Consider the following 102641-nt stretch of genomic DNA (forward strand, 5'->3'; position numbering starts at 1 on the left):
TGGCTCTCCCTATAAAGCATTATAGAAACAAGGCTATAACTCAGTCCAGTGTATTTCTAAAGAAAATACTTGAAGCAGAATGCAATTCCATATTATGTGGTCGTGGTTCCAGCTTAAATAAACTAGCCACCACCAGTTTTTGGGGTGTCTTTTGAATGCAATAGATGTACTGTTCTTGATATTAGTCAGAGGATGCCCAATACAAGTAATACCCTAATGGCGTAACTCCAAAACTGCATTACTGTCACACTCACTGGTTTGCCAGGTGGTCCCTTAAGGCCAATATCTCCAGGCAGTCCCTGTTAAAAGAAAATTGGCATTGTTGATATGAAACAGGCCTGGAACCCAGATATGTTGAAACAGATCAGTATTTAATCAGTGTGTCTTACAGGAGGTCCAACGATGCCTGGTTCTCCCTTTCTTCCTCTTGGTCCCATGAGGCCCTGTATGGGTAGGTTACAGGTCAACTCATACTCCCCTCATTTAAAAACAGAGAGACTAATAAAGAATGATTTTGTTTTGTCACGTACAGGCTCTCCCGGTGATCCTCTGAAACCAGCTCCTCCTGGCTCACCCTGGAAGACAGAATAAATTTTTGTTAGAGCTGTAAGAGACCATTTTTTGTGTCTGGGTTATATCTTCTGGGAATATATATATATGAGATCAAAAGGTTACGACATGTACAGGAGATCCTGGTGCTCCTATGTACCCCATTGGTCCTCTGGGCCCAGGTGCACCCTGGGTAAGAAACAAACCCATCAGATAATCCATGCATTCAGGGGATTTCACACAGATGTCAGATTTTTTTTGTAATGAAATAGAACACATTTCAGCTTGAAAGACAGTTTTACAGCTTGAAAGACAGTTTTATGTACATGGGCAATAAGTATACAATTACTCACACACATGGGCTATAAGTATATAATTACTCACAATATACCCTGTTATTCCAGTCAGACCTCTTTCACCTTTATTCCCCTACAGTAAGACAAAGAAGGGATGTTAGAATCACAATAAGCAACAAAGACCCTCATAATGGATTTTTAACCATCTTGTGTTTGCCTTACAATGACGGAAAAGGCCCTGCTCTGTATGCATATCTATTAACTCACTCATTTATTATCTAAGCCGCTTATCCTAATTAGGGTCACAGGGGTTGCTAGAGCCTATCTCAGCATCCATTGGGCAAAAGATGGGGAAACATCCTGGACAGGTTGCCAGTCCGTCACAGGGCAGACACACATACAAACACACCTAGGGGCAATTTAGTATCTCCAATTCGCCTGACCGACATGTCTTTGGACTGTGGGAGGAATCTCACTCACACACACAGGGAGAACATGCAAACTCCACACAGAAAGGACCCTGGCCACCCAGGCAGGAATCAAACATGGGACCCTCTGGCAACAGCACTACCCACTGTGACACCATATCCATTTACTGTAGGTCTTGAATGGATACTGGAGCATCTCACCTTCTCTCCTTTCCTTCCTTTGCTTCCCTGTGGGCCTTGTTCTCCTAGATAGCCCTGGAGAAATCAAAATCAGTTTTATGCAAATAAATATCAGATCTTCTATGCCATGACTTTTTGGAATTGTCAATCCTTCATTAAAGCTAGAATTTTAATTATTATTTTATTAGTTTGGCAGATACTATTACCGAAAGATTTATATATTGCAATGACATGTCATTGGAAAGGGCATACTGCTTTGACTAGCGCTCATAGTATTTGTGCTAATAGATGACCTTCCCTCATGTCTGGTTGGATTAAACAAATAGTAACATAATCCACAGAGAAACTCTGGCCATTCTTACCCACTCACCCAGCTCCCCTTTAGTGCCCTTATCTCCTCTATAGCCTTGAGGGCCCTAAAAACGAGAACACACACACACACATACACAGTGATCTCTGAGGTCATTAAAAGACATTTATTCTTCAAAGATCATCCAAGTACCCATGTTAACCAATATCTATGTTTTATTAGCGTTAAAAACAAACAAACAAAAAAATCCAATAGTCTGTTAGGCTTTCTAAGGTCTTACCTTCTCTCCCGGTGGTCCTGGTGAACCAGGGTCCCCATCTTCCCCTGGGGTGCCCTCTTGTCCAGGTCTTCCTGGGGGACCAGGCATTCCAGTAGGTCCCATTCGCCCCTGAAACACACAAGCATGGCCCCACAGGAGAGAGGGCATTAAGACTCTACACAGAACTTTTCATAAACTATAACACTGGCTCAAGCTGACTTGTCCCATACCACATTAATAGCTACCTTTTCCTTTGGCAAAACAATATTAAAACACACCACTTTCCCTGTACAATAGTAGAATGTTTCAAAGTTACGGAAAAACTTTTTTTTTAAACTGTTATGACAGTGTGTCCTAATAACCAGCATATGAAAGAAGGCCCAGTGGACCAATCTGCTCTTTTATGAGGTGCCGTCAGCTCAGTCTGGAAAATGTACCATAGTAGGTCTCCACAGCTGCCCTCAGTGCAGCAATGTGAGAATGAATTTGGAATAAAAATGAGGTTGTTTCACTAATTCATTGTGTGAATACCAGAGCAGAAAAGATTCAGTTGGGCTGAACTTTTCCTTGAGGCGATTAGAGCACATTTCTCGAAGTTTCTATCATCCTGTTGCTTCGTTAGTTCATTATGTCAGACACATACACGGCTGCTTGGAATACTTATTTGGAAGAAAAAGTGTGAACAGAAAAGATGTAGTTTAGCTGGACCTTTCCCTAAGGGAGCTACAGTGCATTTTTTTTAAAACACCAGCGTTCTCATGACTGTTGATTATTACCATGCTTAACATGGTATGGAAATTAATAAGTCTTATTCTTTTTGGAAGTTCCCATTTTCTGGTTCTGCTTTTAAATGTGTCGCTTGGGGAACAATATATAGCTTGTTGGTGAAAAATCTGCATGTAATTTTGGTTGTCAGATGTGTCGTCTGCGGAAAGTCATGTGTCTCTCCATGCGCCGGTGGCGACACATGAGATGTGAATAAATTAGCACAGACATGCTACGCTTCTAGGCAATGCTGCACTGCAGCTTTCATTTTCTGTTGGTGCAGAGAGGACAGATAAAACAGAGATACCTACGATTTTGCCTCGTTCTCCTTTCCCGCCTTGTTTCCCGGGAATTCCCGGCAGTCCCTGGAGCAAAAGGGACAACCATTATCTTGAGTTCATGATAGCTAAGCGCTGTTGTTTCCGTTGTTGTGCGGTCTATTTTTAGATTTATGTGGAAAAGACAGCATAGGACTCTTTGTACAGGTGAATACCATTGGATCTAGTGGTGAAATTGTAATCATTGTTTTTTTTTTTTGTTTGTTTGTTTGTTTTTTACTCACAGGTGGTCCAGGGTCTCCTGGGGGTCCAAAAGGTCCTGGTGGACCCTTCAGTCTCTGGGTAAGAAACAACACTGTCAATATTCACCACAAACAGTGTTACCAAGTTTAAAACTGACAGTCATGATGAGAATGACAATGAATGCAGCAAATAGCATTCAAGACTAACAAATATTCAAGATTAAAAAAGAATTCCCCAAAATAACGACCGCAACAAACCAAACTGCCAAAAAGAGCAATTTCACAGCAATACGTACTGTAACATGTATATACTTTGTTCCGAGTACAAATGCCAGTGTGTTTAACATTCGTGATAACTATTCTAAATTTGATGTGACATTTACCATAGACTTACCCTGTACATATACTCTGGCATTTATTTATAAATTAAAGATTTGCAGAAAGTGGGTCAAAACATCTCTGTACGTACAGTTTGTCTGTGCTGATAGAACAGAAGACCTTTTAACCTTGACCAAATTCATTTCAAGAACGAACTGAACCTTAATGCTCACCCTATCTGGTACACCTATAACAGGAACCTATAATGGAGGTACATATGCAGGATTTTTTTTTCCAAGCAGAAGGCCTGAGATTAACCTTTTCAAAACACATATCACTTACCGGCCATGACGTCACAAGCTTTTTGTAAAACTTTGTTTTCTGACCGCAAAAAAGGAAAAAAACAAAAACAAAACACAATTGTAATGGAATTGTATACTGGCAAGTACTATAATCATTTAAAATGAACCTCTTTTCTGCCCGATTTTGGACTGAAAAGTGCTTGTCATTCTCTTTTAAGTATGTGTTGTCCAACAAATGAGCTAGTTCCACTTCTATGGAGTGTTATTTTGGTCTTTCAGACAGAGCAATTAACTCTGTCTGACAGGGTTACTGAAATATGACTCAGACTCTAACAGGGTTTTTTTTCTGACATAAATATTAGAACTCTCTCTCTCACTCTCTCGCTCTCTCAGGTATCAGCACACCTTGAAAGCCTGCCATTCTTCCTCAGACGTTTTCCACACTACAATGGCTGGCATTCCCGGCGGTCCAATTGGGCCTCTGTAGCCCGTTCGTCCGGTTCGACCCATCCCTCCCGGATACCCCTTTAGAACAATAGAGGAAGGCCCGAGCACACATGAATCACACTGAATAAAATTCGTTTTAAGAGCTGATACGGACAAATTGGCATGTTTTATGTAAGCATCTGGCTTTGATAGAGACAATGTTTTCAAACGTAGCAGCTGCATATGGCCTTGTGAAAGATAGTGCTTTTTTTTTTTTCCGTACTTGTCTTAACAGAAAAACATTATAGCGTTTCAAAAAAGGCATCAGGGCACATAATAACTCTTGGTTACTTTGTCTCCTTTTGGTCCTGGTGGCCCTGGGAAACCAGGTGGGCCTTTATGTCCCTGAAAGAAAAAAAGACGAGAATTGAAAACTAGGTGTCTAGTGCCATGGTTACCAGAAAGTACATGCAAGATCAACAAGCAAGAACATAAAAACAAAAAATGGGGCTTAATATTCGAAACAAGATTTTTCAGAGGAGTCACAGTGCTTGCTATGTAAACTAGGATCTTGCGAAAGAGATCGTGAAATGCTTAATTGATGTTTACATTTTTTATATAAATTGGTAGACCATATTTTGCCTGAATATGTAAATGACAAAAACTATAGCCCAATCTTCAAAAGATCACAGAGAAACACTGCAGTATATGATACATCCACAAGAGGGAGCTCTATTCATACTTCATACGGACAGAAACTGGCACTATGTATGCTGATCCATTCCCTGAGACAAACCAGCTCCATTAAAAAATTTCAGCCATCCCTTCCTCCTTTCCAATACCCATTTTCTCTCTCAATGTCACACCAGGAGCTGAATCCCATATGTAAAGCCTTTGTAGTGGATGTAAATGACCCCTCTCCACCCTCTTCCCCAGGCTTAATTAAATAAGGACTGGCAAACTCAATTTCCCATGAGGACCTCGTGATGCAACAGGCCCACAGTGCTTAGGATGCTTGTGTGACACAAACAGTGAACAGGAAGAGTGAATTCTTTTTAAATATCACCATTCACTCATTCTGTTCTGCTACACACACACAAAAAATGAAAGAACTACCAGCGTTTATACCTTGAGAAAGCATAAAGTAGAGCACGTGTAATATGAATACAGATTTTGAAGGTAAATGTGAATGTACTATTGTAAATATATTATTAAAGCGTTATGTCAATCTTCTAGAAGTCATCTTATAAGATTTTCTGTGTTAGTGTGTGTGTGTGTGAGTGTGTGTGTGTGCACGTGTGTGTGTGTGCGTGTATGTTTTTGTCACCTGTGGTCCTCTTGGGCCTGCTCTGAAGACTGTCCCTCCCTCTCTTGGGATGTATTTAGGCGGTGTATAAACTGGAAAGAATAGATCAGATCATTATCACTGGATCACAGACTACCTAGCAAATCACGCACACAACATACTGCAAATTCATCAGTGTTAAACTGAGTCAAAGACTTAACATTTTGCCACAGTTTAAACTCAGAATACATCCTCTGAGGAGTAAGTTCCCACCGATCAAAAACGCTGTGCATTTCCTGTTACACCAGAGGCGATTTCACTGGATTCGAAAGCTGAGGCAAAGCCATTTCTGTTCCTCTACCCTCTTTAATAAGAGCTGGACAGGAAAAACAGGTAACACTCAACCCACAAAGGACCCTGTGGCTGCCTGCTGGCAGGTAAAGGCCACACGTGCGGTACCTTACCTGGCACAGTGGAGGGGATTTGTGGGCAGCCTGCTGGGTTTACTGGCGGCATGGTGCCACCGGCGGCCGGTGTACACGTGTCCGGCTCTGATCCGCTCTGCTCGGGTGACATTTGTTCAGGCACTGGACTGTGCGGTGCTGGGTTTCTCTCCCACCCAGGTCCATGTGAGCCCTGCTTAGTTTGGACCTTTGAAATATGGCTGACCTCAACTTCTGTGTCCACTACTTTTCTCTCTATTCCAATCTCTGAGTCAATCTCCGTCATCACATGCTGTTTTGGTGCCTTAACTGTCTGGTTTAGTGGGACTTTCAGAATGTTGACTTGTGCTATTAATGAATCTTGCGTCTGTGTTCTTGACCCGATGGTCGGTTGAACTTTTACAGTCTCATCAACGTCCGCGTCAGCTGCTCCGGGTGTCTTTGGTTTTGTTATCTTTTTACCCGTCTCTGTTCGGTTTTCTGCTTTCCCAGCAGATAAAGACGGGATTAATGCCTGTTTCGCTCCAGTTTCACCTCTATCGATCACCTCTGTTTTTCTGTCGTGAATTGCTTTGAGTGATTTTTTGGGTTCCGGAAACGTCTGTTCTCCTCCCGACGTTGATGTTGTGTTTTTGACCTTGGTGACTGGCCCAGGGCCTGCCTTCGGTCCAAGCCTGCTGGTCTCAACCCTTATGATGGCTGACTGAGTAGGCTTTAACAGCTGCACCGCTGGACTTGGAATGGCAGTCTCTACTTGTGTCTCCTTACCTCCTTTCTCAGCGCCTCCTCTGGACACATTAGCTTCAGGCTGTTCCACTGTCACTGGTTTGATTAACGGAGATGGGAGTTGTGGTTTGTTTGGAGAAACCCTCTCAGTCTCTCTGCTGGGTGAAAGTGGCCTTTGATTTGAGGAGGTGATAGAACTGTTGTCCTTTTCTTTAAGCACCAAACTGTTTCTAGCGCCTTTTACTGGTTTGTCACGATCTAAAATTGGCGGCAAAGTGTTTCTCTTTGGTCCAGTGATGTCTTTCCGTCCTATTTCACTTGGGCTTTTGGCTTTGTTTAAAATGACAGGGACCATAACAGTGGTTTTAGGCATCTGTGCCTTGATTTTGGTTATATTTTTTGGTGAACTTGAATCAACATCAACCGTTTTTTGATGTGGGCGAGTGAGTGATGTGATCGCAGAGTGTCCATTGCTGTTCTTTGTCTGATGTAATTTCTCAGTTCTAACAGGCCCTGTGCCCGTCTCATCAGGGTCAGCGAGTTCGGACGACGTCTTGTCCTCAAGACCACGTTTGACCCCTGAAGTTTGTCCCGCGAGCTCCTCCTTTAGGAAACGAGACAACACAAACAGACAGACGTACAAACACCGAGCTATTCCGCGATCCATTTACTTTAACATCCTAAAAGTGACATATGGGTAAGATTTGTCTGCTATATTCTGTCTGAAGTTTTTTAGAGCAAACCGCACTCACATAGGCAGGGCAGAGCCCCCAATGAGATCAGACACAAACAAGAAAGATCTGTCTCCAGAGTGCTATTTTCTGTCCAAAGCAAACCTGATTTTATCCTCTCATAAACTTTGCACTCTGCTGCAGACTGCTTCATGATCCCACAATTCATTTCACAGTCAGATGAAGGAAAAAAAAAAAAAAAAAAGTGTCCCCACGTTTCCGAGCAACGACCACATCACTCATTGACACAATGTAAACCGAACAAACAGCCGCAGCCAGCTCTGAATATGAATTGTGAACTCTTCAATGATGATATGTGAACATAATAAAAATACGTTTTAAGTGAAAAACGACAGATGTGAGACAGATGTATTTGTGGTATAGAAAATTACAAATATAAATATAATTTGTAGCAATGCTCTTGCTCACTATCGCTTAAACATTTTCCAAAATGATGAAATTATTAATATGCAGCTCTTATTTCTTCCATGCGTATTCAAAATATTTCTATACCACAGCAAACAGTGTACTATGAATAACAGCAGACATAATCATCCTCACGAATGAGTCTTAAATTCAACTTATCAGTCTCCACATCCATACCTGTTGTGGTAGATGCTGGTGGCAGTTCTTGTCATTAGCATGACACTGCTGTCTGGCAGCTGCAGGATCACCCGTAACAAAGGTCATGTGCTGTATAATGCCCTATTAGAGGAGAATAAAAGATGATACACAAATACAGAGATCTCAGGAGATGCCGAAGGAAAACCAGCTTCAACATTTTCTGCCTTTGCATTTTATTGGTTTAGTCGTATTCTGGACAGAAAATGAAAACGGAGGGAAATTAGTGATGGTATTGGGACAGAAGAGCTAAAATTCTGCCTTGAATCTTTTATGTAACATATCGCATATCTATACATCTATTATAAACATTACGTGGGCAAGCGCCATGTAAATATTCTGCATTTAATATTTGATGATTTTGTTTCTTCAAGGTAAAGAGCGTAGCCTCAGGAACTTTGAGGAAATGATGCGTTCAAACATAAAATAAATAAATAAATAAATGATTCAAATCTTCAAACCATATGTAGGAAACGTCTGGCACCCTTAAATATACAAAATATAGTATATGGTGGAATCAAATGTTTTAATAAGTGAGAGATGCAACTGCCATAACCACATTGGGGCGCTAAACTGCATGGCTTTTATGTACCTCAATCACTATTCATCTGTGGGCTGAGAAAAGACAAACACTTTCATAATGCTGGGACTGGTGTTGTATATGGCACCTTTGTGGACAAACTAGCAAATTTATTGGGCCAATAATGCCATAAAAAAAAAAGATCATACAGACCACAGCTACATATTTTCCTGACGTTTATAATTCACCTGTGACCCCCTTGTAACCATATTCCATGACCGCGCTGCTTACTGGACGCGAAGAGAGCTTGCTCTCTGGCCGCACTTAGCTAGCGAATAGGCAAATCAGACATCACTGCTCTCATTACCAAGAGGAGATGGTTGGCCATAAAATCAGTCAGTCTGAAAATGATCAAGGCAGACCATGCTCTACTAAAATATATGATCTGTAATGCTATTACAAAGTATATGATGTTATTTAGAAAATATCATTAAAATGAATTCACGCTCGATAAAAAAAGCAACTGGTGTGGGTCATGGAATGAGTAAAATGGAGATTAATATAGCCACAAAACGACAATGGTGAAGGCCTTAACATAGAGATCATTTCAGAGGAAAAACTAGGGAGTGAATTTGGCTCCTAAAGGAAAAAAAATAATGGAAAATGGATTTTGTTACAATGTGTTTGGAGATTTTTGATTAAACTTTTCCCTATGAATAAACTGCTATATTTAAGTTCATTTTTAAGAGCTGAGATCCAGGTTTCAATTCTCTTTTAAATGCTGCCTGTGTGTGGTTGTGGTTTGATTCCCGAAAAAAGAATACTTAAACTGCTAAAATTTCTGTTTTGTAAAAATAAAACTGATGGATGATTAATGATGTATAACCCTGTAAAACAAGAAGCCTAAAGATGTCTCTGCTTGCGTCGTTCAACTCTGATGAATGCTACAAAACATTCTCAGGCATCTTTCAATCCCTTTGTCAAGTCGGTGCCTTCACACATTTTTGTATGGGAGAACACAATCTGCATATGCCTTGTGTTTGATGATGTCACTGATTCCACAGCAATGTCAAAGCCAGTCACCATCGACCCCACGGGTCAGGAGTTTTGACCTTGGACCTGAACTTGACGGTTTCAGTCAAAACTTAAGCCACGGGGCTGCATCCCTTGGTTAGCTTTCACTAGGCCACTGTTTACCTTTCTCACATAGACTCCAACTCACTCTGACCATCCTCCTATTTCAAAGGCCTTGTGCTGTTGTTGATGTTGCAACAAGGCCGGCTTTTTAACAGGGCAAAGTCAATTAGCTGCTTGGTGACACACTGAACTGACGCTGAACTTGAGTTTTAAATAAGACGCTGAACAGATGATTCCGATGATAGGGTCTTGATTTTATACTGTTGTTAGAGATTTTATATTTTAAAAAGTATAATAATGGGCCTGTCATTCATCTAAATCTTGTCCAAACAAAATCAACATCAATAAAAGTCAGATAAATTCAACAATAAATTCACTCTATAGAATATAGCATAAAAGATAGAATGACACCTGGTTTTGAATATATGCAAACTGCAGTTGTTGGTCATTAGCAAATAAATATGAATTTTACTGCTCTGAACTCCACTGTACTTTTTCTCAAAGTCAAGTCAGACAATCCGTTTCTTTCCTTTTAGACTTGAGATATAATAAAATATGGCAAGGGATGTTTCTGTGAAAATATTAAACACAGAATGCTTAAGTTTTCCTTCGAGCTGGGAGGCTGAGGAACCGTAAGCAGCGGAGGGCTTCTGTCTGGATTTATGAGAGTTGCCTTTTGACTGTGAAAGTCTCTCTTTTTCCCTTAGACGTTCACATGCACATGTTAAAAGGTCTCAAGTCTGATTCAAAGCACAGCACTCACTGGATTTATACAGGCTACAAAACCACATGAATCATGAAGCGAAGTCACAAATCCAATTCATTAAATGGATTACAACATGTACTTAACATGTGCACAACACAAATTTTATCTATATTTACACACATCTCACTGTGTTGATACTTCCTTATATTCTACTGACACAAAGCATTTACCAAAATCATCATAAGACTATTCTAGTGTTTGTCTACTGAATTATTAAATTACAGTACTGTGGAAAGGCCTTACTCTGACTACTCTACATATGACGGTAAGTTTTCAAGGTCATTGAACAGCCTATTAGAATGTTTTTGATAAACACAGTGACTATAACTAACTAGTAATTTGATGCAACAAAGAGCTCCGTTAACGCAGAATATGGCTAACACTCTCTTTTACCATCGAAAACAAAAGGTTTCACATACCGCACAACAGAGGAACATCACTAGTGTGTCGGAACCCTGCATCGCTGCAGAGGAGCGGGGGCTGCTGGTCTCCGTGTGCGTGAGCCGCAGTTTGTCCAGTGGCAGGTGACTGAGCTGTGCTAAAACAGAGCTCTCTCTGGAGGGAGGCCAGTGCTGGGCTGTCCCCCAAATTCACATGCCATGACACTGAACTAGAAAACAGGGAAATATTCCACAGCCACACCAACACAGCGACCTCACACACACACACACACACACACACACACACACACACACACACACACACACACACACACACACACATCCACAATGCAAGATCTTGTTTTTTCTGTTTAGGACCACAGGTGACCAGAATCCATGGTCGGGTGATGGTCTAGACGAGTGCTTTTATTCCGTTTGTCTGATTCATAGATGTTTTATGAACGCCTTCTGTTATGGAGGGCTTTTTTTTTGTTGTTGTTGTTGTTGTTGTGGTTGTTGCCTAGCAAGGTCCACGAGAAACAGAGAGAAAGGGCAGAGTGGTGGTTTTAAAAGAACAAACCAGCAACGTAAGTGGGATCATCTGACACTGACGTGGGCCGGATTGAAGAATGGCTTGCATGTTCCAACCCAGACACCACCCACACACACACACACACACACACACACACACACTCCTCTGTCCACATGGACGAAAGCAAGGTCATACAAACCAAACAAAAACAACCAACGGAAAAAAAACCCAAACAAACATGAAAATGACAAACCAAAGATTCTCACCACCAGCGAAATACAGCATCAAGAACACAAACTGTCAATATGATTTATAATCAGTTTCAAATACAGTCGGAGAAAAGACATAAATCACCCACCCTCATCCACGTCCATATTTACAGTTGCTCTCACTCTTTCAAAGATATGCACTGATTACGACAAAATCAATGTAAATTTCAGTGTTAATATGGTGTGAAACTTGGGGAGCACGATTTTCCATACTACCAAGTAAAAACTCCAGAAAAGGTAGGAGTGCAGTTTTTCTCCGAATGACATTCAGCAGCACAATGATTTATGAGAAAACAGTTTCACTGGGCGCAGAGCCTAAGGCCACATGAAGTAAATATTTGTCTGAACTTGATCTATATCGACCTACACTCACACAAGGTATAGCTTTGACCCCCCTCCACCCTCGTCATCACTGTATCCCAAGTTTTCCTTATGGAGAAAGAGAGGAGGGGAGGTCTAGCCCCCATGAGGAATGTGATATGTAAGTCAGAAAAGCTGCCTTCTTACGGTAAAGGGTGTGCGGGAAGTTTGGGTAACACCTCCCGAAAGAGTGAGGCCCAGGGAGGACACCTCCATCCCAGGGTGATTCCTCCGAGGGCGTAGTCTCTAACAACTGTCAATCAGAATAAACTTCCAACCTGAATTGGACCACATCAGCCAGGACCATTTTTGATCCCATAGGAAGTGTGTTGGGAACCTGTGTGCACAGGCAAAGAGAGTGAAAGTGACTCACAAAGTGACTACACTTGTCGAGCTCACCTTTTAAATGCGACACACTGTAAATGAGTTAAAGTGCTAAATCTAGGAATACAGAAGGGGTTGAATAGCCAGGGGGCAAAATGCATCTGTGTGTGAAGTCATGTGTGTAACTGTGTGTATGCATGTGTGCATGTGTGTGTGTGTGTGTGAGAGTTTGTGTGTGTGTGTGTGTGTGTGTGTGAGTGTGTGTGTGTGAGAGAGTTTGTGTGTGTGTGAGTGTGACTCTGGGTGAGTGTGTGTGTGTGTGAGTCTGAGTGTGTGTGTGTGAGTCTGAGTGTGTGTGTGTGTGTGTGTGTGTGTGTGTGGCTCCAGATGGTGAGGAAAATGAGGCATCCCCAGCTGAGCAGCAGCTGTTTCTCTGCCATGTCTCTCAACACTGCAAACATACTCTTCTCTTCTGGCCAGGTGCCCTGTAGCTACACCTACACTGGCACACTTATCTCATTAACAAACCCACAATAAGCACACACACACACATAAAGTCACATACACACACACTCACAAACAACACTTCCTGAACCCCACTGTCTATCTACTTTAAAACAACAACAACAACAACATCAACATCAACAAAAGAGAGAAAGAAAGAAAAGAACCTTCCAGAAATAGCTGATACTCATCTCAGACAGGTCAAACAAACACCCATTTCAAATTTCCAATGCCAACAAAGACACAGATATGTTAACAAGTTCTTTTTCCTCACACTTTTTACATAGACATACTTTAAGGGGTTCCCTCATCCAGACTTCTTTCACAGGGTGATGCAAAGTTTGTCACAAGCCTGATGAATACATTCAGAATACAAGGCTGACATCACAGTCAAGTTCAAATACAGAGAGTAAAAGGAAGCAAAAACACTCTATAAAATGTGACTATCACTGTAAACTGGGATTATCATAGATCTTTGAACAGTTAAAACCTGTCCTCTTGTTTCAGTGGGGTAACTTGGAGAACATAGTGCAGTATCCATACCAAGGCCTTAAAGATTGTGTGGAAGTTAAAGAGTGGGTGTGCAGTATTTTAAACCAGGCCTTCTCTGTCCTGCCGCACGATAAAGATACCGTAATCATGTGGGGGCAGCATGTCAAATGCAGCAGCAGATCAATTTCTGTGAGAAAAACAGTAAAAAACAAGGCCAACAACGTCCCTTGGAGTGAGAGAACATTAAACAAAGAGCTCACTGCATATCAGCACGATAGCTTCTTTTGAATTCTATGATACTGCGTGAAACCATGTACAGTAGTCGCTTTCTAAATCTCAAACCAGCTGCAGAAGTTGTCTGATGGTATGCTGAGCTGGCCACTGGCTATTGGCTACTAGAGGTATTAGGAAAAATACGGGAAAGGTGACACTGAAGGTGATCCTAAAGATTGCAAACTATAGCGCTTATTTTTAATGATGCGTGCCATGTACGTGAAAATGTCATTCATGCGCTGTTTTATGTTGTGGAATACTGAGCATCATGTGTGGTGAGCATGCGAACGGATAAAATAATGTGTGCGTTTCAGCACGCGGCCGAACAGAAAAGACTTCTTGTATTTGACCCTCGGTCAAGATATCATTTGTTACCATTGGTGTAAGTGTAATAACACAAGGTGACTGTCTAAAACCAGCACTAAAGAGGTACACTCCGTCGCCCCCCCCACCACCATCTGCTCGCTCAGTGTGGGGGCAATACGCTAGTAGTACCTGGCACACGTAGCTCTTCGTATAGCTGTCCTGAACCCACTTAGCATACGAGAAAACGCCCCACTGTCTCCACTGTCGGTGCAAAATGTCTGGATGGAGTCAGTCCAGGGATTAGCACAATATCTGTGTCAGAAATGAGAATACGCTTCGAATGTCTCTCAACAAATAACTGTGAACAGCAGCATCTGGTGCCCATAAGGAAAGGTAACTAAGGACAGCAACACTTTGGCTTGTGTGGTCCGTGTTTACGCACCACATGTATATAGGGGAGATATGAGAGAAACTTGTCTCTCAAACTCCTAAGGAAACACCCACGCGATGTATATCTTGTAAGTGTTATTCTTATTTAATGAGTTGGAAAGATGCATATATTATATAAAGGGGCATCACTGACATGTTTGGCAAAGAAGAATAATACGAACCCCTGATATTTTTATAAAGTTTGTGTATTACGCTGCTTGTGAACCTCAAATGACTCTCTCTGCTTCTGGCTGTGACAGGTACATTCGGAGCCATAATGTGAGCGGGATTTATGGCAGAGCAGGAGAGGACCCAAACACATAGCATCACACTGACCTGCTGCAGTCCTGATCACCGTATACAGCCACCCGCCGCCTGCCTACTGTATCATATCTGTGCCATTTATGCCATTCATTAGACGTTGCAGCATAATGCAGATGTACATGACTTGTAATACCGAATTGATCGAGAGAAAAAAGCCATCGAGAACTGGCCGGCAGCAATGAAAAGCAATGGTTGAATGACTGTAGCTCGGAGCAGGCCTGAGGAACACTCGCCTGATAATGGTGGTTCTCTGGGCACCTGAGTGTCATCTCTGTCTTCCCTCAGGTCTGGATGGGAAGGGTAATGCCAACATGGAGTTGAACCTTGGATGGCTCTCTCTTCCTCTGTTTGTGACAGGTGGTCTCTGAATAGGCTGGATGCACAGCAAACTGTTTTTCTGGAACAATCCAGCGTCAGTGGACGGACCAAACATGTAGCGCCAGACGAAACTGCTCCATTCCAGTGTACAGTACGCGGTCTCCCACTGTCTGCATAATAGGTTGCAGCTCCATGTTTACCAAGAGCAGGTGGTTCCCTATCCACCTAGTACAAACCCTCTCCCATGTCAGAGCGAACAGATGGTTCACGTCCAGTGAACCAACCCCAGCCAAAAAACACAAATTTCCATTTCACAATAAAATCTCTACAACAAAGATCTGATAAAACAATTATATGATTTGTCTAGATGTAAAAGAACTTATATATGTATAGTTTCCTTTTTCTGTGCCTAAGGATGTAACTGAAAATGGTTGTACCTTTATGCATTTGACAGACTACAAGATGTCGATTTGACAGAGCCTGAATAAAACTTTATTAAAGAGCATAAATCATTTCTTTTTTTCTTTTTTTTTTTTTAGTGAACTCTCTGACAGATGCAAAACAAGATTCATCAGCAATGTGAATTAAACATCAGACAAGCATCTATTCTTAATTATAAACAACAGAATGTATCAGACAACCAATTTTATTTATATATACTACATATGTATAAACCAGTCAGCTTTTCAATACCAGATATTCAAGCAAAACATTAACCTTTTATTTTCATAGATTTCACAGAGTCGTGACCTTGCACAGGTCAGCAGAACACGCACCAATACGTCCTATTCACGTTTCAGAAACATGTCATTAAAACAAATTACAATACAGCACATCATAGAAATGCTCTTCCTAGAGCAACTGATTCTGAAACGCTTTTGTTTTCGGTTTGGTTTTTTCTGTTTATACGAGGGAATCGGACGTTAAATATGATCTAATCAAAGCCATATATGTATTTCTGCTCTCCTCATTTTTCTTGTTCAATTAAAAAAAAAAAAAAAAAAAAAAAAACGATTCATGAGTATCTGGTAAATGCTACAGTATAACCCTAAGCAAATATTGGAAGGAAATGTCATTTTTATCATTTTTATAGGAGAGATTGGAAATATGAATTTCAGACTGCAAAGTCCTGTTGAGACTAGAATGGGCCCTGCAGTTTGCGTCCCCACGGAGGTGGAAACCACAGTGCTTTCTCAGAAACACGGTCAGTGTTGCAGTATTGAACATTGCAAAGGCAGACTCAGCTTCCCACGTAGAACAAGCGGTTTAACAATTATTTTCACATCGGGAGATTTATTTCTCATTCGAAAAGACAACAAAAACATCTTCACATTCAATCACGTTTGTTAGGGTTTATGACATACATTCACAAATTCTAAGTGACAGATTCACCTCAGCATTTCTGTTTGGCAAAAAAACCCCAAAAAACCCACAAACAAAAACAAAAAAAAAAAAAAGGAGAAAAAGAAAAGACAACAGGAGGATTGGTTCTGTTCAAAGGCATTGTGTACACTGGGTTATTCGCAATGACCAAATATTTCCAGAAATAGGTTTAAAGACTATTCTGCTCCATTAGAAAAGGCATACGCTCCAAGAGGAGCCCCCATCCCCCCCTCCCCAAAAAGATAGCAGTAAACATTTTATAGGAATACCAAAGAAGAGGAACTCTGGGGCGAGAGTGACCTGAATGCAGGCTAACATAATTTTACGGTAGTCACGCACCTCCATACCGAAATGAGCGCATTACATAAATAAAGGACAGATATTGTCATTATTACACAAAAGATAGCACATCCGTATGACAATTCATCCTATTTACAGAAAAAAAAAACCCATGGCTTTATAGTAGACTTTATAGTATTCAGTACATAAACAGATCTGGTGTATACATATGATACAAAGAGCCTATGGAGAGACTCTGTTGTTCTAGGGCAGGACATCTTCATGGGGACTGACAGTAAAAATCATGCAAAATCCAATAACGATGACACACGGTCCACGTTAACCCATGTCATTTCCAAAAATACAGAAAGACGGGCTCAAGAGTTCCGAGCATAAACGTTCAAACTGTGAACCATCTAAATGTAAGTAGTTAAAGGGGTTTATAATTCCTGCCTTTACATGTCTTGTATCCAAGTATTGCACTACGCGCAAAAGCATGTGGTATTTTAACAAGACGGCAACCGTCGAAGCTGCACGGAGCCTGTTCAAGGCGAGTTCAGGGGAAAGAAAAAAAAAAAGAAAACGTCATTCTATTCCACCTACGTATTCAACCCTCTTTTGACTGAGGGGGTTGAAATGTAACTATCTGGTTCTCTGAGCTGTTGTGTCTACACGCACTGGGTCAAAGACTTCTGTTTTGCATCCTGCTACATTGTAAAAGCGACAACCTAGTCATTCTGTTTTGACAAACCGTCCCTCTCAGATGTGCTATGGTTGGCTGACGTGTCGGCGGGGGGCGGGGTTGGAAACCTATGCGTCACAGAAGGCTGAAAAGGCATTGACAGAAATTACCACTAAATGATGTCTCCACAGCATACTTACTCTGGATATCGACAGAGCTTTAACTTGGCACTCTATAGTGGAAATACTGAATATAATATCATCGTTTTCGCCTTTAAATTCTACCATCACATGTCTGCATGATAACAGTTCGTGGAATGGTTGTATGGAGACATTCCTAGGGCATCTGGATCCTACTTTGGCGTTGGCAAAGAGAATACATTTGTCTATATTCCCGATCACTTCCACATGCTTGTGTCATTTAATACATTTTGAAGCATTTTTAAGCTGTTGGAGACATTGAGGGCTAATAGGAAAATCCTTCATATTCTACACAGACACGATGCAATTGACTTAGAAAGATGAACAGGGTCTGAGATGGGTTTTCAGCTCCATTACAACTGAACGTCTGCTCATTTGCGCAGTATGTCTGCGGGGCAGTCATACGCTAAATCATTATCTCATACCACCACCCAGGTTGTGCATTCATAGACACGTGCGCACACAGGCTGAGATTGCTCTGTATTGAGTCCTTTGGGGTCCGCCAGCGCCTCCTTTCTGTCCCTAACAGCGGTCATCTTCGTCAGTGTCACTCAAGAGCTCGCAGCCCGACACGGAGGAGGCCTGGGCCAGCCGCTTCCGGAAATGCCCGTTCGGAACCTGCCAGTTGTGTCGCAGCTGCGGCGCAGAGCTGATGGTGTTGGCCCGTCCCAGGCTGGTTGCCATGGCGGCCTCAAAGGTGAGAGTCTCCTCCTGACCGGTGGAGTCCGGGCTGTTGATTTCCTCGTGCAAGGGCAGGTAAGGCTCTGAGATGTAGCGATGAGGAGAGGAGTGGCTAACACCTGCCCCTTGCCCTGAACCCAGAGATGGTCTCTCCTCCTCCCAGGAAGGCTCCTCCCCCTCTCCCGTCGTCTGGGTCCGTGGACGGCCTTCCCCTGCTTCCGGCGGAGACGCGTGGGCGCGGCAAACTAAAGGGGAGTACGAGATGTGCGGGCGGGGTCGCGAAGGGGTTTGTGGGAGTTGGCGACGACCTCGTGGGGTGCTGGACTCAGATGTGGATGGGACTGGACTCCCCGTATTGTTGCCCTACAGAAGAAAACAGAAAGGACCACCGATGAGCGGCAGAGGTGCGAAACGACGATTCTTAAAAGTTCGGCGAAAAGCAGAAGTTCACAGCGCTTTCACAAGGTGCGTGTGCCCACCTGTCTTTGCGGGGTGTGTGTCCGACCCTCGCTGGGTGAGCGAGACTGCCCACGCTCCTGCGACTGGTGCTGGCTACGCTCCTCGGAGTTACAGCGTGATACATCAGGTGACAACAGGTGGCGCCGTTCTTTAGACCGACCTCTCTCCCTGTCTATCTGCTCTCTGTGGTTAGACCTGACACCTGAAGACAATATGTGTACACGTGTATATATGTACGTATGGAGGTATAGAGGGGAGGGTAACTCTTAACTACAGCTGCTCTGTTCCTAAGCAAGAACAAACTATTATCAGTAGGTAAGTGTTACTTAGCCAGTTGTTAACTCTTCATAACTCTTCATGGCTTTAACGAACACTTTCAGCTTTAATGCTCACTGATCAAGTACTAGCAAGTTAACTAGGGGCAAATATTAAAACAAATTGTGTTACCCACTAAAACTGTGCATGTCATATAAGAAACACCGATAGGTTGTAAAACAGTCCAGCAGCCGAGAGGAAACAGCAGAGTTCCTGACCTCTGTAGCTTCTTTGTCGAGATCTCTGGAGCCGGTCAGGGCTGACCCTCTCTAGGGAGAACTCCTCTTGCCAAACACCATTCACACACTGATCCCCAATGGTGGAGAAAGATCGCTTCATTAACTTGCCCTCTGTGCTCATCTGTCAAACACAGACACATGCAAATACACACACGCATGCACAGATACACACACACGCACGCACGCACACACACACACACACACACATACACAAAGAGACAGAAAAACACAGACACAGACACACAGACAATAATTTCCACCTCGTTAAGAAAACCGATACACCTCCTGGCAAAAAAACACTTCTTTTCCCGCATGCCTCTCTCAGAGAATCCGTCGTGCGGCGGAGTTTGCAGGCAACCGTAGTCATCCCCACTACTCCACATGCTGGATAATTCCATTTTCCTCAGCTTTTGTCTCAGTGTCACACGCTCTTTGCAATGAATCAGCGAGATCTGCGGTCCACATTACACCCCTCTCCCCCCCCCCCCCCCCGTACTGCAGGATGCTCGCAATCTGTTACCATCACTGATCGGCTCAATCTCTTATTTCACACCATCTATTCTTTCCTATTGTCCAACAGAAAAGGTTAAAGCAGAGCACTGAAGCACAGCCCAAAGCATCGGCAGAGTTTGGCTGACAGAAAGCCAATCTTTTTTTGGGGGATAGCAGGACTAAAGAAGAAGGGGTAGGAGCTGCTGTACCTGTGGCTCTATGGCCAGACGAGGCATAGAGGAGGCTCGGATAGACACGGCCCTCCCTGGCACCTCGAGCGGGCCAGCCTGCCTGTTAGTGGGGCAAAGGACCCGATTAAATTCTTTGTGCTCCGGGACCTATGCAATCAGAAAGAGAGGGGGAGAGAAACACAAGAGGTTCTGAAGGCTGAGAAGGCAAACGTGTATCCCGTCATTACACCCATCGGCCAGCAGAGGGCCTCGCTCGTCTCGTCATCGTCGTTCGAATGAGGCGTGTGTTTGCTGCGACTGATTCGCAATGCCACTCTAGCGGGTTGACTCGAGCGCCTATCTGTAAAACCGTAGTTCTGTTTCTCAGCAGGCAAGAAAAGCACTTTCACTGCCACTTTCACGAGAGATATGCACTCAGCCTTATGTGTGTGTGTGTGGGGGGGAGTGGAAGGGGGGGGGGGGCGTTATCCCCAAGGGATTTAATGATACGTGAGGTTCAAAGCAGACTCACAGCACGATGCGAGGCGAGAGGGTAAGAGAGCAAGGGCGGGGCACCACAAGCACAAAAAAAAAAAAAAAAAAACAACAACAAAAAAAAAAAACAACAAAAAAAAGAATGCCAAAGCTTGAGATGAAGCTTGACAGGAACTCAAGAGTCAGAGTGAGGTAAGACCAAGAAGGGGCGTCGGCGCAGAAAATGCTGGAAAAAAAAATTAAAAATCGAGCCTCAGAGTCCTTCAAACACAAACAAATCAACCTTGCCTCGTTTTGAAAATATTAAGCATTTGTTATGCATACAAAACCAGCCAAACCGCAATAGCAAACACACACACACACACAAAAAGAGGAGGGAGTCATCAGTTGTAGCAGCTATTTCACAGCTGTTCAACAGAGTAGAAAGAGGAAGAGGAAGGGGGTAGAGTTTGATAAAGACGGGGCGTTGATGTTTACACAGCGCAGATACGTGATCAAACCAAAAGGGGAGAACGGACTCTCTTATGAAAAGAAAGGGACAGCTGGCTTTCCTGCCCTCTGTTCTGTTCGTGTGAAAGGAGTGTGCAAGCATTGAGCGTATGTATGTGTGTATGTGTGTGTGTGTGTGTGTGTGTGTGTGTGTGTGTGAGTGTTTGTCGTGTGTTCTCTGAGTCATAGCTTCATCGTTGTTACCTGTTAACAACAGCGGGCAAACTACAAAGCTCTTCCTAGAAAAAAAAAAAAAAAAAAAACCTGGAGCCTCTTCGGACAGCCCGGGGGCGAGGTAAAGGAGGGAGTGGGGTTAGGGTTTGCCATTAGGAGAAAGAAGACTGAGAATGAGGGATGTCCGTGAGGAGAGCGGCGTAGCAGGAATTTTGGGCGTGATGCAAAAAAAAAAAAAAAAAAAAAACATGCAGAGAAAGATGACAAAATGTACGCATGCAAATTCAGTTCTGAATGAACACATAAGGTACTGATTCAATTTGAGTTGGAGCGGATTTCGTATGGGTGCTGGCTTTTGAGAGGTTTGTTACCGACACAGTGTCTGCATGTTATAAGATTATCATTTTGTGTGATTACCATGCAGTTTACGTGCGATCGCAAACGTGAATAATTTCACTGCCAAAACCAACAATTCAAAACACGGATTAAAATGAAATGCTGTTAACAACTACACAAATTTAAAAAAAAAAAACAACAAAACAAACAAATGAAATATCTTTTCATTTCAGGACACTGTACCTCAAACCCTACCACTATCGTGATACACATTAACTACAAAATTTGCCGTTTTTGTTAATGCACTGAATTGATTTGCTGTGTGAATGTGCTGACACGTAAATGGGCACAAAAATATGATTGAATATGCATTGGCTTCATCATAGCTCATATGCATATTCTGTTTACCTGCGAGCGGCATCTTACCATGGTGTGGAGATGATGCGGCCGGTAGCGAGGCTGGAAGTCATCCTTTGGCTCCACGCTGTCTTGTGTCCTAGGCTGCATAAAGAGCTCCTGAGGAGAGATGGGACTCAGAGCAACGAAACCTCCTCTTGTCCTTATGGGAGGGGAGCAGAGAAACGAGGAGATCAGCACAGAGGTCCTTCATAAACCATAAATGTTCAAGAGTTTAAATATCGACTCAACAGTGTACTCAGACATGCATTTATGTCACACTGAGACCTAGATTTAGACAAACATGTATGGTGTTTGGAAGAGTCCTGGACGAAAATACTCTTATATGTCTCCTCTCCTTTCCTGTTTCAGTTTCTGGTACTAGGTGCTAGGACTTTTGGACTAGGACTCAAGCGTTGAAGCAATACCCGGTATATATCATACGAATGCCTTACAGGGAGTTTTAACATGATTTCCTCAGTGCGGTAAAATAAGATTAGTGACTAAGACAACAAAGTCAAAGCCAAAGGGAATGCTTAAAAGCACTGGTACACTGCCAAGCATTCAAATACAGTAAACGCAGATTCATCCCAGGTCTAGCATAGACCGACCACCCAACAAACACACACACACACACACACAAACATGCGTGTGTGTGTGTCTGTGTGTGTTTGGCTGTCAGTCTATACTGGACCCTAGAACATATAGATAGATAGATAGATAGATAGATAGATAGATAGATAGATAGATAGATAGATAGATAGATAGATAAATGGACAGATGGATGAATAGATACACACACAGACACACACACACACACACACACACACACACAAATACACACACACACACTCACACACACACTGCGACACACAAACCAAGTGAACCAAGTGAAGTGGTAATTACAGGGCAGATCCAGCACTGTGGGGTAGGAAGGGTAAAGCTTTGGCACTGCTGAGGATGTCCTGCGGAAGGGAGGAGGCGTCCATGCGCTGGAACATCGGAGCGTGTTTCTGTAGGGAGAGGACACCAGCGTGTTAACTCACTCCCCACAGGGGAGTAAGATTTGTGCTTCCATACCAGTCCGCCGTGCAAACGATGCAACTGAGCCCCATTCATTACTCTGATTGGATACTAGCCTTCATCTATTATAGGCACGTCAAATCAAATCATAGCCACTCATATTTGACAAACCATGCAGAAAGGGAAAAAATGTGATATGGTTTCATTGGCGCATAGATTCAATGGGATCAATCTATAGGGAGCACCGACGTTAGATGTCAGTGACACAGTAAGCTATATTTGAAACTTTTAAAATATGATTGAAATGCATTTGAACTTAAACTGAGAGTAAATGTTTAAATTTAAAGTTAAGCTTAGCTTCCTGTGGACACTGAGTTACCTGCCAACATTTACTTTCAATTTGACCTCAAAGGTAGTTTTACCTACTGTTTTCAGTGCCCCACTGAAAGCTAACCTCAGGCTTTGCTTCAAATGTTTACTTTCAATTTACCTTCAAACACAACAAACAAACCACACCCCATAGCAAAACAGCCAAGGATGATGTGACAGAACACTGCTCTACTGCACCTATATTACTACAATTTCAACACAACAGCAAAACAGCAATGTTTTCCAAATGAGCAATAAAAAAAATGTTGCTGGGCACAAAAAGCATTGGACAAAGTGATTAAGTAACAATGTATGGTAATGTGCTTACGGTAAAAACAAACATTTACAGATGAGGTCCACCACGAAAGTCAACAGATAATGTTCTCTGAGCCAACACAATGAAACATGAAAGCTGGTGTTTATCTGCACCTGTTCCTCCAACTGCTGTCTGAGTTTCTTGGCTTTGCTCTGTTTGTAATAGTCCATGATCATCATAGCAGCATAGATCTTCCCAATAGTCATGTCGCTGGCTGGAGGAAAAACATTTTTTTTTTTTAGAGTAAAATTGTATGCAATTATTCCTATTATTCTAAAGTGTAACATTCTAAAGTATGTACTAAAGTAAAATATAATACTGTTATAAAGTATAATCATTTGGGGAGGTTTTAGGCTGTGAGATACAGTAATCTGCTGGTAATAAAGTGAAACAGATCTGGTGAGGTATGTGATATGTGAGGAATGTGACGCGTTATCAGGGCGTCATGAGGTGTAACCTTTGTGGATGGGCACAAGTAGGTCCAGTGTTTTCTGAGAGAGGTGAGGCCAAATGACACTGATCTCCTTCTGCAGCTCAATGTCCATCTGCCCTCTGTCCTCACCACCTGTCACACGGTTAACAAACTCATTAACACCAGCACAACGTTACTCTACAAAAGACTCTACGACCACGACCCTTTGGAAAAAAAAAAAAACAACAACAACAACAAAAAAACAAAAGAACCCCCCCCCCCCAACAAAAATCCTGTAATTTTTCCTTAGTTAGTGTGTTCTCTTTTTCTGTTCAGTTATTGTTCATTATCAATACTGTCTGTCTATGTTTGTTTTGCACTGGTTTTCATTTCCCTGGTACTGTTACAGCAGTGATACTTGCTTTTGCTGTTTAAGTCTGAAGCTCAAGTACCTCAGCTGCATAGATCACTGAACTCGCATCTCTTATTCCAAAACCCCATAAGATTATCAAACAAAGCAAAGAAAATGCTGCTTTTCAGAAGATCACAGAGAACAACCGATCGGTGATAAGAGGAAACAGTGAAGCTCAATGCAGTACTCCTTCTCAGTGGGAGCTGAAATGAGAGTTGTTAGCGGGAGCCGGTGGGGAGCTGACCTCTGGCTATTTTGATTTCCAGGGCGGTGCGGATCAGAGCCATGAGGGTGGAGGTGAAGTGGACCGACATCTCATCATCCACCGGCATGTTCATTAACACCAACCTCTGAGGGGAGCCGGAAAAACCATAAGGACAAAATGAGCGACTCGTATGGATGGATAGTGTGACGAAGCCAGAGGGTGTTCACCTGCCTTATGCTACTACCACCAAATGACTTTCCTCTGCACATCTTTCACTCAGAATGAAGTGAAAATGTATCAGTTATCAGTTCATTTTTTGGGTTATTTTATTTATTTCTATCTATTCTAGCCTCTAAATCTTTTTAATACCCTCTGATACAATTGATAGGGCCTGTTTTTCTTGTTAATGAAATAGTGATGAATTATTGTGAACGTTATTGTTTGTGTGCATGTTTCAGAACCATTTCAATATGATCACAATTGTCAAAGCAAAACATGCAGTACAGAGGAGAGGACTAATCATCTAATTCTAATGAAGATTCATGCTGGGAAATAATTAGAGAGAATTACTGGGGTGTAGAGAGAGAGAGAGAGAGAATGTGAGAGAAATAAAGAAAGAGAAAGAATGAGAGAGAGAGAGAGAGAATGTGAGAGAAATAAAGAAAGAGAAACAATGAGAGAGAGAAAGAATGAGAGAGAGAGGGAGAGAGAGAGAGAGAGAGAGAGAGAGAGAGAGAAAGAGAGAGCGAGAGAGAAAGAGAGAGTGAGAGAGAGAGAGAGAAAGAAAGAGAGAGAGAGAGAGAGAAAGAGAGAGAGAGAGGGGGAGAAAGAGAGAGAGAGAGAAAGAAAGAGAGAGAGAGAGAGAGAGGGGGAGAAAGAGAGAGAGAGAGTGCGAGAGAAAGAGAGAGCGAGAGAGAGAGAGAGAGAGAGAGAGAGAAAGAGAGAAATATATATATATATATATAGAGAGAGAGAGAGAGGGAGAGGGAGAGGGAGAGAGAGAGTGTGAGAGAGAGAGGGGAGAGAGAGAGAGAGAGAGAGAGAGAGAGAGAGAGAGAGAGAGGGGTGTCGGGGGGTAGGAGGGTGCTGGCATGCATATAGGAGAGGGAAAAAGAAGTTTTGTGGCAGAGAGGACGATGAAGCGAGAAAAAAACCCACTTCACTGAGATGTTCTTCCACATCATCATCAAAACACTAATAATACAGCCTGTAGTGTATAACACACTGTTAATGATATGACAGTCCATGCCATAACACACAGCATACCACATTATCCTGTTATGACGCAGAACTCGCCATAAACTATACAGTAATCCAGTCGACAGGCAAACAGCCACTACTAACGATATGATTTAGATTTAGAACAGAGAAAAGGACATCGGTCCACAAATAATAAACTCTGACAAGAACAAAAAAATGCAGCACCAAGACAAATGTCTGTGTTTAAACAAACTTAAGTGATGTATGCGGACTTGTGTGCATGTGTATGTGTATGTGTGTGTTTGTGTGTGTGTGTGTGGTAACAAAGAAATAAACAAAACAATCAAATAAATATACAGCGTGACATCTACGCAGACATAAAAAAAATTGCTCTCTCTAATTTCGCTATCACTCATATCATATCACATCATATCATACATCACAACTAACTATCTATCTGGACTGGAAGATATACAGGAGTCATTATAGTATATTGTGCATCTACATGAAAGTGACAACTCTCATATGATACTCATTATGATATATTTTCCCTTGGCAGCTTTGACATTTAGATATGGAAAGATATTGTCCTCAGACTACCTTATAAGCCACTTTGGAGGGGCATTTCTTGCCGAGACCAAGAGGGGGCGACATGTGCGTCAGCATCTCGTACATATCAGTGTAATGAATACGGCCACTGAGGAGGAGGAGGAGGAGGAGGAGGAGGTGGAGGAGTCGGGGAAATACAGATGTGGAAGAGGTAGGAGAGTGCAGGCATTCCCACGGAAACGGAGGAGGTAAAACAAGGAGGAGGTGCGTGAGGGAGGAGAAAAACAAACGACAATAAAAGAAAGAGGAGAAAAAGATAAGGGGGAGGGGGGGGGGGAGAGAAAGGTCATTTTAATGCAGTCATACACAAAGGAAAACAAATTGGAAGAAACCAACAGATTAAAAAAACAAAAACAAAAACAACCAGGTTGAATTCTTTCTATGCGTCGCTTGCATAGAAATCTGTGAGGAGAGAAATTATTAGGACGTAAAAAAATCAAAGACATGACAGGCCAGCCTCTTGGATCTATATGGAGTGACGGACGGATCCTACTATAGTTTCAACCGGGTTGAGGCGGTGGACAAGGAGATGTGTCTGAACGATATCTCGCCATCCGCAAACTAGCGAAAACTGCGCTCGCAGAACTGCGTAAAACAGAGGCACCAGATCCAACCAGGCACAAAGAGACTCAATCTCCGGTGACAGCCCTTGGCAGAGTGTAGTTAGATACAGTTCAGCGGCGCATAGCTGCGTGAGTAATTACCAAGTGCTGCCTGGGCTATTCACTCTTAATGATTTGAATGGGGGCCAGTGGACGGACTGTCTCTTTGTACCGCGAGGCCATGGCTTAGCCATTCTTTGAGCAGGAGGAGAACGGTCGCTCCTGGCAGCACAAGCAAAACCGAGGGGTGGGGGGGGGGGTGGAGGAGGAGGTGAGGGGAGGTGGGAATGGGGCAGGAAAAGGTAAAGAGGAGAAAGGGAAAATAAGGGGACCCTGGTCAAGAGACTGGAAGTGAGTGAGAGAGATGGGAGAGGGGGAGAGGGAGACAAGGTTTAGGGTGGGCTGGGCTGCGGTGCAGTGCAGTGGGGTGCGGTGCACGGGAGTGAGCGTGGTCGAGTGGATGAAGTCAGTGGTGGAAGCCAAACCTTGCATGCCACCCTGTAGGGGCAATTCTTGCCAAAGCCCAGAGGCGGAGATATAGTGCGCACTACTTTGTACATGTCCTTATAGTGAATCCTTCCGCTGGAGAGGGAAAAAAACACATTCAGTTTATCTATGAAAGAGTACAACACTTTGGATCGAGTCAGTGCTGGAACCGTCCATTTGAAGCGGAGCCCGGACGTGTTGTGTAAGCTGCCAGTCTGAGAAACTGGAGGGGGGGGGGGGGGGGGGTGGCAAGACTTCAAACAAAGCAGCAATGTGAAATTTCAGCATTCAGATGTTGCCTTGTCAGATCACACATATAGCCTTCGCAATACATTGCAAATGTGCTTATGCAGTGAAGTTAACACAGCTCTGTAAAGCAAGTCAGATAGTGTTAACACACAGTAAAAAAATACTGTTCAGTATACAATATACAAAAGCTTCAAGTTTAAGATCACAAATATTGCACGATAATATAGTAAACAAAAATGGAGAACACAACATTACTGGTTTTAAGGGACTTAAATGTGTTTTTATGGGACATTTTCACCAGTAAGGGATAGCAAGACAAAACAGCAACATTTTCAAGCAGTTGGCTTTAATCCTATAAGCTGACACATGAAAAGCCATTCAGAATATCGGAATTTACTGGATTTTTCACAAAAATCCCTATTTTTAATTAATTAAAAATGATTATTATTGCACAATCCATTCTCACATTGAAATACATGAGGCTTTTTGGATAATTCCAAGTCTTCCAAATTCTACTGATTTCTCTCTTACCATGCGGCACGGTCATACTCGCCCCAGATGCGGACGAACTCGTCCAGGTGGTGAGGACCCAGAATGGAGGAATCCCGAGTGAGGTACTCGAAGTTATCCATGATCACGGCCACAAACAGATTCAGCATCTGAGGAAGACACAGGGGAAAGAAGCTCCGTGCTCAAGTATCATGAGAGGATTCTGAACATGTGTGTGTGTGTGTGCGCGTGTGTGAGAGGTTGGGGGCGTTAATTGTGAAGTTTCTTACCAGGAAGGAGCTGAAGAAGATGAAGGAGACAAAGTAGAAATAGGCAAAGTCAGTGCCGCAGTCTTCAGGGATCTCCCCTTGAGAAGGGTCGTGTTCACACTCCTGTCCTCCCAGACACGACAACATGATCTCCTGCCACGACTCTCCTGTGGCACTCCTGCATGCAAACACACACACACACACACACACGCACGCACACACACACGCACACACACACACACACACACACACACACACACATACGCACACTGGGTTATGCTTACTGCTAACATTTGCATGAAAAAAGCCATCTGGTCTAGGTAGAGATTACATTGTGTTTGAGGGCCGTTAGGTAGCACATCCAGTGTCCGAGCCTGAATGATGTCATACCTGAACAGCAGCATCAGAGCACCCAAGAAAGTTCTGAAGTTGTTATGTTCATTGATGTGGCTCTCTTCATTCAGCTTAATGTTTCCAAAAACCTTCAGAAACACGAGCACAACTGGTAACCATGGATACCACAGTGTGATAATGAATTATTCATTCATACTGACATTCCTTTTTGTAATAAACAAGCCCATTGATAAATGAGGTAATATTTTCAATTTTAAGCCATAATAAAATGAATAAAAGAGTAATCTGTGTTTACCTGCATCCCAATGATTGCATAAATGAAGAACAGCATTGCAATGAGTAGACACACATATGGAAGGGCCTGAAAGAGAGAGCATCTAGATCAGTCAGGTTTGCCTTCTGTGAAACGGAGTCATATCACTCAGGTTCGTTATGACAGCCTCTAAGACCTCTGATGAGACTAACTCATGCTCATCACAGACAACTATACTAAGTCGTTTGGTGAAAGTTGCTGACCTTAAAGGACTGGACAAAGGTCCAGAGGAGGATACGTATGGTGTAGCCCTGTCTGAGGAGCTTAATGAGACGAGCGGCCCGGAAAAGCTTTAGGAAGCTCATGTTGATATTGCCTGACTATACATAAAGGAGAACAGGAAAGGAAGAGGGAGAAAGTAGTAGTTACAATCAGAGTCATCTTTTCATTGCAAAATGTTCTTGAGGGTTTTCACATAGGTTATGTCATTTGAATCATATTTATGCTTGGTGAGTTACCTGCAGGTCAACCACTATCTCAGTGATACTACCGAGAACAGTGATGAAGTCGAATATATTCCACGTGTCCCGGAAGTAATTCTGAAAGATAGACGTGACGCTGATGATAGTCATTCGTTTCTATGTGGAGATGTCATATGAGGAAACATTGGAAGCTTCGATTACTCCCACAATGTGTATATGTGTATATTACTGAGGGAACCAATTATTTTACCCTGTTGAATTGTAAGTGAGGGAAAGAAACATGGATCCACATTTTGTTTTCCTAGTGCACTTCTACAGAATTGAGCCATTCTGTCATTATGTAAAGCGTGTTTTTATTTGTTTTGTTTTGGTTTTTTGTGTGTTTATACTTTTTTTAAATTTTTTTAAACCCTGTGGTATTTAAGGAGACTATCTATGTGTTTTTCCCTTAAATATAGTAACTGAACAACATCCATGAAACAGTGGGATAAATCCTTGGATACAGCTGTCTCCATAGGGTTTTACTAATTAACTATCTACGATTTGAGCCTCTGGCATTTCAACAAGCACGCTTGTTCACCCCATCATCCTGTCTACGAGAAGCCAGAGTTTGAGATAGTGTCTGTTTCTGTTTAAATAATAGTATATGGTTTCTCTGCATTCTCTATGCTTACCAAAAAGCCAAAGGCTAAGATCTTGAGGACACACTCCACAGAGAATAGCACCGTGAATGCTGTGTTTAGGTGCTTCAGTACTGCGTCATACGCTGGAGGGGCAGAATAGTACTGCAGTGGAGAGAGAGAGACAGACAGACAGACAGAGAGAGACAGAGAGAGAAAGAGAGTGAGAGGGAGGGTTAGGTATGCGTGGGAGAAAAAGCACATACAAAATTATCAATAAAGAACTAAACTACATCCTCAACAGTGACGAATATTTTTAGACTTTTAAATGAAGATGTAGAGAAGTATTTCTACGCGCGTGGTTATTTGACTTGTCAGCTGACAATCCGCTATCGATGCTAGCCGCTGATTCTAAAGTTATATTGTCAAAATATCTCCAGCAGCAGGCAAACGTGTTTAATGTTTAAAAACGGAAAATGCTTTTCACAAGCAAACTTCAAACCCCCTTGGAGCATCTCTCTCTCACACACAAACACACAGTGCGCTGAGAGCTCTGTATATTGAAAATGACAGGGCAATATTTGAGTCTGATGACAAATTCTTAGGCCTTGGGATAAAGGTGTGTGTGTGGGGGGGGGGGTGAAAGCTGAAGGTAAGTTCTGTCAGATAGAAGACTAGTGAAGCCACACCATTACTTTTAGGAAAATAATTCTTTTAAGTTGTTGGCGGAAAGCTAATGAGGAAAATGTTAAATAGGAGCTGGTGGCTTTAGATCAATATTTAATAGGCGCTGACTCATCCACGTCTGGCCTGCTGGTCTCATCACGCTGTCTGTGACTGAGGGATATTTCTAGGAATAACTGCCCGCAGCAGTGGAAAAATCCAAGACCCGACCTGACCCTTCACGCTTCTGCAGTGACTGCCATTCACGTTTAGTTACCGACGAAACCTTTTCTTTTCAGCACATAACACACATCACAAGGAACGCTACAGTAAACTGTTTGTGGTCATTTATTTTCCCCAGAAACCAGGCAACTGATTGCATAGCGATTCAGAAAACACAGAATGTAATGTTTGCACACAAGAGGTCCGATGAAACTTTGCTTTGAACTCAAAACATAGTGACCAGACAGCTTAAATTAACCCACATGTAAACTAATGAGTGACCATAAGAATATGGATGAATATTAAAATGAATCAGAATGGCCAAATTGTTTCCCTTACCTTCATCATGAGGACAATGGTGTTGAGGGCTATCATGGCCAATACAGTGTATTCAAATGAAGGAGAAACCACAAAATGCCACAGGCGATACTGAAAGGTTTGTCTGTTTTGGGGCATGTAGCGTGTTAGCGGTTTAGCACTGATGGCAAAATCAATGCAGGCCCTCTAAGAGAAGGAAAAGAGAACCAACATCAGTGTTTTCTTGAGCCGGTAACCTAAAGCAAAAACTTTTATGTACAGAGCGCACAAAATGAAAACAGATACCATGAGATCTGTCCAACTACTGACTTACAGTGAAATATGAAATATTTTCATTGACTAAGCTTTCTGTAAGCTCTCTGAAGTTTCCATATGAGAAACATTTAGGAACTCTTTAAGAAAGTCAATATTGAGAGAGAGAGAGAGAGAGAGAGACAGAGAGATACTTCTGTTCATCTCTGCAAATTTTCTAGAACTTTCCACTGGGCACCTCCGCGTTATTGGCTGTCAGCTCTGAGGGAGCGAAGTCTTATAGCGCCGACGGAGTCATTTCAATGGACATGTTACATTCCATCCGCAAACCAGGGGCTTTAACCTACACACAGGCCTGGTGTGTTGTGGTTCTGCTGGAGTGTCAGTGGGTTTTAAAGGACGCTTTGAGAGCACCATGCGAAAGGTTACTATAGCAAAGCAGCGTTGAAACAGTGTGGAAACGAGGGAAAACACTAAATAGAAGACCAAAAAAACCCCCAAAAAAACCCCTTGTTTGCTAAGTGAACAAAGTTCTTTATTGAGCTGCTGTGAATCATGCGCCCTCTTGCTCTCGCTCACTCTTTCTCTCTCTCACTCTCTCTCTTTCCACCGTGTGTGGGTGTGTGTTTATGCGCGTGGGCGTTTGTGTCTGTCTGTCACCTCATTCTTCTCCAAGCTGCACTCTTCCATCATTTTGTCCCCTTGCTCTTGAAAGGTAATGATGATGAGGGCCACAAAGATGTTTACAAAAAAGAAAGGAAAAACAACAAAATAGACAACATAAAAGATAGACATCTCCATTCTGTTCCCTCGGCTGGGACCCCGGTCCTCTTCGGTCACATCCACTGAGTGCTGAAGAACTCTGCCAAAAAGAAACTCTGGTTATATCTGTATACCAAAAAAAACACCCTTTAGTACATATATTTGTATAACAAAAAACACTTTGTGTTGCTTCAACATTGTTACAAATACTATGGACACCTGAAAAAATTTTTTTTTCCAATTATTTTTCCAAGTGCTGTCATAAATTAATAAAATTACATGGCAACAGTGTTGTTATGTTGGTAAAACAGTTGCAGGATAATGACTCAAGCATCAACTATTTGCGTCTAAATATAAACAGTGATGTAAATGAGAGTAAGAAACTGATGTTTTATGGCTGCTCTATTATTAGTAACTTAACACAGCTTGAGAGAACACATAATATTGCAATATTTTGCCCCATGTGTCCAATGTTCTCCTCAAATACAATACATGTCTACATGGCAACATAATGTTTACAAAACACAAGGTAACCGTTTTTTTTGTGAAAGTTCACGCTGTTCCTCGTTAGAGAGAAATTCATTCACACGCATTCGAGAATTCTGAAATCTGCGTGGAGTTTCTATGACAAACATGTGCTTTTAAACACGAATGTGTTAAATAACCTCATTAGGGCACGGTTTGTGGCGTGTCAGAAAGAGATGCAAAAACACACTTGATGTTCAAGTGAGGGAAATGACTCACTGTGGCCACCCTTCTCCTGTGGACACAGTGAAGAGTGTGAGCAAAGCCCAGACGATGTTGTCATAATGAAAGTCATGTCTCCTCCACTCTCTCCTCTTCATCTCCTTCTTGTCTTTCTCGTAGTCGATGTAATAACCTCTAAGGTGAATGAAAAAGAGGATGAAGCTCTGACAATCGTTCACTAACAACCTTCTTTTGACTTGGAAAGTGGTTTCAAACTCATCGACCGGCGTTCAATCGTTTCCGTGCAGCCGTATTTCCGTTTTTGACTAATTATCGGGAAGCAATCGGGGAAACTTACTGGCACTCCTTCTCTGTGTCTTTGGAGCTATCTGTGCAGTAGAAAAACTTCCCTTTAAACAGCTGTACAGCAATGACCGCAAAGATGAACATGAAGAGCTTGTAGACAATGAGGATGTTGAATACGTTCTTGAGCGATGTGACTACGCAGTCAAAAACCGCCTGTTTGGAGAGGAAAAAACAAAAAAAAACAAAAACGCAGGACAAGAAAAAAAAAGAGGTGAATAACTGCGAGACAGAAAGAAAATGAAGTGAAGTCATTATCACCTTAATTAAAGAAAGAGTAATTTAATTACACACGCTTCTATCTCCTGCACAATTATGTTCCATCTTATTCTTCAATACAGAGTTTGTTGACTAACGCAATCAACGTTGCCATGGCTATTTCAGTCAGAGTGTTTGGAGTATCTGACACACCTCATGTTACTTCCTCCTATTTAACATAAACACAAGTTACTTTACAGTTGGATATTGTTGTGTGACCGTATTTTGCCGGTACCCTTGTGCAACAGAAAATTCTGTTGGTGTGGCGTATTTTTTCTACACAGATTAGTGAGGCTCAGTGAGAGTTCTCTATTATTCGGAAGTCTACGGAGACAGAAAACTGCTTATCCCGCTCAGTGTCCTGATATCCTCCTTGTGTGTGTGTGTGTGGCTCTCAACCTGGTTTTTATCATTTTAATTCCTTTTGCTTTGCGTTTTCTATCTACTGCCATCGTGAACGCGATCCGAAGAGAATTTTCGTAGGTGTGAGGTTTGGGAAATTGCGTTTTGACAAAGTCTTTTCACGCTTGGTCAGTCAGATTCATCACCCTTCTATCAGTCAACTGTCTGCCTGATCTCCCCAGGCTAGAGACTTCCTATGAAAACCAATGTGTTTGCCTTTCTATAACGGGAAAGAAAAACACACTCACACCCTCTTCCCTAATGAATTACTAACATCTCTCCCTCCTCCTTTGTGAGAGACATTGACTAGGCCATCAATCCTGTGCTTTTTCACTGAATCGATCCACAGCGATATGTTTAACAATAAAACAGTTTCACAATAAATCACAGTAAATGTGGTTATATTTAAACACCGTAGGTGTTTACAATCCTGCGGTTTTTTTTTTTCTTTTATAATTGTATTTCACCAACCAAACACGTGGTTCAAAAACAGTTACCTTCAGTTTTGGAAGTCTTTTTATGGTCTTCAGTGGTCTCAGTACTCGTAGGACTCTCAGAGACTTTATGGTTTTAATATCTCTTCCTTTATTATTCCTGTAAATGGACACGCATATAGTTAACCACATACAGTGAAAGAGCAAACATTCATTTGATCAAAGTGGTAAATCAGAATTTCGGAGAGTAAGGCTCTGCTTTGATACCAACAGCCTAACAAAGAACAGACACTTCATCTTCAGTGAGACAAACGTGTATAAAGAGATAAACAAAAAAAAAACCTATTATGTGTTGCATGTAAACACTGAGAACGTGTTGAGTGGAAGCCATTACAACACAGACAGGACGAAGAAAAAGAACTTTTTACCCCATGACATTTCTGCCAGTCCCAGAGAGCAGGAACAGAAACAGAGACAAACAGAGAAGCAGACAGCATTTCTGAATTTGTTTATGTCATCTCCAGGAAAGAAAACACGTACGTACGGCGAACGTTCACAACAGAGAGAAGGAAACAGGTGCTGTGCCGAGTAACAGATTCAAACTGTCAGCGTTTGTTGAGAACATGAATGGGTATGCAAATGATTTGGAGCGTTTATTGAGTGTCAACATTTAAAAAAAAAAAAAAAAAAGTCAAACCATTTGTGTGCAGTGGTTCACTGCGAACATACACCTTCAAGGAGTACTGAATGTAACACTAGTCTGAACAATTCAGTCAAGTTGTAGTTATTGCAACAGTTCCACGTTACTCCTCTTGTGTGAAATGTTAACTTACGTGAGAGCAAAAGCAATCAGAGCCCCGACCACAACGATGAAATCCAAAATATTCCACAGGTCACGAAAGTAGGAGCCATCATGGAGGATCAAGCCTTGTTCAATCATCTGGAATGAAGCAGTTTGTGGAGAAGGGATTCCATCAAGATAGCAAGAAAATCATACATGATAGTTTAGTATTTATTTTGGTATTTATTCAAATATATTATTACTAACAGCACAATTCCTGTTATGTTCTTTGCTTGCTTTGCTGTTTTTCTCACATTTTACCAGCTTAATTTATGACCAATGCAGAGTAAAAAAATAAACCTGAATCCCTTTGTGAATTTAATACTCACCTTAATGATCATTTCAAATGTGAAAACTCCTGTGAACACGTAGTCAAAATAGCGTAGCACCTGTAGAATTCAAGGCAGACATTCATATCCTTGAGAATCAAAGGCATAAATGTCAAATAAGATAATTAAAAATGGTCTTAGCTAATGTACCATTCATGGATGTGAGAACTATGAAAGTGAGATCGTTCGACCCTAATTCATTCAAGCTAAACATTTAGCCTTCATTATTAGCTTAGCACTAGTGCCTTAGAGACCTTATTTTTGCTCTCACGGCTATTCTGCTGTGACGATATTGCTACTCTATCAATTATAGCACTTTTTCTCAAGCCAATCCAAAAGTCAAGTTTAGGCAAGTTCTATCAAGTTACATGGGTGAGTTACATGGGAAACAAACCAGAGCGTTCATAAAGCGCACAGGGGGAATGTTATTCTCCGCACGGCGGGAAACTTGTCTTGCACGGATTTATACACAATTTAAAGAAATAAAACGCATTTCATTTCAAAAGGCAAGGTGCTCTCTCAAACATGAATGCTTCACTTGTCCTTTACATAAAGCCATGAGAGCTGAGAACAATGAGAATTCACGTGGCACTGTTTTGTTTCAGCTCCTGCAAATGCACATCTGCGAATGATCTGCGAATCTAATCAGCGAATGATCAAGCTGTGGTTGATTTGCATCAGACATGCTAGTCTAAGCCTGACGCGTAAATACGCAGAGCGGCAAGAACTTTCCGGACCAAATTACGATATGGCTGTGATATATATCCCTGTTGGGTTATTCAACAAATTGGCTTGATATCGCTTTATGAAAGTACCGGTTTGTCTCCCATGAGTTCAGAGAGCAGCCCATTGAATCTCCATTCTCATTTGCCTCTAACGTCAACATCTTGACGACATTCCATCATCTCTCTGAGGGAGATGATCGCCAAGCAATTAGCTGTGCTGCCTTTTACAGCTGCTGTAATGGTGCAGAGGGAAAGTGAAAACCTGCGGCTCCTTTCTCCCCGTGATTAGTTTGCACCCCAGGGCCCAAACATAATGACCCAACAAAAACAATGTCATCAACACTAAATGTGCTTCAGCGTCCCCAAACCGCGTGAGACCTTCGTTTGTTTTCTTCATTTCGTTAATTTGTTCCTGTAAACACGAAAAGCCAGAAGCTCCTGTAAGTTCTACAAAAGATACCCTTTCACTTATGCTCTTTATATCAAAAAGTGATTGAATTTAACGTTGTTTTCATCACGGCTGGCGGTGTGAAAGGGATGGATGAGGTTCATCTTGGTCAACAAATGGCTACGAAATGTTAGAGTGATTAGAAGCGTCTCCGGATTGTTAAAAGACTCATTTTCCACGTCTCCTTGTGGAAAGGTTTGAGAATATGAGAGTGCCTGCCAAGGAAGAAGAGCCAAAAGCACAGCACAATGTACTGAGTACCTCAGTAACTTTAACCACATATCGGACCCAGCTGTGGAGACAGAATTAAGACAGTGAGTGAGTGGCGCGTTCTCACTTTGTTCCGCTCAGATTGGGTGACCACTGGGTCTTCAGCGGCCAAAGCGATGCTGCTAGCAGCGATCACCAGAAGGATGGACATCTCAAAATAACGCAGGTTGACAATATAGTGACAGGCCCTGCGGATCCTGGGGAGAGAGGGAGAGAGTGAGTGTCACAGACTGAGATGCAATAGCTGGGGTTGACATGCATACACACACACACACAGACACACACACACAAAGCCTTACGGGTTATTGGGTTTGAAGATGAACATGCTATTAGGTGGTGGAACATTGGTAGGGACCGTGGTCTCCTCTTCTTCCTTTTCTGATTTGGACGCCTCAATGTCTTTGCTGTTACCTGTGATTTTTGCATAATTAAGGAGTGAATAGTTTTTATACAGAAGTGTTTTCATTAATCAGAGCAAGAACCCTATTCCGTCTGTTCCCATCGTTTTCCAAAACGTATCAGCAAAATATACCAGCATTTTTACCAAAGATGCTTGACATTTTTCAATTCTCAAAGTTAACTGATTCCGGTCAGATTCAAACTCAACATTTTCTGAATTACTACGTTAATTACAGGCATCTGTATGAGGCATCAATGAAGTAGCTATTGTTGACAAATGACAAAAAACAAAACAAAACACGTATGTATATTTTATAACTCTGTTTAAGTGAAATTCTCAAATTTTGCTCCAGGAAATGTATTCAGTGTACTGTTTGAGCATTCCGTTTGCCAACTTCCTAACCTGTGATGGAGGAAAGCTCCAGTGAAGGCTGAATGCCTGTCACCTCAATCACGATGCTGGTGCTCAGGGGAGACCTGTCCTCCTTTAGAGAGGCAGATTTGTTGGTCTCTGCCTCAGAGAAACCCCTGGTGGCCTCTGGAGGGTCCTGAGCTGTGACATCAGGTAGTTGTAAGGTGGCAGGTTCTGCGTCCTGGGGCTCCTCTTTCCGTGATGGGTTGAGATCCGATTTGGGTTCCTGAAAAGCCTCTAGCCCAGATATGTCTGAATCGTTCAACCTGTTGAAGGCAAAGCACAATATTGCTCTCTAAATCAGCATACAGGCTCTGACTGTCATCATACTAGCTACTGACGGTGTTTTACATAATGTATATTGCTTCTTTGGAGCGATTTGGCTAATATTTGCTATAAGAACTGAAAGGCAGGTATGCATTTAAAAGGATGACCTTTGGAGTAATAGAAGATTGCAAAGATTTGGACGTCGATCATCTGATTTTTAGTCATCGCACTAAAGTGCATGTGCTTTGAATCACCTCTGCTCAGGCGTTTTGCTCTCCGTGTTCATCTCTGATTCATTCTTGCTCTCCTCTTGCCCTTCTCTCTGTTCTTGATTGGCAGACTGATCCGAGTCAGCCTGCGATAGGTCTTTGCCTTGTGTGTCTGCGTTTTGCTCAGGATTACGTGACCTCCTTGGCCTGGGCCCCATGTTAGGGGTCAGTATATCCCCAGCAGGGGGTCTGTGTTTTCTGACTGCTCGCTGCCTCCTATCACCATTGAGTCTGGGACTCCGTCTGCCGTTCAGAGGCAGGTGGTAATGGTTGTTGATGCCAAGCGAACTCTCGGATACGGGCTTTGATTCTGGCGGCTCCGGTATGGGCAGATTCAGGGCCACTGGCGGCTCCGGTAGAGGCATATCCATCGGCATGGGAGTCTCAGGTAAAGCCGTCGCTAAAGAGGGATCTGGAACAGACAGGGACTGCTGATTCTCCACAGGCATGTCCATAGGCATCGTCGGCTCCGCGGGTATGGTCGTCTCGGGTTTGCATCGCACGCTGTCTGCTGGGGAGAGTCCAGATTTTCGGTGGTGGTGACAGCCAGGGGGGCCGTCATGATCCTCGCTAGGGCTGCTGAAGAGAATCTCTCGGCTGGACATCTGGCGGTGCCGGCGCAGCTGGCTGGTTCTCTGCTCCCACACAGACATGGTCATACGTCTCCTCCTCTCTCTCCTGGACATGAAAGAGTTAGAGGCATTGAGTGGTGGAGCATTTGATCCTTCAGGGAAGCTCTCCTCCAGAGAGTAGGCAGGCCGGCTCCTGTGAATTGCCCGTTTTCTGTACAGGTAAGGCCGTCTCCTCCTGCTGCAAACAGAAGAAAAGACACAGTCACCATAGGAGATAAGCGGAACATTTAATTATGTTTTTTGTCATCAACAACAATGGTTAAAGCACTTTTTAAAAGAGCTAAAATGTAAAAAAAAAAAAAAAAAAAACCTCTGAATGTGGCTTAAATGGTCATTTTCTCTCATATTCACCTGTGCACCGTTTTATAAAGTTACACCAATTCAAAACCAATTTGTATTTCACCAAACGCTTGAAGACACAACACTTCATAAAATGTAATCAGTTCTGATTCTCAACACTTGGTAAACAAGAACCAAGTTTGCAAACTCTGTAATTATGGATTAGGGGAATGTGCAGAGTGGATCTGAGATGCATAAGTGAGAATGAAACAAACTAGGAGAAAATGTAGCTATTAGATGAAAACATAGAGTTGCAATAGTATTGGAAGGAAGAATAGTTAAAAAAAATTCTAACAAAGGATCAGGATCAGACTTGAGAGTCTGACAGTGAAAGTAAGAATCTAACTAAGCATGTGGGGGAAATTAAAGATTTGCCCAGTTAAGAAAATCAGGCAGGTTGAGTTGAAATTGAAGTGAACAGACAGGATTACTTACTCGTACTTGTACTCTTGTGTGGTCCGTGTAATCAATGAGCGATTGGTTGAAAACAAGACATTAGTGCTTTTGTGAACAGAGACAAAACAAGCCCAGTAACACAGCCCAAAAAGGTTGTCAATGGCAGCCGAGAGTATTAGACTATAGGTCAAGCTATCAGCTTCAAAATGAGCCAATCGATTTACGTCACAAATGAAGTTCATATTTGAGGATAATACATTAAATACAGAGGGGTGTTCGCTTTCATTATCTGTGGGTTTTTTTTCTTTTTTTCTTTTTATATACATAATTATTCATTCTTTTTAAATTTCATGGAACTGTTTGGATATGCTAAAAGCTTTGGTCTGTGTAACTTGGCAGGCAAAGCACAACATGACAACAAGATGGTAGCAGTATTAGGTCAGAGCAACAATTAACAGGTGCAACATATATACAGTTTTCTGGAACATTTGGAATGTTAAGACAGAAGTCAGGAGCGTGACACATATATAAAACATGTAAAAATGAGATCCATTTGCAAAAGCATCCAACAGACATTTTTTTTTGAGCAAGTTAAGAAGCACTGTTTGATTCGTCTTCCAATCCTCAGCAGTCGCACTGATGTGCTGTCTTCGGTCATGCTACTTATTTACGCTCATGCACTCATTTCTCAAGAGTTTCGGATTCCTCAGGCAATTTTTAAACATGCTTCATCTTCTCCTCTTCCTCTCTCTCTCTCTCTCTCTCTCTCTCTCTCTCTCAGGGAACATGCAGGAGCCAAAATGCTACTCGTGCAGTTTTTTTCTTTTACCCTCAAGTCATTCAGTTTCATTCTGACAAGATGCAACCGAAAGTTCGCATTCTCCCCAAAAAATGCAGAGGAAGTGAAACCTCACGGTATTCAAACATAATCAATATGTTCTGACAAGCTCCCTGACCTGCACTGAGTTCTGTGTTCCTGACTGTAACGCAGTAAAAAGGGCATGGGAAACTTTAAACATTATCTCTTGTTTTTCATGATGCGGAGGGTCGTGGATGATGATAACAACACCCTCTAAAATTAGACTGTGTAATATCACAGCGGGCTGTTTTATTTTGGGTGTTTTCGGCACTTATTGCTTCCTCTAATGGCACAGTTTTCTAATTAAAAAAACCAAACAAAACTAACCTTTCAACATTGCAAAAGGTGAAATATTCCTCAGTGTCACTCTCTATCTCCCTCTTGGCCATATATAAAAAAAATCCTCTAAAATATATTTATGAATACAGTGATCTCAAGAGATATATTTCTTCACTCTCTCTCTCTCTCTCTCTATATATATATATATATATATGAAACCTACAAAATACTGAAAAACTAAAATGTTCAAATCAGATTTTCAGATGAGTGTTTGGTGCTTAGGTGTCCAGCATGCAGACTGCTTGACATGCCATGCCTGTTCATGCAAGGATTTGATCAAAAGGTTTATTGTAGAAATCCCACAGAGCATTTACAAGTGTCTCTTGTGGTTCATTTCAAAACAGGGGGCTTTAGTACTTTATTCTATAGTGTATCGTGTCACAGATTAATCTCTTCTCTGAACTCTTTGGTTGCTGTCACACTGAAAAAAAATAAAAATAAAAACCTCAAGGATTAAAGCCATGTGGATGCCTTTTGTACCGTAGTTGGCTCTGATTACAATATCGGTTGCCGTTGTGAGGGCATTTAAGTGCTGCACTGAAATTCTTTTACAGGCTCGATGTTTTCGTTCTGATGCCAGCAAAATTGTCTCTATGACAACATAATAGACTCATCCCCTGCACTGACTGGGAATCCTGCCGGTAGCCATGACGACACAGCGCTCAAATTATAGCAAATTCAAGGGATACAAGCAAAAGGGAGGGTGGGGAAAAAAAAAAGAAAAAAAGAATGGAAATCATCCTTGAGAACATACTTCCTCCTCTAAGAATGGTCAAGTCTTCATCAAATCTCTTCAGTTATTTTCAATTCAAAAATCCAAACATATATTTAACTTGAAAACTGTGTGCAGCTTCACAAGAAGCACGTCAAAGGCAGCGTGTCAAATAAACGAATCAAAATGTAAACTCTGGCTTGTCCTACTTAACATTAACTGCTCCGCCACCTTTTCGCGATCTGAACAAATTCATTTTACTTCTGCGCCTGTTTCCCTCCACACTAATGCTCTGAGGAAGGTTCTGGAAAAGCCATGACCGATCTATATGGTAACTGTTCAACGTGCTGCTATCTTTGGGGGAAAATGCATGTCTTACATTTAAAGTGCTCCTTAGGATACATAGTGTGACAGAGCAACAGTAACAGACTGCCTGGCAGAGATAGTGTTAGTAGAGTTAGTTAGCAAGGCCCCCGTGAGGGGAGAGAGAGAGGAGGGGGCTGGGGACAGGGGCAGGGGGGGGGGCCACTCTGGCCACTTACTCTGATGACATGAAGGAAGACATGGGGCCAACCTCTTTGGCTTTCTGGAGGGCATGTTTCTGATTGAATGCCTCCTCTTCTTCTTCTTCATCCTGAAGCACAAGTGAAATACAGCATGATCTTTGAGGGCTGATTTAAAAAAAAAAACAAAACATGCAACTTAAACACAACATAGAAGCCTTTGACAAACTATGTGGTTTCTACAAAACATAAAATTAAGCATATAAAAACGCAGATTGGCAAACAAAGATTTTAATGTATACTGACACTTATTTTACACCTCTGCTCCATATATTCAATATAAATAGACGCTAAAAAAAAAGCAAACTCATAAAATATTAAAATATTACTTTTGATTTTACCTTAGTGAGTTCCTGAGCATTGGCCAAATTATCAACAGCAATAGCCAAAAAGACGTTGAGTAGCGTGTCTAGTCACAGTCTTGTCAAGGAGGTCCGTGAAACAATACTTACTTCACACTCTCAGCCTCACTACAGAGTCGATTCGGTATATTTCATGTTGGGATATGTAAAGCACAGTTTAATAGCTAATGAGGGTATTGGTCGGAAGACAGAGGATACAGTTTCCAAACAGAGTGAGGACAATGAAGTAAATGGATGACCACATTCCTGAATTGACTCCTCCCTGTGAGCGTATACCATTGTACATCACCTCGTTCCAGTCTTCACCCGTCAGGATCTATGGACACAGAACACGTTTTTAACACGCATTTTTTATTACGACTCCACATAACCATTCAAACAGATCTAAAGTGTATGCTATTGTTTACATTTCTAAAATCAGTTTTACTTATTTCACTCAACATGAAATAAGGGCATAAGGATCATGTCTGTCAATAAAAAAAAACAATGATGTGACTGATTTGACATGTCCTTTTGGATGGATTACTGAGTCTGAACTAATTCACTACTTTGCTGAAACTGAACTGATTACATTTAGCAATTTTTACAGAACAGGTAGTTGCCCAACTTAAGAATACACTGTTTCTGTCACAAGACACCCCTGATCCAGACCTGAAACACTGTCATAATGGCAGCTGGAAAGGTATCAAAGTTGGTGGGGGTGTAATCATCAAAGATGAACCTGCAGGGGGGAAAAAAAGATAATGCAGAGATGACACCAGTGAATGAAATACCTCATTCGTGCATATTTGCTATGGTCTATGGGCAGAATAATAGTTTATGTGTTTCCCCTGACAGAGGAAGAAACTGATGTATCAAGCCTTTGTCTTCACTACACCTGTCATATAGAGTGATAGTTATCTTTTCAGACATTCTTTTTTTTACCATGTTTTTTTTTCAATGCTCTCTTTAACCATGGAATAGTCTTTTTTTTTCCCCTGTGTCTTCTGTGAAAGATTTCCATCATTGTTATGCCGGCTCGTTTCCCATGGCGTGTTAAAAAAAAAAACACAATATGATTTACTGGAAATGCAATATGATTTACCGGTGTGAGGCTTTCTGGCAGGTGTTTCGTTTCACCATCCAATAGAAAAACATATTCAGCCTTGATTACTTGCTTCCCAATACTCAGACCCCATAAAAAAAGAAACTCACAACAACACAGTTATCTTCGGTCTGAACCCATTTTAAAGTGCGGTTGGTGTTAAATGAACAAGACGGGTAAAGTCGAAAGTGAGAGCACCCTACCTGCCACCAAAGAGCTGCATTCCCAGGAGTGCAAAAACCACAATGAAGAGAAAAAGCAGGAACAACAAGCTGATAATGGATTTCATAGAGTTCATCAGAGACACCACGAGGTTTCTAAGTGATGCCCAGTACCTGCAGAAAACATACAATTAGTGAACACAGACTAAACGCCTAATCCGGTTTTATTAGCAATCCGAACTAAATTGTCTCTCATGCCCGAGTGACTCACTTGGTAATTTTGAAGATTCTCAGCAAACGCAGAGCTCTCAGGACGCTGATCCCAAAGGACATACCAGGTCTGAAGAACCCCCAAACTACCTCAAAAATACTACCCACAATCACCTGCAAGAACATATGACATCAGCTCCCTTTTATTTTTCTTCAACGGTAACGCGACAAAGCTCTCTGCAGCACGAGTCCTTCCGTAGGAAAGCAAACCAAAGGAAGATCGTGACTCATCTCTGGCAAGTTCAAAGAATCCTCAAATGCCCCCCCCCCTAACACTCCATTAAAGTCAAGTGAGCAATGATAATGTGTGAAATAAAAGACCTCAGATTAACTAGTCTATCATTATGCTAACACTAAATTAAATGGTCCGGTACAGCAAACCAGATGCTAACTAAATAATGAAGAATATTCTCAATCATTGTTGCTCAAATTTACATAATAAGGAGAAACAAATGATGATGGGCATGGGCTTAAAATTGGGGGGGGGGGGGGGGGGGGGTGAATGTCCTCATTAGACTTTAAGATACATTAAGCGGTTGATCTGAGTCGCCTCTATTTCCTGGCCCGGTATGGCGGTGCCAGGAAACTGGCCAAAACACAGGGAAGCGAAAATTTGAAGTCACAAACTAAACAATCAATAAAACCTGAGAGATGATAAAATTAAATATCCGCAAGATCGTCCCCTGAGAGAGCCGGCCAACATGGAAAAAAAAACAAAAACAAAAACAAAAACAAAAAAAAAACCCAAGCGGTATTACATTGAAATTCAATGGAGTATTGTTAGGTTTGTTTTTTTGTTTTTTCCAGTCTATGCTATCTAAAACAATTTCTGTCTTAAAGCCCTCTGTGGTTTGTTGTACTCTACAGAAATGAGAAGAGAGAGATGAATGTACACACCCCACAGTCAAAGCAGTTGAATGAGGAGTGGAAGTAGTTCCTGGGTCCTAAACTGTACATCTTCAGAAACATCTCAGTGAGAAACAGCCCCAGAAAAAGAAATTCTGCATAGTCTAGGACAGAGGCAGAGATGAAACGACATAAGCAATGGAAACAAGTCTGAAATTTTTAGGGGTCCATTTTTAAATCGTGCAGCAACTTGCTTCAAAGAGTTTCTGTGTAAGGTGAACCTTTTAACCCAAACTTTTATGTAAATTGCATTAGATTGTGAAACTGACCAAACTTATATATATATATATATATATATATATATATATATATATATATATATATATATATATATAAATATATATATATATTTTTTTTACAGAGTTAGAAACTTCTGTTGTGGATCTCTTACGTTTTAAACGGTGAATTTGACTCAGAAATGAACAAAGGAACAAAAAAAGAGGGTTGAGTGGTGACTTACAGAGGAAATTGGAGAGCCAGGGGGACTGTTTGTGGTGTACGATGGCCACACAGATGGTGTTGAGGGCCACAAGGCCGAGGACAGTCCAGTAAAAAGTATGCGTCTTCACCATGCGACGGATGGAGATACGCAACATGCGCTCCTTGCGACGGAAGTAAGCAGTGGGTCCTCTTTTTACACTACGAATGCTGGTTCTGTTTAAAGGCATACCTGACACCATAGCAACAACATCAGTTCATCACCAAAGAATTTCACCAAAAGTTTTTAAATTATACATTACATCACAAAATGTACATCAATTATAAAGCAACTTATTTCACTGATTTTTTTTTTTTTTAAAGTACACTCAACTTGTGGGTCCAAGTAGGCTAACTTCTGTTTTGGCAAGTACTACTGTAACAGACTAGACTGGGATACCATGTTTTACTTGAATTTAATTAAAAAAAAAAACTAGACTGGGATACCATGTTTTACTTGAATTTAATTAAAAAAAAAAAATTAAATCAAAATGTAACTTGTCATATAATCATAGGTGGACCTAACTTTTCATTTTTTACAACAGACAAATCAAACAGAACCGAAACAAGCCAATATCAGAAGTTTATTACTATGGCCTATAATTACTATGTGATCTGATGATAAACAAAGTTGACACTGTGTCATGACGTGTTCATCTTCACAGTGGTATCAGCCATGCCGCCTGTTACGGACGTATGTATCACCAGACAGTGAGTGCCAACAGACACACATCCATTAACCAGCTGTGAAAGACTGCAAAGCACCGTCAAGTTGCGCCAAGCTGGAACCGAGTACTTAATGGTTTGGCCCATTTTCAATGTGTTTGGGTGTGTCGTTCATATTTGAATGACTTCTTACTCACCCACAGAGGAAATATCAGCATATTGATCTTCTCCCGGACCTCTGTGGATGGCGTCCACTCCTCTCCTCTTAATCGTGGCTCTCTTTAATACTGCAGTCAAACATTAAGAGTCATCGCGGGCAACAGCACCGCGTCAAAGGAATGCCAATCTTCTCTCAGTGATTCAATTACTGTTTAAATTACCTAATGTTCCAATGTAGTGGAAGGTTTGCACGGTCATTTGCATTATGCACGCATGATTATCAATTTTGATGGCGCATCAATTAGGATGAGCTGATGATACTGGATTAAGATAGTACTGTACTGTACACACAGGAGTTAACAGAGGCAGCACACTACCAGCAGAGTTATGGCAGAAAACAGCCAACACAATATTCCAGAATAAATATCACTAATGTATCGCAATCAAGTTAAACAGAGGGAGGGACGTAAACACATATTTGGCCTAAAGACTCTTTATATATGGTAACATATTCATCTTCACGTCCCTGAAGAAATCTTGGAAAAGAGTAATACGAATGAATGCTAATACTAATCAACTGGCTTCTTGAAAAACTGTCATCTTCCATAATAAAGAGTATCTGAAATTGGCATAATAAGATATTTCTTATGATTTAATTAACAGGAGACATCCTTTCCTGGCATACGGATTGCTAAATTACTCTTTGTAATAGATTGTGCTGTCTAAACGATACTAGAATTAAGCAGGTGGTCTGTATTCAGATCTGCCCTTCCTTCCAGCGTAGAATCCATATTTCTGAACATAATGCAATCTAGTCATCATGCAATCTAGCCTTATGGGAACATATGGTCAACATTCATCTCTTCTTCATAGCTCTTATTATTTTTATGTTCCCTGAACAAGTTCTTAATGTTTTAACAACTTAATGTCTCTTCTCTCACAAGCTGCTGAAAGATAAAAGACCCCCCCCCCCCCCCCCCAGGAGATCAATAGAATATGTACCTTATGTTACCTTTTCTTCATCCACATATTCCAAACCCTCACTACTGAGCATTTATAAATGATAAAAATATAACAACTAAACATAATCTACTCTGATGCTGTCCTCCCCCGTTACATTTGGGCCAAGAGACAAAGGGTTGTTTGCAAAGGGAAAGCGGTGGTAGCAACCAGATGATTAATTTCACTGTCACCGCGACGACACTGTTGTGAACAAAAACCAAAGCAATTTCATTTCTTGTATTTATTTCCAGTGAAAGTGTAGGCTGTGAAAGTGTGACTTGTGTCTTCTCTCTTGTCAAATCTCATCTTTAGAGGTCAATGCCGCTCATATATTTGCCAAACAAAAGAGCAGTTTGGGTATGGCTCTCATTTCAACAGACAAGGTACAAAAGGTCACAAGGAAATACGAGTGCTTTTGTTCATCGCCATGGTTACTGTCCGTGTTCTATTCGCTGGGCTCACGGGGAGCTGTCAATCAACATTTCATAAAAAACTGTTTGTTGTGAGAGCTTCCAAAAAAACCCCCCAAAAAAAACCATGGTTCAATTTATATGGTCATAACCTTTTTATTTTTATGTGCCTGACGTGTTTACCTTATTGACCTCATACTGAATTCAGTTATGATCACAGACTATTATTACGGCTCGTTCCCGATAATAAAGACAAATATTGCTGACGCTGTAAATTGCGTTTGATCTCAGGTGAAAGAAAAACACTGCAGATGGCTAAAGGACTATTAAGAGCGCGGAGACTCGAGGTTTCGAAAATGTTCGGCGTAACGTATGCGACACAAACGTGATGCCGATTTTCATACAAACCGCTCAGAGGGAAACCAAAACAGAACAACAGATGAGCCAAACAGCTTACCATCCAAAGCAGATGGTCCAGAATTCTTGTTCTCTTCTGCCAGCATCACCTCTTCTAAAAACAGAACAAATTCACTAAATCGAATGACATGAAAAAACTATAATCCAGTGAATAAACACGTGTAAAATCTACAACCAATTTGTCCCTATTCGTTAGGTCGTTAAACAGGGTCGTTTATTCAGCACAATCGTGTCTGCTTGGAAAAGGGAATTGTAGGAATTGTAGTCAAACTAAGATTCAATTAAGAACCAGCAAGATGTTTCTCCCCTGCAGGGGTATTGTGGGCATTTTCATTTTATTTAACCTGATGATCTTTGATTTATTTCACAGAGGGCTCTGTTTGATCTGGTCTACCAGGCCTAGGGAATAGAGTCTCATTTCTCCTGCCAGCCTCCCAGCAGTGAGACAGTTTGGAGCATACCTGCCCTGTCTATCCAGGCTCGATAGCCATTCAGCTCCCTCTCAATCTGCTGCTGTCTCCTCAGCTTCATAAAAGCCCGTCGATTTTCCACTCTCTCTCTCTCCTTGGCGAACTCCCTGTACACCAGAACAACACATCATCACACAACTGAGCTTAACCACAGAGGCCAGAGAGAGAGACAGAGAGAGAAAGAATCACTCTTGAACAGTTCAAAATTGGCGAGTGGGGTGTTCTTGCAGTGGGGGGGGGGGGGGGGGGGCACCTCAAAAGCCTTTCTCTGTAAGCTTTTCCTGTGGTTAATGATAGCCCCTTATGCAATAACCTTTAGGGAAAACCTCGTTAAGGCACACAGAGTTCCCAATGGGATTGAAATACAATGTCAGCGTGGGGTGGAAAATGCGTAAGGCTGCTACACTTACCCTGATAGGACTCCCAAGACCAGGTTCAGCACAAAGAAAGAGCCAATAATAATGAGAGGAATGAAGTAAAGCCAGTTCCACATGGAGCCTACAGCATCATTGGTCTGGGCGAAAGAGAGAGCAACACAATAAAATAAAAATTTACACCCATTTACGGTCGAGTACGGAATGAGTTGGAGGTTAGCTCTGCAACCCTGTACTGTTGGGCTAACTCAAGAACTTTGAGAAAGCTGACTGCCTCAAAAAAAAAAAAAAAAAGGGTAACAAATCTAAAAAGAAAAAAAAAGCAGCAAACCTTTAAAACTAGGTATCTTACTTCTAAAAATGTTGTTAAATGAGGCACTAACACACAGCTTTGACAGACACTGACTCTTACGTGCATGAAGAAAACACAAAGCTTGACAGTACTCATACATAGTATATATATATATGTGTGTGTGTGTGTGTGTGTGTGTGTGTGTGTGTGTGTGTGTGTATGTGTATGTATATGCATATGTAATGTGTGTGTGTGTGTGTGTGTGTGTGTGTGTGTGTGTGTGTATGTATATATACACATACACGTAATAGGCAATTTGTAGAGGGATAAGGGGGGGTGCCATCCCCCTTGTTAACCTACCATCCCCCTATATACTCTATAGAGTAGTGTCAGTGACCATTGGGCCATCCCCCTGTTGAAAAATATATATATAATAATATAATATAATATTTATATATATATATATATATATATATATATATATATAAAAAGAATCCGGTGCATGAACGGAGAGATGTAAGTGTGTGTGGCAGTATTCTGCAGTTGTCATGCACAGCCATGACATGTTCTTCTGAAGTCTGTAAAACTGCAGGGCTCTGTGAACCCAGTGTGGAGGTCATGGAGCTGTTTGCCTGAAGGCACAAAAAGTGTTTAAGGTGTGAAGCAGGTGTTCACACAATCTGAACAGACTGTGACTCCTAGAGACTGAGAAAGAATGACAGAGAGAGAGAGAGAGAGAGAGAGAGAGAGAGAGAGAGAGAGAGGTGTATGACTCTTGTTTGCTATATTAATTAACCATCTTGTGATTCCCCAGAGCTGAACACAGACTGAAACAGCTCAACGGCTAAAAATAGATTTCACAGAATTGCTCTCCAACCGTAACGTTCTTTTTTTCTTCTTTTTATCTTTCTTTTTTTCCAGGACAGATCTCTGATCTATCACAATGACACCCTCTGCCAATTTACAGTAGAAGCTGCTGAGGTCTTCCAGAGAGATCTGGCAGCTCTGGTTTGGATCACCATCTGACCCTGGGTTTTGTTTTTTTCGTTTTTTTTTTTTTTTTTTGGACTGAAAAACCCTGGCATAGATGTTACAGGCTTTATCACATTGGTGTCCAAATGTCACCGAGTTTCACAACCAAGCCATGACAATCCTACTCAAGCATGTTTAATTCACACTGCACTACAGAGAGTTCATTCTGCTCATCTCATTCCCTTACACCGTCCATATCTGCCCACACACACACACACACACACACATGCACGCACACACACACACACACACACACACACACACTGAGGTGGACATGTCTAATTTAATTTGTGGGGCTGTGGCAGAGATGGCAGTGGGTCAGTGTTTTTACTCAGTTTCTTAATCACCATGTCATAGCTCATTCATGCCGACTCTCTACAAAGACGCCGAATTGACTCCAATCTGCGCTTCATCAGCCTGACCCATTAAGACCCGCAAGTCTTTTAACAGGCTATTAGCTGAACAATGCTGGTAAGGAATAAAACACAGAGCACACAAGACACCCTCTGTAGCCTAATCTATGCTGCTAGCTAAGCTGATCAGAGTTGCTCTGAGCTGCCATTTAGGGGGGAATGAACATTTTAATCAGGATCTAAAATACTATGGTGAAAAACAGGAGTATGATGTCGCAGAGGCATGCGTGGAATCTTACGTGAAGGCGCAATCGGTTTAACCGAAATCAAGTCAACCTCTGATACCCCGAAAAGTGATTCCTTCTTTTGCATCTTCTCCTTCAGTTATCACATCAGCACCTCTGAAAAGACATACAATACATCTCTCTACTGTCATTCCAGGGCAAGAGCTCCAAATATACACGCGCTCTTTCAATTTGCATTGACTCAAACCTCACATCCGCTATTCAAAAACTAAAGAAAAGCGGATTGGATTTGATCTGGGGAGTGAAAGAGAGTGCAGCGGGTGTGCAGTGATGATGTCCAGTTACAGAAGCAGAGAAAGCATGAGGTCTTTAACTAAGTTGCATTGATTAACTCGGGTTAGATGGAACGAGGGAAGTGAAATCTGAAAACTTGAAAATACGAAAGATTGGAACCTTTGCTTAAAATGCGGCGTTCATTTTCGAGAGCATACAACAAATGAAACTCCACGGTGAAAATCGATATTTTTAATGGAGGTGTGTGTGTGTGGGTTTGTTCGAGATGACATGACACGAAAATGACATGATTACCGAAAAAATTCTGGGGGGGGGGGGGGGGGCACACCTCTGACACAATCTTTCCCTGTTTTTCCTTCAGTGTTCTTTCACATTCAATATGAATAACTAACCTTTTTTATTTCACCCTCAGATACATTATACAAAAACAACTACAGAACATGGTATCTGTAGAATACAATTACCGCATTTCTGCCGTGTTGATGTGGTAAACTGAACTAACAGATATTCAGTGTGGCAGCGAGTAGTGTGCACTTATAAGAAAGGACAGAAGCGGTGGAGTAGAAAAGTGTGACGCGTGTGATTTGATACAACCATCTAAGCTTATCCCACCTAAGCTTCAAGGTCCTTTGCGCCATATCAGGGAAAACGTATCTTGTCATCTGCGGCTCCTTGAGATTTCGATCGTTTACAAGATTGCCGCGAGAGAAGACCACTGCTTTAAGACGGAAGGGGCAGAGGAGTGATCTGGGCTTGTGGACTGAGATCAGAGTTAAAACTGACTACACTAGGCTCGTATGAACTCATGCTGTAGGAGATGCTTCTGGACTACAGCAACACACATCATCTCAAAAACACATAAGAGTCACACGCAGTGGATCAAATTTGACCTGAACATGAAGCACATTCAGTTGTTCACTCCTAACAAAGCTACAGAGACTTCAAGACTCTACACGTGTGATACGTGTTGTGAATTTCTCGGGGTTTTTTCCTGCCTCAAACCCAGACAAGCAAAGACACGTGCTTTAGAAGAAAGTCTCGTAGTTTACGGAACAGAAGTAGGTCAGACGCGTACACAAAAGGTTTGAATGACTGACTGACTCAGTCCTATAGCGTTCTTACAAGCCACATCCTTCAATTCCGTGTCCCCGCACTTTTGTGAAAACACACCTGAGATAACACAAGAGAATGAAATAGCGACTGCAGATGACACTTCACCTAGATTCTCTCTAAAGTCTATTACTGAGGTCTCACCTGTCCCGTTCATTCAGACCTGACCCAGATACAGTGAATCAAGAATTACAAAGGAAACTAGAGGCTCTCTGGTCTCTAGTATGTAGGTTTATCAAGGGATAACACAAATAAAAAAAACAGTACAAATATTACATCAATGTAAAGCAAATACTACATAATTAACGTGAGTGTGAAATAAGAGTAGAGATGCATGCCATGTTGTTTAGTCAGTGTGACCCAAAATTACAAAAAAAAAGGGTTTAGAGTGATATTTTATGCATTGAGACAAAATCCAGCAATTAATTGTGCCGTTTTTATTCAAACACAGCTTGGATTGTCACGTGGGAGCGAACCCTGCGACCCTGTTATTGAGATAATGATAACGTTCTATGTTGTCATCAGTGTGCATGCATTGAAAAACATGTGTGAAGTAGGTATTTCAATTGGCCACACCGAGCTTTTTGGTTCACATAAGAAAACACGCAAACCCCTGAGTTATCACCATAAGCCAAGAAAACCATTTTAAAATCCCAGTTTGAGCTGGTTCTTCATTTCACTAAGCGTTCGACTGAAAGCTTCAGAGCCACTGCATTATTGGTAGTATCCACAGCTGATGTCAGCAAAGCCCAAGTCCAACCACAAAGAGCCACACCAAAACCTCAGCCGCTCCAGTATAATGGATGTGAAATCTTGCTGAAGTTTTTATCATCTGTGTCACTAATGTAATGAAATATTTGTACCCCATCTTTAGCTGTACCTGTTATTTTGTTTTGTGTGTGTGTGTGTGTGTGTGTGTGTATGTGTGTGTGTGTGCGTGTGTGTGAGAGAGAGAGAGGGAGAGAGAAAGAGAGAGATTTCAATTGTTTCCATTTCCACTGTTCAAAACGACAAAAATAAATGATCATAAAAACTGTGTGTGCTGATATGGCTGGAAAATCTCATTTGAATCTGTAAAATAAAAAAAAATTAAGAATTGAGAAAATTGAGGGTTTTTTTTTTTAATTTCTTCATGAGACATTGAACCTTTGCCCCAGTGTATGCTGGAACATATTCTTTATGAATTATATGAGATGTAATTAAAATAAACTAGAGAGCGGGGAAGGTGTGAGAAACGGCACTGACACAAACACAGAGTGAACAAACGATGGAAAAACACTCACATTATAAAATACAGTAGTCCAGCCCTCCATAGTGATACACTGGAAGACGGTTAGCACAGCAAACAGGATGTTATCAAACTGCGTTATTCCGTCATTCGGACCAATCCAGGTCTCATTGCAGGAGTAGTTGCTTGGACATAATCTCACACCGCAGGGGTGCGGGTCAGCCATTTTCTTCACTTTGTCATTCTCTGCAAGAGAAAGGGTTGTCAAAAGCAAAACAATTATCCCTAAATCACTTTTTATGTGCAGAAGAGCTAGAGACGCAGATGTACTTTATTCTAAATCATCTCTACATTAAATGACATCCTGCGACCAAAACAAAAGAATAAACATATAACTTGCATTTTTTTTGCACTAAACAACATCGAAGAGCGATGTCACGGTATCAAATACTTGATTTTATATAAAAAAAAAAAAAAAGAACTGAGCAGTCATTAAGTCACCTATAAAGATTGGAATACATGAAATTTAAGATGTTATGGTATATAGCGTCATTTCGTTTTCCAAACCTCTCTCGGATGAACAATGCTTTTGATTCAAACTACTCAGATATATCAGTGTGATGAACACCTAAAGCAATTTCCAACGGTTTTCTCCAGAGAACATTTAAAATGTCACAATAGAACATAGGAGCAATAAAAAGAAAGCTCAATAAAAATTACATTCATTGCAGAGAATTTGCTTGAGGACTGGAACAGAGTGTCTTAAGAGGCTTATTCAAAGACCCTAAGCCGAGGAGTGTACAGTTGTTCATCTCCATGATCCGTTCTGCCTCTCATGACATTTGAGAAGGTACTTTATTTCATTACTCTGTCTGATATGACTCAGTTCCACTCTTATGACAAGCACACACTGCATATCCTACTGTCTGCTTCTTACGGGATCGATGCAAAACCGCTTCTCGAAGGACAATTCTTTCTTTCTTTTTTTTTTTAATACTGATCTATTCAATGATAATAACAATGATAACAGGAATTAATTGCTATTGATTAATGCCCTGCGCAAAATAGTTTTGCAGATAAAGAATTGGCGTATCTTTGAAAAGGCCTGCCTTGGTTTCTCTTTTGTTAGTTTGAGTATTTAATAACGTTTTGAATTTTTCTGTAGATAGCGCCCTTAATAAGTGACCTTGTATTTTGAACAAAATGAGACAGAAATGAAAATTTAAAATTCAGTCATTTAATCCAATGTCACCAGATGCTATGGATTTTATCTACCCATAACAGGCTACATAATCCAACAGAACAAATGTCCAGTGTGTACTGCCACCTGTTCAAACGCTCATTGTCGAATAAAAAAAAAACCTCAAGTCAGTCTCACTCACATACGTAACCACTGCATACTGAACAGACTAATGACTATGAAAAGAGGAAGTTCATTACAGTGGATCTGAGACTCAGCTAAAAGGCGTAACAAACTGTGCATTTGCCAAGTGCTTAATATATCTAAATTCCTAGTGCATCTATGCATTGCCGCAAAGTGTATATTATTGAACATCACAGTTGCACGGTCTGTATAGCAAGTGTCTACAATTAGCACTACGCTGTTAGATTTAAAATATTCCAGTGAACGTTTAAGCATTCGTGGATTCTGTTCAAATGTTTGTGTCACGTGTTAAAGACTGAATCCTGTGTTTCCATCAGCATTCTCCGCATCACACTCAAAAAAAAATAAAAATTCTCCCTTTATCTAACAACTGACAGCCTGAACAAAGCTAGTCAAGCTGACTCATATTTCATGATCCTAAGCGCATCCATCTGGCTGTTGTTTTGAACTGCATGATGTGAACTTACACAAACATGTTTTCATGCATTTCTTTGTCGGGACAGGTAAAGTATGTAGGTAGAGCCAACCTCTGCTTATTGTGCTTGTGAGTGCATTTGTTCTGTGTTAGAGGGGTATTAGGTAACAGCACGTTGATGCTCCGATCCAGCAGGTGTAGCCCAGTGTAAAAAGAACCAAAACATTGTCTCATTGTGACCTGTCATTATGCATGCATATGAGGTCTCACTCAAAAATAATCATTTCAGTGTGTTGACACAGTATGGGTATGAATGCTAGGCTACCCGCCCACTCATTCATGGAGGTACACCAACAGCTAGCTAAAATTAAACATCTCGTAGGCGTTCAAAATAAGCTGAGATAAACAGGCATAAATAAACTTTTGAGCGTGGAGCAAAACATGACAAAATCAACCTTCCAAACCACTAACTGTGCATAATTAAATATGTGTGAACACCTGTATCTACCTAATGGAAATGTGAAGAAGAAGAAGAGGAAGAAGAAGAGGAAGAAGAGGAAGAAGAAAGGGTTACCAGGTATACAGGTCCAGTGTAGTCGTCCGCTGTAGAACTCCAGGCCTATGATGGCAAACATGAGGATGGCAAAGAACAGGAGCAGCCCGATCTGAAGCAGTGGCACCATGGCCTTTACAATGGACTTCAATACTATCTGCAGGCCTGATCACACACACACACACACACACACATGCACACACACACACACACGCACACACACACACACACACATACATACACACACACACACACACACACACACACACACACACACACACACACACACACACACACACACATTTCAGATTATCACATCTCACATTTTATACACACTCATATTTCAATACTAGAGACTGCAACACAAAGTGTGGCCAGTACTGTGGTTTTCACTTTCTTTTCTCTCGAGCTGAACATGCAGAGTCAGTCATGAATGCTGCTAGATCAAGGTCAACGAAACCACCTGATGTTTCAACCAGCATGTGTGAAATTACTCACTTCTATGCACCGCACATCGCGTTACGTCATCAACCATCATGCTAAGAGAGGGCTGTTTACTTAACTCTACCTGAAATTACACAGGCACCTGACCCCTCTAGGTTAGCACTGCATGAGAAGGAGGCTGACATACAGCACAGAGAATGTGGACATGGATATTTCATTGGACTCTTGACCACAGCCAGCCAGTGTGAAACACACTCCTGCACTGTTAGACAACGTCTCAACTGTAAACGTGACTTGAAGGCCCTACGTCTTTGCCTTTTCTTGGGAAAATGGCTCTGAGAGTCTAGAATCACTACAGAATCATTCGAGCTCATGGTCACCAATAGGAAGAATAGAGCTGATCCTATAAATTTATACTGAAATGTTCACATCTTTGTTTCACTGGTTTACTCTGAACCATCGTCAAGGTAGATTCAGACAAACTGACAGCCTGATCTCCAGGACGTCTTTTTGAGGTAGGGGGAGGTTTACCCAACAGCGCTGCTCTCATCTGCCTTATTTCTGTTAGGTTCACCCCCATAAACCTCACTCGTGATCCAGGTTAATGGCACAACTGTAAAAGATTCACTCCAAGCAGAATTTGAATTGTTGACTCCTGGGTAAAGAGTCAAATGCCTTAGCAAATAGACTAAAAGCTCAAACAAACAGCACAACCACCAGCGTGTCTATCTGAGGGAGGGAGAGAGGTTAACCCACAGACTTTTGCTACCTACACATACAAAACAAAGCTTGCTACACTCCTCTTCACACTTCAGAATGCTGATATAACACTTATGCTTATCTTTTGTTTCATTAATGATTAAGGGTCAAACTTACTGGGAATTCCAGAGACCAGTTTGAGTGGTCTAAGTACACGGACTGCCCTGAGGGTCCGCAGGTCCACTGGGATGTTCATGTGAGCCCCTGCCGTAGCCAAAATCCTGCGGACACACACAAAAGCTTTGCATGGAAACTGACTACAGTACATAAACAAATACACATACAAAAATGACTTGATATAGAACTTGCAGTGCAAGTAGAGCAAACAATTTCATTTGTTCTCTTTTTTCCGCTTAAGTATATATGGCAGATTAATTCATTAGACCGTAAGCCTTCGCCCTCAGATCAGCTCTAACATAAAAACCGTGTGCTATCCAGCAAGACACATCCATGTTACGTCATCAATCATCAGTGTAATCAGAATTGAATAACTTATTCCTCATCTTCCATTAATCAGTGTAAATATTTCACTAAAACTGAATGTAACATGCTTAAACACTTGCCGCAAGCTTTAAAAGACATAAACACACAATCTAATCCTAAATATGTGGTAAAAGTGCCAGTTCTCAGTCTTTTGAGATGTAAGCCCTGTTGTTGACAGCTACAGTACAGAAAAAATAACAGGCTGCTTTATAATTCTCCTCTCCCCCGTGGAGCCAAGCTGACAGTCATCAGATATTCCGGTAATATTTATGGGTCTGACCAATGAGTCATCTCTCATATGCACCAAGGCAGCTCCTTCCAACAAATTCTTTTGCTGACAAAACACAAAGAGACCTCAATAATCATATTTTTTATTCCAGCGCCAGTATAATGACATAAGGCCGGTCAGAACAGATGTGACCTTCTCATGAGGCATTTCTAATGGAGGGTTACAGCACAGGCTCCTGTAGCTCTCTCTCTCTCTATCTCCGTCTCTCTCTCTCACACACACACACACATACAGACACATGTTCCTGTTTGAGCGAGTGAGAGCGAATGCAGAGAGAGCGGGTGGATGGAAAGATGACAAGGAGTGGGTGTGTGGGTAAAGCCCGTGAAATGCAGCAGGCAGTGGAAACAGGAGGGAGTCTACCTAAGGCCTCTCTCTCAGCTGAGGGTGGCGTGGGGAGAAAGCTAGAACAAATGCTATTAACGACAAGAGGAGGAGAAGAAGAAGACTGCGACTCCATCAGCGAAAGGCAACCTGAGGTCAGTCGTCGACGAAAGATGACACACAGATACTGCAAGGTGTCAAAAGGGAGCAGCATACTCTGAGCATAGACACAACAAAGAAAAAAAGTCAAGTAAATTGGTTGTCTTGACACCCACCCACACAGACAAACACAAACACAGAGACACACACACACACACACATATACACACATACACACGTTGCGCGCATGCGCACACAGAGTGCTTCAAATTTGTGATCCTGTCTCAACCTTATCTGATAGTGATCAATAGTCCAGTGAGCTCCATTCAGTCCAGTTCAATTCAAATCAATGCTAAGTTTCCAAAATGAGGCCAATACACAGTTTCAAAATGAGATTTACAGTTACAAAAATTTTCAAAGATGCCCTCAATCAGACAGACATATGGCCCCACACGACTCATCCTTCGTTGCAAAACATACTTCAAAGCCCAACATTCATTTCATGTTACATCCATAACATCTTTTCAACCATAATTTCCTCCATGCACTTAAGTGTTGCACATTTTAACACACATTCAATGCATTTAATGAATGGCATCATAGCATGCTCAGTTATTACAGCTAGATACATTTCCAAAGGATCAGACGAATCGCTCGACTACAACTGTCTCTGTAAAAGTCCAATTTAAAAATCCCAGAGCAGTCTGGAATATTCCCCAGAGCCCTCCTTCTCTGAGTAAAGATCTATCAAGCGCCATGGATACGTGTAGGTTAGCTCATTATAAAATGGTAATGTTGTCCTTTATCTGCCGTGCAACCTAATGGGAGACCAAACTCTCATTTGAGATGCGCTCCATCACATCAAAATCAAATGAGAGGAAGCCTGGCTGTTTTGCTTTAGCGAGCTTGGCCTTGAATGGAAGTAGCACAACAGCATGCTGACCTCCACACTACGGACAGTACCAGTCACAGAGGAAAAATTGTCTGGGACGGAGACTAGCCAAGGCCTCCGTGCGCGTTGACCCCCCTCAAAACCTCAATGTTCCCCAACACAAAGGAAAAGGTGAACCATTTCCCCTATGGTCACCCCCTCTGTCCATATTCTGCTAAATTTGATGTCAGCTTGACATCTGTGCTGTACAATAACAGTAAAAGAGCTAACTACGTGACCACATCAAATGCAAACAAGAGGCGCGTACATCAAAACGCTACACATAAAGCCTCGTCTCCTAGCTATGCGGAAAATATCAGCCAAAGCAAGAACAGCAGCATATCAAATAAAGGTTGTAGCTTCCTAATATTCGCAAACTTTATTCAGATTGCAAACTATATAGGAATGGTACATAATAAAAGCATGTTTAGCTCTCCATTTGGCAGTCCTAGTAAAGGATCAAGTATATCTAATGCATTTTACCAAGCTAATTCAACGTAGCTATATGTGATGTGTTGCTTTGCGTCGTCATGGTAATTATCAGTTACCAAATACAAAGAAATGCGTGGAATGCATTAAGCGAGTTTAAGTATCTACATGGACATGACTATGGAACTATGAAATCTCTGTCATAACTAAAAGATTTCAATACAAATCCGGCCCAATGGTACAGATCACGAACATCAGTCAAACGACAATCTCATCATGTTGAAATTCTATTCATCTGAAAAATCTGCCTCATATTACCTTCAAAAATTTTTTTTTCCTTGATAAAAAAACGTTCCACCTCATTTTGTTGATTCTGGGTCATTTTCTGGTCATGCAAAACAGTGGAAAAAAAACTGCTTTTGGATTTTTGTAGCATTTGCAGCAAATTAGATGAGTCACTGGGAGGGGGAATATATTTTTTGCTTTATACCAACAGAACAGCAGTGATTCCAATTATAGCTTAGAAAAAATATTGAGGCCATATTGTTGTGAAGATTAGTCACATCTGGGGTGTGAAGACACTGAGGTGTCAGCCGTTTTAATTAAGACTTGAGAAATTATTTAAATTAACTGAGGAGAAATGGAAAGCAACCATTCAAACACAATGAGCAAAGCCTAAACATTGGTTACGAATCTGTCGTGACGCCATCACAACTGAGCATGTGTATAAGCAAGTCTATTTCCTGTTCGGACACTGCCTCTCTCATTGGTGCTCCCTGATGCTGACTAAACTTCCATAAGCAACAGAAAAATATGTACAATATTTATATTGCAAAAAAAGTTAGCGATTTATTTGAAATGTCCATGTCAGAATGTAATCACAATGATTTACTGTGACTGTTTCACTGCATTCTCTGAATTTTTTCCATCCCAATATGAGAGTCCCAATAGCGTACCAGTGCTGGATTCCTCTTATTTGACATCAGTGGTATAGGATTAGTGTTCAGTGTTAGATACCTCTTATTTGACATCAATGGTATAGGATTAGTGTTCAGTGTTAGATACCTCTTATTTGACATCAATGGTAAAGGATTAGTATTCAGTGTTAGATACCTCTTATTTGACATAAATGGTACAGGATTATTGTTCAGTGACAGAGTGATTAGAAGTCACGTCATGTCTTGACAGATTTGTTACAACACGTTCCAAATTATAACATATCTGACAGCATATCAATGTACAAAATCACTTGATAAAATGAATGTATTATGAAAAGTCATGGATTTGACATCGGTATTCATTAGTAGAGGTGATATGACACCTAATGACAGGTGCTTTGGCAACAGAATGAATGTAAAGTTACGCAACCAGTTTCACCCAAAACGCGGACAGTTCCGCAGAAAAACCGCGGAAACTGCATTTAAAATAAGTTCAACTCTAAAACCTCTGCAGCCACAGATATTATATAATTAATACAACATCACAACACAAAAACAATGTGGATTTAACATACAGCATGCTTTAAAAAAACAAACAAACAAAAAAAAAAAGACAGAATAGAGAAGCTTCCTAAGCCACAGTATGAGAACACACAGTGGGAGGACGCAGAGCAGCAACAGAGTGTGTTGTCTCATGCTTGGAGACTGATACAAAAGCAGAAGTGTGTGGGTGAGCTACAACACACACACACACACACACACACACACACAGAGTCAAACCTGCGCCAAGACGATTCACTGGAGCTAAACTATCAATGTGTCAGCAAACAAAGGCTGTTCCAATCCTCACATCACAATGTACTATTCACAAGGCCTATTATTAATCTGGAATTTTGATGTATCTCTATGATTTCGGATCAATTCCAAGAAGAGAAAAATAAATTATTCAGGGCAACAATGGAGATCACGGTTCTACTTTTATTCAGATGTTTTCAGATGTGCGTTCAAAACCTTCAGATGCTGGTGTGTCTTTTAGCTCAGATGATACTTATTCACAGGTCTGAGATGTACAGTTTCTGGTTTGCAGTCTGAAGGTTAAAATAGCACTCGCAGGCTAAGTGCCTCTCTTACGGTTTACTCGACCATAAGCAAGTGTAACACATGATAAAAAAACATCTTCTCTTTGTATTTTTGTATGTTCAGGTTTATTAGTATTTAAATTAATGAAAATGTTTTTACTCCTTGATAAGTGAAAGTGCAAACCATTTACAGAATAGCTAATGCAGTAACACGTTTTGCAATCTTGTCAGAGTATGACGCTAGTGTTGATAAAATTTTAATAGCCATATCTGTGTTGCTTCACTACGTCTCCTGCGGTGAAGCTACAAGTCTGCAAAATTAGAGCTGGGCTGTGCGCCAGTCTGCCTCCAAAAACATCCTTCTATTACACTGAAAAGCCACATCAAGATCAAGATTTCATGGAAAAGAAAGAAAAAAAAAATCGCTTTATACCAAGAGATGAAAAGTTTTAAGAGAAACATTAGATTCCAGTGGAAAATGATTTAAGGTCATATTTTTTTATCATTCCATTTTCTCACTATTATATTTTTTTTGCATTCAATACTGTTTCTGATATTTATTTATTTTTTTTTATGAATATTGTTTCTTCTCATTATGGAACACGTCATTATAAAACCATTCCTCTTTGGACTGGTCATAGAACCTTACTGTAAGTTAAGGTACACGCGATCATGGGTAACAACGTGACTCGGGAGCGAATCCCCACAGCCGAAAAGGTCATTATGCAGCCGTCATGTTCCCAGAGCTAAACAGTATTTAACTGTTGTCTGTCTGTTGGCTGCATTAGGGCTTATTAATTACTAATCTTTCCTGAAACAGTGTGCAAATACAAGGCTTTGATGAGCGTCTCACGCAAACACTACATTGTGGCAGATGGCACATGAATCATTAAGACAACCAATCAATTATTCATCCTGGCTAAAGAGCAGACACTTAGCTAATTGTCACACCACTGCCAAGCTGAGAGATACAGACAAAGAGAAAACAGAGAAGGAGGGGAGGTCAAGATTTACACATATTGCACAGATATATTCCAAAATGTGCGCGCAAATTAGCCATAAAGAATACAACTTTTATCGTAACAGTTCGATTTGTTTCGTCTGACAGGTAAACATTTCCATAACACATTAAGGGCAAAAGGATACCTTTGTATATTTAAAAAGCTGCAAAATACATAGTTGCACTCATTGCCAATGAGTTTAAAATCAAAATGTGACGAAAAAAAAAATTATATCAGTGCAAATATCTGTGTCTTGTTTCAGTGCAGTCTTGTGATTTTCCAGCTTAATTTGTCCAAGAATAAACACAAATACACCTCCACACACTATAAACTGTACCCCGCTGGAAAATGAATCTGCTAATGGTGGCTTACATATTTGACTGTCGTGAGGATTTGACAGTTATTTGTGTTAGGAGTATTGGATTGTTTCCAATGTATTCCCACACTGTGAATCTGGATGGAAACTGTCACTTTTGACACCAGTTCTGGTGTGAAGGCAAAACAATTCAAATGATGCTATATCGCACAAACATGAATAACAGATGGATGTTTCATAAAAAAAAAAAAAAAAAGACATAATGCAGTGCATCACACATGGAACATTTGGTCTCCCAACACAAATATCCAAGAACTATAAACTGTTGCCTGATGGACGCTGGATTAATGACTGGCTGAAGTACGTAGCAAGACATATAAACACACATAATTGTCTAAAGATTTAGAAATCACGAGGCTAGTCCAAAGAATTACACGATCGTCTAATAGGCAAATAATTATCAGCAAACAAAAAGCACAGCTTTGCGGATTGGCATTTGCAGTCAGGGTGACCGATCTTTCCTCGGCTTAATCCTCAGGCATGCTTGGAGTTGCATAAACACCTCATGCTGACTTGAAAGGGCCTTTAGTTTAAACAGCATCTCTGTCTCCATCTCTCACAGCTCTGTCACCGATACCCCATAGATCAGGAGGGGGAATACTTCAACCATCTGGTTGTAAGCTAGAGGCAATGTTCATCCCCCCAACACACACACACACACACACACACACGCCCTCACCATGGCAACCCAGGTCTATCAGAGTAACCACCGCTGACACCGTATGTGTCGATCAGATGGGCTCCTGATCACTGGGAGGGAGACCTAGTTCAGCTCGATCGAAAGCTTGTCAGAGCATAAAATTTCTCGTCTCCAGAAAAAAAGATGTCCCTGATTATTAATGCTAATGAAGCCGAGAATTCTTATGTCTATTAATGTTCAAAGCATATGGCAAATGACAACCAGCGCACTGTGTGGCAAAACGGTCACAATGGAGAGCAATATGTTAGATGGATGACGTTCGGTAAAAGCTCAGAGAGTGAAAAGGAACTTAACACAATCAGATCTCATTTTGCACCTTTAAAACAAACAAACAAACAAAAAAAACACACTGCTTCGTTCCTGTCATTCTTCCAGAATTAGGAGAAAGAGTCACAGCAATAACACACTGTCCTGGGTAAACGTGACGTGTTTTGTGAGTTAGAGCACTACTGTGTGAGCAATCTGTGGGGAACTTTCCAGACACATCTGTGTGCACTGATTTGTTGCTAAGGTTACAGTGTTGATGAAAACTTTCTCATGTGCGATATCCAGGAGGACAACTCTCAATGGAATGACTGATTATCAGCTCTGACGGCATAACAAGCCTGGGAAAGTCCCAGGCCCTGAAAATGGAGTCTTGGGTAAAAGATAACTTAACCAAAACCCATGAAAATAGCAGATGGAACCAATCAAATGGAGATTAGCTTGGTTCATGTTTAGCCTTCTCCTTCAGCTTTCATACACTGCTTTCACATAGAAAAGAAAAGACTTCATCTAATTAGACTATCTAATCATGGGAATATTGAATAACAAGTCTTGGAACTGCAAGTCATCAAAGAGATGAGGTGGGGTGCCAGATCTAGACGTATCCCTCCTTGTAGTACAGAACATTCAGTCAGTTCAGTTCCTGTTTTGAACTGGTACAGTAGGATTCAATTCAACCCACAAGTGTGGAGCCGTGGTTGAGTGGGCCACAGGTCTTTTTAGTTTCTCTCCGCTGAATAAAGACATGACTGTGAAGCTAAAATGAAGAATGGTTTTAATACTGCTGAAGATAAAGTAGACTTGTCACCAACCTATTTTACCACGGACGGCCTGGTTGAAAGTCCCCAAGGACATATTTATTAAACACTATATTTCTCAAACAGTAGTTTTACGACTCAAAAAACCATAAGAAGCACACATTTTTTTGAAAGAATAAGAGAAAAGATTTAAGCAGACGGGTTGACTGCACATGCAGCTATAGAACAGTGTGAAGCAGAAACCGAGTTAGTCATTATCCCTGACAAAAGTCATCCGTCCTCATTTGTCTTTCTTGTCAAAACGCTAGAACAACAAAATAACACTGTCGCTGCCATGGAAACATTTCTCTGCTTCCCCTTTTGAATCTCAGTAGAGCACAAGCTCACGGTCAAAGAAAAACTAATTTAGTTTTGTCTTGCAGGCTTCAGACGGAAATTGTTTCCTTAAAAGTCCAGTGCAGCAGAGGGTCTAAAGAATGTTGGCTCTGTAATACTTGGCCGCGACCTGATTTCCCACATCAGTAATGAAGTTTCAGTGAAGCGGCTGTTGCATATTGATTTGGATTGTCAATCTAACAACAAGGATACTACAGCTTCACCATTCTAATTTGCACCTCATGTTTTTCAGAGATTTCAAACCTTGCTTTTTTCCCCCCTCTGAAAACAATTAAAAAAGAGGGGCTGAATAATAGACCAAAAAACAAACAAACAAAAAAAATCTAAGTTTTGCACAGTAACAAACTCTACTGATCTGTGATGGTTTCTCAAATTATGAAGTATTTTGGACAATTATAACTGATTTAAAGATTATTACTGTCGTAACAAAATGAATAAAATGCCAAATAGCATGCAAGGGCAGAGAACCAGTATTTCTCACTGCAGTATTTTATACCATGGGAAATGATGTTCATAAACATACTGAATTTGGAAGAGGACATTGTGTTTGAAACCAGATATCAAATATTCATGATGTTCTATATTTAATCTAATTGAGTACAGCAGACAGAATCATTCAGTAAAATCCTTTTTTTGGGGTTTTTTTTTTCCTTTTTTACATTTCATATGCATTCAGGTGCTCTACAGTAACAGCTGTCTGAGGAAAGCTCCTGCCCACGGACTTTTACAGTTAGGTACAAAAAAAAAAAATACAACCCCATTAAAATATCACTGACCAACTCTGGCTTACTCTCTTTCAAGTGCACCATGAGTATCCATTCTAAACACTTGACCATTTCATTGTCATTCAGCAAATGATTTTAAAATGAAACTAATACCTAATTTTTCATGAAAAGGATGAAAATGTTCTATGCACGGTAGATACATCACTTCATATAAAACAGGGAGCAAACATCCTTTTTTTTTCTCCCCTAGGTTTTACTAGATTCAAACGGCATTATTCATCAGATACATTTCATCTCTGAAATCAAGGAAGCCTTATGAAAGGGTTGGATATGATGTGCAATCACATTCCGCTGCAAATCATAGGAAACAGGTTCACAAATGACTCTTGTCACTGAACGGTTGAGCGAAACCGGTAGAAATTTAAATGATCTCTTCTAATCCATTTGAATTCTCAGAGATACAACAAAGTTAAAGATAGCAAATTACAACACGGCAACAACAACCATTTTCGTCCATCCATCAGTAGGTGGCCACGAGCGACAAATGAGGTACTGTGAGGTCACAACGATCTCATCTCCAGAAGGCAGAGGAGCACCCACGTCCTGTCCATGCGCATCAGTCAAGCAGACAGCTGATTGGTTCTTACATGTTTGAGTGACAGTTAAATATCCTCAGGACCCTAGTACTACCACTACATCCCACCATTGGCAGAAGCCTAGAAGGATACATGTATGGTGTGTTATCATATACCTTAATGATTTGTATATTGCATGCCTGGAAACTACAAGTTTAAACCGGATAACGTGCAGTGGTTCAGTTTAGTGTTGGTCTTATGGCCCAAGTTAATGTGTTTCAGTAGAATCAAGCGGTGTTAAAAGTATGCCCAAAAGTAGTATTCAGATTTGCCCAGGTAAAACCTATTTGTTTTCGGCAGGGCCTGGTGGAACTGGTGTCCAAATTATGATAGGCGCTGGTCAAATGAGTACCTTAACCAAAGAAGCTCGGATTCAAACGCAGTCTAAACAAGTTTACCTGATGACTGTATCCTCAACAAAGTCAGTTGGACACAGACAAACAAGAATTTTCACCCTAAACACAGGTTCAGTCTCCGGTGAGTATCAGCATGTTCCGCTTCAGTGCGACGGCAATGTCACACCGCGCTTGTTATAGCATCAGACGTTCCATAATGATAGCGTGTGGATGTAAGGGCTAGAAGGAGCCGCATGGCAGAGTTAAAGGAACCAGTGAAGCTAGCAGACGGGCATAGTAATTACACAGAGCTCTCTTTGGGGCTCTGTGATGGGAACGACACCAAAAAAAACCCAACAAAAAACGGTCCTCATCCTCTGACTAGAACATTAGCCCAACGTAGCGCTTAGCATGGGCTTTATTTTTGTTCTTCTCATTACATGACTGTCAGACTCTCTTGCGCCCAATGAGAAAATGACAGCAGACCTGTGAAAACTGAGACAAGCTTTTTCTTTTTTTTTCTTTTTTTCCTCTCTCCCTTTCTCTCTTGCGCTCTTCCAACTGTTTCCATCAGAATCCTGTCCCTCCAAGGCAAACTCTATTTAAAAATAGTGCAGCTGTAAAAACCCCCGACAGAACAACAGGCTGTATAACTGTGACAGCTGTCTGTCGTGTCGGTGTGGACACCTCCGCACTGCGACAGCCTCCATGCAGACGCTGCCATAAATCCAGTCAGCTCTGTCCGCTAACGTTGCCTTATATTCTTGCAGGCAGATGCATCAGCCTCATGGAATGACAAGGGGAACGCTAATCTGGTGGAGACATAACCTGAAAACAACGTCTTCACTGTGGCATCAGACTTTCAATGAGAAAATTACCCTGAGCTTTGGAAAAAAAAAAAAATTCAATGTCACCCAAGTGTGTTGAATCAACCTGTTGCTCTCCTCACTTACAGACAGGTCTTCCCTAAAACGAATTACAGAAGTTCAATTATCTCTCTTTTTTATCGTTTTTGAGGAGGAAGAATGAATTCAGATCTTAGTGTCCTGGTATAGCGAACGATCAAAGTTCAAATTATTGTACAACGATCCTGAATTACAAGTGTGCTAGAGCATCAATAAACCCATTATTACATGCAAAGTAAGCTAGTAATCCACTGATTAGTCAAGTTTATACCAACACTGTAAAATATTTCCTTTTAATTTTCAGTACTGCATTGTCAGTAGTTTTGCAGGTACTGTACATTGAAAATATAGTATGGCTCTACTGTATAGAGTATCTACAGTCCACGAGTGGATTTTTTTTTTCTCTTTAAATACATTAATTGACTACCAGCAGGCCAACTGCCTTATAACAATGTTATGGAATGTTACTGTAACTCATTTTACTGTAAATTACCGGTTCTAGGAGTACTAGCCATCTAATAAAACTTTTTATAGTACCTATTTAGCATTACCAGAATTTTACTGTACACTTTTAAGATCAATTCTTCAGCTCTTTAAACTTTGTAGTCTGGTGCATCTCATAGTTTAGTGCATTTTTAACAACGTTCACCGGCTAATCCTTCAGCTGCTAACTTCAGACTTCTTCCAACTTCAGTTGCTGTTGTAGCGGTAGGTTTATTAGCAGGAATTAGAAGCCCTCTTAGTACGAAAACCTTATCAACTTTGTGTATATTCTCTTGGTCATGCAATATATGCTTTTGCAAACTAAGCTCTGATTCACACACAATAACGTGGTATGTAAAGTCAGGGGAGACTATATCGAGGACAATCACATAATAGTGGTAGGTACATTTTAGAGATGTACTACAGAACTACCAATAAGCAACCAGGGAAGGGAAACGCAAATGAACAACAGAGCTACAGCAATGCAAGCAGGTAGCCTGAAATCTAATTAGACAGATGCCGTACAGTTTGCATGAATGAAATGAATTGTTGTTCATAGGGTTTCTGTGATGATTGAATTTAGCCATATGGCGTTGTTAAAGGTTTGTTAATGCACGTTGTGTGTTCTAAGAATTATAAAAAGTGGCTGGTTATCCTACATTTTTATTCAGAGATCTGGTGATCTTGAATTACACATCAGTGCTGACATTTTAAGAAATAGGAGAATTTTTTTTTAAATCTGCTGCCAGTAGATTAAAATTAACAAAATATAGTACTTGATCTTTTAACTAGAGTAATTTCAAGAAACAGTGGAAATATGAGTATCTTACAGTAGAATCCTATAAATAGTTTATACATTAAATTTTTTAAATTTAGAGCCATGTCTACTGTCTATCCCACAATACAGTGCATTCTTCAGTAAATTACTTTAACCATATTCACCATAGAAAAGAATGGATACAACCCCTTGGTAGAACATTGCTAAAGTTACTGATATCATTTTGACATCGATTTTCAACAGTGAATGGCTATGCCCTCCATCATCTATTGTGTCTCAGTGTCTTTATGGTGTTTACGAACCATTTGTTGATTCTCTCATTTTTTTTCTCTCATTTTGAATTCCCCTTTCCCCATCATTAATTACGACAGCGCAGGCTGGCTTCGGTGGAGGGTTGGCTGATGTTGAGCGGTGCTTATCAATGTCTCTGAGAGAATCCCTTGGTACTCAGCTCTGGCAGAGAGCTAGAGCGTGAGGACAGCTAGAGAGGAGTGCACAGTGCCATATGCCCACAGCGTAATGAAGGGGATGGGAGAGTGTTAGACAAAAGTGCCTATTAATGCCATTAAGGATGAGGTATTCTCTTCCCTCCAAATTCTGGATGCATGTTGACTTGCAACTGGGCCTAAGATTACCAGGAGTACATTTGCATTTAAATCACTAGAGTCCTGAACCAGGCGATAACAGGCTTTAGGCAGGATTGGCAATCCACTTATCCACCCACTTTCACTGGCTATACAATCAGCCCCTTCCACCCTGCCACCATACTGGGGTAATCTGCACTTCCTCTACATGCTATGTAACCTGCATTAAAACAAACTCAAGCCCAGTCAAGTGACTGCCCATGCATAAAAGCTCAAAACCTCTAAATCACAAAGCAACAAGTATACACATGTACTGTTTACACATATATATGCAAACACACACACACACACACACACAAAAGCTCTACATAACAACAAAATAAGATGATGAGATTTTTCTTTTCTGTATTTTCTCATGTTTTATGAGCCCCGGTAACCGAATGAGACACTGGAAACGGTTGTTCAGAACCATCTCATTTTTTAGGTATATTTAATGAGGTATATTTGATAAGGTTACTTTTTTTTTTTGTTGCAGAAAACAATATGATACATCAGAAAATCTATTAACGTTGGCACTTAAATCATATTTTGATTGAAATAACAAATCTCTAGCTCCTAATAAAATGAGTCCTTCCTCTTGTTCTCCTCTATGGTGCACATTACTGTTCATTAAAAGCTAATGGTCACTGATGAGTCACTCACCGTTATCATCCAATCCCATAATCCCCTAGTCAGGCTCTAATAAGGTTGCAGAACTTTGATGGAACACTGCATCAATCTTTTTTTTTTTTTTTTTTTTTTTTTTTGTGTGTGTGTGTGTTTCAGAGTGAGAAAGAGCAAGGGTGAGACAGACTGAAAGGATGGGGTGTGCGACTTCCAGACAAAACGAGGAGCGAGAAATATCTATTTGTGTCATTCTAATGGGAGCTGATTCAATTAAAACCACTAAATCCACAATCTGCCACGGAACATCAACAGCTGACCAGAATATGAACCTTACACGGTGCGGGCATCGCGCTACATTCAAAACGCAGATATTCCGTGCTAATTTCAACTCGTTTGCCTGTCTGACGCTACACCTAACATATACAGAACATCTGTTGTCTATCTGTCTTCTTCAATGCATAAGATGACAATATTGTACAGATTCTCTATAACAGAACAACCTGCACTCAGAAAGTACATTAAATGACCAACCTGTTCGAGAACTGGAGTGTGCTCTCAGAGCTAATGCACAGTAAATGAAATTAAGTGACACAAAATTTCACTACTGGGTAACCTCATTTTACTGTGACATCTGGAGGCTTAAATGACTGGGCATATTCTAACAGGTAACCCTGAAAAGAAGTAGAGGGGAAAAAGAAAACAAACCGTTTTGGTGATGGAAAGTTAACACTTTTGGGGGGTTGCTTAGATGATATGTGTAAGAACTGCGACTTTGGCCAATCATTAGGAAGCTTAATAACAAAATCTTGCAAAAATTGCCCCCCCCCCAAAAAAAAAGAAGTCTCAAGTAAATGTCAACGACAATTTGCACAAGGCTAAATGATTTCAAATTGTTAAATCAACAATGGGCAGTCATCGTAATCCTTTTATCTAACAGCTTGATGGGTGAAGAAACTTCTAGAATAAAAGCTTTAGCAGGTATTTCAAGTGAACTGTGAATGAGTCACTAGAGAAACATCAAACTGTCATGTAAAATTTTCCAGTGACTCATTCAGTCTAATGTACTGGAGATTGTCCACGTAAATGCTAACATACATTACAACTGTGATAAGTTGAGCTTAACGCTTGAACTTCACGCTGTTAGTCGGCTACAGTCTACGCTGTAACAAAGAGTAACTTGAACACACAGCAGAGCTGTATGCAAACAAACAATGAGGTATTATTTCATCCTCCGCTGGTTTGATCAAGTGAGTGCTCTGTGAAGATCTTATGATTATATACATAAACTATGCAATGCAAGACCGTCAAAGCTGAATTTCGATGAATCACTTTTTTTTTATCTTTGGTAAAGTCTATTAGTATTGATGAAAAAGCATCAACTTGACCCTCAGGCAAAAACTAAAGCAAAAATATCTATGCAAAAGAGCTGGCTGATTAAAGTTTTAATCTTGTGTCTCAAAGGTTAGACATGACAGGTCATTTAGCAAGGAAATTAGTCCCAACCAGAGGAAGTTGAGTGGAGAAGACCGCCTTACCGACTATCCAATTTGGGTAGACCAGCACACTCTATTTTATCAATTACATAATTCCCCCCACCACAGTAGACTGGGATGATTACTTATGTGGTATTGTTAGTTACTGGAAACAGGTTCATTTTTCACCAGTTCCTATTACATACAAATGACTGTCTTTGGAGCATTGTGTACTGATACACATACAACAGCATTCATACCTGAATGATGTGAGTCTGTCTGTGTGTGTGTGTGTGTGTGTGTGTGTGTGTGTGTGTGTGTGTGTGTGTGTGTAAGAAAGAGGGTGAGGAGCCAGGGTCACGAGTCTGGACCCCATTCTGAACAGCAGTAGAGCTAATGTGTGAGCCCCACTGAGCCTTCATAAAGCACAGAGTGTGTCGACACTCATAAATAATGAAACCGCCAGAATCATGTAAAATTCTCTAAGAGCCCAATCTCTCTTTGTACTTCAGCACGGTGGCAGGGAGAAATATTTCATCTGTGTGCGTGCGTGCGTGCGTGTGTGCATGCGTGCGCGCGTGCGTGAGTGAGTGTGTGTGTGTGTGTCTAAGAGTGTATATGTATGTGCGTGTTTATTAGTATACCTGTTTCCTCTCTCTCTTTCTTTCTCTCTCTCTCTCTTTCTCCCATTTTGTATCTTCCTGTATGGTTACATATCCAAAAAAGAGTTGATGTTGCTTTAAAGTACAGCCATTTAAGGCAATAAAACTGCTTTTTTTAATAGTGACACAATCCAAACCAGCACGTCCCCTCCACAAACTCAAATAGGAAAAGCTCATAAAATGGACACCTTTGCAAATATAACCGACAGGAATTCCTCTCCAGGGTACAGGTCTCATCAGACCCTTCTGTTTGGACAGAAGTAAAGCAATATCTGCTTGGAGTCAGACAATGTCTCAAGGAGTTCTTTATTTCTCCATTCAGTCACAACCCCCAGAGAGCTCTGAGTCTTCATTCTCACGGAGCCACACAATAAAATTTGTCTACAGCTCTTGAGATTCACCACTGTCCCTAACAAAGAGATATATAAAAAAGAATTTAATCCTGCACAGAAATATAGATCAGGGATGTATTAATGAGCCTCAACTTGGATGAAATTTAGAAATAATAAAATAATAATATCATTTAATAATGGGTTTCGCAGCACCATAAAACATGATGTAGAATCCTTGGTCAGTTCCACACAGGCGAGAATAAAGAAATCTCACTATCTTTCTACCGGTGGAGAGAAAAATGCACCAAACAAATGAACTACGGTGCTTAACCAGCGGCGTCACAAGTTGAAAAGGGAGCAAACGTCCTGTTTTTGGAAAGTCATTTCTTTAACATGTTGGGAAGTGAAGAGTCCATAGAGACTTAAGAGAGTCGGTCACTCACCCGCTTAGGACTACGATGAAGTCCATGACGTTCCAGCCATTCCTCAGGTAGGAACCCTTATGGAATACAAATCCTAAGGCCACGATTTTTATTCCGGCTTCAAAGCAAAACATTCCAATGAAATAAGGTTCTGTTTTTTCCTGAAAATCAAAAATAAATAAATAAATAAATAAAAATAAATAAAGCAAGCAAGCAGATGTTGCGTTGTCTGTTCAAATATTTACAGTTAAAAGTCTGCTTGAATCTTCAGAGTGTGCATGATGTGAATTTGAAAAAACTCTCTAGCGTGTATGAACTGAGAGAGCAAACGTGTCCTTGAAGAATGTTTCATGGGTCAAATCATAGTGAAAAGCAATGAAATGGTTTCCTTTCATGAAGGAGAGGAACGGACATGTCTTTTTTTTTCTTTTTTTTTAGCTTTTATGGCAACAATTCAGTATGAAATAAGAGGGCTAATGACACAAATGTCCCTTCAGCTGGTAAGCACTCACACACACACGCACACACACACACACACACACACATACACACAGACACACAGACACACACACAATGAAGCGGTAAAATGTCAGCCTAAAAATAAAACAAGAAATGATGTCAATTAGCATAGTTTATATGACAATGACAGTGAAGGATTTTACAGCCCTGACTGCCAATGACTGACTCTGCTCAGAGGCTTGCACACTTAAAAAAAAAACAAAAACAACACCACGAGATCAAACCCTGAATGAGACAGAATAATTATAACAATCGACAAAAATAATGAATGACATTCACTAGGGTTCTGTAATATTTAGACAAGAAACCTTTACAGGCTAAGAGAATTACTAATTAATGCATGAATGAAAACTTAATTACTATTATTTCAGTCAAACGAATTTTATTTCAGTATGAGGGAAAAGTTTCTGAATCGTGAATATTAAGATTAAAAAGACCCGTCCTGTAGTGATGCTTCATATTATAACTCGGAAAGGCGACCAAGGTCACACAAACGGGAGAGACGGACATTAACTGGACACAGAGTGGACAGTGGGGAAACAGGAGACTTGTTTAAACTCTCACCAGTCTCTTTGACATGGGCGTCTTGTCCTCGCCAGGCAGATGTTGTTCCAGCGCGAGCACGATGCAGTTAGCGATGATGGTGGCTAGGATCATGTACTCGAATGGAGTGGTAATGTTAAGGAATTTAAGAGGGTAAACAAGAGTAACAAACAACACTGAACCTGAACGTGACAAACAGTCACTGCATGAAATATGAAAAAGGGGCGTTGTTATTAAAATTGTTATTTTGATGTGTTGCTACTGTGTTGCAAATGTGTTATGGGGGTTTCTTATATTTTTGTCGTAAGGCTAAATGTCTAGCAGCATAGAGCAGCACTTGCTGTAGCAATGTCTCACTTCAAAGAGATAGCTGAGCAGCTGAGCCGGTCCTACTAAAAGCCTTATTCATTAAGCAAACTATACACTTATACAAACTAAACAAACACCAAATGAAGAAAAAAAAAAATCCCTATAGTATAAAGAGGATGTGAGGTTGTATACATTCTGCTGTTCTTCTCCCACAGTGAGCAGATCTTGTTTCCTCTGAAAGAAAGAGCACCTTAGCATTACGACGTTTTCGCTCCACCTTCCCGTGAACCTTCCAGCGCAAGGCATCACAGCGATGAAAGCTCATATGAATGGCCTGAGGCAACGAAAACGGTCTCAGAGCAGACAACCAGGCGCCAAGGAGCCGGGGGGACGGCAGTCCCGTCTCACCCAATTTCACCTGCTCTCAGCCTCTGAGCGAGAGATGGATGTTGGGGCGTGCGAGGGACACGGCCACGTAGGCGGGCAGAGAGAGAGGGAGATCTGCTCCTGCAAATAAGGGCATTTACTACACAGGCTTGCAAGATGTTCCAAGGGACCCCTGGTTGGTTCTTAGTTCAGATGCAGCCTCTGCGGAAGTGCAAGGGAGGAGAAAATCACTCATTTTACAGTGTGGGCACTGGCTTTCTCTTTGGCAGCGTGGATGGAAACAAGCTGCAGAGAACAAACTGTGATAAGTCTGAAAAAGTGAAAGAGGTAGAGAGAACATTGGAAGAACAGCAGTAGCAGGTCGAGAGGCATACTGGAGATCCTGTTGGTACTTCAGTGAAAACAAGCCCATCTGATGGAAATAAGTCATCTGTGTGCTGCACGCTCACACGCTCTTAACCGATTCTAACCTAACGCTACATGAGAGTGTAATGTCAACAGGTTTACTGAGAGAGAAAAAAAAATCCACCCCAGCCAGAATGACTACAACTAATATTCAGCACATTTTGGGGGGGGGGGGGGGGGGGCAAAAATAACATATAAACAAACCTAATTGTAAGTGTGATTATGTGTAATTACTCAAGTCAGAAAGAGTATGTGATTTATCTATTAATTAAATTGTTTTTAAATATTTTTTTCTTTAAAATTGACTTCTGACATCATATTAACTGAATTCCCCCCCCCCCCCATGACTTCCACATCAATACATCCACCTTCCTCCTCAGAGGCAACAGTTGTGTGAGGGAACAAGGGAGGTAGTAGGAAAGGGTAGAGAAAGATAGAGGGAGTGATAGAGAGAAGAAGAGAGAGGGAGGGAGAGAGAGAGAGAGAGAGAAAGGGAGGGTGGGTAAGCAAAGGCCACTATCATCACTCTCAGAGAGAAAGAGCGGTATCCGTGGCAACAGGCTCTCTCCTCTCTGCCAAAAGTCAGCGCCCACATTTAATGGGGCCACAGAGCTACTGTTTCTCCCCACATGTTGCAGGGACCATCTTAGTCTCCTGACTTATTTATCTCCTTTATTTAAAGAAAACTAAACACCTCCCCACACAAGAGTTATAAACACACACAATCCTTATGCTCTGTTCTAAGGGAACGTTGATAATTTCATCAAATTTATTTTTATTCCTAGTCTTCGAAACACGTACGACGACAGAGAAAGTACAGTGGGGAACACGATTACAGAGTTTTCAGATACCTTTGTGAATTTGTTATTTATCAGTGTTTAAGTTTGGAGAAAACTGTGCCACATGCTCGCAAAGGGATGCAATAATGAGGAATTGTGGGATACGTGACTCACATTGACAAGTCTGTTCTGGGTGTGCACTCAAACAGGTTTAAAAATAGCTATGGGGATGGAATGTGCTACAGCTAACATCTGTGCGTATGTTTTTTTATATTGGATTCAAACCTCATTACACTGAGGTGAAAATAATGAATTGCAGAGCCTCGACTTCCTGCGTGTTCTCGAAGGACAAGGAAGAAGAAATGCAGAGAAAGGGAGAGAGAGAGAGAGAGAGAAAGAAAGAGCATGAGAAATAGAGCATCATATACCAAGGATATCTGTATCAAAGTAAGAAAAATTCTGGAAATCTTTTTCACTCTCTCCCTCTCTCTCAAACAGTATTTAAAACTCTCAGAATCTTCAGGTGTTTTTTGTACTGGCTTAGCCACTGTAAAACTGATAAGAGTGGTACCTCTCTCGGAAAGAACCAAGAGAGATGCATCAGTGCAGATAACGAAATCAATTATCGAAGTAGCATAGCCACCATGGGACACTTCCCCCACCAGCCACCCAGTGGGTATCAGACAGGGCAAGCAGCTGCTGTCCCTCACCAGGCTGTGCGGTGGAGCAGCCCACGTGTGTCATTAATATCCACCCCCCCCCACCCCCCACCCCCCGACAGATTCATCGACCTGCGCTCCACCCTGCTGCTCCTGCTGAACATCCACCACAGAGCATCTCAAAATAAAGACCTTACCATCGATTTATCTCTTTTAAATGAGCGCGTAAAACAAGAAACTCTTTCACGCCGGAGAACGCGGTGCTCAACGCGTAGTTGTGACTTTTTGATTTGTCATTTCTTGAGGATGCGTAATTTGAGAAATCCACTTGTGTGCTATGCGTATGTTAATGCTCTTTCATGGTTGGTGGAAGCATTACTCGAGAAGCCACAGCAAATGCATTTTGCCGCTGAATCCGCTCTACTTGGAAAGAGTATTTCAGAATGATGATGCAATTACATGACATCTAGGGAATAACATTTACTCTGCTTTAAAACACACCGAAGCGGTAGCTCATATCCCACTGTTTACAGTACGAGAAAAGAATAATCCATAAAACACGTGAGTGCATTAACAATCAAATGTGTTACTATGCTGGGTACACGTCCTGTACTGTTCTTTGCCACCGGTCTTGTGATATTAAAAAAGAGTTTATGACATGGAATGAGATCATCACTTAACTACGGACTTAGAACCTATTTATAATCAGACCGATCAGACGTAATTAGGTGTAATGTCTCTTACTCCATTTGACAAAAGTTAATTACTTGAAACATGACACTAAAATGTACACTGTTGCCCGATCCCTGGGCACAGTCTGAGGGGTCCAGTAACAGAACGTTCAAATATGAACAGCCTACGGAGCTCTCTGTCAAAGCATTTCGACCGCAAGACAGACTGAGAAGACACAGTATGGTGTGTACGGTTGCCTCTACGGTGCAAAGCAGGGATGCAATCATTGAGCTTCTAAAAGACCAAATCTTAACACAATTTTAATGAATCCTGGAGAAACTCAATTGAAATGAGCAGCTATTGTTTCATAGACCCAATTGCTGAGCCATGAGGGGCTCATTCTAACCTTACAGAACATTGTGTTCTTCAAATGTTACATAATAAGGGGTAAAATAAGTGTACATAATCTGAATTGCTCAAGTAATGGCTCTAACTGCAGTCCCTAAGCATCCTTACAGACTGAGTTCAACTCAACACTAGCTGATAAGATGACAACAAAGATTAAATAACTCATTGTATCAAATTTACAGACGGAACAAGCGAAAGGATTCTGTTTGCTACACACTACAGGACCTTAAACAGGTCCTCAGCTATGACAGACACAATGTAACGATGTGTATTAATCACTCTTGGTCAGTGCAATAAAATAATATAATCGGACAACGTAACCACACCCTGCTAACTTCCTGTCTCAGCCACGGGCTTGCAGTGCACAGGGGGATTGTGTTTGAATTGATTGTCTAAAGAACTGAAAGGAGCTCCATTTTGCTTTGGTAAAGTGCCTAGTAATTACAAAGCTATTAGAGGGCTTTAGACTGCACGTCCCCCGATCTAAACCATTCTCCAACCCCCAGCTTGTGAAATGAGAATATAGACCTAAACTCCACAGAGAGTGAACAGAGACAATGACACCTGCATGTTGTTAAGTGAAACCCATTAGCTCTGTAACACAAGGTACTGGATATACACGTGTAATCCATGTCCTCCCTCCCAGCTCTGGGTTAACTCTATCTGAGACCAAACCAGTGAAACCAGTCGAGCACGTCAGTCAATATGGGGACATATCTCTTCATCTCTCCCATTACAACAGCTGCTGTGCATTAGGCGTGTTAGTCTCACGTAATAAGACCTAATGTCACATGTTAGGTGTTACATGATTTATGACATGTCAGTCATAACTGGCATCTCCACATAAACAGTAATATTAATGCCTATGTCAAGCACAGCTCCTAACCTTCCAGGTGAGTGAGCAAAGTCAGCTTTCAGTGGGAAAAAATGAATTTAATGCTTTAAAAATGCTTTACATTACTGTTTAATCTATGAAAGAGTAATACTCTGTGAATGAGCACATATGTTTTGCCATTCGACTCAGGAGTATCAACCAAGGCCTTACGACCGGACTCGATAAAATCCCTCGAGAAAACAAACATCAGACATTTTTCAGCTTTCTGTTTTCATTATGTTTCTGTTGCTCATGTGTGACTCAGATACTGGCCACTTTGACAGTTTCCAAATGAAATTCCACCCTCGTCTCAGGCTATGTGACAGCGTACAGTATTTTCTAGTCTTGAGTACTTAGTCACTGAGCGAGTCATTTGTATTTTAATGTCTGAGCCCTAGCATAAAACAGAGGCTTCATCAGGTGACACACTGCAGGACCTCTCAACATGCCTTGGCCTAATGTAGTTACAGCTTTTGCCCTAGTGCCAGACTCTGGCCTTGGCTAATAAAGCAAGACATCATTCATCGCTCGCTGGAGCTCTGTGACGTTCACAAAGAATTAACGAAGAAAGAGAATTTAGAACGGCGCACCTATGACAGCTGTCGTCAAACTCCACACTCGGACACGCTTTGACGTGACATTGATTCATCGCGTTTATGTCAATTCCTATCTATACACTCACCAACCAATAAATTACACACGAGGAAATCCTTTCGAGGGAAATCAACACTCACTGTGAATGACTCGCGCTGATCATGACAGCTGATCAAAGATCAACCGTCTATGCTTTACAGTATGATTAAAACAAGTTTAAACAGTTTACAAAATCAGTCAAACGTCACTTCAAAAAACTGAGACTAATGATGAAATGATGCTGTAATCAGAGAGCAGACTTCTTCCAACAGAGATTTGAATTTAAATGTTAAATACAGTCCTGGTGTGTTATTCTGTCAATCAGGCAAGAATCTGGCCTCTGGGCTAGTTTAAACACGAGTTAAGCAAAGTAAGATTAATATTGCTGCTGTCCATGGTGCTGAAATCACGAACGGCAGGGGGAGTAACACGAGGCACGAGTTCCGAATATGATACTTGATTGGACTACATGATTGACAGCATGACGTAGCCAGTTTGAACACCTTTCAACAGTTTTAGTTCTTTAACAGTTTCAGTCCAGTCAGTTTATAAAGCTATGGGATTAAAAAAACTGACATATACTCGGGAAAGTATTGGAATTTCAATTAACCTTTAGCATACCAAAAAGGACACAAAGTACCAATGTCACACCATTTGACAAGCGAGTGGAATTCTTCATTGTCAGCCGAGCGATAACCGTATATATGCATAGAGTTGAATGGGTCTGTGTTGCACTTGGAGAATTAGTTTGCATTGTCAGCTTTTCGGAAAAAAAATCAAGTAAGTGAGTTTTTCTGAGGTAGCTACTGATGAGTGAGTGTGTTGGGGTCGTGTTGTTGATTACCGTTCACACAAAAGGATATGGCCACTCTATTATCTTCTTGGCGTACTTCCTAACGACGTTGTCCTCACCGAAAATGAAGAGCGATCTGTTGACGGTGAAACAATTTTGCCTGACGGGAATGGGGTTATACAGGGCCATAGTGCGGGCTCTCTGCGCTTTGGTCTGTTTGAAGGCTGGTGAAACTCCACCTGTGGATACCGCCGGTGCATCCCGGTTCCTACTCCGCTCCGAACCCCCATCCCCAGCTCCCAACAAGCCGGGGACATCGTCTCCAAACCTGGCCATTCTGTGAGGAGTAAGAACAGGGAGAGATGAAAGGAAAAGGTTAGCCCCTGGAATACAGGGCGGGGTTGGGAGACGAATAAAAAGAAAAAAAAGTTATCTCCTTTCTTTTTCAATCCATAACAGTCTTGCGCACAGTCAATAGACGTGAAAAATATAACTATATCCCAATGACGAACATCTGAAAACGCTAATTCCAAGTGGACACAAGGCGCAACAGTATACTGAGGACTCGAGCGATCTCCCTATCAATCCCTTTCAGGGTTGATTTTGTATTTCACTGTGTGTTGTGTCCTCCGCCAAAGCAAGGCGTCGCCTCGTGCCAGGTTTACACCTCAAACAAATGATCTTTTGTTATTTAGTAACAAAGAAGTTGCTTTTCGAAGTTATGAAGTTCGTTAATTTGACTGAAAAAAAAAACAACTCGTCAAAAATTCTGCGTAAAATCAATCCAAATGCTAAATCCAAATGTGCATTATTAAGCTCCGAAGAGATGTGCTACCCAACGAAAAGTAGCCAAACTAGTTTTCCCAGTCGTGTCCACTTTCATGAGCAGCAAAGCAAAATTACATCGTTCAGGTTCGTGTGAACCTTTGAGGCACTATAGTGCATTGTTATGTATCCATTGCCATAATTTCTGCAGTCTCTTATTCCCTCTATTCCGTTCCAACAACATTCGACAAACTTTTTGCGCTTTTTTATCTCTCCTCCCTCCGCATCACACACTTCACACCCAGTCGGTGTACAGCGAGCTCCGTTTTAAATCTCATTGAGAACAGAGTGACGACCACTGCGAATATGATGTCTTATCTATGTCGCAGGTTTAAGCAGTGCATTCCTTTCTCTTGTGTGACTGAAACGGGTCACACCAAAAACAAGACACAAAATAAACGCGTCTTACTGTCAGGTGTACTCGAGCCGCTCTAAAGACGTGATCGCGTGGAAATTAATTTGAGGCGCCTCTCTGAAGTGGGTGGTGTGAAAGGGGAAAAACGATATCCGTAACCATGGTGATATCATTCAAAAGGTCACTTAGTGTTTCACTTTAACCATTAAGAGTTAAAAGAAATACCCTGAAGACTGTCTGAATAACCAGACGTGACTTCATGATAAAGTTTAAAAATAAGTATATAAAAATATTCATTCAACAGTTGTACCAAATGTACACAATGTTGCAAACGGTGCATAAACTGTGACCTGAGATAACAAAGCCACCCATAACCCAAAGTACTCCCTTGTAAATATGAATAAATAATTCATCATCTGCAACAATAAAAGTGGGATCAGATAAGGACTAAAATTTCTTTTTGAATTTCACCGTTCTAGATCATCTCTTTGGCAAAGCTTTTAAGGCAAACATGTGTAACACCTTTTGCAGATAATTATACAAACTGTTTTGGTTCTGGATCTATTCTTGGAGCAGTTCACACAAGAAAATCAAGAGAGACAGTCTGCATGGAGTGGAGAAATAATTGGTTGTTCAAAGTCAGTGTTCCATTCCATGAGGTTTCACGTGAGTGGGGGGGGGGCTTTCCCATGTAACTGAGGTTCCACAGAAAAATACTTGCGTGTAAAAGGGACGGACCGGCAGGGCCCGGTAACAAGGCAAACTGACAGGAGGTGACATGACAAGCCACGATCACTTGAACAATGTCGATCTGATCAACTCTAGAGAAAGGAAAAATTTCTCAAATAGCACAACATCCCTCATGCTGTGGATTTGCCTTAGTGAACAACTGTTTCACGGACAATGAAACGAGACTAATACGATACCAAAGCAACAGCCGCTTTATCTTAATAATAACACTTCAGAAACACTGGATGTGCAATATGAAACATGTTCTCTACGCTGGAGAAACTGACAATCGTAGAAGGAACGCCAGAACTGAACATTAGATTGAAGAATTAGTAAAAAAAAAAAAAAAAAAAAGCTTTGGTGTAATCCAAAGAGTAGGACATCGCAACACAAAGGGAAGATTTGACTAAAGTACTTCTCTCTGAAGAGATGAAATAATTGTATTTCATCCCAGAGTGTGAGGTGTTGGGCATGGACACTTAATCTCCTGAAATTAATGAGCATTGAGGCTGAGAGGTGAAAGGGGATCTGCTAATAATGGTCTCTGCAAAAATTAAGCTAGTCATGAAGAGGAAAAAAATAGAAGCAGATATTATTAATGATAATGGAAAATGCGCTGATCCAATGACCCAGTATCATTTAAAATTGAGGTCGTTATCTCCTGATATTAGGACTGCAAGTCAGATAAAAATAGACTTCTCACCCCCTCTATTTCTCTCTCTCTCTAACACAGGTGAAAAGTGAGAGGTTTGTCAGACGGTCTACGTCAGAGTGAGGTGGGTAAAACTGAACTGGAACGCATAGGAAATAGGTAAACCGGTAACCATATGTTACATTTTATTAAAAAAAAATCTGCTGTTATGAGCTAATTCTCATAAATTATGCATCTTTCACTGAATGAGACCATGTTACCCCGAATGTATTCCGACATGTAAAGACAGTGATGAAAATCTAACAAAAGTCAGTCTCTGCTCCCCCCCCCCCCACCCCCACCATCACTGTCAAAGCCACAGTGGAAGAGGTAGTTACTAAATCTAAAAGTCAAACTACAGCATAAAGAAAGAAAGAAAGATAGAAAGTCTGTGTGTGTGTATGTGTGTGTGGGTACGTGTGTGCGCACACGCATGTGTGTGTGTGTGTGTGTGTGTGTGTGTGTGTGTGTGTGATGCACTTGTCATATGTCAACACAATTCCATTAAAATCTACTGAATGTGTGTGATGAAAGGTACTGGAGTGGCTAGAATAGCAGCAAGCTCCCAAACAAATGATTCATAATGTCTTCCCCAGAGCTCTGGTTTCAACGACCTGCAGCGTAACTTTCAGAGGACACTGTATGGACATAAGTTCAGTTCATATTATGATTACTTCACGACATGTACGTTCATAATATTTTGATTTTGTATTATTTTATATATTTCATTTATTGTATATACTTCTGTAATTTAGGCCACATTATCTCTACAGGTCTCTGGTTTAATGGTTTGAGGGTCATTGCTGTGCACCTTAAAAGTCTGAATTTCAATAAACTGTGTTTCCAGTACAGCAATGGAACAGCGCATAAAGAAGCCACAGGGAATAAGAATAAGGCTGTGTGTACTCTTAACGATTCAAAGGTGGATTACACGTAGGATTCCAGCGTGACTCGAGCGTGTCTGTTTTCTTTTTTTTTTTTTTTTTTTACTTTCATCCTTTGTTAATTAAAAGCCGACTAACGGCTGTCTGTTTGAGAGACGTCTCGGCTACAGCATAATGCCACATCCTTGTCATCTCAACGGCGGTTTCCATGGTGACAGTACACCCTTGAATTTCTAATTTGTTCTTCTGCTTGCTTGCACAACACTAGAACCACGAAAGACACCTTCCGCACCCTATAATACAGCAGAGGCAGTTCACTCCCACTGTGAGACGTAGCCAAACTGTTCCCACCCCACCGTTCCACTATGTCATCGTCTCAGCAGCAAGGGGGGAGGAATATAATGGTAAGCAAGGAGGTGTACACCACATTCTTATTAGATTTTCTTTAATGTTTTTCCTTTGGTAACTTTAGCTTACAAATGTTAATAGTATGGGCCAGCGGGGGGTGGGGGGAGGGGGAGGGGTGTCTACATTAATATACAACAGTGAAAATATGGTTGCTGCCAAAAATGATGTATTAGTTCAGCAAGTTTTTTTTTTTTGTATTCAACTTTTGTAAATTAACATTTTTATTCAGAAAATTATTCACTTGCGGCTTTGCATAGTATATGAGATAAGTATACAAATGCCATTAGTAACTTACTTTCTTCGGTGTGTTTACTGAATATGGAATTTAAATTATGACCTCAGCAATGCATTGTGTAATTATAATTATGTTTGTGTATCTCTTCCACGAGAACATTATGTTCCCATTTCCTATTGTTTTCAGAAAGAAGAATTATATTATAGCAAACATGAAAAAAGCATGTTGTTGCAACAAGCAAAGTCATTGTTATTAAGTCCTTGCAATAAAGAAAAAGATATGGTTATTTTAATAACAGCATCTTTTCATACCTTGCTGGTGAGGAAAGTCTTAGCCAGTTAGCTAAGAGTTATGCAAATTAGGGGGTGGGTGCCAATCATGAGGCAATGGCCTAATGTCTGTCCCTGTTTGCTCACTTACAAGACTTAATGGAGCAGTTGTACTGCAATATAAATATATGCTGACTTTTAAAGACAGTCAACTTGAAAACACTTTTGCTGGACACGTAGTCAGTTACACTGTAACACATTTTCCCAGAGGTAAAACAGGACAAACATTTTGTCCTGTGTTAATGCCCAGTTGAGTACATGGATTTATACAGGTTTTGTGGGTCTTAAATTTCAGACCATTGACATGCCACAAAACCACTGATTTCCCCATCATGCCTGTCACATATAGTCATCATACATGAAAACAGCCCCCAAATACCCTCTTCATACTTGATACACTGAAAGAATTTAATGTTTCATGTTTCAAAACATTTTATAGCATCATCTATCATTCTTAAGATATTAGCACAAACCTGACACAGACAGAAGGAGGGCACTGGCATTATTCTCATTCTCAATCCAAAACACAGAGAACATTTCAACAGCTCTTAATGGAAAACAGAGTTCAAGGGCTTTACGACTATCGCCCCAGAAATCTCACCCTAAAATTTGCCAACAGTAAAATCATTCACTATCGACCTTAATAACCCGCCACCAAAGGTATAAAATCATGCACATCTGCATAATTGCTGCTGGATTTGAACCAAGCCTTGATTCAAGCAGTTTAGCGAGTATGTTCTGTGTGCACTGTTACCTAGCAACAGAGCTTGTTCTCTTCCCCTCTCTACTAGCTTATGCGGTAACCGTAACTCTGCTTTACGTAAAGAACAAATATAAATAGTAATCCCCATTTGACTTCAGCATTACAATAACTGTCAAGTGTCAAACTACTGATACAGTTTTGCCACTGAATGAGGCAAAGCAAGGTTAAAGCCCTACATTGTCTTGTGCTTAGTCTGCATGCCTGTGTGTTGTGATGCAGAAAATAGATTGATAAATAAATAGACTGGAAGACACCAGTAGCAGCAAACATCTACTCTACTGGGAGAAATAACTCATGTATGGAACTGTATGCAAGACGTGATTTTTGAATTAATAACTTTGTATGACATCATCATATGTAATGCATGCTGCATGCCCCTTTGGACAGCGAAATACAAAATTTATATGTCCAATCATCGAAATATTAACATTTCCAGGATGTCTCAGCTTGCGGAGAGACGTATGACCAGTAGGCGATTTGTAGGAGGATAAGGGGGGATGCCATTCACCCCTTGATTGCAAAATGACCAAAATGCGTCCCCTTTGTTAACCTGCCAACCCCCTATATACTCTATAGAGTAGTGTCAGTGACCATTGGGCCATCCCCCCTGTTGGCCATTGGGCCATTACCCCTGTTAAAAAATAACAGATCACCAACTGTTCACAACGTATATATCCCATCAAAGTTGTGTGTGCAGACACACACACACTCACTCACTCACTCACTCACTCACTCACTGACTGACTGAACTAAGAATAGATCTATAGTCGAGAGGGCAAGTTCTCTTCTGTGTAGTTAATGTGTCAGGGACATTGTGTGCATTGGTCACAGACTGTATAGTCAGGTTGAGGAACAGTGTCAGCCAAAGTAATGGCAATGTTTCTACACAATTAGCAAAATAGAAGAAGTGCAAATTTGCACACATCATATTAAGACATGATGCTAAAAGATTGGCGTATAACAGCTTTTTTCATATCTTCCATATTACATAAAAGCATTTGGTGTTTTCTGAACAATTATGATATAATTGTGCAACAGTGTTGTATTGAAACACATCATCAGGTAGAAAAGGACTCTGTATGATTGAGTTGGTGTTAAGCTTCATCCTAAGTCTTTGAGTGAAAATGTTTGAGATTGAGTGGAAATGTTTGAGCTCTGTAAACTATAGATTTCAATTATTTGTTCATTCAGACCAGCTAGAATCCCCTCTATATGAAGCATCTCGTTGGCGTAGGTGTCTGTAAGTTTTGTGTCTGTAAACTTTAATGCCAGTTTAGTTATGTCTTATCTCCAGTTTCTCTTTGAGGTGTGTGATCAGGGAGTTATAGCTGAACATTTGGTTCCCCCTAGTGGATGCAACAGGTAACTGTACTGACTGCCGAATTAAGTTGAACAGCTGATGAGAGAGGGAACACCGCGTCCAATAGTTTTGGGCCTAAGACGTGAGACACGCGGTTAAATGAACGATAATGGTTATGAAGAATAAAATGTCAGGAAGAGAAAAAATCCATACAACACATTAATTGAATAAGAGGTAAGATGGGTGATAAAATAAAAATACATTTGATGTTACACTGATATTTGTGTCAGGGCTTAATATATATAACTCCTCAGTCTCTTGTTTCGAAAATGTTCCTGACTCAACCTCTGCCTTTACGACTGTGACAAATCAAGGGGAAAAGAACAGATGTATGCATTCAGTTTTAAACACTCTTGGCTCAGAATCAGAGGCATTAAAGGGAAAGTTCACCCATGTTGATATATGAACCCTTTATGACACCTAATTCAGTTTAATTAAATCATTCAAATAAACCATTTTCTTTTATTATGTTATTTTGGTAGGAGGATACTTAGCGGCGTTTTTTTGCTGTTTTTACGTTTTGAAATTGATTTCATATCCATGTGCGGCTTTTTGCATGCTGGCCAAATGAAAACATCTTTAAATCCTCCTTCCAATGCCAGTGGTAAGAGACGGTGTTTCATCCCTTTTATTCTCTGAAATAAGAGGAGTATCAACATGATTTCACATCGCGGAGAAAACCCTGCACAAGCAAGAGATCAGTCTTTTTTTTCCTTTTTCTTTTTTTTTTTTTTTTTTACCCCAAATAATATTTCAAAAACAGATTATTTGTGAATTGACTGTAGACCTAAACACCACCAGCGATAACAAAAAAGTAAATCAATTTAGGTTCGGGTGCATTTTAGGCCATTAGAGATAATCGGCATTTTGGTGAGAAAGACACGCACACAGGGTCGCACACGCACAAAACATCTAAAAACCAAAAAATTGCAACATTTTGCTTGAAATAATCATCTGTGGTACTGAGAAATTCTGAGGCAAGGGTTACAATGAGCCCACAGATCAAAAAATGGCTCTGGGGTGTGCGGTGACAAGAGAGGCAGTCACATTGCTGCTCGACAGTATTATTCAGTGTCTTATGCTATGACTGTAGTAATAAGGCCCAATGGTCGGTGAACAAATAAGGTTAGTAAATCAGCATGTGAGAGAAAAACAGTACAGACTTAATAGATTAAGAATGATGTATCCGCTAAGTGTTTTCCCAATTCAAGACATTGTGTGTATTGGTGACAGACTGTATGATCAGGTTTAGGAACAGTGGACTTATTTTAGATTAAGAATGATGTATCCGCTAAGTGTTTTCCCAATTCAAGTCTACATTATTAATCCAACTGTCCATCTCTTTGATACTGTATACCAACGACACTGAATATATTGGAGTGAACGCAACTTCTTCTACTGACAGGAAAAAAAAAAGACAGATCGGTCTTGTCCAGAGAGGGCTGTAAATTTCAATTTTAACACAGTTCCCAATCGTGGGGTCTTCCCTGGAGACAATCCTGGCCGCGTGTGCCGTGAGTGCGACTCCGCGCCAGAGAGGCCCGGGCAGGAGGCGCTGTCGACGGCCCTTAGAGTTTTCCTGACTAAGACTCTGCGGGGCCATTCCCGGGATGAGGAACGGAGCGTTAACAGATGGCGCTGCGGACGGAGTTTGAATCACCCTGAGTGGAGGCTGAATGAAGATTTTGGAGAAAACCTACGATTCGGTCCGAAAAGATGGGGCCTCTCGATGCCAGCTTGTCAGGGTCCCCCCCGCCACAACACCCACAGCACACATGCACATTAATCCATTAGCCAATCAAGTCCTACACAAAGTTTTGTCATAGCAGAACTATGATTACATTTCTGAGGACTGTGTGCCATGTTCCTTTTCTTTCTTTATAGGAAATTGATGAGGACTGACGAAAGCGTTAGACTTGACTTAACGTTCATAATTACCAAACATCCCAGTTCGCTAAGATCGCTCGCCCTCTTCAATACAGGCTTACAAATTCAGGTCGGTCATTTTGAAAGGGGTATTCGAGAGGCGATTTAATCAAAGCTCTGTAGTCAGAGTTGTTAGTGTTAATCACAGCAACCTTTCAAAGCCCTGAAAGATATTCAAACAGATGAAATCAGTGTCCATGAATTTCAGAATTAACCAGCTCAATCATTAATGAATGTCAATGTATTCAGAGACCTCTCGGTAGCTGACTTCTTTATGCCGCTGACATCAGAACTAGTTATCACTGTGATGTAACCTCACAGTACATTATTTAAACATCTAGTTTAGATATAATATGTTTGTTTCTGTCGTAGGGTCATTTTTTACAGGACACACTTTGTGTATGTGTGTGTGTGTGTGTGTGTGTTTTGGGGGGAGGTGAGACCTTGAATAGAGCTTGTGTGGGAAATACATGATGACGACATCAAAAATAGATAATCAGTAAGCCTTAATTGGTCTAATTACATTATCAAGACCATATGTTTAGCACCTGACGAGGAGAAGCTTGCAAAAACTAGGTTACAATGTGCAGCTCACTTATACATGAGGGGTTTTGGCGAAGGCGGAAAGGACAGGGAGAGAGGCAATTAGCGAGTTTGGTCTAATCAACACAACGGCAAATCAATAGCTAGAGAGTGAAAAATAGTGCCCTGTTACAGTCAATAACAACTCCCAGGACCTTATCAGATGGGCTATCAATTCTTTAAAAGACAGAGTAGAAGGTGTTTTAAGGTTCAATAAACGAGAATTCCTGTTTCTGAATGCGACTGATCAGCGGGTGGCTAATCTAAGACTGAAAGATTAGGTTACTGATCAGTAGCAAATCTGAAAGTCAGGAAAACATCACAATTAGACTTTCAGAATCGCGTTACAAACCGTCACCGCTGTGTCTTTGTGCACAGGTGCACGCAGCTGTGAGCCGCTCCGAAAACAACCGGCGGGATCCCATTTCCAAGTCTTTGGCATCGTAGGTTTCAAGAAAATTGGAGTTGGATATTCTTTTATCCTGCAACTGTTTAATCTTCTGCGAGCCCTATTGCTGTTTTAGCAGCTGCAAAACAGACATTTTCGTATCAAATAGAAAAATGTTAATAATTCCCATAAAGATAAAAACCGCAAAATTAAAATGCTTTTTCTGTCGAGTACCTTAAATGTTCCACAGGGGGGCGCTAAACAGTTTTGACTTGAGGAAAGTAGACTGCTTAATTAACTACATCGTTTATCCAGCTGGTCTCTAGTGAGCTATATTAGTCATTGGATTAGAGTTATTTCACTCAAAATCTGGTGATCAAACACAACAGAAAAGCAACACAAAGAAAGTAAACCTATTTTACCTTTTTCTTGACCACATTTTCCTAACTGCTCAACACCTTATGCACAACAGAAAGATAAACTGCACCATCAGGATCCAGGTTGATTAAACGACTGAAATGAAAAACTGAGGACAGCCCTACAAATATATTGCTTCACTGTTACGAGTATATAAAAAAAAAATAAAAACTCATAGAAGCTATTTTGAGGCAGGCGATATCACAGGGAGCTTCCTACAATGTAGATCACTCAACAAGGACAATCAGCCTTTCTCGGTATGCCAAGGGCCCCAAACACGTTTTCACCTTTGATATTTAAATGTGCTGTGAATATGCAGGCAAGTGATTCCACAGCAAGGGACAGGGCAGGCATTCAGCGGCCCTGTGTTTTCATCACTTTTATGTCAGAGAACGAGAGAAACGCGGTCTGTCGTCGAAAACCAGCCGAAACCTCCTCCACTCCCGCTTTGCCTCTAACAAAGCTTTTTTTTGCAGCAACACACAGCAGGATTTTGTGAGATCAGTAAAACTCCGTCCTTTGGTTAAACATTGAAAACGTTCAAGTAAGAGAGGAAAAAAAAAAAAGAAACGAAAAGAAAAGAAACATGCCATGTAATGAGAATTTCAAGCGTCTTCATTTCCAGGTCCAAATTCAAACTCTCCTTTAGTTTCTAACGATGATGTGAAAGCAGAGGATTTTTTAAATGAACTGTGAAAAAGCAGCACGAATTCACACACTCTTAATCTGGCGGGTTAGCCAATTTTAAGAGTAAAATTCCCTCGCAGGAGCCGCTCACTGGATTTACCGTCATTCTTGTTTCCTCATCGCTGAGGAACAATATTATACAGATTTGATGAAGAAAGTCATTAGTGTTAATGTTCTCCATGTGACAGGTCTAGTATCGTTCTGTTCAGATATCTTTACCGGTATCTCCTTGGGTTTTGATTTGCAATGAATTAAAAGGAGATATCTGATTTATATCTGACACACAGCAGATGTTTCCACGGCGACAAAACACGCTGTCCACCCATCGTGAGAAAGAGATAGAAAGAGAAAGACATTCACTAAAATATGATTTAAGTTATGTAAAAAGAAACAAATTTAAAGCTCAGAACATCATCATGAAATTGAGTAACTACTGTCAGAATGTGAATTCTAGATAGGATACATTATATAAAACTCACAGAGCTCACATAGAACTAAAACAAACACATAAATCATTCAACGGTCATGCTTGCTCAAATGCTATATGTTTATTTTAAGACATAATGAATTCAAGATCAATCCACTGTATTAGATGCATGACTATTGACAAAATTGTGATTTCGGAATGAAATGCCTCCATCAAACCAAGTGGCTGACAAGCAATTTCCAGACATTGCCCGTGGCTATGGGAATATCAATAATTCGGTCCTCTTAAATAATGAACTATACAGAAGACGATGTGTGTATTACACAATCAGGTCAGGGAGAGGCTGAGGAATGTGGTCATATTTCATAGATCTGGTCTCATGAGACTCACCACCAGTAGATGCATGGCTGTAATATTCTCTAGAGTAGTCACAGAAAGGAGGAGCTGTTGCATGTGTGTGTGTGTGTGTGTGTGTGTGTGAGTGTGTGCATGCGTGTGTGTGTGCACGTGTGTGTGTGCATGTGTGTGTGCGTATGCACATGCAGGTGTTTCGTGTCCCATTTTACACATAGAAAACAAACAGATCTTTCATTGAGAAATATTGTAAGGAATTAACTCTGTTCATTCACTTTATATACATATATATATATAATGAAAAATTCATGAAAACCAGGGTAGTAGTCATGGCTAGTATTTGATGGTTGGTGTATCAGAAAATCTTATAAAATATTAAATACTAATAATGTTTGGTAATAAGTCCTCCTGCATTGCGGTGGTGAAGTCCATCAATTAAACAAGCGGCATGGGCCAACACAACAAGTCGAAAAAAGAAATGTAGGTTTGACTACCTGTCTGAAAAAAAAAAAAACGCATTTCCCATACACTTGGCATTGTGTAAGGGTACAATGGAAGCGTGGGTAACAGGGCACAAAGGAGCAATGGGTTGTTCCATATTCCCCCAGGGTTCAGGTGTTCCAAAGCCACATCAATACATGAGGCAGCGAAGACTAACTCAGCCTCAAGGACCCAAACTCTGCCGAGCACCAGACGCACACCCTCACAGATATCCTTGGCCGTCATTCTAAAAGCCTATAAACGGTAAACACCGAACAAATATAAGAAATATTCTTGACTAAACAATAAATCGGAACATGTTTTGGAGAGAAACAAATATTTCCCTTTAGGAAGGACACAAAAGAGCAGGCTAGCGTCCAGTCCTCCCTCCGTTCAGCCTTCAGTCTGTGTGGAATACAGTCCCCGAGAAATAACTACCATAATGGCTGTGTATTGTGTCACCGTATTTGTCCTTGCCCTGGTTTTCTCATTGCTTACATAAAAGTTAAATAGAGATTGCTTGATCATTCTACAATAATTCACCGTCGGCGACAAATCAGTCCCAGGAAAACATAAAGGGAGCTTTTCACATGGACAAGGTAAGTAGGCTAAGACTGCAACTCACGGTCCTTCAGCAAAATATAATTTGAAACAAACATTACGGTGATGACGCAAGTTTATATTCACTCCCCGGCATCCCTTTTCCAAGCACTGACATTTCACAGACAGGAAGACGAACGTATGTACCGTACGAAATACAGCTTTAGATGTGAAGAAAATGTACAAAAAATATTAGGTACGTTTAAAAGTAATGACTTACTCCATGTCATGAATGACTGAGTTTGTATAGAAAACGCTGCGTGTGATGCAACACGTCCGACGAAAACTCAGTCAGGGTCTTTTCACACCTCTATTCATATAGCTCGTGGTCCAGTGTATTTAGATAAATCTCTCAAGATATCAAGGGTATATAGAGAAACAAGAGCCAATTCTGACCAATAGCAGATGACAGGCCTCAAAGACAGCTGTGGAGAGCTCTAATATGATTTTTATTCGCCATGACACCAGACTCGCCCGAACACGCAAAAATGAACATAGCATATGAAAGTAATGCATCATCGTGACACAACCCGCGGACCACCTTTCACAGCCCTATAATAAATCTAGAACATTCCGTAATTGTTCGGCACATATATAAAACGTACGAATACGCCGACAGAAAAAAAAAAACGTTTTAAGGCCTGCATCTTGGCAATCCGTTTAGTTTTGTTTTGTTTTTTTTCTCCCATCTGTCTGACAGACGCATCAGATTGTGGAGATAAATAGGCCTTTTCAACATGTCAACATAAATAATTCAGCTTTGACAAACAAGTTTGACATTTACACTATGCCGCTTGTCTGAAAAGAATATATTTATAAACTGATGACAACAATAAGAAAAAGCATTCTGTATTAAATGCAGTCCCCGCACAAAAGCTCCGCCGCTTCGATATGTCAGTTTATTGCCTCTGAAGGGTCCTTAGATCAGATACAATACTGCTTCCCTCAGGTGGTGTAACCTTCTGATGACCTGTGGGGAGTAGTGCTAACAGTCTGTCTGCGGGTAAGGCAGAATTCAGACGACAGCACCCGCCTAGGTGCAACCTCCTGTCAAAAATATATTTGACAACAACTTTTCTACGTAAGACATCCACGTAGCTATGTTGACCTGGAATAAAAGCGACGCAAAACAAAAATTACAAACAAGCGGAGCAAATGTTCTGTTTACGGATAAAGCCAAAAGGGGAAAACCCACAATGGTCGCTCTGTCGCTTATTATGCCTGCGATTACGGTCAAAGCACAGAGTTAAGCTGAGGGAGTGAGACAGAAAAATGCCACGAGCTTTTTCCAGTTTTCCTATGTCAAAAACCTTTGAGACCAGAGAACAGAGGTACACCTCAACCTCCCAGTGTTCTGAACAGGCTTCTGAACTACCACCTTCTGCAGCCCGAGGCAACGTACGCTGTTCACTGAGCTTGTCTGTCTCTCTGTTCATTCGGCGTATCCTCTGCTTATCTTAGTCTCTTCACATGTGTCTCTCTCCTAAGAGCGCAGAGACCGCAGAGCAACTGTCATAATAGTCACATTTTTCGTTTTGATTCAAAAGGCTTTAAAAAAAAAAAAATGACACCGACGTTTTAGAGGTGGAAAACTGAAGAGCACGACTGTGTATTTCCACTGAGAGTGCTGCTTCACAAACCCACATCTTTAACAGTTGTAGACCTCCCCCCCCTGCCCCCACCCCCAACCCCATCCCACCCCCGCACCCTTTAAGTACCTTGATCTTACAGTATTTGTTTATGTTTGTTTACGGCCCGGTCTGAAGATGCCAGGGTTTAGCGCCAAAAGATGCCAAAAGGTTCAAGTCGGCAAGCGGTTTAATTAGATCTTGAAAGGGAAGAAACAACTTTGCGACGTAATGTCCGCTCGACTGCTCTCAAGAGTTACTTTACCGTTTTGGAGCAATCAGCAAGGATGTTTCCATAGCAATAGCAGTGACCTGGACCACTTTAAGCACAGTCGAGGCAGATCACAAATGGAAACAGAGTCTTGCTTCCCTGCTGAAATTATATTGGTATGATTGTCTGACATGTTCCCTTTTATCGCTTCAATAACATTTATCAAAGGAGAAGAGGTACCAGTCAGCAACCTATAATGGATTTCATAAGGTTTCATTCAATTTGAGTTGGGCTAGACGCATCCTCAAATATGTGTCGTGCTATAAGCAATGCATGAGTGATCCATACTCGCAGGGTGCCAAACAGGGGACGTTTATGACGAGGAATGAGCTCGTGACAATTTTTACAGGCATTGTAAAACTCATACTTGACTCCCACACAGTCACACAATACACACTGCAAAGTCACGCCACACACCCTCATACAACCAGATTTTTAGTCCATTTATAGCATTGCTTGAATCAAGCCCGGAGTCTTACTGAATGGAAGAGTGACAACAACATGACTAACCATACAGATTAACCATTACGTAGATGCCCATTCTTTTTTTTTTTTTCTGCCTTAGTCTTTGGAGCGAAATGACAGATTCGAAGTAGAAATGTTCCAAAACATTATCAAGGAACAATTCATGTCTTTCTCACTAGAAAAAGGTTTGGGTGTCACATCAAGTAAAAACACGATCGCGTTCAATAATTAGGTATGTGGAACATTCTCGCACCTGTTTGTTTTAAAACCATTATAAAATCCCCATCTTGTTACCTTCAGGGGAAAAAAATGGCCAAATACAAACAGAGAGCATTGCTTTCCGTTGTCCTCTAGAAAGAGAAAAATCCCAGTGCCAGAGGATGAAATGAGGTGATTGGCGTGAGGAGAAACAAACGAATGCTTTGACGCCCGGGTTTGCTGTAGCGACGGGAGGACTTTCACACTGAGCTCGTTTTGAGACCTTAAAGAGGTCAGTAATTCTCGTCAATCGATCAGAACCGCGCGTTTACGAGTATCTCGTACGGAGGCCGAGACACGAACGGGAGGTCTCACGTGAGCTCTCATATGAGTTGATGTGTTTTGACCAAACGGAACAACGCCACCCGAAGGCCCAGCTGTTACACCTCTCACCAAACGTCCACCCTGTGCCGGTCTTTTAGCGTTCTCTTTTCATCGCTTTAATTAGCCAGGGTCCTGATTCATCGGTACGATCGTTCAATCAGTTCTTACACCTGTTTTTTTTTTTTTTTTTTTTTTTTGTGGTGCATTAGCCTTGTTTTCCTTTTTGCGTATTAAATATCTGTCTTTTGATTCTTTCTTTTCCCTACGTGTCCCTAACGAAGCCTTGTTGGTGGCTGCTCCGAGCCTGTCCCCGTATCCATGCCATTGTTTTCCAGCCTCTCCTGTGTTCTGTCTACCTGAACGTCCCTTCCTGTGCCCGTCTCATGTCCTGCTTTTTGTACCTTCCAGTTCTGTTAAAAAAAGACCTGTGACTCAGACATGCATCCAGTCTCCAACAGTATTTGTGACGCTGGGCTTGCATTGCGCATGAAAACCATAGACTGTATGACTATGTGAATCATATACTTTATTTGGTTTATCCAGTGATAAAATTGGAAGAAATGATTGGGTTATCTCAATCAATGTATTACAACTTGAAACTATCTTCCATCATAATAAATCTGTAAAAATACTATAGCACACTCTAATCTAAGAGGCAACTGTGATGTAATTGGACTAAGGTAGGTTCATTCTCAACTTTCAGTCATCTTAAAGAATTTAAAATCAAAGTATTTCAAATGTTCATTTCTCTGAAATTATCAACACACAGACTTCTTTTTTAAAATCCAATGATGTTGCATAGCTGTCTCTATTAATTATATCTGGCCAAGAGGGAAATAGAATATATGTAGCCAGACTCCCATCTATTAAAAGTCGTATATTCAGTTCTGTCCTGTGGAGATTTATGGTGCTCCAGCAATGCCATTCATTTCTCTCTCTCTCTCTCTCTCTCTCTCCCTCATTCCACCCAACCAAAGTCGGAGCTCAGAGCTGCAGTATTAATTATCTGAGAGTTGAGATCAATGAGTGCCACACTCTAGTCCAACCGAGGCTCCAGCACCAGTCAGGAGCACTCCAAAACACTTAAGTAAATAAATAAATAAATAAAAACATCAGTGATTACTCAACATCTCCAGAGCTCAACCTGTGAACTTTAAACTGTCACAGATTTACTCTAAATGTCTTCACCTTTGTGTGAGAAAAGCCAGATCAATGCGGAGAGATTACTGTCATTATCAGCTGGTCACACTGGGAAGCGCTGTGATTTCTACAGCCAGATTGGATAGGAGAGGGTACGCCTCACCATGTTACAGCGCATTAAATGCCATGCCTTCTCTCCTGTTGATATTTCTGCCCATTAGCAGCATAATTAATAAATCTATTTTGTGTTCTTTTCCATTGCAACCCCCCATCCCCACCCCCCCCATCCCCACCCCCCGAAGCTGCTGACGGAATCATCCTAAATCGGACTGAAAGCTAGAGGGTCACGGCGGAAACATAACCTGACTGGGGAGATATACGACCTGCCTGGATTAACGCCGATTACTCAGAACCAGGCGAAAGGCTTCCAAAAAATCTGAGCCAAAAACGTTTACGCACGCCAAACGCCGTCGTCCTCACCCCTGCCCCCCCCCCCCCTCCCTCCTCCCCCCAGCTTTCTTTTTCATACCTGTGACTTTTCATGCATTTCATTTCACTCTGTATAAACATACACAATAAAAAACAAATGTTCTTTTCTGATGAAAACACAAGCGTGCGTTCTCGCTGTATATAATGACTGTGTGAAGAGTGCGGTGAGTGGGCCGGGGGTCAGGAAGCAATCCGTAGAGCAGAGAGACCCCTCTACGCGGTTGGACGCGGAAGCTCCGCAGCCCATCCGGATATGAGGGGCTTCAGGATTATTAAAATTATCCCCCCCCCCCCACTTAACGTTAAATGAGTCAATCATGCCTATGGCTTTAGCACAAACACCTCCAGCAACAGGAGATAAGGAGGCGATGCAGCTCCTCCTCTCCACCACGGAGAACGCTGTGTCAAAGACTTCACGCTGCGGTTTGTCTCTTATCGCTAATGACATGACAGCGTAACAACAAATCTTTTGCAGAGCCTGAAAGACAATTTAGAAACTCTACGGGATTCAGACACCAACCCTGTATCGATGCAATCGTTTAAAAAACAATTAGCTGAGTGAAGTGGGTGGTCTGCGGTTATTTGAAAGATCTTATGCATTTGTATCTTAACAGGAAATTAAGAGCAACGTTATAATTGATCGCCGAGAAGATCTGAGTGGTTATCCTGTCATCGTCGATGTAAGAAATATCTAAGAGAAGAGAGTGTGTTCTAAGAAAGACTGTAATCTGTCTGAGTTCACAGCTGGTAGATCACACACAGAAAGCATCAAAAAAAAAAAAACCCTGAATCAAGGGTTCAAAGCAAGATATTCCTTTGATCCCAACCAGTTCTTTCAGGAACTATTGGTGAATTTATGATTAATTAAAAAAAATGATAATTCCTCTGTTGTTTCATGTATTCAGAAGCTCTTGTTCCAACAATTCTGTTGAGGTTGCGTCAATTTATATAAAATAAAACTTCCATGAAGCTCTGTGCTGAATCCAGCCTGACATCTGGATTCATAACATACCCTAAAACATACAGCCTATGTTGTACCATTGTACTATGACACTGTTGTCCTCTATGTATTTGTACAAAATAACGAGATGAACAAAATAACAAACTGACTCTCTATTTACGAGTAGCTCTTTGGTACTGAAAAGAAAAATGATTTTGTTCCCCAAAGCAGAACCTAAAACTGCATTACAGTTGACTATATTTCAGGCAGGAATAGCGCCGTCAGCTTTTGGCTCCATTTAGATCATAATTTCCAGTTTAAATTACTGGTAAGCGTGACAGACAGATTTGTGTGGTGTGGCATGTGGCGTGTGGCGTGTGCAAGCAGAACTATGTAACACTTACTCCCACTCCTTACGCCGGGCCTGCGGGGTGCTCTGGATCTTGTGTGCCTGGTGAGCCTTAATGATATCCCGTTGTTCAATGAGACCACCGCGACGGCGTTTAATGACGTGCGGGCTGACTGGCATGTCGGGGTCCAGTCCCAGCGGATTGCCTTCGCGAGACGCGGCCAGCTCCAGGGAGGAGGTAGCGCCGGGCGGTCGGATGTGGGGCACGTAGAGGGTGTCGAAGCTGGTGGCGTGCGAGAGCAGGCTTTCGGTGAGGCTCTGGGGTTCCAGCAGGGAGCAGGAGCCGGAGGCGTCCGCCAGGGCCCCGCGGTGCTTGTGCCAGCTCTCCGATTCCTGCGGCTGGAGGACGTAACACCGCGGCACGCTCCCGCCGCACACGCCCCGGCCCAGCTGCGGCACTGCCAGGGCATTGTGATCAGAGAGGGTCTGAGAGCTGCCCGAAAAGGTGCCCAACTCTAGCATCCTGAGGCCAGGCTCTCAGCATTGTGCTGTGGACAGAGAGGGCGGGGAAAAAAACCAAACAGATTTTAAACAGTTGCCAGGTTACTTCTCCTTATATAGCTAACTTACTAGTGCTCAGAATTTAGGATCCTGATTCAATAAAAAGCTCAGAATATCTTTGTAATAACGCAATAAATGTAAAGTAACACTGTAACCATAACTCTATAAATGTGTTAAAATGCTGCTGCTGCAAAAAAAAAAATTAAATAAAAATAAAGCGCTGGGTTTCTGCAGCTAAGTACCTTAACCTTAACAAACTACACGACTAAGACAGAACAGCAGATTGTTTTCTCACCCCAAGACAGCGAGAATTCTGGGAAGTCATTTGCGCGACTTCTCATTTTAAAAAATGGTGTCGAGTGCTTTCAAAGAGCCGAACAGATCTGTAAACAAACAAAAACGAAGCACAGGAAAAAAACAACTACCGATCCTCTTCCAGCCAGAAATATTGTAGAGGGGAACTAAAAGAAAGCTTTGAGTGTTTGCTTTGTGTTGCCTCAGAGGTCATTTGGCAATAAAGTACTGACAACCTTTTAAAAATTACACTGACTCACCAAAAGAGCCCCCCCCCCCCCCCCCCAATTGGGAATCAATTAGATTGGGTATAAACAAATTTGTTCATGAGACTGGAAGGCTGCATGGAGACTGCTGAGGACTCTTCAAACACTCGTTACATTGTGACTGCGTGTCCAGGCCCTGCTTTTCGGCAGCTCAGGCTGTCTTTACCTCTCCTCCGTAGTTAAACGGTGATCGACTTTTTGGTCAATACTCTAACTCTTCTGCTATCTCGCTTCACAAGTCTTTCATTTTTTCATTTGCTAACAGCTGGCCGTCAGAGAATCAGAGAAAATCAATAACATCTGTACCAAGTGACGCACTAGAGCGGGATCGTCCAAGACCAATTAGATGATCAGAGCACACACCAGTCGAGTTGTCCCACTTGAGGCCAACAGCAACATCGCCTACTCGTTTATGAAGGGGTTTTTTTCCCCCTCTTCTTCCTGATTAGCTATGGTCAGAGAAAGAAGGATTTTACTTTTTTTTTTTTTTTTTTACATTAATCTGTTCATTTGTAACAGAGAAAAGAGCCTTGCGTTCTGTATTTTGCTTTCCAAAATGAACAGGCTGACCTTGGTAAACACAGAGCTACATTGGCTTCTTTTCCTCACAAACATCTTGTTTGCAGAGCTCGACTACAATTATTCAGCCTCTAATTTGCAGGAACCGTGAAGTGAAAGTTGACGTGGCATAAATTAGGAAGATTGAGCGGGTAAAACAACATGACTGAAAAAAAAAACACTCATTAATCCTTTCCTTTGGATTGCTACGATCCATCATGCAAATCCTACATTAAGAACCTCATTGAGGCATCTCAGCGTACACAGCTGAAAATGGGGCAGTTGGGAACAGTGTTAGTGTTAGTAAGGCTCGATCTTTGTTTTTGTCCTATATTTACACTGACCCAGATCCTATATGTCCCATAGACTTATAATGGAAAAAGGCATAATAAACCTCAATGATACAAGGCGCTCAAATGGTTATACGGTTTGCCAAAAAATCTTACAATTTCCCATTTCCAGCCGCAGACTCAAGCCTAGACTAAATTCAATATCACCGTGTCAGTGATTAGCTGTAATCAAATCATTCCTTGAATCAAACCACTTTCCTGTTTTTGTTTGTTTGTTTGTTTGTTTGTTTGAACTATGTTAGTAATGAGAGTGCAGCACAGGCCAACAACACAATCAAAACATATTTCTAAGGATAGATGCCTATCATAATCACCGTGATATTGAAGATTATATTTTATTTTAGCATTCTCAGCCAGTGAGCTTTTTTTTTTTAGATTCCATAAGAAGCCAATGCGTAAAGTTCTTCTAAGGTTGACTCTCTGGAGAGATCACCTCCTCACCAATGGGAACTTGGTGCTCTTTGTCTCCCTGCCCAGGGAGAGCTAATGACGGACCACTCCGTGACGCCAGTGCCGGATTGTATCGGAAGGAGGGAGACTAATTGCAGCTGCATAGTAATGAGCGTAAGCTTCCAGCAGAGACAGAAAACGTACACCTGCCGCTGCCAAGTTTCTTTCATTGGATCCTAATTAGACTATTCTGTGACTGTGTTTTTTTCTTTCTGCTGAATGAAAAGGCAAGAAGGCAGTGGTAAAATAAATATGAATTTGCACAAACAATAATCTATTGAGGTTTTAGGAGTAAGATGCCAACTGAGTCAGGCTGCCCATTGATCCTAAGAGCAGTGATTTTCATTTGCAAATTCTGGTCTAAATAAGTGGTCTGATGAGACCGACGCGGAATGGCTAAACCTCAGTGCCTGTATCGGCTCAGAACTCACCAAATTATACAAACGCTTACATATTATTATGCATCGTTGTGGCTTGAAAATATAATGCAGCTACCAGACAACAACAAAGGAAAAAATCTGAGGTCTCACATCTTTTTGATTAGAAGTCCTTACTAATAAACAACTTATAATAACTAATGAACAACCGAAGTCAAACAGACACAATACTTCAAGTAAGCTTCAAAGAAAGCTCCACAACCATTCTATGTACTCTTTACAAATGTATTTTTGCAACAGCTGACTGAAAGCATTCAGGCAAAAGCTTATTTCTTATGTCTGTAAAGCGTGTCTTTGTATGTTTAATAACCTATTGGTATCCCTGTAATGGCGAAGATAACGTGTGTAACCCTAGAAACAACCATCAAGATCCAACCTGTGTAACTAGCCATAACAATATGTGGCCACGAATGACGCCAAGTCCATTATTCCACTCCATGTACCAGATAGCCTGCACCTGGACTGGACTAAGTGCAGTGAGATAGAGAGTCAGCCCTTCCGTATCTATGCACACAATGTTTGCATTTCTTTCCAACAGATCATCTCATCAGCTGTTCAGTCAACCGCCAGTGTTTACCTTTCTATTCTGAGTGTACACATTTCTGTGACTTCGTATCTATTTGGGTCCATTATGATTATTGTTATTATTGTTTTGTTTTTTCTTCATCCAAAAGTTGCAGAGCGGTAGATACGGTGAAGAAAACCGCGACCGCGAGCCGTTAATGCTTTATCCGCGGATCGGATGGAAGCAGATGCGTAACGCGCAGCCCTTGCCAACGTCCTTCCGTCTCGTGATAATCGTTCTAAATCGAGCCGAGCAAAACGGACTCCCGTCGGCTTTCCTCGAACAAACCCAGAGAACATCCTGCCCTTTATTCTTTCTTTTTTTTTTCTTTTCTTTTTTTTTTTTTGAAAGCTTTAAAATGTGAATGGTAGTGTTGCTGATGGAATATGAGTCATGTCTTTATGCTTTTCAAAAGAATTTTAACTCCGATTCCCTTCCTCCGGCTGATTATTGGAAATGAAAAGGAGTATATAACCTCTATAAACACCTGCTGCCCATAGCTGACCGCTATTAGCCACTGCCTCTCCTTCCTCCTGCGCCCCTTGCTA

General features: G+C 41.2%; 1 protein-coding gene across 1 annotated transcript; it reads right to left on the reverse strand.

Annotated features, from left to right (window-relative positions):
* Positions 1-18159: 18159 nt before the first annotated feature.
* cacna1ea (calcium channel, voltage-dependent, R type, alpha 1E subunit a) lies at positions 18160-99134 on the reverse strand. The gene is given in 48 exon segments (XM_030783544.1): positions 18160-18681; positions 18798-18979; positions 19311-19452; positions 20033-20161; positions 21914-22046; positions 22790-22896; positions 23705-23805; positions 24049-24156; positions 24660-24765; positions 26421-26517; positions 28298-28425; positions 28546-28702; positions 28915-29006; positions 29174-29239; positions 29395-29511; positions 29650-29730; positions 30288-30398; positions 31458-31622; positions 32349-32550; positions 33195-33332; positions 33496-33656; positions 34658-34754; positions 35023-35034; positions 35428-35534; positions 35765-35824; positions 37275-37404; positions 37507-37618; positions 38010-38208; positions 38530-39364; positions 42374-42465; positions 42736-42803; positions 42955-43072; positions 43408-43477; positions 44044-44175; positions 44273-44385; positions 45169-45281; positions 45638-45847; positions 46518-46607; positions 48349-48402; positions 48770-48885; positions 49189-49292; positions 53762-53952; positions 56080-56223; positions 57379-57482; positions 73349-73488; positions 74411-74516; positions 80379-80645; positions 98668-99134. Coding segments are annotated over 48 exon segments (7296 nt in total).
* Between the last annotated feature and the right edge of the window lie 3507 nt (positions 99135-102641).

This window comes from Chanos chanos, chromosome 9, assembly GCF_902362185.1.
Source record: "Chanos chanos chromosome 9, fChaCha1.1, whole genome shotgun sequence".
Classification (NCBI taxonomy): domain Eukaryota; kingdom Metazoa; phylum Chordata; class Actinopteri; order Gonorynchiformes; family Chanidae; genus Chanos; species Chanos chanos.